The following is a 144,179-nucleotide window of genomic DNA, read 5'->3' as shown; positions in this document are numbered from 1 at the left end:
ATATAATTGTGTTAGGGGGTTACATTCTTAGTCAGGATTCAGTCCAAACTTTAGGATTGGTTTGTAGCTGTTGTAAATCAGACTAATAATCAGGCTTATACAGATTTTAAAATCTGTATTGTTAAGATGCTGAATTTAAGGCAGTAATACCAGTATAAAACAGTAGGTCAGGGACATTTCTGAGATAGAACAATGAGGATAATATGTTAATAGCAATGTGCTGAAAGTGGAAGTTAATGGTTATAATTTAAGATACTAATGGGGAACAAGGGATAATGGGCTGCTGAAAAACAGGATAAAAAGCACTCAATAGGATTTAAAGTATTCAAAAGTAGTTTTAATGGAACTTTTCTGATTATTTAAAAAAAGAGAAAGGGTTCAGGCAGCATTTAAGAGAGCTGGATAGACCTGTATAAGATAGAGGGATTGAGACTGATTTAGGAGAAGTTTTACACACAGACTTTGAGAGCTTAGAGAGAGTTTAAAAACAGACTTTAAGAGGAGAAGAAAAAAAATCAGATTTGAAAGCAGATTTTAAGAATTTAGGAGAACTTATCAGATTTTAAGAGGGAATTTGAGAGAGAGAAATCAGTTCTTTTTTCAGACAGAAATTTTAGAGTTCAGTTTTTCAGAGAGATTAGAACATGGAAAAGTGAGACTTTGGGTAGATTTTAAGAGGAGAAACAATCTGATTTAGAAAGAAAGGAATATGAAATAGGAATCTGAAACAGGTAGAGGAAAGAAACTGAAATCTGAAATGTTATCTTTCTAGAATCTGTCCGTTGTTTGCTTGTGAATATTGTTCGGCTCAAATCTGAAATTTTCCTCAAGCTTCTGTCACTGTTCATCTGGGTTAACGGGTCTTGTTCAGACTTGCTGTGTTATTGGTATATTCTGCTGATTTTGTTACTGCTGCTACTGCTGAAATTTACTTCTTCTACCTCCATTTCCAGGTACATACCTTTTAAACTCAGGTTGTGAAAAGCTTTAACACGGCAAACAAATGAAGTTTGGAGTTATAATTTTGCTTTTTACTCATCTAAGTCCTTTAGTTTAAATTTCTGTTTTATTTCATGTTGGTTAACTAGTAGTGAATTCAACACTATGGCTATTAGTTAATCATCTTATTTTGAAATTCGTGTAAAAGTTTGTAATAATATTATCCATTTCGAAATCTCATTAGTATAGTTATATTTGAATTGTCAAAGTAGGGAATATGGCATGAATGTTGGTCATTATTTAATTTGGTTGTTAGATAAGTAAGAAAGTAATGTAGAAATATCAAGAAAACTACAGTAGTAATATCTATTGTTAAATAAGGTAAAATGGTGTTGGTATTATTTTCATGTATAAGATAGCAGGTATCTATAGAACCATCAGTGGATGGTAAGTTGAGTTGTTATGGCTCATTATGATGTTAAAGTGCTACGAATGTTTCAAGACATACAAATAGGTGGCATGTAAGACAATGTTGTTAATCAATTTGTACAATAATTCCCTTTATTATCAATTTGATGCCTATTTATCATCCTAAATAAATAATTAGGCCTATTAGATTAAAAGCAAGTATATGAGAATAAGATGAGATATACAAATTGCAACACTTTTATCAACGACAATTAAAAATAGGACTTGCACTAAATAGAAATAATAAAAGTTCTTAAAAAAAAAATATTCTTCCCTTTATAAATCATTTTTAGTTTCATATACAATTCATTATTGGGCATGTAGATATATATGTTGTATTTGTGAAGAATAGTATTAATCATGTTCTTATTCTTTATTTTGAATTTGAATAGTCTTGGATGAACATGTTATATGCGGAAATTATAATCAACGGGCAACATTCAATAAATTGTGAATTCTTTTTCAAGAATTAAAGGGTATCTTAAATGAAGATTTCTCATAATATAATAAACAATTTGTGGAAAAATCCCTAATATCATTACAAATATTTTGCGCAATTAGGGATACGTTCGCATACCCTAATTATATTTTTAAAAGCAAAAAATTCGGATTATGCGTACGCGCAATTTCGAGCGAATATTTAATAAAAGGATTTTTCCAAAGGGTTAAATCAATTTCATAAAAACCTGAGATGTACGGTTCAATATTTAAGAAAAACAAATATTCTTGATTCGACACAATTTCGAAAAAATAATTGTTTAATAAATATGTTACCAAAAGTTATCGTGTACACGTACGCGTGACACAATTCCGCATTTTTAAATTTATAACACGAATATACGTACGCGTAATTCGATTCAAAGAAGGGTCCTCAATCACAATAAGTATAAGCGGTAGTAAAATCATGTAACATCAATATATTTAATAAAATCAAGATAATTAAGCCAATAATAAAAACAGTTAAGCGACCGTGCTAGAACCACAGAATTCGGAAATGCCTAACACCTTCTTCCGGATTAGCAGAATTCCTTACTCAGGATTTCTGGTTCGCAGAATAATAAACAGAGTCATATTCTCCTCGATTCAGGGATTGAAATTGGTGACTTGGGACGCCTTAAAATTCCCAGGTGGCGACTCTTAAATAATTAAATAAATCCCGTTTCGACTGTCCTTTAATTGGAGAAAACTCCCCACGCGCCCCCGCGGGCGCGGTAAAAAGGAGGTGCGACAGCTCTGGCGACTCTGCTGGGGAACTTCATTGACCAGTGTTATTGTAACCCAGAACCATTGGTTCAGGGTTTAAAGAATTCGAGCTTAAAATATCTGTGTTAATTGGCTTTATTTACTATATGATTTTCAACTGTTTATATGCTAATATGCTAAATGTTTTTTTACCGCTTTAATATTATTTGAATTGTGAATATATACAACTGCTACGAAACCCCCTTCTTTCTGAGTCTTCTGAATTTATGGTGTACACGTGCGCGTGACCCACCTTTCTGTTAAAGTCATACCAAATAAGACGGAGTTGGGACAAGTAACTAGGCCGGGCAGACTTTCGTGCTCCCGGTACGTTGCCCCCGCTTCGGCTCAAACTGTCCGTTTGGGTAAGCCAGGTTTAGAACAATCAACCTAAGGTTTTACACTTAGAATAACTCAGCCATGTACCGGATCCCTAGTAGGAACGTCTATTTGCATCATACACATTTGGCCTTGGAGACTCAACACAAGGGTTGGGTCTGTCTAGGACAGGTGAACCCAAAATAAAAAGACCATCATGATGCATCCTACTTGTTACTTGTGCATTCATTTGCCTCGAACATGCTTGTTGACCAGCTTAAATAAAATCATGGTAAGAAGAAAGGAATAAAATGGGTTGTTTTTAAAAATAAAAAAAATTCGAAAAAAAAAATAAATAGTTTTAAATTTTGAAATAAAGGTATTTAATAAATAAAAAAAAAATTCGAAAATGATTTTTTTTTAGTATAAATTTTCAAAAATGAATTTGACTTTATCAAAATTAAATTTCAGATACAAAATGAGCACCACACAAAGCCCCTCATCCACAAGTACGGAAGAATTTCTATGTCAGCTTCAAATGTGGTGGTATGATTTAGGCGAAGACTGTCAAAAATGGGTCGTCAAGCATTTGGGAAATCTCACGGACATTATGAAAGTTAAACCCCGTGATGATCTGATTGCGGCGTTAGTAACTTTTTGGGACCCTGCTCACAATGTTTTTCGTTTCTCTGACTTCGAGCTTACTCCTACATTAGAGGAGATAGCTGGATATGCTGGTTTTGACGGAAGTTTAAGAAATCAAAGCTTGATATTCACAAAGGCTCCTTCGGTACATCGATTCTTCGGTCTTCTGAACATCAGCAGTCAAATCAGGAAAAGCAATGTCATTAATGGATGTTGTTCCTTCAGCTTTTTGTATTCAAGGTTCGGAAAGTCAAATGGGTTCGAAATTCATGAGAAAGGCCTTACTAATAAGCAAAACAAAGACACTTGGCAGATGCACCGTCGATTTGCTTTCATGGTGGCTTTTCTAGGAGTCATGGTCTTCCCAAATAAAGAGCGAACAATTGATATTCGCACCGCAAAAATTGTGCAAATCCTCACCACCAAAGAAAATCACACCTTTGTCCCCATCATTCTATCAGACATTTATCGGGCTTTGACTTTATGCAAATCAGGAGCAAAAGTCTTCGAAGGATGCAAAATTTTGTTGCAAATGTGGGTGATGGAGCATCTCCAACAACAGCCCAAAATCATACAGTATGGGTCAAACAATGGTAATTGCATCGAAAGCTATGAGGAAAGAACAAAAAATTATCAGGTTCCAGAAGGGATAGAAGCATGGGTATCTCATCTAAAGGCTTTAACGGCAAATCAAATTGAATGGACTCTGGGATGGCTCCCGATGAGGGAAGTAATACACATGTCAGCCTCAAATAGTTATCTATTACTATTGGGATTGAGAAGCATTCAGCCGTATGCACCACTGAGAGTCCTAAGGCAATTAGGGAGATATCAAATAGTTCCTGATGATGAAGATTTGAGTGTGCAAGTAATCGAATTACACCCAGAAGCCACTATTCCCGAGGCTCTACTTCAGCAGATGTGGAATGGGTGCCGATACTTGAAAAGTGATACTCAAGTCCCAGACGCTACAAAGGGTGAGATAAATCCTGGATATGCAAGGTGGTTTGAAAAACGGTCTCGCGTAGATGATGTACCAGAGCCTGAACTAAGAAGGCCAACAAAAAGACCCCATGTTCAAAACTTCAATGATAAAATCCAAGAACGGTTGATCTGGGGAGAAAAGGAAAAAAGGGTACAAAGCAACTATCCATGCCCTAAAAGAAAATCTGAGAAGCCTCAGTTTGGAAAAAGATTTACAAGCACAAGAAGCCGAAGGCGAGAAGAAGAGTCTAGCTTGTGAGAATGAAAATCTTCATGCTCGATTCCAAAAAATGAAAAGAGTTTCTGAAACGCCAAAGAGGAGCTGGAAGGATCAAAAAACCACCGCCAATCTCTTTGAAAGAATGCAAGATTATGATTCCATTCTTGCGGAAAACGAAAGGGAATTGAGCAAGGCAAAAGAAAGGATCCAACAATTAAACGAAGAAACCAGATCTAACAAGGAACGCCAGGATAGGCAATCCGAAAAAGACAAGGCACAATTCAAGAAGGAAAAGGACTATTGGATGCAATCAGAAGACCAGCTTTGTGCACAACTAGAAGAGGCAAGAATATGCAACAGAAAACACCAACAAACAGACCTCGACAGGGAAAAAGCGCAAGCAAGATTAGAGCAGGCCAGACTCCGAGCTCTGTTAGAATCAGCTCTAGATCGTGAGAACCGTGTCAGAGATATAGCCAACACTCGTCAGCAGCAATTGCAAGACCAAGACCAACGTCTCCAAGGTTTCAGGGCACAAATCCACGACCTGGCAGTCTTCACATCTCAAAGTTATGTAAACTTCCAAGGAATGGATTATGAAAGGTTTACAGAGCATGCGCCCACTTTTGCTCGTCATCTAGCAATGGAGTTGGAAAGGATGTATCGAACGCTGGGAGGCCATCCGGGTCAAGCCCCACATTGAGCAGATAATCCAATATTTGACAACAAAAGTGGAAAGTGGGGCACGTTGTGAGATGTTAAGAATTGTATCTTTTATTTTGATTTAAGTGTGTGTGTTTTCAAGCCATTTTCTTAAAGTTTTCAAATGTAATTCCATCTTTGTGTAATGAATAAAAGTGATTGCCTTTGGTCCGAACTACGCAAGGTCTGATTCATGTAAGGCATGATACGTAGGCAATCTCTAAGATTCGACCACCACGATAAAAGATATATATAGTAAATAAAAGTGAATGACAATTTTCAATTTCAAGAAAGCTGGGACGACACAAGCAGCCGAGCAAATGCATAATAGAAAGGGATTATTTGTCTAGGAGCATTGCATCTCAACGTGTGATTATATATGTGTTAAACTCTCAAAACTAACAAGTTTGTTCGTTTCCAGAATTCAAGCAGTTAGTTTCTCTAAAGAGTATACTGGCATATTATCACTATCACACAAGATCAAAAGGACCAATACCCGAAAGTATGTCTATCCCAGATGTTGACACAGGTATGGAGATAGAGGAGATGGATGTCGGGAAAATGAAAGAAGAGATGTTTAAGCTCAAGCAGCAAATGGCTGAGATGTACCAAGCTTGGTCTACAGGACAGTTACCCCCATCTTACCCAAATAACCCTGCTCCATCAATGACTCAAACTCAGGATAATATCACCACTGAATTATCCCCAAACTTCCCCATTTACCAGCACTACTGAGGCACCACCTCTCAGACACCACAGTCTCCACCTCCGAAACCCGTTCCATATTTTCCTCCACCTATGACTCCTGTTTTCGTAGCACCTCCCCCTGCTACATTCCACAAATCTCCTAGTGAGCCTACATTCCAGGCCCAGGACAACCAATATTACCCTCCGGAGCCCACCCTCAAAGCCTCCAAAATTCATTCAACTACTCCTCGTTTTGATCTCCCAACCGAAATTGACAAGCCAGCCAAAAATGCTGAACAAGAAGAGATGTTCAGGAAGGTCAAGAGTCTAGAACAATTGCTTAGAGACATGCGAGGATTGGGCGGGCAGGTCAGTGTAGCATACAAAGACTTATGCTTATTCCCCAATGTACAATTGCCAGTTGGTTTCAAGATGCCCAAATTTGACCTATACAACGGGCACGGTGACCCAGTAGCCCACTTAAGGGGTTTCTATAGCAAGATGCGAGGAGCTGGGGGAAAAGATGAATTATTAATGGCTTACTTCAGTCAAAGTCTAAGCGGATCAGCTTTGGAGTGGTATACACGCCAGGACCATGGGAGATGGTACACCTGGGATGACCTGGCACAGGCATTCGCATACCATTTCCAATACAATTTGGAAATCATCCCAGATCGATTATCTTTGACAAAATTCGAGAAGAAACACAATGAAAGTTTCAGAGAGTATGGCTTTCGGTGGAGAGAACAGGCAGCAAGAGTGGATCCTCCTATGAAGGAGAGCGAAATGGTAGACTACTTCCTCCAAGCCTTGGAACCAACTTACTATGTCCACTTGGTTTCAGCGGTTGGGAAATCATTCAACGAAGTAGTGAAGATGGGAGGTATGGTGGAAGAAGGCCTCAAGACAAATAAAATCATGAGCTATTCAGCAATTAAGGCAACTACTCAAGCTATTCAAGGCGGGGTAGGAGGAATCGGAAGAAAGAAGAGGGAGGAAGCAACAGTAGTTGATTCAGGAATTTGGTCGGGACCCAGAGGTTCACTGCTTTACTATAATCAGCAACGACCTCGCCAATCAGCTTACCACCATGATTCATCCCAACACTACTATCACCCTTCAGAGCCTCATTTTCCCATTAACCATGCTCAAGCATACAATCAGCCACCTGTTCACACCAATTGGCGTGCTCCTGTCACACCAAATACTTACCCACGAGCCTATCCCGGACCAGGTTTCAGGCCTAGGCCAGCATTCAGGGGAGAAAGGGAACAGAAAAAGAAAACTTACACTCCATTGGGAGAGTCTTACACTAGTCTGTTCCACAGGCTGAGATAGCTAGACATGCTGAGACCAATACAATCCAAGCTACCCAATCCTCCTCCAAAGAATTTGGATTACACCATTAGCTGTGAATATTGCTCCGGTGCACCAGGCCATGATACGGAGAAATGTTGGCATTTGAAAAATGCAATACAAGAACTGATTGATACTAATAAAATCGAGGTTCAAAACCCCGAAGCCCCAAATATCAATAGAAATCCAATGCCAGCCCATCAAGAGGCTAATATGATAGAAATCATACAAGCTGATGGGGAGACAAAGAAGCCGTCACAAACTGTCATGATGATCAAATCTCATGAAACCAAGCCAGATAAGCAGTTAACAGAGGAGAAGCCGGTATCCAAGCAGAACAGAAATGGTAATGGACCATCTATGATAATCGAAGAGGAATCATCGAGCAAAGTTGCCGCAAAACAAGAAAAGCCGAAAGTGATAGTACCAGGGGTTGCTAACAAACCCACTATATTCGTGGAAGGGGCCCGTACAGATCGGGTTATTATTGCACCTGTAATTCAGCTGCCAGTCATCAACAACAAAGCCATCCCATGGAACTATAAACGGGTGACTGTAATGTACAAGGGCAAAGAAATCAAGGAAGAAGTGTGTGAGGTGCAAGGCTTGACACGTTCGGGAAGTTGTTTTACTCCCGAAGAGTTGAGAAAAACTAAAAATAATCCAATGCCAACAAAGAGAGCTGTGACGGAAGAAGAGGCGGAGGAGTTTTTAAGAAAAATGAAACTCCATGATTATTCTGTTGTGGATCAATTAAAGAAGACCCCCGCTCAAATTTCATTGTTGTCATTACTGATCCATTCAGAGGAACACCGTCTGGCGTTGATGAAAATCCTGAATGAAGCTCATGTTCCTGAAAAGATCTCTGTAAATCATTTGGGAAAAATAGCCAACAGAATCTTTGAGACAAACAGAATTACGTTTGCTGATGATGAATTACCCGTGGAAGGTACCGAGCACAACAGAGCTCTTTACCTCACCGTGAAATGTGAAAACTCCATAGTAACCCGGGTATTGGTTGACAATGGGTCAAGTGCAAACATATGCCCTCTCTCCACTTTAAACAAATTAAAAATTAAAGAGGAGAGGATCCAGAAGAATAGTATCTGCGTACGGGGGTTTGACGGTGGAAGCAGAGATTCATTTGGCGACATAGTGTTGGAACTAACAATAGGGCCAGTTGAATTCACAATGGAATTCCAAGTGTTGGACATAACTGTTTCTTACAACTTGTTGTTGGGTCGACCATGGATCCATGCTGCTAAAGCAGTCCCGTCAACACTACATCAGGCTGTCAAGTTTGAATGGGATCATCAAGAAGTAGTCGTGTATGGAGAAGAAAGTTTAAATGCTCACAGCAGTACCATTGTACCAGTCGAGGGAACAGAAAATGACCAGGGACCATGGGTATACCAAGTGACCGACACAGCGTCGATAGAGAAAATTCCAGAGGGGAAATACCTTCCAAATCCAAAGATATCCTCTGCATCAGTCATGGTAGCTTATGAAATGTTAAAAAATGGCTTTATACCCGGAAAAGGTCTAGGTTTATCTTTGCAAGGAATTATACAACCAGTAACTCTCCCCGAGAACTGGGGAACATTCGGTTTAGGGTTCATACCCACCGCCAATGACGTGATAAGGGCCAGGAAGTTGAAACACCAAGCATGGGTTCTTCCAAAACTAGTACCACATCTGTCAAAGTCTTTTGTCAAGACCGGTGCTAAAAATCGCCCGATAACAACAATTCCTAAATCCCGGATCAATCCTGAGGAGGAATTAATTGAAAGATTCGAGAAATTGTTTAGTGATGTGAACATGTTGGAAAGCGGAGAAGGGTGTAGCAACGCAGAAGTTCAATTCGTTGGGCCAGAAACAAAGCTCAATAATTGGAAAGCCACTCCTCTCCTAATTCGAAAGGAGTCTTGGTAGTTTATTTTTGATTTTCTTTTAGTTTGTTTGGGTTACTTCAGGGTTGTAATCCCAAAGCTTATCTTACAGTTTGTGTGAAGTGTGCAAACCTTGTTATCTTTCATCATCCAATAAAAAGCAATTTCCCTTTTATTATCATTCCTAATAGCTTTCTTTTCTTTTTCTTCTTTCCTGTACAGTTCCTCTTACGCTGGCTCTATTGATATGGCATGTATGAGAAATCCTCAACCCAGTCTTAAAAATCAATCTGGTTCCGAAATAATAATTCAAGAAATATATTGTGATTATGAATCAGAATATGATGAAGATGAGGTTTTTGAAGAGATTAGTAAAGAGTTAATTCACTTTGAGGAAAAAATCAAACCTAACTTGAGTGATACCGAGGACGTCAATATAGGGGACACGAGTAATGTCCGGGAAACTAAAATAAGTGTCCATCTCGAACCAAAGATCCGAGAAGAGTTAATTAAAGCACTCATAGAATTCAAAGATATTTTTGCATGGTCGTATGACGACATGCCGGGCTTGAGCACTGATTTAGTGGTCCACAAATTGCCCACCGATCCAACGGTGCCTCCTGTCAAGCAGAGGCTGAGAAAATTCAAGCCTGATATGAGTGTGAGAATTAAGGAAGAAATCACCAAACAATTGGAAGCAAAGGTCATTCGAGTCACTCGATATCCTGTTTGGTTAGCTAATGTCGTTCCTGTGCCAAAGAAAGATGGCAAAATTAGAGTATGCGTCAACTATCGCAATCTCAACAAAGCAAGTCCAAAGGATAATTTCCCATTACCTAATATCCATATTTTGATCGACAATTGTGCCAAGCATGATATAGGGTCTTTCGTGGATTGTTATGCCGGGTATCATCAAATTCTAATGGATGAAGAAGATGCAGAAAAGACAGCATTCATCACACCATGGGGAACTTATTGCTACCGGGTAATGCCATTCGGTTTAAAGAACGCCGGAGCAACCTATATGAGAGCAATGACCACAGTGTTTCATGATATGATACACAAGGAGATTGAGCTATACGTGGACGATGTGATCATAAAATCAAAGCATCAGGCCGACCATGTTCGAGATTTGAGGAAGTTCTTCTTAAGACTTCGCAGGTACAACCTCAAGCTTAACCCTGCCAAGTGCGCATTTGGAGTTCCATCTGGAAAATTGCTGGGATTCATAGTCAGTCGACGAGGCATCGAGCTAGACCCATCAAAAATCAAAGCCATCCAAGAATTGCCACCTCCCAGGAACAAAACTGAAGTAATGAGTTTGTTGGGAATGTTGAATTATATCAGCAGGTTTATTGCTCAGCTCACAACAACTTGTGAGCCAATCTTCAAATTGTTGAAAAAGGATGCTGCGGTCAAATGGACCGATGAGTGTCAAGAAGCGTTCGATAAGATAAAAGGGTACTTGTCGAACCCACCCGTGTTGGTCCCGCCAGAGCCAGGAAGACCTTTGATTCTTTACTTGACGGTTTTGGAAAATTCATTTGGTTGTGTATTGGGGCAACATGACCTCACTGGCAGAAAAGAGCAGGCCATCTACTACCTTAGCAAGAAGTTCACAACTTATGAGGTTAAGTATACTCATCTGGAAAAGACATGTTGCGCCCTAACATGGGTAGCTCAAAAATTGAAACACTATTTGTCATCCTACACTACTTACCTCATTTCTCGGTTGGATCCATTGAAATACATTTTTCAAAAGCCTATGCCAACGGGAAGACTTGCAAAGTGGCAGATATTGCTCACAGAATTCGACATCATCTATGTGACTCGAACTGCAATGAAGGCTCAAGCACTGGCCGATCATTTAGCCGAAAACCCGGTCGATGAGGAATATGAGCCGTTGAAGACTTATTTTCCTGATGAAGAAACAATGCATATCGACGAGGTGGAGCAAATTGAAAAACCTGGCTGGAAACTTTTCTTTGATGGAGCCGCTAACATGAAAGGAGTCGGAATAGGAGCTGTAATCATTTCTGAAACAGGGCATCACTATCCTGTTACGGCTCAATTGCGATTTTATTGCACCAATAATATGGCTGAATATGAAGCTTGCATTTTGGGGTTAAGGCTAGCTGCAGACATGGGTATCCGAGAAATCTTAGTCATGGGAGATTCGGATCTTTTGGTACATCAAATTCAAGGAGAATGGGAAACCCGAGACTTGAAGCTCATCCCATACCGGCAATGTCTACATGATCTTTGTCAGCGGTTTCAATCAGTGGAATTCCAACATATTCCAAGAATCCATAATGAGATTGCCGATGCATTGGCTACCCTAGCATCAATGTTGCACCATCCGGACAAAGCTTATGTAGATCCAATACATATTCAAGTCCACGATTAGCACGCTTATTGCAATATGGTTGAAGAAGAATTTGATGGTGAACCATGGTTCCACGATATCAAGGAGTATATCAGGATGGGGATATATCCCGCACAAGCCACAGGAGATCAAAAGAGGACCATTAGGCGATTGGCAAATGGATTCTTCTTAAGCGGAGGAGTTTTGTATAAAAGAACACCAGATCTTGGATTATTGAGATGCATAGATGCCAGACAAGCTGCAGCTGCCATGTCTGAAGTACATTCAGGAGTTTGCGGACCCCACATGAGTGGATATGTATTAGCAAAGAAAATCCTCCGAGCTGGTTACTATTGGCTTACCATGGAGCGAGATTGTATCAGTTTTGTGCGCAAGTGTCATCAATGCCAAATGCACGGAGATTTGATTCATTCTCCACCATCCGAGTTGCACACAATGTCGGTACCATGGCCCTTCGTTGCCTGGGGCATGGATGTGATTGGACAAATTGAGCCGGCAGCATCCAATGGGCACAGGTTCATTCTGGTAGCTATTGATTATTTTACCAAATGGGTTGAGGCCAAGACATTCAAATTAGTGACCAAGAAAGCTGTGGTCGATTTTGTCCACTCAAATATCATATGTCGATTCGGAATCCCGAAGGTGATCATCACAGATAACGGTGCTAATCTTAACAGCAACTTAATGAAGGAAGTATGTCAACAGTTTAAGATTACACATCGTAACTCTACCCCATATCGGCCCAAGGCGAATGGAGCAGTAGAAGCAGCCAACAAAAACATAAAGAAGATACTTCGGAAAATGGTAGAAGGTTCAAAACAATGGCATGAAAAATTACCATTTGCATTATTGGGATACCGCACTACTGTTCGCACTTCAGTAGGAGCAACTCCTTATTTGTTGGTATATGGCACTGAAGCAGTAATTCCTGCAGAAGTTGAGATTCCTTCCCTTCGGATCATCGCCGAAGCAAAGATTGATGATGAGGAATGGGTCAAAACCCGTCTAGAACAGTTAAACTTGATTGATGAAAAACGATTGACCGCAGTATGCCATGGTCAATTATATCAAAGAAGAATAGAAAGAGCATACAACAAAAAGGTGCGTCCCCGGAAGTTTGAAGTAGGTCAGCATGTGCTGAAACGTATTTTTCCACATCAGGTTGAAGCAAAAGGCAAATTTGCCCCGAATTGGCAAGGACCATTCATTGTGACCAGAGTATTATCGAATGATGCACTATGCTTAACAGACATTGAGGGCAAATGCATAGACATGGCGATCAATTCTGACGCGGTAAAGAGATATTATGCATAAAATTCTTGAATGTTTGTATTTAGCATTATTTCGAAGATTGGAATGACAAAGGCAATTTATTCTGCTATCCAAACACTATACCCTTTGTTTTCCCCCTTTGAGCCATACTTGTTTCTTTCTTACCCTCTCTTGGAATCAATGAAAATCAAATATAAAAAAAAAAAATCATATTTAGTGAACTACGTTTGACCTGATTCCTCAAAGAAGGATACGTAGGCGCCTCACGGCTCGGTCATAGGGTGCACAATATACATAATGTGCACAAAAAGTTATGTCAAGCAACCCCAATCAAAAACTGGGGCAGAGAAACTGTATTGCAAATAAGAGAAAGATTCCAAGAGTTGTAATTTTTAACCCATACCAAAGCTATTTAACTTTTAATACCTTTTTCATTTCTAACCCCATACCAGAAAGACCTTTCGATCAATCTTAGAAAAATGCTGAGTCAAGCAAATGAAGATGGCTCATAACACTCGGGTACAAACAAGAAAAGAAAGTAAAAATGAGAGAGTCTTATAGGTGAAAACCCATACGGGCACCATAAGGCGACGGAAGTTGAGAGAAAAGTAAAATGAGAGAGTCTTATTGGTGAAAACCTTCGTGGGCACCATAAGGCGAAAAGGAAGTGAGAAGTGAACAAATGAGGAAAGTTTATCGGTGAAAACTCTTTAAGACGTTACAAGTCCAACAGGTATGTGAAATGAAAAATGAAGTTGGGTTATGGAAATTTTGGCAAAAACAAAAATGAGACAATTGAAAGGAGATTGATTAAAAGACTGGGTTGATTAATCCGAAATGCATACCCTGGTCATTGGTGCCAGTAACTCCAATCAGATAAGTTTTTATTCTTTCTCCAACAGTCATCCAAAATTGGATTTTTCTTTTCATTCTATAATTGTCGAAATCAACGTGTTTCGTCACTAATAATCTTACTTTTCTAAAAGCTTTGAGATAAGTTTTATTCCAAACAAATAAGAAGGAATGTCAAGGTATACTACCGAGATTCAAGGTTACAAAATACAGCCACGAAAGGTGGGAGATAAAAGATATGGGTGTAAGAAAGGTGAAATTAAAAAATGGATCAGCAAAGTCAGAAGGGACATATGATTACAGTTAAAAGGGTTTGAAGGAAAACATACAGAGGGGGATCCTATAGTCAAGGATCAATTACAAGGACAAAACAGTCTTTTCAATCATTCCAAGGCAACAAAGAGAAACGAAGAAAAGCATCACCATCGGCAAGAATACCCCAGTCAACCACCCTGCTTTAAACTAACGAAGTTTTCTTTGATTTAAAACAGGGGCAAATACAATATTTGTGTCAGGAAATACCTGGATGAAGAAAAGAAGAAGTCAGGCGTCCACCTGGAGAATGAGGATGAAGAATTAAAGAAATCAGGCGTCCACCTGGAGAATGAGGATGAAGAATTAAAGAAATCAGGCGTCCACCTGGAGAATGAGGATGAAGAATTAAAAGAAGTCAGACGTCCACCTGGAGAATGAGGATGAGAATTAAAGAAGTCAGGCGTCCACCTGGAGAATGAGGATGAGAAAAAGAAGAAGTCAGGTGTCCACCTGGAGAATGAGGACAAAGAAAAAAGGAAGTCAGGCGTCCACCTGGATAATGAGGATGAGAAAAGAAGAAGTCAGGCGTCCACCTGGAGAATGAGGATGAGAAAAAGAAGAAGTCAGGCATCCACCTGGAGAATGAGGATGAGAATTGAAGAAGTCAGGCGTCCACCTGGATAATGAGGATGAGAAAAGAAGAAGTCAGGCGTCCACCTGGAGAATGGGGATGAGAAAAAGAAGAAGTCAGGCGTCCACCTGGAGAATGAGGATGAGAAAAAGAAGAAGTCAGGCGTCCACCTGGAGAATGAGGATGAGAATTAAAGAAGTCAGGCGTCCACCTGGAGAATGAGGATGAAGAAAAGAAGAAGTCAGGCGTCCACCTGGAGAATGAGGATGAAGAATTAAAGAAGTCAGGCGTCCACCCGGAGAATGAGGATGAGAATTAAAAGAAGTCAGGCGTCCACCTGGAGAATGAGGATGAGAATTGAAGAAGTCAGGCGTCCACCTGGAGAATGAGGACAAAGAATTGAAGAAGTCAGGCGTCCACCTGGATAATGAGGATGAGAATTAAAGAAGTCAGGCGTCCACCTGGAGAATGAGGATGAGAATTAAAAGAAGTCAGGCGTCCACCTGGAGAATGAGGATGAGAATTGAAGAAGTCAGGCGTCCACCTGGAGAATGAGGACAAAGAAAAGAAGAAGTCAGGCGTCCACCTGGAGAATGAGGATGAAGAATTAAAGTCAGGCGTCCACCTGGAGAATGAGGATGAAGAATTAAAGAAGTCAGGCGTCCACCTGGAGAATGAGGATGAGAATTAAAGAAGTCAGGCGTCCACCTGGAGAATGAGGATGAAGAATTGAAGAAGTCAGGCGTCCACCTGGAGAATGAGGATGAGAATTGAAGAAGTCAGGCGTCCACCTGGATAATGAGGATGAGAAAAGAAGAAGTCAGGCGTCCACCTGGAGAATGAGGATGAGAAAAAGAAGTCAGGCGTCCACCTGGAGAATGAGGATGAAGAATTAAAGAAGTCAGGCGTCCACCTGGAGAATGAGGATGAAGAAAAAAAGAAGTCAGGCGTCCACCTGGAGAATGAGGATGAAGAAAGAAAAGAAGCAGTCAAGGCACCCACCTGAAGAACGAGGGAATGAAATTGAAGTGTTGAAATCAAAAGCCCGCTCATATGAAAAAGGAGCACACTTAGAATCAATAAAGCAGAGGAGCCCAACAAAATCCCCAGCAAGAAATAACAAGAGTTCCAAAAGAAAATACGGGACAAAATGAAAAGGAATACGGAATAAGCCAAATGCCCAAGAGTCACCAAGATATCAAGACAACAAGAAACGCAAGGGCATGATCTAGATAAGATTTTTATAATTCCTGTACCATAATCTAGTTTAGTTTTTTGTATTACCTTTGAAGTAAGATGTAATAAGGAGGTCAGCAAGCAGTAAAAACAGCACAAAGCAGCAGTAACATCACAGTCCCATGGTAGTCCCAGCTACCCAAAATTCCCAAACTACATTGACCTGATTCCTTTATAGCCAAGGATATGTAGGAAACCTTTGAAGCAGAGGTTCGGTCAAATATTTCTAAAAATGCTTCCCACGGAGTATTCGAACGGGCAAAAATCGCTCGTATCCGCTCACTTTATCTTTGCACGAAAACTCTTCGAGTTTCCGCACAAAGAGGGGCAGATGTGAGCACGTGATTTTTGCCTTACGAAAACTACTCCAAAATAAAATCAAAAAATAAAATAAATTTCTTTTACTGTGTAATTTTTGAATTTGCGTGGTGTTAGATATTTGTGTTATAACCATAAATGTTTACTTTGTCATAAATAAAATGAAAAATAAAATAAAATACATGTTGCATGCATATAGGATTTAATTATGCATTTAAAAGATAATTTAAATAAAATCACAAAAATATGCAATAGTTCTATTTTAAATATTCCACTGTGTGATTGATGTTTTGTCTATGTGTTAAATAATTGTTATAGAATAATTAATATATTTTTTGCGAAGTTAGATTTATTTTATAATTAAAAATTTAAATTAGAAAAAATGAAAAAAAAAACAAACAATAATACATATATACAAAATTGGACATGGATTAAAATCCAGGCCCAAATCGAATTGAATTAATTCCCCCCAGCCCAATCCAAACAACCCAGGCATCCGGTCCAAATCAAACGAGTCGAAACGACATCGTTTGATTGTGGTGTATCAGGGATCGTTGGATCAAAGCCCACCAACGGCTGAGATCCCACGAACTTTAACCCATGCCCATTACCCGACCCAGTGCCCCGATTCAGCCCGACCCCAGCAGGAAACCAAACGACACCGTTTGGTTAAGTGAATAAATCCTGACCACTCATCCTACTTGATCTAACGGATAGTATCAATCCACCCCACCCCTATATAAGTCCCAAGCCCCTACCCCGGCCCCTAACTGAACACCCCCCTCCTCTCACTGTTCATCATCTTCCTCAGACCCCCCTAACCCTAGCCGCCCTAGGATCCCACCGCCTGAAACCCGGCGGCATCAACGCCGCCGGTCACCAAAATAACACCCTAGAATCCCCTGAACATCCTTTACACAAATCTAACATTGGTTTCCTTCGAATCAGGTCCCAACTCTTCGAATCTTAAATCGAAGGTTGGCCTGAAAACCTTACCTTCTCCGATGGCTTCCAAAATAACACCACAACTTCCCCTAGATACCCTCATCACGGATCTGTTAGTTGCATGGCTCGAATCCTACTGGAACTGCTCGAATCTTCATTTGAAGATTCGAGTAAAACCTGAACCTACCCCAACCTACCTCAAACTAACACCAAATGACCCCTAGGCCTCCCTCACCCTTGTGTCATCTTTGGTTCCCTTCGAATCTACCCAAAAGTGTTCAGATTTAAGATCCAGGAATTTGAAACCCTAAAATTTTTCCAATCTTGGAATTTTTCCGATTCGAGTGAAGGACTGAGGTCTAAGAGACTTTAATCGAGGTATTCTCAACTGAGAATACTTCGAGTAAAGTCTGTTCAGCCTCAAAAATGTCCGAATCCAAGTTGAGTTGAGTTCGGTTGAATTCGAAGGTTCAGAGGTAATTTCTATTTCTTTTATGTGCATTTTGCGTGTATTCCATGTTCATTTCATTAGTTTGTTTGATTTTTTATAATTTTTCTAGTCAATTTTGTTATACTGTCCCCTACCCATCTACTTGATTCCAAATGAATTGTTTTTGTTGATTTTGTTTGTTTACAATTTGTGTAATCGACTCGATTAAGTTCGTCGATTAGTTATATTACGAATTTTCATTTCTGAAAATGCTAACTGAAACAGTCTGCTTCTATTGTTTTAGACTGATTATGGACAAATGTTGTAAATAGCCAACTGATTAATACTCGTCAATTAAATCATGTTTGTTTGTGAATCAGTGAATTCAAATGTATGCTGTATATGTTGTTTTCTGAACAGGGCATTGTCAGTATATTGACAATGCTCCTGTGTATGTTTGATCTTAGTTCAATTTGAAGATCAGTTTGAATTATTATGCTGAACTCAGTGTAATATTGTTGTAATGTCAAGTTTGAATTCAAGTTTACAAATGTTGATTGGATATAATTGTGTTAGGGGGTTACATTCTTAGTCAGGATTCAGTCCAAACTTTAGGATTGGTTTGTAGCTGTTGTAAATCAGACTAATAATCAGGCTTATACAGATTTTAAAATCTGTATTGTTAAGATGCTGAATTTAAGGCAGTAATACCAGTATAAAACAGTAGGTCAGGGACATTTCTGGGATAGAACAATGAGGATAATATGTTAATAGCAATGTGCTGAAAGTGGAAGTTAATGGTTATAATTTAAGATACTAATGGGGAACAAGGGATAATGAGCTGCTGAAAAACAGGATAAAAAGCACTCAATATGATTTAAAGTATTCAAAAGTAGTTTTAATGGAACTTTTCTGATTATTTAAAAAAAGAGAAAGGGTCCAGGCAGCATTTAAGAGAGCTGGACAGACCTGTATAAGATAGAGGGATTGAGACTGATTTAGGAGAAGTTTTACACACAGACTTTGAGAGCTTAGAGAGAGTTTAAAAACAGACTTTAAGAGGAGAAGAAAAAAAATCAGATTTGAAAGCAGATTTTAAGAATTTAGGAGAACTTATCAGATTTTAAGAGGGAATTTGAGAGAGAGAAATCAGTTCTTTTTTCAGACAGAAATTTTAGAGTTCAGTTTTTCAGAGAGATTAGAACATGGAAAAGTGAGACTTTGGGTAGATTTTAAGAGGAGAAACAATCTGATTTAGAAAGAAAGGAATATGAAATAGGAATCTGAATTTAGTAAAATCAAGATAATTAAGCCAATAATAAAAACAGTTAAGCGACCGTGCTAGAACCACGGAATTCGGAAATGCCTAATACCTTCTTCCGGATTAACAGAATTCCTTACTCAGGATTTCTGGTTCGCAGAATAATAAACAGAGTCATATTCTCCTCGATTCATGGATTGAAATTGGTGACTTGGGACGCCTTAAAATTCCCAGGTGGCGACTCTTAAATAATTAAATAAATCCCGTTTCGACTGTCCTTTAATTGGAGAAAACTCCCCACGCGCCCCCGCGGGCGCGGTAAAAAGGAGGTGCGACAAAGCTTAATCCTAGAAAACGGAATAAATAAACAAAGGGTCTGTTTCTTTTAGAACCTGAGCCCAAGAACTTGCAGTGACAAATGAACTAGTGATTTTAAGAATGATTTGTGCCAATCCTCGATAGCAGGCTCAATTCGTGAACATTTCAGCGCAAAAATAGAGACTCAGGATCGAATCCTTGTGAGTCCATATCAACTCACATAGAAGTTAGGTTTCACATTAATGCCAACTCAGAATATTCATCAACTGATACCACACTAGAATCATTTAGATTAATTTAACAAAAAGAAACTTTTGTTTCTATTTTTAAAACGGTCAGTTCCCTAACTATCATATACCAGCCACTTACATGATTTCTGATTCAACCAATTATCCAATTAACAATTTCAAAAATCGGTTTTCACATATTTTAGCATGACTCTCATCTTTAACATTGGAATGGATCATACTTGCACTTTAATTTCTGAGCTAACTTTCACACGTAAACACAAGGAATTCAAACTCATACAGGCCATTTAAATGGTACTTCTAATTAAGTATAACAATGCAAATCCAAATTGCAGAATAAACAATAATTCATCATAACAGCCCCCAATTTCGAGCTACAGAAAACCAAATGGCACCCTCAAGCAATCTACAACATGTTTAACAGTCCATTCACACATGAGCTTCCATTTACAATTACAGGGCCAAGAATCCAATCGTTCATTCCAAATGACCAAAAGACCTTAAATTATTGAGCATGAGTAAACAGACTAAACATATTTGAAAGATAAATACTGAATTATTTCAGAACAGGGTAAATTAAGGACATAAAAAATAGCAGGAGCTAATAGAAGTTCAACATTAACCAATGCTTCTGTTCAAATTCCAGCTTAAATTCTCAACTCTATACACAGATTCAGTCTGGTTCTAACTTGTAGCCCCTTATTTGTTAACAATGGTATGAGGAAATACCTGAAAATTGACAGAGGAAACAAAGGTGAAGAAGCAGTAGCTACAACCGAGCAAAGACAACAGAAAACAGCAGGAAAGAACAACAGTTCCCAGCAAAAATCCAGCTCAATTCCAGAAAATAATGTGTAATAATAACAAAGATCAACCAGAACTTCAGGCCAAACTCTTAAACCAAACAAAATCAAACCCTTTCAACCCCCATCTGAATTAGAAAATGTTTCGGGGCTTAAAAACTTCAGAAATCATAAAGAGAAGAAGAAATTTCATTGGAACAGTAAAAAAACAGTACAATATTCAGAATCCCAGAATGTTCTTCTCCCCTTTTAGTATTTTCAGAATCTCCCTTCTATGTGTTTCAGAGTACCAGACTGTTGTGTATATGAACTCAGTGCCTATCTCTCTCTCTCTCTCTCTGAATGTTCTCCTTTTTCAGGTCTGTATTTTTCAACCTTTTTATGGGCATTCAATTAATGCAATCCCCATTACGAGTGCCCTTCTCTTATTTTAATTATCCCCACTAACTTGTTTTCTCTAAATTAATCAATTAGTGTCATTCCCATTATTAATTTCAGCTTTTTATTTCTTTAATCATCCACTCAATTATATACTCAATTAGTTCAATCCTAACCCTATTATCCACTAGAAACTTCTTTAATTAGGTAAACGCTTGAATTAAACGTTCATTAATCGGTCAATTATTATACACATTTAACCAAACACAAGCTAATCCTTAATTTAACTGACTAAATTATTAAACGAGATATGATTTCCAAATTCTAAACAAACTGACCACACGAACTTATGAAACCGAGAACAAATTCAGCAAACAGTCTGAAAAACAAAACAACGAATAGAAGATAGTTTATACCAAAAGATTGGTCGAGTTTTCAATTGAAATCGACCAGAGAAACGAAAAAGAGATGGGGAAAGACAAACAATAGAATAATACTAATGAAAATAAACAAAAACTAGGAAAGAACTCACCGGACAAGCTCGAACTTGGATTTGGCACTCTGAATCAACCCAAAATAATACCAAACGTTTGTTCTTGGTGCAGAACAAACGAGCGTTATTATTTTGTGATGAACCAAGCTTGAATAAGCCCAGAAATCCAGCCAAATGATCTTTCATGCACTGGTCAGAATTTTAGGGTTCTAAGGCTCAAACTCAGATTCGATATTTGAGGAGTTCTGGATACATTCGAGGGAAACTAATGATATATTGGGCATGAGGGGGTGGTGGAGGTTATGTGGTGTTAGTTCAGAGTCGATTGGGTAAACTAGGGTTCAGGTCCGATCTTTGATCTGAAATTTAAGGGACTCCATGGATATTCGAGGGATAAGGTTTGTGGATTCGGAAAGACGGGAGTGAGGGGATTCTATGGTGTAAAGATGGGGTGATTTGGGCCACCGGAACCGCCGTGAGGCGATTTACGGTGGGCAGAAGGCGGCGGTTCATGGTGGCGTTATTTGGTCTCTGAAGGGATAGGAGATGGGGGGATGAAATGGGAAGGGTCGGGTTTGGGGGGGTTTGATATATTAAATGTTTGATTTAATTAGGGCCGTTGGATGATTGGAATCCACCGGCTTTGATTAAATCGTAAATGGGAAACGGGGTCATTTTGGTTTCATGGAGCAAGGCCGGTTCATGGGCAGGTCAAGGTCGGATACGGGCGATGGGGCGAAGTTCTGGTCGTTGGATGTAGATGAATGGACGGTTGAGATCTGTTGAAATCGAAACGACGTAGTTCTGTCCTTATACTATGTCGTTTCGCTGGTCTCAGAGACCTGAAAGTTTGAACCGGGTATGGGGCATGTTTTTTTGTGCCTGGAGATTTGGGTTTAAAGAACAACCCAAACTTTGATTTTTCATTTCTTTACTTTTCAAATTAATTCCTTCTTTTCTTGTTTTATTTTTTCAAAAATTAAATTCCTAAATTAAGTTATAAAACCAAAATTAATCTTAAAATACTAATTCACTCTAAATCATAATTAACATGAATAATTAAATACTGAATTAAAAGAAAAACACACAATTTGACTAAAAATATGTTATTATTATTTATTTTTTTCGTTTTTGTAAAACTCCTAATTATTAATTAATCCAAAAAATATAAAATCAAATCCTAAATGCAGATACTATATTTTTTGTATTTTTTAATGTGTTAATAAAATTAAACATGTACATAAACATATGCAAATAATCAGGAAAATAGCGTAATAATTCCTAAAAATAACACATAATTAAAGAAAAGACCTAATTTTGGGAATTCTTTTGGAGCAATTCATGTGAGGCAAAAATCACGTGCTCACAATGACCTTTTGGGTCATCACACCCATATTTAATACAGATAAAAAACGGGTTAACTGGTGGATAATATGAGTAACCATATTATCCACGACTTCTTGAATATGATCACTTTTGGGAGAATTCTTAGTCTCCCAAGCTTGAGAAACCCCCAATTTGAGGTTTTACAAATGTAAAAGTTAAACCTTTTATTTATCCATTGGTTATCCATTTTCTAAATAAATAATATGGTTCTTATCCATATTTGACCCGTTTTTAAAAAATTCATTATAGAACCCATTTTTTAGTGAATAATATAAACGGTTAACTATTTTCTTTTAACAATTTTGTCACCACTAGACTGCCCTTAACTCAATTCTTGGGGTTTAAATCATAAGAATAACAAAAATCCTTATAGGAAGTGCTTGCCCCTTTAATATGCCTTACACAACTCCAATCTAGATTATTCGGACTTCGGAGCCCCAAAATGGATACATGACATTAGGTTGAAAATTTTAAAAAATATAACTAGTACTACTAGTTAAGGCTCAATCTCAACTAGGTATATGTTGCTCTAAATTTTGTATTTAGTTAAATTCCGTGTTGCTTTAAAAAGTTGTAGGCCATATGAAAAAATTTATTTTTATTTGACTTCTAGTCTAGCTTGTCCCAATTTAGCATATTCAATTACCATAGTGTCATACATTTGGACTTGTGCTTTAAGAGGGTAAGTAAAATATAGGACATTACTAAACCAACTCAAAATACCCTAATTTTATTTTATTTTTATGTGTGCGACTTATACCTTTTATCTGATCTGACATTTCTAATCCCATCTAATCTTTATGATTAAATGTCCATCTTAATATCTTCTTTCTTTGGCAATCATCCATCTCTAATGTTCACTTTCATATACAATGTTGGTCCAACAATTGTTCTTATAAAACTTGCCTTTGACATTGTTAGGTATTTTAGTATCATATAGCACTTTTGCAAGAGCAAGGTGAGAAGTTCTTGGAGGGAAGGATGCCGGAGGTCTATTTTGGAAACAGCCTCTCTACCACAGGATAGGGGTAAGGTCTGCGTACACACTACTCCCCAGACCCCACTAAGTGGGATTATACTGGGTTGTTGTTGTTGTTGTTGCAACACTACTCTGCTTCAATTTTACATTTTATTTCTATCTGTTGTATCTTCCTTTATCATGCCATTCTCTAGAATACTGAACCTAGATAGCTAAACTGTTCGCATACCATAATTTTGTCCAACATTACTTCACATTTTGGTTCTTATGGAAAATTTAGAGGGCACCGCTTTTATCTCTACTTATTATCCTACTTAGGTGTAATAGTCAAATTAATCCTTGTTTATACGTAGACTTCTCTAATACGAAATGGGCCATCACTTCAAATATGTTCATTGGTCCGGCCCAGAATACGATTAATCCAACATGGGCTACATGAGTACATTGTGTTATCGGGCATTCACGTCCCACCAAGTGAAGTCATCGGTTTCTTGGTCACGACTAGCTAAGACTAAAGTTCCATAAAAGAACGTTTCTACTTGGTAGAACCTCCTCAGGAAATATAAGGTTTTCATGAGGCTGATCTTGAGCCGTCATCCAAGCATGTCTACCTTCGTTTAAAAGAATTTTTTGGGGTAGAAAATCTCAAATTCAGGATCTTCGGCTGCACGAATTTCTTAAGAAATAAAGTCATAGACACGTAGATTCGGGGCTAGACCGACTACTCCAATATCTGGAGTGCTTCATTATATTTTCTAACTTCCGATTAACTAGATCTCTCGTTTAGTTTTAATCAATCCACACAAAAGCAGGTGAAAAATGACATGTACCTTGGACTATGAATACTTGTTCAAATTTTATACTCTTTCTTTAGTCTTTGTGTTACAATAGAAATAAAGAAAATTAACCTTTTATTCACTTCTAAGTTTCTTGTTAGAAAACACTTTAGCTAGTATCACTAACTTAGTTTTACCGAACGTTGTTAAAAAAAGATAATGTCATTTTCCTCCGTTTATTTTTACTTGGCGTATATACTAAAAATAGATTTTTATTTTTACTTGTCACTTTAAGCATATCAAGAGAATGACAAATTTTTTTCCTGTTATATCCACAGTATTTATTACTCATTTCAAATTATTTTCTCAAATCCAATAAAATGTACATCAATTAATATGGATATCATGGTAAATTATACACTTTATTTATTATTTTTTAAAAGGCGTGAAAAATTAAAATGTACCAAATAAAAATGAACGGAGGGAGTAAATAGTAAAATACTCATATGACAAACTCACCCTGTAAGTGTTCTTTTAAAGTTGAAAATGAAGTTATTTCATTTTGAACTGACAGCAGTTGTTCTACACTTGCAAATAACTTCACTTTGACAATTGTTTTTAAATCAATTCATTACGCGTCACTTAATGCACCGGCAGTATCATTTTTTAAAAGCAAGCAATGTCTTAAACAAAATTAAAGGTACATATAGGAGTATGTATAGGTCGGGTTGGTTCGGATTTTTCAATTATCAAATCAAATCAATTGTGTCGGATTATTAAATTTAAAAATCAAACCAAACCAATAAAAATCGGGTTTTTAATCTCGATTTTTCTCGAGGTTTTGGGTTATTTTGATTTTTTTCTTCATAAAGACTTCATAGCAGAAAACATAAAATTTGTGTTCCAAATATTTCTTTTGATCCTAGTAAAACATACTACTATATAAGGTATTTTTCAAGAAAATAACATAAAATATGAGTGTGTTCCAAATATTTCTTTTGATCCTAGTAAAACATACTCACTATATAAGGTGTTTTTCAAGAAAATAAAATAAAATATGAGATGAGCTATGGCATTTACTAGAATATTCAACAATAAAGATAATAAAATCACATAAAATAAAATTATTAATATGCCATAATGAAAATAAACATAATCTAAAATTAGTAAGTTTCTAAAATAAGTACGAGTAACAAGTACTATTTTTACATGACTAAACACTATAAAAAAATAAGTTGTGCATTTTATCTAAACCATAGAAAAACTAAAAAAAGAAAATATTAAACACTATTGTCATTCCCGGTACAATTTAATTGAATGTCTTTTATTAGCATTAATATTGACAATAAAACTTATTGTAGCATTTAAGAATTATAAGTCCAAACTTAAAATAATATATTAAAAGATAAAATTATTAGAATGTTTAAGAAATATTTATAAACTGCATAACAATAATTTTTTTATGTACTAAATATATTTAAAACTTCTATACATGTAATGTCGGGTTAGTTTGGTTTGATTTGACTTTTTTTAGTTAAAACCAAACCACACCAATTATGGTCGGATTTTTTCTCCCAACACCAAACCAAACCATACTCGGGTTTTTTTCTCGGGTTGATTTGGACTATCGGTTTGGTGTGATTTGTCGGTTTCCTCCCACTTTGAAGCTTTTTCCTGGAAGTTTAAACCTTGTTGACTATGACAACAATTGCGACTACGAATAAGAATGAACGAACTCGGTCTAGCGCGATTTTTTCAGGATCCCACCTTACTTTCAAAAAAAAAAAAAAGGAGAAGGATAAGGATCTTCTTCGGTGGATCCCTCTTGTTCCTATGAGCACATGATTTTTGCCCTATATGAATTACTCCCACAAATTCAAAACAAAATAATTTCTTTCATTATTTGCAAATTTCATAGATTTTTGTTAATTGTTTGCATTTGTCTGCGCATGTTACCCCCTCACTCCCCTCTTTCCAAATCCCCACTCCGTTCCCCTCGAACATGGCTAGAACTCTTCGAATTTTGAATCTAGGGTTCGAGCCTTAGAATCCAAAACCAAGTTAATTCATGAAAGATCATCTCTCCGGTGTTTATAAGCGTTCAAGGTCGATTTTATCGCGAAACTATGTTATTCGCCTGTTCTCGACAAAGAATAAGTGATTAATATTATTTTGCGGTGTAAATCGGAAGTCAGTCGCGAGTTCGAGTGTTGGGTGAGTTCTGTTTCTTTCTTTGTCCATTTTTGCTCGTCTTTTCTCTCCCTCCACTTCTTCTTTTATGATTGTTCAAATGGCTTGAAGAGTTTTGAACCACCTTTTTCCCTTTAGAATAATTTAGGGTTCATTTTGTTAGTTATTCAGTTTCTCTTTTCAAGTTTTTAATTATTGTCCTCCATTTTCTTAATCTTATGTTAGGTTATGGCATGTTCTGTTAATTAGCTTGAGATGGGATTTGTTAATTTGTTTAGTTCTGTTTTGGTATTTGGCTTAAAAAAAATTAATGGTTAGTTTAGATTTTGGGCTTTTGTAGTTGTCCATTTGTTTCCCTTTCTGCTTCTTGCTCGAATTAGTCAGTTGAAGTTATGATCTTTTGGTTTGGGCCTTGGGTTCAATTCTGACCCATTCATTTGGGTTGGAACCATGGATTCAGAATTGACCCAGAGTTGGTTTTAAGTTGAAGGAGTAAATAACTGGGGTTGTAAGGGTAGTTTAGGAAGTCTAGGTAGAGAATCTCTGATTAACTGATCGAGGAAGCTTCTTGGAAGCTGGGGTGAGGACTTAATAGAAAATTTAATTTTTACACTAAGGGTATCTAGGCAAAAATAAAAATTTAAAAAGGTTTAAGGTGCAAATTTAGCTCATTTCTGCAGCCCTAATACCCTGCCTATAAAGGCATCTTTGCTTCACTAGCAAGGCAAAAAAGAGGGGAAAAAAGAAAAGGAGAAAATTTAGAAAAATCATAAACGGCTAAGATTTTTTGATAACAACACTATTCTATTGAATCTTATTTGGAATTTTGAGGTTTTGAATTTTTAAATCAGTCTTCTGATTCATATGGGGTTAAAATAGACTGAGTTCGGTTTTAAAAGTTGGGTTTGAAGATCTGCCTTGGTTACTGTTTGATTGGGAGTTGATTTGGACTGCTTCATCTTATTTTCTGGTTGAAATGGGCTGTTGGTATTGAATCCTGCCATATTGCTGTTGTTGTTTCTATGCTGAATCATCAATTTCTGTTTTTGTTTTGAAATTTAGGTACTTTCTTAGACTCATGAATGTATGATATGCGAGTTTGAGGCCTTGAAATCAATCGGAAGCTCAAGATGCATATTAGTTTTGATATTAAATAATAGTTGTGTTTTCTAGAGAATATTATATTGATATGGCCTATCTGTAGTCTATCATTTTGTTGTATGTCATTGAGAATGGTATGAGTTCATTTATATTTTCATGTTGGATGAGTTTGTAAGAAAAACACTTGCTGCCCTTACTTGTCCAGATGCATTTGGTTTAGGAGATAATCCATGCTTAGTATGAATGTATTCATCCGTGTGGTTACTTTACAAATTTGGTTTAAGCATCTGTTATTTTTTCAACTCTTAACTTATCACTTTTATTCTTAAAAGTTTGGGGTGTGTTTGATTGAAAAGGTCGATTACTTAGTCCTGAAATTGAAGTTTTATGATTGCTATCTTAATTAGTGCAAATCTGCAGATACTTAATATAATTGATCACATGTATTTATTTGAAAAATGAAGTTTGGCTTGGTTAAACATGCAAAGGTCTGGTTATAAGGGTGAATTAAAAGTATACGGATCCTTGTGGTAGGAGTCATAAATTAAATCAAGTTTGCTTTTCATGCTTGTTTCGTTTGTCCATTCATGTTTACATTATCAATCTGATTTCGTATCAAGCAGAAGCCATAGTTTGTTTTAAATTAACTTGAGGCCATTTGAATTGGGTGAATTAAGCATTAAGTTCGTCTGGGGTAATTGCGAATTAAGTCGTGTGGTCAGTGTCGTTTGGGCCAAATGGATCATTGGTCAGGTAAAGGCATAGTGGGCTTTGAATTGGATCATGAAACTTAGGAATTGGACCCACTCATTTTGCTTTAAATAATTCGATGTTTGCAAGCTCAAGGACTCGATCTGGAGTCCTGCTTTCCGCTGATGCCCAGCTTCCCCAAGGATTTGGGCTCAGGATTGGGCCTGAGTTGGAAATCATTTGCATCTCTTTATGTATAGGGCTAGTGGCTCGAGCCCAAGAGCATTCGTTCTTCCGATTGATTTGTTAATTTAAAATTAGTTCAACTTGTTAGTCCAAAGCTTTGATAAATCTTCCTCTTCAATTAATTAGATTCCCTAAAATGAATTGGAGGTGAGCCGTATTAAGTGACACAAATAGTTTATGGCACTCCAAAGTTAGCTTAAATTCCCTTTTAAAATTGGAATCGAGGCGTGCCATGCCAAACAAAATCTCAAATGCGTGGCCCTCATTTAATTATTTCTTTTAAAATCCTTAGAATTCGAGGTGTGTCGTTTAGCAAATTTTCCATGGCCCACGCAAAGTTAAAAACGCGTAGTTGCTTTAGGCGCGTTATTTTAATAATATTACCTTCCTAAACTCGGGTACGCATTTCATGTGACCCAAATCCAAATCTTAACAACGTCAAATAGAATATGTCTCAGACTGGGGGTGCATTTCATGTGGTGCGGTGAAAAGATGTGTTTTGGCTGACGTTGAAATCTTTCTTAAATTGAATAAAAGCGGTTATAAAGTTAAAATTGCATCATAAGTTAAAACATGTTTAAAATTAGATGATTAGGCCAATTATGACAGTTGGGCGACCGTGCTGGAACCACGGAACTCGGGAGTGCCTAACACCTTCTCCCGGGTTAACAGAATTCCTTACCCAGATTTCAGGTTCGCGAACTGTAATACAGAGTCAATCTTTTCCTCGATTCAGGATTTGAACCGGTGACTTGGGACACCCTAAATTATCCCAAGTGGCGACTCTAAATCTTTAAATAAAATAATCCCGTTTCGATTGTCACTTTAAGTTGGAAAAAACTCCCTTATTATCCGCCCCTTCCGGGTGTAGGAAAAAGGAAGCGTGACAGTTCATGTTTAGTCCCGTTCATTTCAGAAGTTGTTTCTATTTCTACATCCCTTTCTTCCTCATCGAGAAATTTAGTAAGTGGGATCAAGAAGAAAATTCTTTTTTCTTCAAGAATTTAATTCAGGAGACACGTAGAATCTCTTCATTTTATGATTCGATGAAATTATATAGGTCAAAATCTGATCAGACAAGAATCGGCATGGGGAAAGACGACAAAAAGTTACTTGAGATTGTCGTATATGCACCACGCTATAACGACATGCACCTCGACCACGACCGAGGTCGTGTATTTGGAATGCCTGAGAGGGAATTGGATATCACGGCAATTCAAGGGGTCAGCGCATAATATAGTCAAATGACTTAAGTACTATGGTTAATGACTTGGGTTAGGTCTTCTAAATGAGAAGAAGAAAGGGGGGCAGAGAAAATCCAGACACAGACATGTTTCCTGAAAGGAAGAGAAATTTTCATCTCTCTCTCCACCATAAAGAAGAAAGAAGCAAGGAAGCTCAGATCCTCAATATATATTGTTAGTCTAATCATATCAAATGTATGGGGTTCTACCTTGCTAAAGATCGGTGTCCCTTATCATTTATGTCTTCTTAATTGTTGTTTGATTTTATGAAAAGTACCATACTCTTCCTATATGATGGGATTCAATCACTATTATAGTTAAATCTTATGTGTGATATGCTTGCTTACTCTCATCTTCCATCTTATATCTAGAGTAAATTATCGTTGGTTAAGATTTACCTAAAGTCTTCTTTTTTAATTAGTTTAGCAAAAGCTCAACATTTTTTGATAAAATAATTTGGCGCCGTCTGTGGATTTCTTAGCCAAAATTTTAGTTTCCTCTAGATCTAAAGCCAGCCAAAGTATCACTTCCCGGTTGTCATAGGCTTACCATCTCAGTATAAACACCAACTTAAAAAAGTGGTAGACAAGCTTTTGAAATAACCAAACCAATCAAGGTCAGATCTTTGCATGAAATCGAAATTATGTCTAATATCTATACAAAATCCGCATCTCGCTGTAGCGATGGGTTTTGTACGTCGTACGAGTACTCAAAGCGGGATTGCAGCCACTACACACTTAGTAGGTCCGCAATCCTATTCTCTATATTAACGTTATATATCAATCTATACTTCTACCTCTTAGGGAAGGACGATAGCCTACTGTGTGATTCTTTGAAATAACCGGCTTATCTTGCCTTAGTTTTGTACCAGTATGCACAATGAGTAATTTAAATACGCATTATAACTTATGTTTCCCTTATTTTTGCGCACATCAGACGGGATCGGACCGGGACCCGAGCTCGAGATCCCAACGGGTAAAGAATGTCCAGCTTATAAGAAGCCTAGACACGACTAAAGGTGAAGCCAAACACGAGTACGGGATAAAACGAGTCATCCTACAACACCCTTCTCCCTTCGCCGACTTATCAGGTCAAGGTAACATGCAATTTTGTTTGGGCTTAACTTGTCATTTTTATTTTTTGGATCGAGATAGGAATGCGAGCATTCTCACAGGTGCGCGAACAAGGAACAAACGCCACCAAACACATCAGGACAACATTTCGTACCACACCATCCTGCAGGCAACGGTCGAGCAAGACCTTCCACACCGTACCAAATGCAAATAACAGATAAACAACTCAAAACAAGCTGGCATTATTAAGAAAATCTCCATGACTTAGGACTAGATGGTGAGTCTATGGAATAGTCTCTCCAATACAGGCAGAACGTAATCACAAAAAGCTTGCACGGCTGCTCGCCATGGCAGTCCTATGCCGGTTCAGCCGACTAGATTTTAGGAATCACGCCCGAACTTCATTCGAAATTAATCAAGTCCCAGGGTGTCCAGAAGCACAAGCGACAAAATTCATTTCCATCCCACTAAAGAAGGGACTAGATAAACCGGGACTCACCCCGACGCACAATACTCTCCAATGAAAGTAAAATTAAACAAACCGGGACTCACCCCAACGCACGCATAAACAATGCAACAACGAGTAGTGTTCTCCAATAAAAGTGATGCAACGGGCAAATATCACCATCCCACTAAGCTCGCACATTGCCAAGTGAAAGGAAGGTTTGACTTCGCTCGAATTCACAACGGGTTACAATTTTGACCTTGCTCGAATCTACACCCTCGCGTCCATCAGCCATCGCCAAGTGAAAGGAAAGTGTGACTTCGCTCGAACTCACAATGGGTTACAATTTCGACCTCGCTCGAATTTACACCCTCACGACCGTCGACCATCGCCAAGTGAAAGGAAAGTTTGACTTCGCTCGAACTCACAACGAGTTACAATTTTGACCTCGCTCGAATTTACACCCTCACGGCCATCGGCCATCGCCAAGTGAAATGAATGTTCGACTTTGCTCGAACTCACAACGGGTTATAATTTCGACCTCGCTCAAATTTACACCCCCACGGCCATCGGCCATCGGCAATTGAAAGGAAAGTTCGACTTCGCTCGAACTCACAATGGGTTACAATTTTGACCTCTCTCGAATTTACACCCTCACGGCCATCGTACATCGCCAAGTGAAAGGAAAGTTCGACTTCGCTCGAACTCATAACGGGTTACAATTTTTACCTCGCTCGAATTTACACCCTCACGACCATCAGCCATCGCCAAGTGAAAGGAAGTTCGACTTTACTCGGACTCACAACGGGTCATTATTTCGACCTCGCTCAAATATACACCCCTACGGCCATCGCCAAATGGAAGTCCAAATTCGATCTCGCTCGAATATACAAGTCAAAACTGACTTCGCCCAAGTTAGCAAAACTAAATTCGATCTCACTCGAATATACAAGTCAAAACTGACTTTGCCCAAGTTAGCAAGTCTGAATTCGACCTCGCTCGAATATACAAGTCATAACTAATTTCGCCTAAGCCGGAGAGTTTACTTTTGACCTCGCTCGAATTTACAAGTTAAAACTGATTTTGCCAAAATTGGCAAATCATAAGTCGACCTCGCTCGAATTTGTAGATCAAAAGTGACTTTATTCGAACTCACAAAATGAGATCCGGTCTAGCTCGGATCAAGCGAACTAAATTTGACCTCATTCGAGTTCCCAATTAAAAAATTAGGGACTCATCACGGGGAAATCTAAAGATCTTTTTCAAAAAAAGAAGAAGAAAGAAAGTCAAAAAATATGTAACAAAAGGCAAATTGACTATTTTATTCAGAAGATGTACACGTACAACAGTTGCGCCTTAAAAAAGGCCAAAAGCAGGACACCAAGAAAAAGATGAAAACAAACAATAAAAGAACGAAAAAAACTAAGTACAAAACCTGCAAAAAAAATTCACTCGGCATCATCTCCACCGCCGTTCTCCCCAGCATAGTCGTCATCATAAGGAAGCCCATCTTCGATATCAGCACCCTCACCACCCTCCGGTATCGCAGGGTCATAACTACAGGTAAGACGAGCCCCGCATTCCTTCGCCCGAGTATCTTCAAAAGCAGCCTCAGGAACGCTCCCCGCCTCTATCTTGTTGGGCCTCGGCATGAACCCATAGATCATACAAGTAGCGGGGGGACAACAACAGAGGCAAATTCTTGAGGGCGGGCCTGAGCCAACAGTTTCTCGAGAGCCGCAACTCGATCTCCCAAGCTCTAAGCATCCCGATCAAGTTCACCGATCCGCTCCTCGAGCTGTGCCTCCCTCAGTGTGGCAGTCACCCTCTCGGCTTCCCGTTTAGACCAAATGACACAGGTACTGTCTTCCAGCACTGCCGCCCTCTCCAAAGTCGATAGTCAATCCCCCTTGGCTCTGTTCAACTCCGCCATCTTTTTTTCTAGCTCAACCACTTTCTCTGTCCATCCTGTGCTTAGGTCGGCGACCCTTGTGGTGTTTTGTTCAAGCTCCGCTCGCAAAGACAACACCTTCGCCTGAATGTCTTTACACACCGCTGCAACCCCTTTGCCCACTTCGAGCTCTTCGTCTTTGGCGTTGAGTAACTCTTTGAGCTTGTTGTATCTGCGGATAGACTACATCAATTCCTCGTCCCTTTTCTCCAACTCCTCCCTAACAGATTGAGTATATCGCACGCCCTAAGCTTCGCGTGCATCTCATGGCACTTGTTGTGATACCGACGATACTTCATGACCATTTTCAGAAAGACTTTGGCCATAGTATTATCCCTACGAGCACCATCTATCTCCAGCATATAAGTCTTAAAACAAAAGAAAAAGAGGGAAGGAATCAGCGAAAGCGAAATAGCACAAACCAAAGAAAGTGGCGAAAGCAAACTCACCCTCAAGGCCATCCCGGCCACACCACGTGACAAAGCGGAATCATTGATCTCCCGAAGAGACTCATTTTCGGCGGTGGAACACAGAAGGTCAAATTGAGGCACCAAATCTACCGTGTCCTCCAACAAGTTAAAATCTATGGAATCTCGAGAACACGAGAAGGACCTTCTGCCCTCACATTGACCCTAGTAAAGTCTTCCTCGAACATCCTCATGTACTCAGGATCGATGTCGGAATCCGACTCGTAATCATCCACCACCACGCCCTTCAACCTCTCATTAGTAGAAGAGGGGGCGGGACCCTACCGAGATGACGATGGACCGCTCTAATCAATCACGGCAGCCCCCAAACTCTATCCCATGCCACGGTGGTCTCTTCCATAATCAAAATAGGCATCGCCTCCGCACCCAGCCGGTGTCACCACCAGCTTCAGATACCGCCAAAGTAGGGTCGCCCCTCGAGGATGTCTCAACCAAAGACGCCCCCTCTGACAACCTCTGCCTCTTTGATGGTGCCTCTTCGCCACTGTTGCGAGAAGGTTTGTCCGTTGAACGGACTGCGAGAACCGGAGTGTCTGACCGGGGAGAAACCTCCAAACGAACAGGTCTAGTCGCGGATGTGGTCTGCCGAACAACTAAACTTTGGGTGCTCTCACCCGCCGTTGCCCTTGGAACGGGCCGGGCAAAGGAAACCGGCTGGCAGAAAGCAAGGGTAGGAGCCCTCGCCCTTCTCACTCCTCTCCGACCTACCAATGAGAAGAGATTCGATCAAACAAAGATAAGGTATAAGAAACTACGGAGCAAAGAACAAAGCAATATACCACAACGAGCCGATTCACCAACAAGAGGCTTGCACCCAAACTTCTCATGGAAAGGTTCCCATTCGTGAATCCCCATCATATTGGGGGAGAATCGCGTTCACCCACTCGCGAATATCAGCAACTAGCGGAGAAGGACTCTCTCGGCTACAAAAACAAAAACAAATCCTCAACAAGGTCATTAAAGAGATACAACCTTCGACCATCTTAAGAAAAAATGCATAAAGTAAAAAAAAGGAAGACCTACGAGCGAAATTTCACATCTGAGGAAACCCCGTCGGGTTCGACACAACATGCTCTGTTCGGACGTAGAAGAAGCTCTCCAAAAAATGGCGATTTGCCTTGTCATCCATCTTCACCACCAGACTCTTGGCTCCTCGGTGATGCATGTGAATCATCGTACTCCTAAGAAAATGGGGGGCGAAGAGGTGAACCATGTGTTGTAGAGAAATCCCTCAGTCGGCCAGCTCCACGTACTTGATGAGCATAAGAAAAAGCTTGTACACGTACGGAGAGATTTGAGCCGGACATACCTCGTAGAAGCGGTAGAATCCACCACCAAGGAAGGAAGGGGAAGTGTGTACCCGATGACAAAGGGATACACATAAAATGCGTAGTAGCCCGGACGGTGTATGCACTATGTCCTGATCTGCCAGAACCAATTCAATGTGATCAGGGATCCCCCATTTGGCTTTGAACGCCGTTAGCGCCGCAACATCTATCATAGAACAAATGGGTTCGAGCTCGTCTTCAGCAGGGCGATTGAAGTCAATCCTCGCGTTCCCTAGGCGGAGAACCACCTCATCTACCGTCAGAAAACTCTCGTCCTCCGCCATCTTTACTCCTTCTTCGATTAAGGGTACAACATTTTATGGCACTAGAGCACCAACAGCTCTATCGGAGTTGGAAGAAGTACTAGCCATCTTTTCTTTGATTAAAAGAAACGATAATGATAAGGGAAAAAGGTAGTGGTCACAGGAAATCCTAACAGAATCAGAAATATGAGAAACTGAAGAAGAAGAAGAAGAAGAGTTACAAAAATCTCTCTTGAGCGATTAAGAAGCGTGACATTCAAATGAAATATTCTCCCCTATTTATAGGGTTATAAATGCCTGAGCGGGAAAACCAAACGCCGCCATTTAGAAAATGGAAAGGGCACGAGAAATGATACAATGCATAGTAAACGTGCGCCATAATGACGCATGAGATGTATTAATGACTTTTGAAACTGACGTGACAGTCTGGCGCAGCTCTCGAAATGTCACGTCGCTACCTAGCCCTGAGGTGCTCGTCTCTCGCATAAAACGTTCAGATTTCTCCCAATTTTTGAATAAACAGAGTATGCCCATCGAGCTCGCCAAGAGGCGACCCCAACGGACGGAGGGACTAACTGTATGAGTCAAAATATGACCAGACAAGAATCGACGTGGGAGAGACGACAAAAAATTACTTGGGACTGTCGTATCCGCACCACGCTGTAACGACACGCACCTCGGCCACGACCGAGGTCATGTACTTAGAACGCCTGAAAGGTGAATTGGGTATTACGACAATTCAATGGGTCAATCCGTAATATAGTTGAATGACTTAAGTACTATGGTTAATGACCGTTGGGTAAGGGAGAATACCTAGTATATAAACTAAGTGAGAAGAAAAAGAAAGGGGGGCGGAGAAAATCCAGACACAAACATGTTTCCTGAAAGGAAGAGAAATCTTCATCTCTCTTTCTCCATCATGAAGAAGAAAGAAGCAAGGAAGCTCAGATCCTCAATATCTATTATTAGTCTAATCATATTAAATGTACGAGGTTCTACCTTGCTAAAGATCGGTGACCCTTCTCATTTGCGTCTTCTTAATTGTTGTTTGATTTTATAAAAAGTACCATCCTGTTCCTATATGATGAGATTCAATCACTATTATAGTTAAATCTTATGTGTGATATGCTTGCTTACTCTCATCTTCCATCTTAGATCTGGAGTAAATTATCATTGGTTAAGGTTTACCTAAAGTAGTCTTATTTAATTAGTTTAGCAAATAGTTCAACACTTTTTGGTAAAACAGAAATATCTTGAATTTTATGTTGAATTTCTAGGTCTCTGTACATATATAAATCAAGTGAATTTTGCTTCCCTAGTTACCTTGATATGAAAAAGATCTACTATGTGCTAAAGAACAAGAAAAAGACAAAGATGAAAAAAAAAAACAGAAAATAAATTATATATGAGTTCTGAATTTTTCAAAACAATGTTTTAAAAAAAAAAAGAATTTTTCAAAACAAGGAAAGCCAATCTCTGGTCCACCTAATTCTTTTTTCAAAAAGAAAACATCCAATCACAGCTAAAATTTGATGACAACAGGTGTGTGCTTGATCCAAGTTTTTTTTTTTTTTAAAAGACACGTGGATGCAGGATAGCTATTTTGTAGTTTGGGGAAAGAAAATATTGTAAATTTGTAATTGCCTACAAAAGTCAGCGGTATTTTGTACCGTTGAAATTGATAACAGCTTGCAGCATTGCATCACAGTTAGTTACGCCTTAAATATAACGTTTTAACTACCAAGGATGATGCCGTCGGATTGAAAATACTGAAATAGCTGGTGTGGAAAAATGGAGGAAATGAGTGAAATATAGCTTTACAATTTGAAAAGAAGAAAACTATCCAATAAAGATGTAAAAATAGCACGAGCTAATTAGTTTTCAGATTGATAATTGAAAAATAGTCAGTATTTGTAAAGTCATTAAGAAATAGCTATTGGAGATTGTTGCATTTGTATATGAACTTCTAGTATAATGCTGGAACTCTAGCGCACGGAAAGCTCCAGCATAATATACTGGATATTGGAGCACATGTGTATAAACTTTCAGCATATTATGTTGGAACTCCAGTATATTATACTGGTTTATTTTCCGGATTTTGAACAGTATTTTCGTTCTGGTTTATCTTTGCATGAAAAGTAAATAAATTTTGATTACTTTTAAAACTGTGACTATTTTTTAATTACCACGCGTAAATCTGGCTATTTTTTAATTTCACCCAACTTTGTAGTGTTTTATTTTTAGTTTTAAAAACAAAGATCTCTTATTAAACAAGACATAAACTAAAAACAAATTTATAAAAAACTATAAAACTAATTAATTATCCCCAAAAAGGGATCTACGTTTGAGTTAAATTAACATGGAAATGAAAGTCTCTTTTTTATTTTTTATTTTTTTATCTCGACGATGAAGTAAGATCAACCAGCTAATTGAATAGCCGTTATCTCTTATTATATATGTACTCCTATTAGTTTGAAACAACCAAATATTGGGTAGCTGACATAAAAAATATCACCAACAGCAGATTTCTAATTCACCACATGCATGTACTATTCTTTGTGTAGTACAGTTTGATGTCGGTCACGAGGAATCTTCCCCTATGATCGATATACTTGGGACCTAAAGAGCAACTATAATTAGATGCTTAATTTTGTATAATCGATTTTTTTGGTAATTATTTTTCAATTAATAATATAGCTAACCGGTTTAATCATTCTTGAGCGATGCTATTGATCTTATATATGAAGATATAATCTATTTTTATTCTGCACATTTCTTTCCGATGAGGAAATTGTTAGGCATTTGACAAGAATCAAGTCTTTTATATAATTAAGTTTATTGATTAGAGTATTATCTGCTATTTATGCTACTTTCACTACAAGAAATATGACATACGACGATATTTAATAAATGTCGGTATAAGTAACATAAATGTCACAAAATCATTTACCGACATTTATTTTACAGTTAAATCAAATGTCGGAAATTTCAATGTCGTTTTTTTTCCGACACTTAGATTAATGTTGGTAAATAATTTGTGACATTTAGTTACGGCATTTATCCAATGTCACTAATTTGGGTACTTAACCTATCTTGTTTGCGACATTTATAAATGTCGTTTAATATATTTATAGTTTCTGACTTATAATATGAATGTGAAAATAATTATATTAGTCATGGCTAAAGATTAAATGAAAGATATATTTATATTAAAGAAAATAATAGATTAACAATAATTTATTCACAATAACATCCATTCTTATTTCAATACTTTCCAGTACACTACAAACAATTTGAACCAACTATAAGTTACTTCAACATACAATTAAATAACTTTTCCCTTAAACGTCCAAAACAATCTACGCTGGTCATAGCTCTAATATCGTCCTTCTGATATTAGTGTGGTGTAGAAGAGGAACTAACAATCTCTAGTATCATTGTAAAGGCTTGCTAAATCCTTCTTTGGCATCAGTATGCCATACGTGATTAATGGATTGAACACCCAAACAATGTCAATAATCTAATCCTCTAAGGCATTCACTCAAACAGTTGGTAGGAATGGAATAGAACGAAGATATGAGAAAAGATTGCAACCCTGTTAAAGGCATTTAACTGGAAATTCAATCCAATGAACAAAATAAAACATAAATCACAAATGAATAACCCTAACCTGAACCTTAATAAAATGAACCAAAAGATATGAAGCTAGTTCAACAGAAAATTAGTAGTAGGCGGCTACGGTTTCACGGGGACCTTAACAATTTTGTGAATATAAAACATTGGCATCGTGATTTGGGGGTTGAGGATGGGAAGAGATTGGTAGGGCTTCAGTAGACAACAACAACAACAACAACAACGACCCAGTATAATCCTACAAGTGGGGTCTGGGGAGGGTAATATGTACGCAGACCTTATCCCTAACTTCCACTTCATCCACCCCACTGCTATACGGTGTGTGACATCCTCATCAATCTCCCCGTTCCACTGCTATAGGGTAATATCTATCGTACGCTTTCTCCAGATCAATAAACACCATGCAGAGATCCTTCAGTAGACACGCCTTCCTTAATGTTTTTAGTTTCAATTTGTAACGATTAAAAATTAAAAAGTAGGAAAATTTCCTTCATTAGCGTAAATGCTCATGAATATGTGACACTTTTGCTTAAATGTCTCAACAGTTCTGTCATTTCTTATTAAATGTCACACATTTTAACATATTTCTTAAAAAAAATAGTCTTTTTCTCACATTTATTATATATGTCATTAATTAAATGTCGTCGTAGTTATGTTTTCTTAATACTTTTAATTCGAAATATAAATATAAGCCATCGATATTAGAGTGACTATCATGCTTTAGTGGTCAGAATGTAAAAAATACAAAATGAAGGTTATATCAAATTTAAGGAAATCATAAAGATATGTTTACTCGGGATGACTTCTCCATCCCTCAATAGTCACATCAACTTCACAATGATAAATTTTTACTACTATAAAATGCTTAAACTTTATAAGGAAAAATTAACACATAACATAGGGTGAAATTCAAAAATAGCCACATTTATAAGTGGTAATTGAAAAATAGCCACAATTTCAAAAGTAATCGAAATTTAGCTACTTTTCATGTAAAGATAAATCTGAATGAAAATACTATTCAAAATTCGGAAAATATTCAGCATAATATACTGGAGTTTCAGTATAATATATTGGTCCAGCATATTATGCTGGAAGTTTTGACACAGGTGCTCCAATATCCAGTATATTATGCTGGAACTTTCCGTGTTGCAGCAAAATAGTGGCTATTTTTAATGACTTTGTAAATATTGGCTATTTTTTAATTAACAGTCCGAAAACTGGCTAGCCTGTGCTATTTTAACCATAACATATTCCTTTTAAAATTGGGGCCCCTCAAAATTGTGGGCCTAAGATATATGCCTTACTTGCTAGGACCTCCAGCCGGCCCTGATGTCAATAAGCTACCAGCTATGTCCTTTTAGAAGTAGCTTATTACAAAAATTATCCAATTCATTAAATATTACTAATATTAGCCAAATGTTAGCAATATTAGCCAATTAGCTATTTTTAACCAAAAAAAGGGGGTCAAATCTTTACTTTTTTTGAGTGGGTGTTATTAAAATAGAATGGGTACATCTTAAGGAGTTTGAATCTCAGTTTTGGGATGATTTGGTGGAGTTTTGAGGTGGTTTGAATTGAAAATTCGAAGTAAAAGATGAAATAATGAAAAAAATAATATGTGTATCACACAGTGTATCAAATGTGTACCACATGTATATCCATGTATACTTCTGTGTGTGATACATATTTGATACATGTGCCGCAGAAGATTTTTTTGAACTCGATTTTAACTACGAATTTTGATGCCAAATCAGTCCAAATCACCTCCAATCTTTCTCAAAATTTGTATATTGACTCATCTACATGTTTTTAATGAATTTTAACCGTACTCATTGAAAAATGACCTTTTTTTCTTAGATTTTTGAAATCTTGGATAGATATTTTTTTGTATTTCATTACCTTGTTTGCTATCTCATCCATGAAATTTTCTTTCCGTCTTGCATCTAATGTTGTAATCACGCTTAAAAATATGGAAGGAGATCTTTGCGTGTGATTCTTGCAGAGAAAGATTCTTATTTATTTGGATTTTTTATTTTTACATGTGCTTGACTAGTTTTAATAAGTCTATAATTAATGGCTAAAGATTGATAACTTAAAACTTATAATTTGGGACATTTATGTAAGATTTCCTTAGCAAACCAATTCCTTTAACCACTTAGCCTAATACCTTTATGGCTCTAAATTGTTGATCGAAATGGGAGATATGTGCCGAAATTGGTTTCTAGGCTTATGGTACTGGGTGTAGCCACGGGGGATCTCTACCAAAAAATATGCAACGACATAATTTACCGGTGAGCCCAAATCACCAACCACGCTAACCTAATTCATGATATAAGTTCACGAATTTCCCAGCAAAATGTCTACAGTAAAAAAACTACCAATATGTCAAGATCCGAATTCGAATTGGTTTCTGATCCTATGTGGATGCTACGTGGATGTCATGTCAGCTAATTAATGAATTTGAGAAGGTTTATGTGGACTGCCGCTAAAATGAAGGCATTATTGGTCCAGTTTGCTAACATGAGGGATATTAATGGCCTAGTTTGCTAATGGAGGACAAAATTGAGCTATATCCAATAGTTTAAGGATATTATTGGACCTTTTCCGAATTTAATATATAAAAATGTTTAAAACTTTAAACCAATAAAATTTGCACATATAAGCCTGAGTACGTACTCGTCACCTCGCGTACGTGACTTCCAATCACACAATTTCCACATAAGACTCAATGCCTAAGGGGTAATTCCTCCACTCAAGGTTAGGCAAGATACTTACCTTTTTGAAGTTAGCGAGTTGCTTAGCCGGATCCTAAATGCAAAATACTTTCAAAATAGAATATATATATATATATATATATATATATATATATATATATATATATATATATATATATATATATATATATATATATATATATATATATATATTATAGCGGGGTGTTCAAACCTAATCGAAAAACCGCACCAAACCGAAAAATCAAATCAAATCGATTAAAAACCCCCACTAGGTTTGGTTTGACTTGGTTGATATTGAGTAAAAAAACGCGAACCAAACCGACATATAAATATATACATTTTATTTATATTTTAAGACTTTATAGTGATTTTTCTTTAGAAAATGTAGAAATATTTGGGATCATCTCATGTATTAACCTTGAAAGCGTAAATTAACGAAAAATTATTATTAGACGACTAAGAAAATAACTATCACGTGTTACTAAAAGAATTCTCCCATTAGAATATTTTAATAGATCATATGTTTGTCAATTTTTTTTCATATTTACTAAACATATATTCAATTATTAAAGCTTTATCTATAATTTTAATAAAGTAAGATTGAAATAATATTCATGCAACAAAAAAACCCGAAAACCCCGACAAAATCGAACCAATCCAAACCGATATAATTGATTTGGTTTAGTTTTAATAAAAATCGAACCAACCCGATCCATGTACACCACTACCTCTAACTAGTCATAGCAAAGCTATGTATGCTGTTTTGTAGGTCATTTGATGGAGTACATTTTTAGGTTGGTGAAACATACATGTCAATTTTGAACAATTAATTTATTAGTCAATCATATAATATCGTCCCTTTTTACGTGTCTCAGACGATTTATAACTCAAAGGGTCCAATCCAATCAAAAGGAAAAAGGGGTAAAAATAAAAACAAGAAAAGGAAAACATGGATGACTTCCTTATTGGCTTTAATTAATGCGATAGCTAGGGAGAGCGTTAGGTGAAAACTTGAAGATGATGGCTTTTGGACTTCCATTTATCTCTTTTACTCTCTCCTTTTTTATTTTTGGTAATTTGGTGTTAAATGATTAGCTTATTGTACATTATATTCGTGGAGGCTAATGGTAAACAATGGATGCTTGATAGGTCAAAAACGGATAATATAATAAAATTCATTGGTACTATCGTCAAATACTGCACACAAAAAGATGGTCCAACCCGTTTCAACTCGCTCATATCCGAGCTCACCCCCTACATTTGTCGGTAATTGGGTGTATATGGACCAGGTTGATTCGATTTTTATCAAAACCAAACCAAACTAACTATATCGATTTGAATTAGTTCGATTTTGTCGGTTTTTTCGGATTTTTTTGGTTACATGAATATTATTTCAATATTACTTTGTTGAAATCTTGATAAGTTATAAATATATGTTTAGTAAAAATTTAAAAAACATATGTGATCTATTGAAAAATTTTAATGGGAGAATTTTCTTAGTAACACATGATAGTTATTTTTTTAGTCGTCTAACAATAATTTTTCATTGATGTACACTTTAAAGGTTAACCGAATATAATAATTAAACATAAAAATTAATATAATACCTATATAATGATATGTTCTATTTAATTTTATATTATGAAAATACCATTTCAAATAATTAGAAAAAGATATAAGAATTTAATAGATTTAGCATAAAAATAGAAAAACAAAGAGATTGACGCATTTCAATAATACTTGATAAGAAAACGATGACACAATCCATTATTTAAAGTAAATAAAAATGGAACAACTTTATATTCTATTAAACATTACATCCTTAAGAGATTCCAAATATTTCTAGACATTTTCTTAAAGAAAATTTTATATGAAATCTTAAACGTATATATAATAATTATATATTTATATGACGATTTGGTTTGGATTCTCAATACCAAATCAAATCAAAACCAAAGTTGATTGGACTTTTTTATCGGTTTGATTTAAACTTTCAGTTTGATGCGATTTTCTGATTCGATTTGTACCCCTAGCTAGCCCGTACTAAGCTTAGCATCAATTTTATTCAATATTTAGTTGAAAGGAAATAATTTTTACTCTTAAACTTCAAGCTTACATAAGTAATAACCACATCCAAAAACAAAGGGACTGAAATATAAACTAGCATACCTATACTAATAGAGCTAGCATTGGATTCTAGCTAGCTACACCAATTACAAATTAGGAAAATATATTTACTTTACCATGTCTTATATATATATATATATATATATATATATATATATATATATATATGTATGTATATATATATATATATATAAAAGTGAATGAGGCAAAACTAAAACAGATACAAATTATTCTTTCGGTTGAAAATGACCCAACCTCCCTAAGGCTAGTCAATGCCGTGTTAAGAGACACCTCTATTAACTAAGATTCTTAAATAATTTAAAGAAATTAAAGACCACTTTTGAGACAAAATGAGCTTTGGTATCATGAGTTGTTACAGAGGGAGGAAAAATAGAACACCATGTGATTTAATTTTATACTTACTATCATTTTCAAATCCATAATAGGAAGAGAGAAATAGAGTAACCTGCACAAAGATTTTCCACATGGATTAGGTGCGCTTAATTTTCAGTGAAAATTGTTGTTTCTTTTCTACCATTCTTTTTTTTTTCCTTTCTCTTTTTAAAGGGCAACCCGCCAAACTAAGCTCCTGCTATGCGTGTAGTCCGGAGAAGGGTTGGACCACAAGGGTCTATTGTATGCAGTCAGTTTTACCCTGCATTTCCGCAAGAGGCCGTTTCCACGGCTTGAACTCGTGACCTCCTGATCACGTTGCAGCAACTTTACCAGTTACGCCAAGACTGTTTTCCTTTCTCTTTTTATTTAAAATTAAAGCTTCACTATGTTGAGCTGAGGGTCTACCGTGAACTGAGGATGTATCGAAAACAGTTTCTCTACCTTCTCAAGGTAGGGATAAGCAGAGGCGAAGCCACGATTTGAACCTTATGAGTTCAAGATTCTTATTTTTTTAAGTTACTGAATTCTAAATTAATAATTTGTACAAATTCAATAGATTTTTTAAAGAAACATATAAAATTTAAACAAAAGCTACTGGGTTCGGCCGAATCCGCATGCACCCCACACTCTAACTCTGTCCAGGGGTGGTCCTTGCATAAAGCAAGTAAAACAATTGCTTTAGGCCCCATATATGTGGGGGCCCCATTTTTTGTTACACCTAATATGTTATGTATTAGTTTTAAATTTTTTTTTGTGAAGTGAAAAAGTTCGATTTCTTTCTTTAATAAATATAACGATTTGCAACTACTAAGATTTTTGCCAAGGAAATTTGCACTTGAAATGAATATTGACCCTAAATTTTATAAGAAACGTGTGATATATTGGTGATAATGTTGATAATAAAATCTCAAAATCTTTCGAAGAGTCCTTTGGAGGACGGGTTATTCACATTTTATTTGATGGAGTGAAGTAAAAGCTAAGCAGTGGAAATTCAAAAATTTCTCTGGGAAAAAAATAGAGATGTCTCCTACGTTACCTATCGATTACTTTTATACATAATAGACAAGACTATTTTTTCACTTCAAAATAGATTTGAGCAATTCGAAGCATATGAAAATATTTTTGATTTTCTATTTAGCGCTAAAAACTAAGATTACTAGATGATGAAAATTTAAAAACATAATGCTTTAATCTTGAATGTTCCTTAAAGCATAATAATCAATTCGATATTGATGATTTAGATTTATTTTCTATTAATGGTATTAAGGAAAATAATACAATTAGAAGATAACAATTTAATTGATACACTCAATTAAATAAAAAGATCTGATTCTTTTCCAAATGTCTATATTACTTATGGAATAATGTTAATAACTTCTGTTATCGGTGCTTCAGTGAAAAGAAGTTTTCAAAATTAAAACTAATAAAATCTTACCAAAGATTCACAATATCTTAAGAAAGATTAAATGGATTAATTATATTGAGTAACATCCGAGCTGTTGGTAAACTCAAAGATGTTTTACAACACAAGTTCATATAAGGAGGAAAGAAATAATATTGTCGTGTTATATAGGTCATTGAGGATAGGAGTATAGCAGTGATATATGTACAGGCTGAATTGGCCTTTAATACAATGTAATTTGTTGCTTTGATGATTAATAATATTTGTGAATTATCAAAAAAAAGATTAGTTATATTGTTAATTGAGAAATACTTATTAGGAGTTATTGATTATAAGAAAATTATTAATAATTTTGTATCTAAGAAAAGCTAGAAAAATAGATTTCAAATAAATAAATAAATAAATATTTAAAAAAAGTTAAGGCCCCTCATAAAGTTTGGCTTTAGGCTACAAAATTCGTCGGGCCGCCCCTGACTCTGTCCCCTGGGGATAAGGTCTACATATATACTACCTTTCTCATATGTACTCCATTTGTAAAATTGCACTGAATTTGTTGTTATTTGTTATCGTAGAGCATGCATTATGTGACAGAATAATGGGGTCATGATGGAAGGGGAAAAACAAAATTAGTATACGGAGAATTCTAGAGAAAATTTTTCTTAATGAAGATATCAATTAGTAGGTTAACATTAGTTGATGAATAATACTGAAATATAGGTTGCTTTAAAAAATATAACGTTCATTATTCTTTCAAAACCAGCTGGAATATAATATACGTACAATTCCATAATTGGACCTAATTTACGTTGACCAAAAATATTAAATAAATAATTTTTAAAGATGCAAATTTCGATGTCGTTGTACAATTTTTTTTGAGTATTTAGTAGAGTATTTTATTTTGTGAATTACGATAACCGTCTTCTGATATCTTTTAGGAAGTTGAATTCATTTTAGACAATGGAACTAGGATATTATTTACATGAAATAGATAAATTGTTCAAAATGGACAAAAGCTTATACTATATAGTACTCGGTGATTTTTTAAAAATATTTCTTTTTGTTTTGATTTAAAATAGTAAGATTCAGATCCATTCATTGTCTTATTTTGAAATCACAGAAAAAGTCGCCACGACAAGCAAAAATAAAATATATACAATCCAAACATGTAGATCGTATTTGTTTAATTTTTTTTCGTAATCATACAAAGAGAGTTGACGAACAACACATAATGAGACATATATTGTAGGAAGGTGAATATTATTAATAATTTAAACGATAAACCATGATCCTACATGTGAATGTACTTGAAATAAACTTTATTTTTCTCAAATTTCAAATAAAAATTATAGAAGTTGGGCAATGAGTGGTGAAGCAGTATGTTAGCATCTTCTCCAAATATCAATATATATCATCATATTAAAGGGAAAGAACCATCAACATCCTGCACATTATTACGCTTTAAATTTGAACATTTTATTTTAAAATAAATGCTGAGACAAAGGATGAATGTGGATTGCTATCTAGTAAATGTAGGAACATGAAGTGAAGTACTACTACTAGTTAGGGGTGTACATGGGTCGGGTTGATTCGGTTTTTATCAAAACCAAACCAAACCAACTATATCGGTTTGGATTGGTTCGATTTTGTCGGGGTTTTTTGGATTTTCGGTTTTTTTTTTGTTACATGAATATTATTTCAATCTTACTTTGTTAAAATTATAGATAAAGCTTTGATAAGTGAATATATATTTAGTAAATATGGAGAAAAATTGACAAACATATGATCTATTAAAATATTCTAATAGGAGAATTTTTTTAGTAACACATGATAGTTATTTTCGTAGTCGTCTAACAATAATTTTTTGTTAATTTACGCTTTCAAGGTTAATACATGAGATGATCTCAAATATTTCTATGTTTTCTAAATAAAATTCACTATAAAGTCTTAAAAATATAAACAAAATTTATATATTTATATATTGGTTTGGTTCGGATTTTTTTACTCAATACCAAACCAAACCTAGTCGGGCATTTTAATCGATTTGGTTTGATTTTTCGGTTTAGTGTGGTTTTTCGGTTCGGTTTGAACACCCCTACTACTAGTTACTTTGTACCATATACGAAGACTCTTGTGTACTTCCTCCTATCCATAATAAATAGCCTTTGGGCCTTCTTATTTTTGTCTAAAATAAGTGTTCTCAAGGGTGGAGTTAGAGTTTTGGTAACGGATTCGGTCATACCCAATAACTTTAATACAAACTATATACTTCACTTATGAAATTCGCTGAATAAGAACAAATTCTTACTTTATAATCCAGTAACATAAAAATTGCTAGAATCCTGAATCCGGTAACTTTAAATTCTGACTCCGTCTCTGAGTGTTCTTTTACATAATCAAAAAGGAATTAATTTTTTTCTTTCAAATTTACCCTTATTTGTATAATGTGTGAAGTTAACAATATATAAATTTTAATTAAGCGTAATTTAATCAAAATACTTTTTTTTTCTTTTAGGAATTAATATTTTTTTCAAGGGGTATGCCAAAAGGTCAGTGGCACCTCGGATGTATAGATCCAATCTTATTATCTCTTCCTCGTAAATATTGTCCAAACGCACAACGTTGCAACAAAAGTGGCACCTAGGATGCATATATAGATCCAATCGATATTTAGTACTTTTGTTCTCCTTAAATGTAAATAATATATTGTTTTTTAAAACTTTCTTATTCGTTACTCGTTATTAATGCACGAGAAATTTTTTGAATTTAAAGTTACGTTTTTCATAAACAATGTATTAGAATATTTTCACAATTATTATCCTTTCCAAAATTAGAAAATATTATCAGACAAAATAAGAAACTCCATCTTATTCCCGTATTGAAGGATTGCTTGTAACCATTCTATGAATAATTCTCACAATGTGTGGGGACTTTTTTTGGATTTTAAGAAACTAGTACAGTAGTTATATATTGTTGGAAACGAACAAGAAAAAGGTCAAAAAAGCCCTTTTCATTTTCTCTTTTTATAATGTTACGTATTACGTGTTTCTTTGCTGTTCGACCCTCAAAAATAAAAATAAAAAATAAAAAATTAAAATAATCAATTGCCTCCACATGCAGTTGATCTCATCATTGAGAAATCACATGCAGTTCAAAAATTATGCTACATTGAAAAATATAAGAAACAAAAAACCATAACACAAGTCTTCCAAAGTGGAGTAGTAGTGGATCACAATTAATTTTAAATTCTAAATACCTTTTTTTCAACTTTGCTCCAAAACTGTTTTTTTTTTCTTTCCAAAAATCATATGTTTATGTCCAAACGCATAACTAAATGTATTATATCTGTTTTCTAAGGATTGTGTCTTTTCTGTTTCAAAAACCACAGAGATGTATCGAATTAATGTTTTAAATGAAGGTATTTTTTGGTATATACTATATAGTATTATATATATTCTGCACATTAATTAAATTTTTATAACTTTTTGTATCTGTAATTTTTATTAAAATTGATACTTGATAAACAAAACTAGGATATTTAGACGTAGAACTAGAAAATGGAGGAATAGAAAGGGATTTCTGAAAGTAAAGTCTCAGCGGTTTAAGATCACTTAAAAAATTTGTAAAAAAGTGGCGTAACGGAATAGAAGCAAAGTAAAGTCAACTAATTAATTAGTAAATTATTTAAATTGTTATGTCGGCTTGTAAATTTTGAATTAGTAGTAGGTTATACCAAGTCATTCTCTTCTGATACTATACAAAAATGTAAAAAATAAAATAAAAAATCAACATAACTTCTTTATGTATGCACCAATGATACTAAAACCAACTATAATAATGAACATGAAAAAAAAAAAACATTTGGATTACATAATAAACGCGGTATTGAATTTTTTGAATTAGTAGTGCATACCAAGTCTCATTCCATAGCTTATTTTTCAATTTCTTCCATATAATATTTAACAGAAATATACACGAATATTTTATCAGTAATGTCTTTAATAACCAATATGCTTCTCTAATTGATAAAGAATAAAACATAAAAAACTAATCTATTAGTAATTTTTATTTATTTATGTATTTATTTATTTATTATTCATGTATCTACGAAAACGCTGAGAGAGTTCCATTTGTATTTCTTGAGATGTTTTATCGTCAAACAAAATGTCCCCTTCAAAGTTTCTTGAGGACTATTTCCAGTTTTCCAGTTGGCAAAGAAATAATTTTCTATAGCCATCGACCCTCAACAAACATAATGTAATTCGAACTATGTATTATCTTCCATAGTTAAGGGTTACTTTTTCTTGAAGCTATCAAGTTTGAAAAAAGACAATGCCACCAAACTAATCACACCCTCTGTGTTTATTTCAAGGAAATACTTATATTCGTGCTCTATATTTACATTAAAATAAGCAATTTAAATTAACCTTCACAGTTACACGCTAATTAACGTAAAACATATATCACTCAACTTTGGTTAAGTAATAAATGTTTATAACCAATCGCGAGTAAGTTATTCTTCTTCTAGAGGGAAGTGCTATAGTGAAGAATGATAAGTACTTCTTCATCCTTAATAAGAGGTATCAGGTTCGAGTCCCTGAGTATGGAGTCGCATTTGTTAGGGACCGTTTTACCCCCAAATGTGGGACTTTTCGACGTGAATCTGGATTTAGTCGGAGCTCAGTGCGGATACCAGACAGTGGCGGATCTAAAATTTTTAAGTCATGTGGGTGCTTATCTAAAAGTACTACTAAAACTGAGTGCTCAAGTAATATATTTGTAAGAATTACTAGCTTTTTTATATAAATAATAGGTCATGACTCCAAAAGTAATGGGTGCTTCAGCACCCATAACTATCAACATACATCCGCCATTGGTACCAGACACCGTACCATAAAAAAAAAAAGAAGACCCTCAGCTTCAATGTTTTATTTATTAATTTGTTTAATATTTACCATAACCTAAGATTAAATAAAGGTTATTAAATTGGTGTGTTTAACTTTACTTACTTTTGTAACTATTAGTGGTGGCATGTGCATATATAGAAGGAAAAGATAAGATTCTTGTGCATTGGCATTTTGATGAGAGAATTTAACTTGCTCGTGAAGTATGTGGTGGATAAAATGCATGCTCACGTGAATCAGTAAGAAAACATAAATCAACAATAATACATATATTATATATAAATATAAATAGTTTTCCTCAAATTGTGAAGCTTACACATCTATTGCCTTTGATTAATATGGTTAATGGTACCTCAAATTAAAGCAACTCCACTACCCTAATTTCCTAGGACCCCCACACCCCCACCCCCACCCCCACCCCCACCCCGGCGGCTAGGAAAACAGAACCATGGAAGACAACAATAAAAGACCAAATTCTATGATCCCACTTTTCATTAAGGTTCAGAGGCAACAAAAATATTGAAAACGAAACGAAGAGTGAAAATGTAAAAAAATTTAAAAACACTCATTTTCCCTTACACAATTATAGCATGCGTCTCTGTGCATAATGTTATGTTCTTTTTGTAAATCTATGTAGCAGGTGACCACTTGTTATAGAAAAAAAAAACAATGAAAAATGCAGAGTGATGAAGTAATGGAACTTTAAAAATAATTTGGGAAGTCCAGCTGTATAGAGTTCATATTTTGAAAAGTCTTGATTCTCAATCGGACAAATTAAATTGGTGCCAATTGACAGCTCCATACTAACGACTGCCTCTCACTAAGTGTTACTATAAATACTTAGGCCTTTGCTTCATCTTAAGTCATTACCTCTCAACTAAAGCTTCTTCTCTTCCTCTTTTCTCACACTTCCAAGAGTGTGCAGATTTGCATTGCCACATTAGAGGTGTTGGTGGCGCATTTTCCCGACTAGCAATGAGGCACAACGGTGGCGACGACCCCCGCCGGGGTCGTCATGTGCCACAAATCTTAGTGGCATTGGCCATTTTGGCTGTTGCTAATATTGTTTCTGCTGACCCTTACGTATATGCTTCTCCCCCACCACCAACTTACGAGTACAAGTCACCACCCCCTCCTTCTCCTTCTCCGCCACCGCCTTATGAGTACAAGTCTCCACCACCTCCTTCACCATCTCCACCCCCACCTTATGTGTATAAATCACCACCACCTCCTTCACCATCTCCTCCACCTCCGTATGTGTACAAGTCGCCACCCCCTCCATCACCATCACCTCCACCACCATATGTGTATAAATCACCCCCACCTCCTTCACCATCTCCACCACCTCCGTATGTGTACAAGTCACCACCACCTCCATCACCTTCTCCTCCACCTCCATATGTGTATAAATCACCACCACCTCCTTCACCATCACCACCTCCACCTTATTATTACAAGTCTCCCCCACCAATCGCACCTGTGGAAATGGGGCGGACCCGGTTCGCCTAATATTTTTCCGGGACATCAAATACGACCTAAGGAACCATAGTCACCGCCCTACCACCTCCACCTTATTATTACAAGTCTCCCCCACCACCTTCTCCATCACCACCTCCACCATACTACTAAGGGCTACATTACTTCGAATTTGAGCAACACTCACTCGACTACATAAGCCTAAGGGCTACCCCCTTCACCCTCTCCCCCACCACCTTACTATTACAAGTCCCCACCACCACCTGCTAAGTCACCTCCTCCACCGTACTACTACTCCTCCCCTCCACCACCAGTTAAGTCACCTCCTCCTCCGTACTACTACTCCTCCCCTCCTCCACCAGTTAAGTCACCTCCTCCTCCATACTACTATTCTTCCCCTCCACCACCAATTAAGTCGCCTCCTCCACCGTACTACTATTCCTCCCCTCCACCACCAGTTAAGTCACCTCCCCCACCATACTACTACTCCTCCCCTCCACCACCAGTTAAGTCACCTCCTCCACCATACTATTACACTTCACCACCACCCCCAACTCATTACTATCCTCCTCATCATTCCTTGGTCGTTAAGGTTGTTGGAAAAGTCTACTGCTACAGATGCTATGACTGGAAATACCCAAAGAACTCCCACGACAAGAAGCACCTCAAAGGTATAATACTCATCTCCGCAACATTCTCTCTTACTTTTAATAATGAAATGCCTTTAGGGACCTAAGTTTAATTTAGCATGTGTCAACCAACATTCTTTCTAAATATATGGAGTATTATAGTGAAAGCGAAGGACAATTAATACTTGGTTCTGTAAATGAAAGTGATAATTAATCTTGTATGCAGGGTTAATTGTAAGGCTAATTCTTGAATTATTTATATAGTTGATAAATGTCCTAAATATATTTGTCAAATAAGTTTTAAGTAGCATCGAAGAAGTTTTTTTTACAACTGAATCATTAAAAACATCAAAAAAGTAAAAGTAAGAAAAATATTGTTACTTATGCTTCCCATACAAAAAGCAGTCTTCCCTGTGGATCTATGAGATATATATTCATGATTAAGTAATTATTTGTGGTATTAAGGTTTTCTTTAGCTTTTCTTTTTTTATGATTAAGTAATTATTATCAAACTATTAAAATATATAATAATGAAATAAATTTGTTGGATAATCACCAAAATGGTGAATAAGTGGCTTCCTCTTGTGGTGCCCAAACGTAGTCTTCGTTGGCTCATAAACTGCCCATTTTAATCTAGCAAATCATTCAACAAAAGGGAGCCTACAACTAAAAAGCAGTAAAGGAAGCCAGATGGGTAGATTCTTGACTTTTATATTCCTTATTAGATAAAAAGGAAAAAGTGGAAAATGAGCTTTTGATCATGTGATGGAACAGTTATTTTTATATTAAGAATAAGACAAAGTTGGTTACTGTAGTGAGTAGGAAAATAAGGTGAATATATGTCTGTATGATCTGTTAACTACTCAATTATTAAGTACTAATTGAAATATCATTTTCCACACTCGGAGTAGGTGCTGTTGTTGAGGTCACATGCAAAGTTGGTGACAAGAAAATCAAGAGCTATGGTACCACTAAAATCAATGGCAAGTTTGCTATCACAGTCGAAGGATTTGACTATGCCAAATATGGAGCAGATGCATGCAAGGCTAAACTCCACCAAGCACCAAAGGGTTCAAAATGTAACATTCCCACAAATCTACACTGGGGCATTAAAGGTGCTAGCCTCAAAGTGAAGTCAAAGAATAAATATGAAGTTGTGCTCTATGCAAAACCATTTGCTTATGCCTCTAAAACTCCTTATGAAGAATGCATGAAGCCTAAGCCAACTCCTGCTCCTTACTATTACAAATCTCCACCTCCTCCATCACCAAAATATATATACAAGTCACCTCCTCCTCCATCACCAAAATATGTGTACAAGTCACCACCTCCTCCAACCCCAACGTATGTGTACAAATCACCACCCCCACCATCACCAAAATACGTATATAAGTCACCGCCTCCTCCAACCCCAACGTATGTGTACAAATCACCACCCCCACCATCACCAAAATACGTGTACAAGTCACCACCTCCTCCATCACCAAAGTACGTATACAAGTCCCCGCCTCCTCCATCACCAAAGTACGTCTACAAGTCACCGCCTCCTCCATCACCAAAGTACGTATACAAGTCCCCGCCTCCTCCATCACCAAAGTACGTGTACAAGTCCCCGCCTCCTCCATCACCAAAGTACGTGTACAAGTCACCACCTCCTCCATCACCAAAGTACGTGTACAAGTCGCCACCTCCTCCATCACCGAAATACGTGTACAAGTCGCCACCTCCTCCATCACCGAAATACGTATACAAGTCCCCACCACCACCACCTTACTATTACAAGTCTCCTCCACCACCATCACCATCTCCACCTCCACCTTACTATTACAAGTCTCCTCCACCACCATCCCCATCTCCTCCTCCACCATACTATTACAAGTCACCACCACCCCCATCTCCATCACCACCACCTCCCTATTATTACAAGTCCCCCCACCCCCATCACCCTCCTCCACCTTATTATTACAAGTCACCACCACCACCCTCTCCATCACCACCACCTCCTTACTATTACAAGTCTCCTCCACCACCATCGCCATCTCCTCCTCCACCATACTACTACAAGTCTCCACCACCCCCGGACCCGTCTCCTCCTCCGCCATACTATTACAAGTCTCCTCCACCACCATCGCCGTCTCCTCCTCCACCATACTATTACAAGTCTCCACCACCACCATCTCCATCTCCACCACCATATTACTACAAATCCCCTCCCCCGCCATCACCATCACCTCCTCCACCATACTATTACAAATCCCCGCCACCACCATCCCCATCACCTCCACCTCCCTATTATTACAAGTCTCCACCACCGCCATCACCGTCACCCCCTCCGCCATACTACTACAAATCGCCACCACCCCCATCACCATCACCTCCACCTCCCTATTACTACAAGTCTCCACCACCACCATCACCGTCACCTCCTCCACCTTACTACTACAAATCGCCACCACCCCCATCACCATCACCCCCACCACCCTACTATTACAAGTCTCCACCACCACCATCACCATCCCCCCCACCTCCTTACTATTACCACTCTCCACCTCCACCCGTGAAGTCTCCTCCTCCTCCATACCACTACACTTCACCTCCCCCACCCGTAAAATCACCTCCTCCTCCGTACTACTACACTTCACCTCCCCCTCCCGTAAAATCACCTCCCCCTCCAGTATACATTTATGCTTCCCCGCCACCACCAGTCCACTACTAAGCAGTTTGAAAAGCTTGGCCATTTTCCACAACCACGCAAGTAAGTAGCTGCAGTATGAATTATACTTATAAGGGAGTTCTTTTAATTACACAAAATTGAAGGTGATATTCAACTAAAGATCTAATATTTTTCTGCTGCCCTTTTGCAGATTTCAGTTTAAATCACAAAATAAATGATGGCTTCTTGAGGGAAAGATTCAGAGGTCCATGGTCAAAAGCAATTAATTTAATCAATAAGATCATCAACTTTGCAATTCAGAGGTTGATTCCTAGCGACTTGGACCACTTCGCTTCTACTTCTCTGGTGGCCTTCTTACACATTGTTCTCATTGTGTCTTCACGTGGAAGTGGCTTCAACAGCTTAGTTTTTTTATTAGAATATTAATTATTTGAGTTTTCATGTTTCTTGATGTTGCTTCTTTATAATTTATTATTGTAAGTATATCTTTGTTTGATTTGTTTTGTGTTAATTATTGTTGGCTGTCTCCTAGTGCCTACTTGTGCTTTGTGCACCAAATCAATAAAGAGATGAATTTTGTTCACTTCACTTGTTCTCTTTGGTTTTATTATCAGTACTCTGGTTACATGTGCGATGACATTTTATTAATGTTTTGGCCAGATAAAATAAAAGAAATTATTCTATATAGGGACATCGTATAAAGGGGCAGGACATGAATTAAAGAAATAGGACACTGCTAAAATAATAGTACAATTTATTACTTTAATCTGACACTACTAGCAATAAATTAAGATATAAATTAAAAGTCTAAAAAGTGATTAAGCTCGACTCAAACTGAATTCCGTGGTCTTTCTTCTCATTAACAAAGTGTTAAACTCTTTTGTTAAACTAATTAACAGAGATATAGAAGGTAAATTTTAGCCAAACATAATTAATTCTAGATTCAAATATATTGAGTACAAAAATCGAAGAAGAACAAGAACGTGTGATATTTCTTAAGATGATTATCGTACATCAAATGCGAATGATAGGCTTACATTTGTGACAGGTTTGCACCATAACCGTGAAAGCAAAGAAGGAGAAGAGAGGGAACTCTTGATGACTAAGAGATTCCCCTTGTTGATCCCATAGAGATGACTATCAAATAATTCCCCCTAGATCTGGGCTCAACTTCCCATATATATATATATATATATATATATATTAACAACCTTCCCTTTTATCCAATGATCTTTGATCGGCGTACTTTCTTATGACGGTATCCTTCATCAATTGCCCAAACATTACACTTGGGCATAACTACGACTTGGTCGACCCCTTATCGTTCCATTCCAGAACAACCATGCCGAGGCCCGACGAGACATATACAAGGGTCCGTGGGAGGTGGGTAGTGTTTTCGAGGCTGCTTTTGAAGAGGCCCGGGCAAAGGCACGCGAGGCTCGTGTCAATTACGGCTACGACCCTACGAAACCGGAGGCCGGCGAGGGATCTGATGTTGAGGAGGGGTTTCCTGAAGACAATGATGGGAAGAACGGCAGTGATGACGCCGAGTGAAAAGTTGCTGCAGCGTTAGTATTTCTTTTGTTGTCCATTTTCGCCTTTTTTTGGGCATGTTTTGGCCTTTTGTAAGGTGCGGCCGTTGCGCACGTATATATATAAATAAAACAGCTGCTTCGCCTTTGTATATCCTTTGATTTTCTTTCCCTTCTCTTTGCTTGTCACACATCTTTTTGTTTTCGCGTAGACCTTCGGATTTTTTTTTTTTTGTAATGAGTCCCTGATTTTTCGATTTGGGAATTCGACCTTGACTGGATCGAGTAGGGTCTCGTCGGGTGAGCCCGAATAAAGTCGCTTTAGATCTGCACGTTCGGGTGAGGCTGACTTCTGATTCGTCGCTTTAGGCAGTATCATCCTTGATTCAAACAAGGTTGAACTTGGATCTGCCCTTTTGGACGAAATCTGTTTTGACTTGAACATTCGAGTGGGATTAAGTTCAGACTTGCCGATTTAGGCGAAGTCAATTTCTTCATATGTACTCGAGCGGGGTCGAATTTGGAATCGCCGTCTAGAGCGAGGTCTATTTCTGACTTTATTTGAACGAGTTCGAATTTGGAGTCGCCGTTTTGGGCGAAGTCGATTTCTGACTTATATACGAACGATTTCGGACTTTTCCTTTTATTTGACGGTGGTTGGAGGCTTTAAAGGTGTTGTTCCGAGCGGGGCCGAATTGACCTACTCGTTTTGATGATGGTCAGTGGCCGTAAAGGTATTAATTCGAGCAAGATCGAATTATAACCTATTTGATTCGATGATGGCCAGTGGCCGTAGGGATGTTATTTCGAGCAAGATCGAAATAGTGACCCGCTGCAATTCGAGCAAGGTAAAATTTTTCTTTTGGTGACGGTCGTTGGCTGTAGGGGTGTCATTTCGAGCGAGGTCGGAATGTTCACCCGTTATAATTCGAGCGAAGTCGAATTCTTCTTTTAGCGATGGCTATTGGCCGCTGGGCTCTTATTTCGAGCAAAGGTTGAAATGTTAACCCGTTATAATTCGAGCGAAGTCGAGTTCTTCTTTTGGAGATGGTTGTAGGCCGTAGGGGTGTCATTTCGAGCGAGTTCAGAATGTTAACCCGTTATAATTCGAGCGAAGTCGATTCCTTCTTTTGGCGATGTCCGTTGGCCGTAGGGGTGTCATTTCGAGCGAGGTCGGAATATTAACCCGTGATAATTTGAGCGAAGTCGAATTCTTCTTTTGGTGTTGGCCATTGGTAGTAGGGGTGTTATTTCAAGCAAAGGTCAAAATGTTAACCCGTTATAATTCGAGCGAAGTTGAATTCTTCTTTTGGTGATGGTCGTTGGCCGTAGGGGTATCATCTCGAGTGAAGGTCGAAATGTTAACCCATTATAATTCGAGCGAAGTCGAATTCTTCTTTTGGCGATGACAGTCGGCCGTATGGTGTTATTTCGAGCAAAGGTCGAAATTATAACCCGTTGCATCATTGTTATATATAGTTTTTGGCGAGCTTTATGTGCCGCCGTATTGTTTATGCGTGCGTCGGGGTGAGCCTCGGTGTGCTCGATTTTGTTTTTACTGGAGAATACTGGGCGTTCCTTGGATGAGTCCCGGTTTGCTTAATTTTGCTTTCATTGGAGAATACTATGCGTTTCCTAGGTGAGTCCCAATTTTCTTATTTTTTCTTTTGCTGGAGTTTCTTTTTTTTTGGTAGTTGTTCTGTACCGAGCTATTTCTGTTATTCGTGATATGCCGCGGTTTAGGGGGTTTTGCTCGGTCATTACCTGTGGGGCGGTATGCTACAGAACCATTTCTAGGGGTGTTTTGGAGGCATTGACCCCTCGCTCGCGTACCCATGCGAGTGCTTGTATTCCTGTTTGAATCGACAAAAGAGTGAAGATACACCAAAAAAAAATTGTCTGTTACCTCGACCTGACAAGCCGATGAAAGAAAGAGCGGCATTGTAGGGTTACTCGCTCCGCCTAGTGCTCAAATGGTGGTTTTGGATTTGGCGGCCGTGTTCGGCTTCGTCGTTGTCGCGCCCCCTTTTTCCTTCGCAGAAGTCCGAGTTTCGACATTCACAGGGGAACGACTCGTTTCCTTTTGGGAATTAGGTATTTGAATTTGAAGAGTCGCCACCTAACGGATTAAGGTGCGTTAGGGCACCTAGAGCGATTAACTCGTGTAACTAGTTTGCATTACCAGAGATTAGGGTAAGGGCTCGAAATAACCTTGAGGGGAGGGTGTTAGGCACCCCTCACGGTCTACAACGGTGGGTCCCGACCGAACTTAAACTACGTGAATTAGTTATTTTAACAAGTAAACAACTTTAACACATATTTGCAAATAAAGGTAGTTTCATGGTCTAAATACATATATGATCAAGAAAATTCAGATAATGAAAGTAAAAGAGGTTTGGACAAATTACACATACATATGTAAAGAAAAGGAAGTTTAGAGAATTTAAACACATATGAGAATTGAGAAAGGAAAGTCCTAAGTTGATTAGCCTACATGATCAATCTGTGCAATGCACGATAATCCTCCTCACCTAGAGGGGCTACACGTGACATTAGCGCGCAGGTCATCATATCCTTTTACTACCCTTTACCCTACCCTTAATGTTATATAAGCGAGTTTGATTGACGATCCCTAAGCGTGGTGTTACCCGTCCCTTTCTTATGGTTCTGGAGGAACTTAGGACCTCTAAATCTGTGCAGTTCTAGACAAATCTAAGGTATTTAAAAGGTAAAAATCTAGGCGACAAAAAAAATAACACGTAGGACAAGCAAATAGGGACAAACAGTTAAAGGCTCATATTCACCTCCGCATGTATATAGGCAAATAAACAGCACGTCTAAAACACAGATTTTGAAGAAGTTCAGAAATCCTAATAACATGATATCTAGATGAATTTTACAGATACAAGATATGCATAAGGAAAGTGTCAGAATCCTAACCAGTTTGCCTACTGGTTTTATAGCCTGTTAAGCTTAAGTAGTACAATCAAAATGCAGTTTCCAGTTTATATATAGAGACTGATTACCTAAGGCTTGCCTAGGCGCGAGACTGTATGCAATATCAATTACAGGAGATAATTAACAGTTTAAGAAATTGTTCAACCTACAAACATGATGTTCTAGGTGACATAGATTATAACAGGTGATTTATACTGATTTGTGTTAAGAGACATGGTGTCTATGCGTGGGGGTTGTTTTGAACCTTTTCATGGGCAGTTATTTACTTCAATCGAAATAGACATGTTTTACGAAATGTAGACAGAGTTCCTAAAAGACCTAATATCTAATACATACACGAGTGCCAGTTTTATTAAGACAGGATTATTAGCCTAGTAGCAGGATCTCTAAGTGACAATACTTGTGCAAATTTAAAAGCATGGAACAGTGATATGATTATTAGCCTAGTAGCAGTATACTGAAGCAATAACACGAAGCCCTAAGGATAGGACATCTAATGCATGTTTAGCATGATTTGAATGCAAATGAACATATTAGTCCTAGAGCATGGCTTCTAATGTAGATTCGCAGAATATAAAGCCTACAACATATTTTCTACCCAATATTTCCCACAATATCATATAGCTACCCTCCCTTTTCACTAGTCACCCAATATCTGTTTACAAATAATTATTACAGACAAGAATTGAATAAATTACATAAATACGATATAGATTAAACTATAGGGAGCCTGATGCAGGCCCAAAGCAAATCCTGGTGTACTAGGCCTTCAGTAGTCTCAAATGCCAATGGTTTCATAGCCAAATTCATGTCCAGGTGTGTCAGAGTTTCGTAAGGACCTCAAGGATCCCGGGCAGTGCTCACACCCAGACTTTTTACAATAAGGATTGAGTAGGTGCAGTGTGGAATAGCCAGCCCCAGTGTGCCAGAGTTCAAAGAGATCTCAAGAGGATCCCAAGGTAGTACACACACTGGAGGGGCAGAACCTATGGACTTAAGAGTAAAGTGAGGGGTGCTTGACATAGTTTTGAGAAGTTTTTGATAAGAAAATAGTATAGAAGTGACGCTAGGAGTGAAAAGGTTTTCTGAAACTAAACATGTTTGAGAGAGGTATTAAAACACTTTGTGAAATTAGCCAACACAAATCACAGAACAACCAGATTCAGGACACTTGGTAAACAAATTCCACATAGGGAGAGAGGGGTTGAGACACACATAGAATACACCTCAGTGTATGGTGGAGCACATAAGTAACAAGATGCACATGACTCTCAAGGGTTCTACAGAATTAATAGGTTAGCTATAAGGTAGGTGATTGAGACATAGAGCAAGGATCATAGTAAAGCCATATTGAAATACATAAACACTAGACAGGATCAAGCACACAACTAGAGTTACCCTGAAGAAACTAGATAACTTAGCATGATCTCATTAGTTAAGTAGAATAAGCAGAGATCCAAATAAACAGACTAGGCAACACTATGCAAGTGTTCCTGGTACAGACATGCTAACACATATAGGACAAAAACATGTTGAGGCATTCTAGACTAAACAGTAGGCAGATTATTGTGGGTTAAACATACTAGTCAGAGATTCTAACAGAATAAAACTCAAACATGCTAGGTGAAACAGTAATTAGGCAGTGTGATTCAGACATGCTGGTTACATATTGAGCAACATGATAGTAAACAAAAACAGGATTGGAAATCATGACTAATGAACTAGAAACAGCAATGAAACACATAGAGTTTTGGACTTTAAATTGAATCAGGACATACTAGTTAATGAGAGAAAGTACAGAGTATAGAGCATATATGGTGCAATAGCTAGCCTTGGCTTACAACCGGCTAGGTCAGTGAGAATTGCAAGTAACAGAGAAGAATAAAGAGCGTTTGAGAGTGTGAGAGTATTTTGGGAACCAATGTTCGTGTCAGAAGTTAGAATAGAGGAGAGTATATATAGTAGTTAAGAGCAAAAAGAATAAGGTAAAGGAGATCAATCATTCAACAGTTAAGGAAGCCACAGAATCAACAGCAGTTAAGGGCAATTACCCAACAGTAAAGGCAGAATACATTTAAGGAAAGAAAATCAAGTGAGCAATTAGGGGGTAAATAGACAAAAGTTCAATTAAGGAAATAATTAGTGAAGAATCCGTAAATATCACAATTAATCGAATAAGGTAAGAAAACTAATTAAGGTTGTAAATAAAGGAAATAATCAAGAATCATCACATAGTTTTTAACAGAGCCAATCAGTGAATCAGAAATTCAAACGGTACTGATTTAAGGGAGAAAATATAGGTTTTCCACAAATAGAAAAATAGGCTAAAATAGAATTTCATAAACATACAGAAATTAGCTGAGAAATCGAATCAGAAATCCTAATAGAGATGAACTAGGGTAAAAAATCACAAGACATTGAATTGCACTAAAGGGAAATTATGAAGGTCAAAACACAAAACAAACAATGTAACCAGTAACACGGAAAGACTCAGAATCGAAGCAAAATATAAAAAAATTAGGGCTTTAGCATAAATCGATTAGGGACCAAACAATTTTAACGGAAATCAATCAATAATAAACAAGAACAGATGATTAACATTCGAAAATCAGAAAAACTTTGAGAAGACGAGTTTCAGTAGACCCTAGTTTTAAGAAGAACGGAAAATCACTTGAAAAACCAGAAAACTTTCAAGAAAGCATGTGAAGTAAGTTCAATCCGTCTCAGATCTGTACCGATCTGAGAAGATCAAAGATAAAATTAGTTTTTTTAGAAATAAAACAGATATGAAAACATAGACTTGGGAATCCATGGAGTTAAGACGAAAATAAGAAGGATCTTACTCAATGTTCGAGCCAAATGACCTGAAATAGGCAAGAAAACTCCAAGGTGTAAACAGACCACCTAGGTCCCTTGAGAATCTCCTCAAGGATCCAAGAAATGGAGATACCATAGCAAGTAGGAGGCCAATATAGGCCTGAGATGACAGAGAAATATCGTAGAACAGAGGGCTAAGCCGGTGACGTCGCCTGGAGACTAGGGTTTAGTTAGAGAACGTTTGAGAGAGAAGGGAACATGTGACGACAGGGTATGGTGGAAAAATGCTTAGGGTTTGGGGGGGGGGTGTAGGTGGGTTTAATTATGGTAGGAAATATCCTGACCGTTGATCAAAAGTGATCAACGGCCAGGATTGGCCAAGGGGTTTGGTTCAGGCAGGTAGGTTTTGGGCCTGGGGTTTTTTGGGCTGGTTTATAAGGGGTATTTGGCCTGGTTAATTTTAGGCTAAAATTGAAATAAAAGAGGCTATTTGTTAAATACCCCAAACAATTGATTAAAAATAATTGATAATTACTAATTATAAAAAATGAATTTCATGCATAGAAATGTTTTAAAAATAGTTATTTAGTATTCAAAAATACAAAGGACTAATTTCTGGTAAAATAATACAAGAAATGTACGGATGGGCTATAATTGCAAAGTTATTGCAATTATAGCCAAAATGTGCCAATTTGGATATTTATGAAATAATTTGGACTCAATAGGACAATAATAATAATATTAACTCAATACATGTTCTAAATTCATTTGTGATGCAATTTTATAATAATTTATTAAAGGTAAAATACTAGGCAAATTAATTTAACAAAATGTAGAAATTGTGGAAAAATACCAAGTGATGCTAATGCATGATTTTGAAGATATATATATGCATTTTAAAACTATTATAGGAAAAAATTGGGTATCAACAGCTGCCTCTCTTTACCCGAGAAGGATGAAATAATTTTCGGGTAAAGAAATGATGGTCAATTTTGACCGAATGAGATGTTTTGCAAGATAGAGGCCGAGCTCTGGCCTTTGAGCTGCCTACATATTTCTGGTTTTACAGGAATCAGGCCATGTGTAGTTCTAGATCCATCGGTGGAATAAACCACTGAAGTCATTACAAGAACGAACACGAGATTTTGGGATGGATGAAAGAGTGGTGGTGAACGGTCAAGTTTGAGATAGTTGAAGGAACTGGAGTGAGGTTGCTCCTGCTGGGATAACGATTGCTTACTAGTCATCTGCAGATACAGAGATGCTACAAACATTTATTTGTGCGAAAATTTAAACATGATGCAGATTTCCTTTGAACCATGAAAGTTGTCTGGGCCATGAATTGTTCAGTGAGAGATTCGCAGGCCATGAGATGGTATTCTCGGGCCATGAAGATGGTGCCTCCGAACTATGACGCCTTTGAATAATGATATGCAAATTTGAGAGATCCTCAGGCCATGGCATGGTGTCTTCTGTCTATAAGGATGACGCCTTTAGACTATGACGCCTTTGGATATATTGGAGATATTTTAGCCCATGAAAATGCAATAATGATGTTTAACAAGACAAGGCTTAGTCTTGTGAGGTTGAGGGCAGAACTTAGCCCGAAAGAAGAGCAAATAGATAGTGCCGGAAAGACATCGCTTAGTCTCGATGAAAGAATGTAATTGAAGGCAGAGTTTAGCCTTATGCTGGTATGGAGACAGAGCTTAGTCTCATGCAAATGAAGGCAGAGATTAACCTTATGCGGGTATGGATACGGAGCTTAGTCTCATGCAAATGAAGGCAGAGATTAGCCTTATGCAAATGTAGAGGCAGAGCTTAGCCTCGTGTAAGATGCGGGATAGGGCTTAATCCCATGCAGATGGAAGGCAGTTCTTAGCCTTATGCAAATATAGAGGCAGAGCTTAGCCTCATGCAAGATGCGGGACATGGCTTAGTCACATGCAGTTGGAAGGCAGTGCTTAGCCTTATGCATATATTGAGATAGGTCTTAGCCTCATGTAAGATGCGAGATAGGTCTTAGAACCATGCAGATGGGAGGCAGTGCTTAGCCATTATACAAATATGGAGGCAAGTCTTAGACTCATGCAAGATGCGGGACATGGCTTAGTCCCATGCAGATATAAGGCAGTGTTTAGCCATTATGCAAATATGGAGGCAGGGCTTAGCCTCATGCAAGATGCAGGACAGGGCTTAGTCCCATGCAGATGAAAGGCAGTGCTTAGCCTTATGCAAATATGGAGGCAGGGCTTAGCCTCATGCAATATGCGGGATAGGGCTTAGTCCTATGCAGATGGAAGGCAGTTCTTAGCCTTATGCAAATATGGAGGCAAAGCTTAGCCTCATTTAAGATGCGGGACATGGCTTAGTCCCATGCAGATGGAAGGCAGTGCTTAGCCTTATGCAAATATGGAGGCAAGGCTTAGCCTCATGCAAGATGCGGGACATGGCTAGTCCCATAAAGATGGAAAGTAGTGCTTAGCCATTATGCAAATATGGAGGCAAGGACTTAGCCATTATGCAAATATGGAGGCAGGGCTTAGCCTCATGCAAGATGCGGGACAGGGCTTAGTCCCATGCGAATAGAATAGCAAATAAGGGTAGAATATTTCTTAGCTCGGGATATATTTGGTGTTCGGTGGCCCATTTGATAGTGATTTTGCTTCGTGTATATATTTACGAATGCTATTGCTATGTCAGATGTGCCTGCGTTCAAAGAAAAATTATAAGTTTTGTGAGGGGGAGGTTGGTTCGTACCTTTGTTCGCTGGCCTTGCCTTATTTGAGTTTCCCTAGGTAACACTTGGCTGTTACAGAAATAGAATTTTCGAAAATATGCAATTATCGATAAGAATAGAGTCATTTTAGAAATATAGCAAAATACCAAGTAGTTTTAGATGAACTAGTGACTGTAACACATTTCAGAGACATTGCAGCTTTCTTGTGTTAGAATTTTGAGGGTCCTCCTCAAAATCTGCCCCAGTTTGGTAGATGATCCTTCGGCTGTTTGCGAGCAACGAACTCGTTGATCTTTCTTCAGAATTTTGAGAATCCTTCTCAAAATTCTGCCCTAGTTTCTTAACCATTTTCTGATTTTCTGGCATGCAATGGCGTTGGCTGGACTTGCTCCGGAATTTTGAGGGTCCTCCTCAAAATTCTGCCCCAGTTTCTCATCTTGGGGGGAAATGAAAATTTTATTATGATATAACCAAACCCACAGGGATGCCTACGTATCCCCTCTTAAACGGGAATCAGGTCAAGTGTAGTTCAATTACATCAGATGAAGAAATGTAAGTAATCTAAGCATAGTATCTCTTGACTGCGTCTAAATTGATTGGTTTTGGCCAGACTTCTTTGTCCATTTCTACAAGTATGAGCGCTCATCCTGTTAGAACCCTGTAAACTATATAGGGACCTTGCCAGTTGGGAGAGAATTTCTCTTGGGCTTCATCTTGATGTAGGAAGAGCTTCTTCAGCACCAACTATCCTGGTGAAAACTGTCTTGGCTTGACCTTTTTATTGAAAGCTCTGGATGCTTTGCTCTGGTAAAGTTGACTGTGACATACTGCGTTCATCCTTTTTTCCATCTATAAGGGCCCATTGCTCGTAGCGGCTCCTTATCCATTCTGCATCGCTAAGTTCGGCTTCCTGTATGATCCTTAAAGAAGGAACCTCTACCTTGGCTGGGATGACAACTTCGGTACCATAAACCAGTATGTAGGGAGTTGCCCCGGTTGATGTGCGAACTGTAGTACAGTATCCCAAAAAAGCAAAGGGTAGTTTCTCGTGCCATTGCTTGTAGTTTTCTACCATCTTCCTTAGTATCTTCTTGATGTTTTTGTTGGCAGCTTCTACGGCTCCATTCATTTGAGGTCTATAGGCTGTGGAATTCTTGTGCTTGATTTTGAAAGTCTCACACATGGCTTTCATCAATTCATTGTTGAGATTGGCGGCATTATCAGTGACAATAGACTTGGGAACTCCAAATCGGCAAATAATACGATCTTTGACAAAGTCTTTGACGACTTTCTTGGTTACAACTTTGTAAGATGCACCCTCTACCTATTTTGTGAAGTAATCAATGGCTACCAGAATAAACCTGTGCCCGTTTGAAGTAATGGGCTCGATAGGACCGATGACATCCATTCCCCAGGTGGCAAAAGGCCAAGGTGAGCTTGTGGCATTGAGCTCATTTGACGGTACTTTTATCATATCGGCATGCACTTGACATTGGTAGCATTTGCGGAAATACTGGACGCAATCTGTCTCCATCGTCATCCAAAAGTAACCAGCCCTAAGTATCTTCTTGGCCAGGACAAAACCATTCATATGTGGGCCGCAGGTCCCAGCATGTATCTTCTCAAGTAGCTTAGAAGCCTCTTTTGCGTCGACACATCTTAGCAATCCCAAATCAGGAGTTCTCCTATATAAGTTTCCTCCGCTGTGGAAAAAAGTGATTGGACAATCTCCGAAATGTATGTTTCTGAGTGTGGTTCACATGCTCCGAATATTCTCCTTTCGCCAAATACTCCTTGATGTCATGGAACCAAGGTTTTCAATCCGTCTCTTCCTCAATGTGGGCACAGTAAGCCAGTTGATTATGGATTCTCACTGGGATGGGATCAATGAAATTCTTATCCGTATGTTGTATCATGGATGAAAAAGTGGCCAATACATCGGCAAACTTGTTCTGAATTCTGGGAACATGCCGAAACTCTATCTTTGTGACCCTCTTTCTCAATTCATGTACATGGTGTAAATATGGCAATATCTTGGAATTCTTGGTGGCCCACTCTCCTTGTACCTAGTGCACAAGCAAATCTGAATCACCTATTACCAGCAGCTCCTGAATATTTATGTCGATTGCCATGTTAAGTCCTAGTATGCAGGCTTCATACTCTCCCATGTTGTTGGTGCACAAAAATTTGAGTTTAGCAGATACCGGATAATGTTGACCTGTTTATGATACCAAAACCTCTCCAATGCCCACTCCTTTGAAATTTGCAGCTCCGTCAAAGAACATCCTCCACCCATCATATGCTTCGGTATTATCCACTCCCACGAATGACACCTCTTCATCAGGAAAATACGTTTTTAAGGGTTCGTATTCTCCTCCCACCGGATTTTCAGCAAGATGGTCTGCCAATGCTTGTCCTTTGACCGTCTTTTGAGTTACGTAGATGATATCGAACTCACTCAACAATATCTACCACTTGGCTAACTTCCCAGTTGGCATGGATTTCTGAAATGTACTTCAAAGGGTCCATCCTGGATATGAGGTATGTGGTATAGGCACAAAAGTAATGCCTCAACTTCTGGGCCGTCCAGGTCAAAGCACAGCAAGTGCGTTCTAGTAGAGAATATCGTGCTTCATAAGGTGTGAATTTCTTACTTAGGTAGTATATGGCTTGCTCCTTTCTCCCTATCTCGTCATGTTGTCCTAGAACATATCTGAAGGCTCTATCCAACACAGATAGATGGAGTAGCAAAGGCCGTCTTGGCTCTGGAGGGACCAAGACTGGTGGTGTGGACAGGTACTCCTTGATTTTGTCAAAAGCCTTCTGACAATCCTCGGTCCAGCTTGTTTCGGCATTTTTCCTCAGCATCTTGAAGATGGGTTTACATATTACTGTGGATAGTGCTATGAAGCGACTGATATAGTTGAGGCGTCCTAGAAAGCTCATCACGTCCTTTTTGCTCCTAGGCGGCGGTAACTCCTGAAGAGCCTTAACTTTAGACGGGTCCAGCTCGATCCCTCGGCAACCGACAATAAATCCTAGTAACTTTCCTGTAGGAACCCCGAATGCACACTTTCTCTTTAACCTGTCAAAGAACTTTCTCAAGTCCGCTATGTGATTCGCGGCCCTCTTGGATTTGATAATGGCGTCATCCACATACACCTCTATTTATTTGTGTATCATATCATGAAAGATGGTTGTCATGGCCCTTATGTAAGAGGCCCCATCATTTTTTTGACCAAACGACATCATTTTGTAACAGTATACCCCCCATGGTGTAATAAAAGCTATTTTCTCTGCATCTTCTTCATCCATCCAGATCTGGTGATAACCCGCGAAGCAATCTACAAAGGATTGGAGTTCATGCTTGGCGCAATTGTCGATCAGGATGTGTAAATTTGGTAGTGGAAAGTCGTCCTGAGGACTTGCTCTGTTTAAGTCTCGATAGTCAATACATACTTTGACTTTCCCATCTTTCTTTGGAACTGACACAATGTTGGCTAACCAGGTTGGGTACTCAACTACCCTGAGGACTTTGGATTTGATCTGCTTAGTAACTTCCTCCTTGATTTTCAGGCTCATATCTGGTTTGAATTTTCTGAGTTTCTGCTTCACCGGCGGACACATGGAATTGGTAGGCAACTTGTGAGCCACTATGGATGTGCTCAAACCAGTCATGTCATCATATGACCATGCGAAAATGTCCTCATACTCCTTTAAGAAATGAATGTATTCCTCTTTCTCTGTCGGCGATAAGTGAATGCTGATGCGAGTCTCCTTGACGGTCTTGGCGTCCCCCAAATTTACTGCTTCGATTTCATCCAGGTTGGACTTAGGCTTATTCTCAAAATTTTCAACCTCCCTGACAACTTCCTCAAGTATCTCATCTTCTTCATCTGAATCACTATCCTCATATTGCGTTGCCTCATTACATGTCACAGTCACCGGTTCATCAGGAAAAGTAATAATAACGTTGTAGAAAGAAAAATATGAAAGATAATAATGAATAATAAAGAGCAATGCATTTGATTAAGACTTAAAATATCCAAACAAGTACGGCTCGATGAATCGAGCATTTATTTTGAAACAAGTGAGTCTTTAAAACAAAATTACTAAAATTTTTAGATGCCTAGAACGACTACAGAAATAAAATCTACCAAGCTACCCAGTGACTCGGCGGGCCTGGGATGGTGTGGCAGTCCAGTTCCTGAGAACAACTCCCTTCTCCACAGTCTGAATAGTGAAGCCTTCTTCCTCCTCCTCATCCTCAATTATTGTACTGCAATCCATATCTTGGTCCTCCAAAAATAGATTCCTCAACCCAACTAATGCTTCTTCTTATGCAGTTCCCCATATTGTATCAGCTTGGTGAAAAGTTTGACCCAGATGTGGCACTGGTTGCTCGAGAAGGTAATAAGGTCCATGCTATGGAGGCGACCAATCATCATACTCCTGCCATGTATACTGGTATCCGAGCCCGAAGGTAGTACCATGACATTTTAGTTGTATCAGTTTGGTAATACCCTGGAGATTCTTCCCAAGACCTTTGTTGGGTTCATACCCAGACCATGCCAATATGCTTTCTATTTTGCTATTCCACCATTTGTCTTTCTGCATTGATACGTTCGATGTGATGATAAGTCTCCCCTCTTAGCCTTCTTCTATTCCTGATAACCGGGATGGTTTGACTGGTGTAAATAGGGTTACTCCCATCTCCGTGAATGATCAGCTCCTGATGGTTCCATTCAAATTTCACGGCTTGATGTAGTGTGGAAGCCACAACCCCAACAGCATGTATCCATGGTCGGCCCAACAGAAGATTGTGCGAGGCTGATATGTCGAGCACCTAGAATTCAACGTCGAACCAAGTTGGCCCCATCTGCAGGCAAAGATTAATCTCCCCAATCGTGGCCCTTTGAGACCCATCAAAGACTTTCACGTTCATGCTTCCTGCCCATATTTCATAAAAACCTTTACCCAATCTTTTCAAAGTATCCAACGGACAAATGTTGAGGCTTGAACCCCCATCAATCAAGACCCTGATGATGAATTTGTCTTCAAATTGCACTTTTATATGCAATTCTCGGTTGTTATTCAACCCTTCAGGCAGTAGATCATCCTCGTGGAAGATTATTTTATGACTTTCCAACACCTGCCCTACCATATTGGCCATCTCTCCGCAGGTGATATTGTTGGGTACATAAGCTTCACTCAACACCTTCGTCAAAGCATTCTTGTGCGCCTCTAAATTTTGTAATAGTGATAGGATGGATATCTGGGCTGAGGTTTTGTTCAAATGATCAATGACGAAATATTCCCTTGCTTGTACTTTCCTTCAAAGGTCATCTGGTCCTATTTCAATGATAGGCTGCTTGGTTGCGGCATCCTTACTTGGTCCTCCAAAGTGTTCCGGTGTATAGATTCTCCCAGTCATAGTCATTCCTTGCGCAGCATCAGATTCCTCCATTTTTGCCTTTCCTTTTCGCCTAGCTTCGGCAACGTAATCCTAGGGTATAGCTTTTGAGTCGAAAGGAGGTATGGTTGATACTGTCATCGTGAAAGGTGTGGCCACTTCCACTTCAAATGGAATAGGGGTGGCTACAGGTGGAGCTACCTCTACCTCAAATGGAACTTATGCAGTTATCTCAACTTCGATCGGTGACTGAGTCTGTACTACAATAGGAGTAAGTGTGGCTGCAGGTTTAAAGTCATCACCTTCTCAAATAAGCCCGACTAACCCATCAGGATCCCATTCTTCATCCATCTCTATCACATGTAGCCCACCACCCCTATGATCCGGGAGAGGGTTTTTGTGGACATTGCGTACAACTTCTTTTGCATGTATAACCTTGTTGTCAATCGGTGTCTGAATTTTGTCTTTCAATGTTCGACATTCATCAATGGTGTGCCCCTTCATACCAGAATGGTATGCATATGTTTTGTTTGGGTTGACCTTTTGGGACGTGTTTTCTACTACCACAGCAAGAATGAGAGTGGCATAACCAGCAGCGTTCGATCTTTCATATAGCTGGTTGATGGGTTCAGCAATAGTGGTGTATTGTCTGGTTGGTTTGTAGTCAAAATTGGGTCGTGGCCTTGGATAATTTTGGCGAGTTGGAGGTGACTGGAAATGAGATGGTTGGGAATTATAGGTATGATAGACGGTGGCCAATTGGGAATACTTGGGAGATGAGGGTTGATATGTAGGTGGTGGTGCTTGGTATGTGGGTAGGGGTGTTTGATATGTAAGTGGAGATTTCGGGCCTTGAGCTACCATTACTGCCCCAACGTATTTCTTCTTCGATATGCCGCCTGATTGTAATGCCTTGTTTGTGGCCTGTAATGCCTCAAAGTTGGTTACCATCCCTCTCTTGATACCTTCTTCGATCCTTTCCCCAAGTTTGATGATATTAGAGAATTTATGGTTTTCAATAACCATCAACCTTTCATAGTATTGCGGATCCTGTGCTCTGACGAAAAACTTGTTCATTTGTTCCTCATCCAAAGATGGCATGACTTTGGTTGCTTCCGACCTCCAACGAGTAGCATACTCGCGGAAAGTCTCGGTGGGCTTCTTCTTGAGGTTTTGGATGTAGAAAACATATGGTGCATTTTCTGTGTTGAACCTGAATCGGTCCATGAAATCAGACGCCATACTTACCTAGTTGGACCATTTCTTAGGATCCTGGCTGACGTACCAGGACAAAACATCTCCTGTAAGACTCCTCATGAAAAGCTTCATTCAGATCTTTTCATCCTTTTCGACCCCAACAAGCTTGTCATAATAGATCCTTAGATGAACCCTGGGATCACCAGTACCGTCAAACATCTCGAACTTGGGAGGTTTGTACCCCTCTGGCAGTTCTATATCTGGCTGTATCTATAGGTCTTCATAGTTCAAACCTTCTATCCCTTTGCCTCGTTCGACAACCTAAACTCGACTTGTCAACTTGTTGAGTTCCTCAGCTATGTTTTTGATGAGCAGGTCCTTCTCAGCGGATTCTGGTGTATAGGAAGTTGGTTGGATGGAGTGAGGTACGGTTTCCACGTATATAGGGTTATTTTGGTGAGTGCCAGGAGCCTGGTGTAGTGGTGGTCATTTGTTGAGTTTTGAGGATCGGGAATGGGTTGTGGTGTATTCTGAGTAGTGTGATAAGTGGCGGTTGGTGGGTACTAGATTGGTTGATGGTGGTATTGTGGCGGAGTTGGTATTGGTAAGGGATTGAGATTTTGAGGCGGAGTTGCATATTGATGCGGTGCAGGAGGGTTTTGGGGATGTTGGTTCAGTGTATTTTAGGAAGGTGTTGGGTTCTTGGTATTTTGTTGGTTGACATCGGGGACATTCAGGGTGAGGGATAGGTTTGCCAAGTTGCGGACCTACTCAATCTCTCCCTGTAGCTCCAGTATATTTTGTTCCAACCTTAAAACTAAATCATTTGGTACCGGAGTACTCCGACCGTCTGAAGTTTATGCATTTTCCACATTCTCCTTTCGATTACCACTTAAGTCATCTATTTTAGCTTTCCCTTTGATCTTTGTATTACTTGGAGGAGGAGGAGGTGGAGAGCCTCTAGATCTGGTGTGATACGCTGATGATGCCAGTATGTGCGAACCAACCGTAGGGGATGGGAATAAAGAATAAATAAAAACAAAAGGGTAAACAAGTTAGTAAGGGTTCTGAAATATTTGCAGTATTTAAACACATATTGCGGAAATGTAAATTCGCATCCTAATTTGGGAACCTCGTTGTGCCAGAGGTAGCCTAGCGACAAATAAATTTGGAGAAATTCAGTGCCAATAATTGCCTCATTTCATTAATAAACTCCCCAAAACGACACTAAATAAGATAATGTTGCTAATGGCACTTGGACTTATTACATTCAAAAAAGGAAAGCAAGTAAATCTAATCTATTTGGTCCCAGAAGGACCCTCTCCAGATCGGATGCTGTTGTCGATCAACTCCACCAGCTCGCGCAGGTTCAGCAGTAGGAATGCCCTTGCCAGATGCACTCCTTCATTTCCTTCAGCGTTCTAGCAGTCGGTAACCCTCTTCCTTATCTTCCCTTCCAATTCCATTAAACTGTATTCCAGATATTCCAGCCTCTCGCTAGATTTAACAACTCTTTCTTTCCACTCATTAATCATTTCCACGTCGGCCTTATGTTGTTCCATATGCTCAGCCTCAGACTCTCGAACTCTTTTGCGCAGCTTATTGTATTTCATCTCTGCTTCGGCAAACTCATCTATGAACTTATTTCCTGGACCAACCCTTGCCTTAAAAACTCCTGATAGATTATCATCCAACCATGAGGGGTAAAAGTATGAATGGCCCGTATGATATCGGTTCGGCTCGATGGTATCCTTCTCCACAATAATCTTCAAAGTCCACATATGTTGTGTTTTATTCTTATATGGGATGGCATCACCCTGGAAATTAGCTATGAAGTGACTCATCTTAGCAACTCGTGGTATGACTTGTCTCCTACCTGCCTGTCTCATAACTCTAAGGGGAGCATAAGGGTATATCCCTCTTAACTCGATCAACACCAAATGTGGGACATCTCTGGATCTTATGATGAACTCATCAGTGGGAAACCACTCGAACATCCATTAAACCTGGTCCTCAGTCAACTTATTGAAAAACTGCACCCATCCTACAACATCCTTAGGTTGATCGAACATGTCTGGAATATAAGTCATCCTTTTAGGATGATGGAAGGCTATGTGGTCATTCCACGGCGTTCGTGGAATCTCTTGGAGGTATTGGCCTCTTTGGAGATGTTCTAACAGCCAGACTTGTAACAGCAAATTGCAACCCTCAAAGAATCTGGACCCCTTATGACAGCGTTTCAAGGCCCAATACATATCCGTAATGATCATAGGGACAATAGTATATGTCTTCCCCTCGATCCCGTCCATCAGAGTTTTGGCCACCATGGCCAGCCTAGTATGGCTTCTATCCCCCTGGATTGGGAATATCAGCATGCCCAAGAAGCACACAATGAATACGAAGACCTTGCGGTGAACCCATCCCAAAGAGGTGATTAAGAACTCATCATCAAAAATACAGTAAGAGATGTTGTGACCGTATCTTTCATAAAGGAAATCAAAAGGTATGTAGGAGTTTTTCAGGCACTTCAAATCATCATTTTTCTTCAGCCTCATCATCTTAAGGAACCCTCTGGTGGTGCGATTTTCAGGTGCCAATAGACCAGGACTATCCCAAGGCAACCCAGCAAATCCCCCTATTACTTCTAGAAGGGGAGTCATTTCTATATCTCCAAAACGGAACACAACCCTTTCCTTATCCCAAAACAGAGTGGCATCCTCGATCAACATCTTGTTTGGTTGAAGATCCTATAGTGATGGCAAATTTCCTAAGACTCTTTACACATGATTTTGGTCACTTGAGGGAAGATCCCTCTACCAATCTATCAAAAGTGGAGGAATACTATCGACCATACCGAATCTGCGGACTTTGTGCCTCATTTTCTGCAAAACAAGAGATAGTTAGGCCCTTTCCCCTTCCAGGTTTGTCTATTAATACAGTAATGATTAGCATATTTGCACTTATTTCTCGAAATTAATGCACACATTCGTGGTTACGTCCGTTGGGATTCTGGAAAACCCGATGGTTGGACGAGGCTTATCTTAAAGGGTTATTATGCGGACAACATATTAACCCGGTTAGGTTTGACCATGATGCATGTACAATTAATCAGAGTAAGGCTACTATAGAGGTCTAGACTGGGACCCTCAAGCGGACTACTTGAGGGGGAAAGGCACGGAACCATCGAACGCACCGCTGATCGACTAGTTTTACTGTAAATACGCCTTTTCGAATTTAAAGGGTGGTATATAGAAAGAGCGCAAACGCTCATCAAGCGTTGCTATGAGATTGACTATGCACGAGTAAAATATGATATTGAGCATGATTTATGCAATAATAAATAGCATGTTGTCAAGTATTTGCACGTAGAAAAAAATGATAAATGTAGTATTTAAATAATTGAAAGACAGTTACAGAAAAAGAGAACAAAGAGACAATTCAGTTTCATAAAAAATAAAGGAAATCATAAATAAGCAGTTAAATCCAAATAAAGGGGAAAGGGTACACGGGATGAAGCATGCTTAGACTAATTCACAAAAAGTAAGTTCGTTATGGTAAGAGCCTCACCATGCTGTCGCGCCCCCTTTTTCCTTTGCGGAAGTCCGGGTTTCGACATTCATTGGGGAACGACTCATTTCCTTTTGGGAATTGGGTATTTGAATTTGAAGAGTCACCACCTAACGAATTAAGGTGCGTTAGGGTACCTAGAGCGATTAACTCGTGTAACTAGTTTGCATTACCAGAGATTAGGGTAAGAACTCGAAATAACCTTGAGGGAAAGGTGTTAAGTACCCCTCATGGTCTACAACGACGGGTCCCAACCGAACTTAAACAACGTGAATAAGTCATTTTAACAAGTAAACAATTTTAATACATATTTGCAAATAAAAGTAGTTTCATGGTCTAAATACATATATGATCAAGGAAATTCAGATAATGAAAGTAAGAGAGGTTTGGAAAACTTATACATATATATGTAAAGAAAAGGAAGTTTAGAGAATTTAAACACATATGGGAATTGGGAAAAGGAAGTCCTAAGTTGATTACCCTACATGATCAATCTATGCAATGCACGATAATCCTCCTCACCTAGAGGGGCTACACGTGACATTAGCGCGCAGGTCATCATATCCTTTTACTACCCTTTACCCTACCCTTAATGTTATATAAGCGAGTTTGATTGACGATCCCTAAGCGTGGTGTTACCCGTCCCTTTCTTATGGTTCTGGAGGAACTTAGGACCTCTAAATCTGTGCAGTTCTAGACAAATCTAAGGTATTTAAAAGGTAAAAATCTAGGCGACAAAAAAAATAACACGTAGGACAAGCAAATAGGGACAAACAGTTAGAAGGCTCATATTCACCTCCGCATGTATATAGGCAAATAAACAGCACGTCTAAAACACAGATTTTGAAGAAGTTCAGAAATCCTAAGAACATGATATCTAGATGAATTTTACAGATACAAGATATGCATAAGGAAAGTGTCAGAATCCTAACCAGTTTGCCCACTAGTTTTATAGCCTATTAAGCTTAAGTAGTACAATCAAAATGCAGTTTCTAGTTTTTATATAGAGACTGACTACCTAAGGCTTGCCTAGGTGGGGGACTGTATGCAATCACAATTATTGGAGATGATTAACAGTTTAAGAAATTGTTCAATCTACAAACATGCTGTTGTATGTGACACAGATTATAACAAGTGATTTATATTGATTTGTGTTTAGAGACATGGTGTCTATGCGTGGGGGCTGTTCTGAACCTTTTCATGGGAAGTTACTTACTTTAATCGAAATAAACATGTTCAACGAAATACAGACAGAGTTCCTAAAAGACCTGATATCTAATACATATAGGAGTGCCAGTTTTATTAAGATAGGATTATTAGCCTAGTAACAGGATCTCTAAGTGACAATACTTGTGCAAAATTAAAATCATGGAACAGTTATATGTAGTATACTGAAGCAATAACATGAAGCCCTAAGGACAGGACATCTAATGCAGGTTTAGCATGATTTGAATGCAAATGAACATATTAGTCCTAGAGCATGTATTCTAATGTAGATTCACAGAATATAAAGCCTACAATATGTTTTCTACCCAGTATTTCCCACAATATCATACAGCTACCCTTCTTTTTCAGTAGTCATCCCAATATCTGTTTACAAATAATTATTACAGACCAGAATTGAATAAATTACATAAATACAATATAGATTAAACTATAGGGAGCCTTATGCAGGCCCAAAGCAAATCCTGGTGTACCAGGCCTTCAGTAATCTCAAATGCTAAGGGTTTCATAGCCAAGTTCATATCCAGGTGTGTCAGAGTTCCCTAAGGACCTCAAGGATCCCGGGCAGTGCTCACACCCATACTTTTCACAATAAGGATTGAGTAGGTGCAGTGTGGAATAGCCAGCTCCAGTGTTCCAGAGTTCAAAGAGATCTCAAGAGGATCCTAAGGCAGTACACATACTGGAGGGGCAGAACCTATGGACTTAAGAGTAAAGTGAGGGGTGCTTGACATAGTTTTGAGAAGTTTTTGATAATAAAAAAGTATAGAGGTGACTCTAGGAGTGAAAAGGTTTTCTGAAACTAAACATGTTTGAGAGAGGTATTAAAACACTTTTTGAAATCACCCAACACAAATCACAGAACAACCAGATTCAGGACACTTGGTAAACAAAATCCAAATAGGGAGAGAGGGGTTGGGACACACATAGAATACACCTCAGTGTATGGTGGAGCACATAAGCAACAAGATACATAGGACTCTTAAGGGTTCTACAGAATTAATAGGTTAGCTATAAGGTAGGTGATTGAGACATAGAGCAAGGATAACAATAAAGCCATATTGAAATACATAAATACTGGACAAGATCAGGCACACAACTAGAGTTACCCTGGAGAAACTAGATAACTTAGCATGATCTCATTAGTTAAGTAGAATAAGCAGAGATCCAAATAAACAGACTAGGCAACACTATGCAAGTGTTCCTGGTACAGACATGCTAACACATATAGGACAAAACATGTTGAGGCATGCTAGATAAAGCCATAGGCAGATCATTGTGGGTTAAACATACTAGTCACAAATTCTAACAGAATAAAACTCAAACATGCTAGGTGAAACAGTAATTAGGCAATGTGATTCAGACATGCTGGTTACATATTGAGCAACATGATAGTAAACAAGAAATAGGATTGGAAATCATGACTAATGAACTAGAAATAGCAATGAAACACATAGAGTTTTGGACTTTGAATTGAATCCGGACATACTTGTTAAGGAGAGAAATTACAGAGTATAGAGCAGATGTGGTGTAATAGCTAGCCTTGGCTTACAGCCAGCTAGGTCAGTGAGAATTGCAAGTAACAGAGAAGAATAGAGAGCTTTTGAGAGTGTGAGAGTATTTTGTGAACCAATGTTCGTGTCAGAAATGAGAATAGAGGAGAATATATATAGTAGTTAAGAGCAAAAAAGAATAACGTAAAAGAGATCAATCATTCATCAATTAAGGAAGCCACAGAATCAATTACACACAAATTGGTATTGTTTCCCTTAATTAAGGGCAATTACCCAATGGTAAAGGCAAAATACATTTAAAGAAAATCAAGTAAGCAATTAGGGGTAAATAGACAGAAGTTCAATTAAGGAAATAATTAGTGAAGAATCAGTAAATATCACAATTAAATCGAATAAGGTAAGAAAACTAATTAAGGACGTAGATAAATGAAATAATCAAGAATCAGCACATAGTTTTTAACAGATCCAATCAATGAATCAAAAATTCAAACGGTACTGATTTAAGGGAGAAAATATAGGTTTTCCACAAATAGACAAATAGGCTAAAATAGAATTTCATAAACATACAGAAATTAGCCGAACAATCGAATCAGAAACCCTAATAGAGATGAACTAGGGTAAAAAATCACAAGACATTGAATTAGACTAAGGGGAAATCATGAAAGTCAAAGCATAGAACAAGCAATGTAACCAGTAACACGGAAAGACTCAGAATCGAAGCAAAATATAAGAAAATTAGGGCTTTAGCATAAATCAATTAGGGCCCAAACAATTTGAGAGGAAATCAATCAATAATACTTAAGAACAGACGATTAACATTCGAAAATCAAAAAGACTTTGAGAAGACGAGTTTCAGTAAACCCTAGTTTTAGGAAGAACGGAAAATCACTTGAAAACCCAAAAAACTTTCAAGAAAACATGTGAAGTACGTTCAATCCGTCTCAGATCTGAGAAGATCAAAGATAAAATTAGGGGTTTTTAGAAGTAAAACAGAGATGAGAACATAGACTTGAGAATCCATGGATTTAAGATGAAAATAAGAAGGATATTACTCAATGTTCGAGCCAACTGGCCTGAAATAGGCAAGAAAACCCCAAGGTGTAAACAGACCGCCTAGGTCCCTTGAGATTCTCCTCAAGGATCCAAGAAATGGAGATACCTTAGCAAGTAGGAGGCTAATATAGGCTTGAGACGACAGAGAAACATCGTAGAAAAGAGGGCTAAGCCGGTGACGGCGCCTGAAGACTAGGGTTTAGGTAGAGAGCGTTTCAGAGAGAAGGGAACATATGACAACGGGGTATGGTAGGAAAATGATTAGGGTTTGGGGGGTGTAGGTGGGTTTAATTATGGTAGTAAATATCTTGACCGTTGATCAAAAGTGATCAACGGCCAGGATTGGCCAAGGGGTTTGGGTCGGGCAGGTAGGTTTTGGGCCTGGGGTCTTTTGGGCTGGTTTATAAGGGGTATTTGGGCTGGTTAATTTTAGGCTAAAAATAAAAGAGGCTATTTGTTAAATACCCCAAATAATTGATTAAAAATAATTTGTAAAATAATTACTAATTATAAAAAATGAATTTCATGCATAGAAATGTTTTAAAAATAGTTATTTAGTATTCAAAAATACAAAGGACTAATTTCTGGTAAAATAATACAAGAAATGTACGCATGGGCTATAATTGCAAAGTTATTGCAATTATAACCAAAAGGTGTCAATTTGACTATTTATGAAATAATTTGGACTCAATAGGACCATAATAGTAATATTAAATCAAGACATGTTCTAAACTTATTTGTGATGCAATTTTACAATTATTTATTAAAGTTAAAATACTAGGCAAATTAATTTAACAAAATGTAGAAATTGTGGAAAAATACCAACTGATGCTAATGCATGATTTTGAAGATATATATGCATTTTAAAACTATTATAGAGAAAAATTGCGTATCAACAGTCGTTAACAGCGTCTAGGATTTTCACAGGTTGGGCCCACCTTGCTGAAGTGTTGAAATCGAGTCCCGGTTCGATCTCGTCTGATTTGCATAAACAACAAGGGAAACATGTCACACTTTGTTCATAAATCATCCAGTGTGCGGGGGAATGTAAAAATAGGACAGGATGTGCCCGCTCTTTTAAGAGACCACACGACAGGCTGTTGTCCCTTCCCAAGGGGTAGGAATACAGGTCAGTATATAAGGTAGATATGTCAAATGGGGATGTGGTCATGCCGGACAACCGTGATCCTATTTTAAACGTGCATATGTCGTGCCAAACCCATCATTATAGGTGAGACGTGGGTTTTGCATATACATTGGTTATTTCTATTTTATGTAGCAGCCTGACCTAGGTTGGTACGGTTGTCTCGAATGCTTACTTACCGCTCTTTCGAGTGGGTGTTCGTGCCGAGATGGTGAGGCCATGACAGCCTGGTAGTGATATTTCGTTGGTTCTAGATATAAAGGAAACTAAAAAATTTGGCTAAGACCCCACAGATGGCGCCAAATTGTTTGACCAAAAAAGTATTAAACCCTTTTGTTAAACTAATTAATAGAGATATAGAAAGTAAATCTTAGCCAAACATAATTAATTCTAGATCCAAATATATTGAGTACAAAAATCGAAGAAGAATAAGAACATGTAATATTTCTTAAGATGATTATCGTACATCAAATGCGAATGATAGGCTTACATCTGTGACAGGTTTGCACCGTAACCGTATAAGCAAAGAAGGAGAAGAGAGGGAAATGTTGATGACTAAGAGATTCCCCTAGTTGATCCCATAGAAATGACTATCAAAAAACTCCCCCCAGATCTGGGCTCAGCCTCCCATATATATATTAACAACCTTCCCTTTTATCTAATGGTCTTTGATCGACATACTTTCTTTTGACTGTATCCTTCATCAATTTCCCAAACATTACACTTATTTTGCGATGTAAGCTTTCTTACGGCTTGACCCCAGCAATGGCCGAGGTGCTCTTTTGCTATCACGCCCTGGGGGCATGACTACGGCTTGGTCGACCCCTTATCGTTCCATTCCAGAATAATCATCTTATAGTAAGGTTTTGACTCATACAGACATGTTTTTATTTTCTTCGCACATCCAAAGTCGGATTAGAGGAGCTTGATGTCATTTTAATCTTTTTTTTTTTTGAAAATTAAGAGAGACAATGGAAGTTCAAATTATTTACCGTATTGAACTTGTAAAATTCAGCTATTCAAAAGAAGGTGATGATGCTAGCCATGAAATGACAAATTAAAGTACATTTTAGAAATATGCAAATAATACCTGATTCTTAAGAATATTTTGTACCTCATTGTTCCTCATTGGTACCTCATTGTTCTGAAGAGCATTTTTTGTAATTTTCTTCCTTGGGGGTTTGGGGGGTGGGTGGGGGGGCTCTGTATAAACAATTTTACCATTCGGATAATAACTCAATTTTCAGCTCTCAAAGTTATTAACTTAGAGCCTGTTTGGCTTAGCTGATTTAGAATAGCTGATAAGCAGTAGGTGTTGAAAAGCACTTTTAAGTGGTGAAGCTGATTTAAAAAATAAACAGTTACGTGTTTGGATAGAAGTGCTGAAATTAATAATAAGTAGCTGAAGAACTTGGTATACAAAGAGTTTTGTTTAAAAAAGAAGTATTTTAGGGATAGAATAGTAAATATTTTGGTCAAACTTAAAGTGCTTATAAGCTGAAATTTGATAAGTTGGGGGGACCAACTTATGGCTTTTGGCTTATTTTTGGCTTATAAGCACTTAACTTATAAGCACTATTAATTTTACCAAATGCGTAGATAAGCCAAAAAGTACTTATAAGCCAGTTTGACTACCTTATAAGCTTAGCCAAACACCTTCTTACTCTCAACGCCCAGTTAATTTTTATTGTTATAATAGTATTTGAAATTATTGGTCCGGCTAATCTGTATTCTCGCCCCATAGGACTTATTATAAGGGGATCATTGTGTGTATTAGAAGGAAAAGATAATCTAAATTTTATACTTTCGTGGTAAACTCAAGTAGTACACATTACCAATTCAAGTACTAACATGGACATCAAATTAGTATAATCCGAACTTTTTAAAAGATATTTCCATACTACTCCTAACATTTAATCAAATAAGAATTTGAGATCTAAATGTGAAGTGGGGCATCAAACTCGCCCCACTAAAGACATAACATAGAATAAACGAGTATATCTTTAGGGGAATTTTAGTAGCTCTATTGGTTGACTACTTAAACTTTCATCTTGATGAGAATTCGATTTCCCATCTTGTAATTAATTTCCTCCCTCATTTCTCCTTCCCCTACCCTATAATAATAATAATAAAAAGAATAATAACTATGCATTTCAATCTAAAATAAATTAAGATCAATATAACTTCTTTATTTACATTCAACTCATGTCATCATGATGCCAAACGATAATACATCTAGCTAGCTAGGAATAATATGTGTACGGTTACAGTCGTCCTACCCCAGCATAAGTGGCGCGGAGACTCAAAACTTGGGAGGGTCAACGGTGGTACCCAATATTCACTATTAGTTAGTCACTACCTCTAGTTTTGATTCTTTGCTGGTCCCAAAAAAGCAAACAAAAATCACATGCATGAAAAATATTGGAGAAACGAACTAACCCTAGATAATACTACTAGCAGCCTTTTTGTCGTCAATATATAATTGGGAAGGCATGCAAAATATTATTTTAAAGAAAAATATAGTATTAGAAATGTTTTCTGTCTGTTTCTTAATTGGAAGGAAATATCTACAAACTTTTTGAAGGAAACACAAGAATGTTATAAAGGCTCTTGGAAGACAGATGGAAGGATGTGCATGGTTACTTTTGATGTCAAGAAGGCATGTCAGCAGTGATATTTATATTGTCCCAAATTAATATTTACTCTGTATTATTATGTTATTTTCGAGCTATATTGGCCTAATACATATATACATATCCTTCTTAACATATTTTAAGTATTAAGATATGAAGAACTATCTGGTAAGTTTTAAATTATAAAAACTAAAATACAATAGTGATACATCATTCATAATTTTGACTACTAAAGTGAAGTTAAGACGGTTAATTTGAGATAGAGGAATGCTTCTTTTTGTTTTATTTTGCAAATTTATTAAAAATATTCTAAAACATTAACACATTGCATATGGCTAATTTTTTGTTTCTTAAAATGGAATAAAGAACTTGTAAAAACGAAAATGTGTACGTTCCTAAAACATTACTATTAATTAAGGAGGTAAATTTTGTTTTAGAACGGATTTATTTAGGAAAATAAACCATTTAATTCGAATGAGATTATAATCATAACTTAGGTGGCAAACAGCAATGCAAAGATGTGACAGGTTTGAATTCCACCAAACATGTGACAATATATCCAGATTGAAACAAAGAGAAAACTATTTCGATTTTTTCAACTTTTAGATATATGCTTCTTATTACTCCTATAATAATTTTAGATGTTTCGATTCCCTCTTCAAAATTTCTCTTTAACTTTATCTGTATTGTCTCATTGTTTCCTAATAGTAATAGCCGCCTGTACTCTATTTTCCTGTGATTGGATTTGGATGGAACATTCATTTATAAGACAACTTGGTCTTACTATCCTCCTTTAATAATAATTGATTTAGAAATAAAGCATTTTGCCTTTAACTGTTCCTTTGGTCATTTGTGGCTGCTGCAGTGAAATAGAATTAATTTTCACTAAGGGGTCGTTTGGTTGGTTTTTTCTAACTTATATATACACCTTATTCAGTTCTATTCTTATACATGGCAAATCTTGACATTAGTAATACCATAATTTTTGACACATAGATAAGCATGTATAAAGATATAACTGCCCTTTCAAAACTTTTAATACACCAAATCAAATTGTCGGTAAGAAATAAGTTTAGCATAACTCTAATACCAGTATTAGTATCCCCTGGACATAGTCCTTTCAGGCAGTGGCTGTTTAGTCCATGGTCCATTGGATGGTCGGTGCAAGGCCAGAAATTGGAACACATTGATTCCGCTCGTTCCCGTCCTTCGCTTCAGGGCCTGTCCCTCGGTGTGGTCAGTACTCCATACTGTCGGACTGAGCCATTCCCATCCCAAGTGGTGCCCCGATTCGGCCTGGCCGGTCGGGAAGAGATTCTCATCATTACTAATACATCATATTCAATATTATTCTTGTCCACCCTACCAAACGACCCCTAAAAAAACTTTAAGAACAAAAAAAATAAACACGCAAAAAGATCAAATGATTCAATATTAATTAATACAACAACAACAATAACCCAGTATAATCCCACTTAGTGAGGTCTGTGGAGGATAGTGTGTACGCAGACCTTACCCCTATCCTGGGTAGAGAGTTGGGTAGAGAGGCTGTCAATATTAATTAATACAAATTATTAAAAAGTTGATCTTACATATAAAGTGGCCCTAGCTCCATTTCTTGTCCTATTTTATAATTCAATTATTACATGAGTGATTAGAATCTTGCTAATAAAAACTCTAATAATTTTCAAATAATCTCATCGATAAATGATGTAGGCTACTGTTCTGAAACCTAGTTAGTGGGATTATGCTCTTGTTGTATATTACCATATAGATAATCCCTTAATAATTTCAGCCTGCTGTTACCTTTGTTAATATTTTCATTTTGTCCTTCTTCTAATAAGACCAATCTAGAACATGGAAAACTTTTAAAATAAAGTGGTGCTCATCAACGTGGTCCTCTATATATAATGACCCGACCCGAACAAGTGGTGAATATAGAACAAGCACATAATCCCAAAGAAAATTATACTCCTACTAGTCAAGAAGACTGTTAAAAATATGTCCTACAACTTTGGATGTTGAAGAAAGAATATAATTATTAAAAAGAAGAGTACGTTATAGTGAGGACAGTAGTGTAAACATCACCCAATCACTATTGATCAGCTAAAGTAAGCCATAAAGAAAAGTATACAAAGTTCAAATGAGGAAATGATGTTAAAGGGAAGGAGAATAAGAGATCACCCAACACAAAGGCGGAGTTAGAATTTGAAATTTATGGGTTTTGAACTTGTTACGGAATCTATAGCTCGTGTTAGTTAATTATCGGATTCTTAATTAAATATTTATACGTATTTAATATATTTCCGGCTACAAATACGGGATCTAAGTAAAAGGTATTGTGTTAAACCAAACTATATCTAATACTCTAGCTCTGCCTCTGAACAACAACAACAACAACAACCCAGTGTAATCCCACAGGTGGGGTCTGGGGAGGGTAATATGTATGCAGACCTTACCTCTACCCCGAAGGACAGAGAGGCTGTTTCCAGGAGACCCTCGGCTCAAGAAGGCAACAAACATGACTGAAAGATTAGAGTTCACGTCATGAGTTAGCTGATTAAAAGTAAATGATAAGCATCAATCAAGTGTGATTTATAAGTATTCGAACGAATCTTATAAATAAGGAGTTACGTATTTAGATATTTTGAACCCCATAAAAGAAAGATAGATTTTTAAGACCTTGGCTGCATATATGTTGGGTAGTTGGTGAGATCTGATATCATGGATTTGGTATTTCCATGGTGAGAAAGGCAGTGGGAACTCTGACATGTTGTCTTGATAAACCTATTGTAGGTCTCATTCGTGAGAGAGAAAGAGAAAGAAGTTTGAACTTGAGATCTTCATATATAGTGTTGAACAGTACAAGTAAAATTTCCCATTTTAGTATATGAACTCAGGGGCGGAGCTAGAGTGCCGCCATCGGGTTCGGCCGAACCCAATAGTTTTGATTCAAACCCTGTATTTGTCTTAAAAATTCTATTGAATATATATAAATTATTAATTTAGAACTTAGTAACTTAAAACGATTAGAATCTCAAACCCATAAGTGTGACGCCTCTGTATGAACTGAAGTATTGTCATTTTATGAGTTAGTGTACATTGAATCAGACTCGAAAAAAGATTTGGTTAATGAAATGGAGAGATAGGTCTAAACTCTTGTCATTTAAGATAGCTCTATAAATAATTAGTTTCACATTTCACACTGTATTCTGAAAATGCTCATATTTCATTAAGATGACAAAATATCAATATGAGAAAAAGTTTCAACATCTCAATTTACAAAGCTAAAACATAAATTACAAATATAATTAATTTAGCACCTAAATTGTACTTAATAGTGATTTCCAAAGGTGCCATTGGCTGAGAGTTGGTCAAATTAAAGAGAAGGCTTTTCAATTTGGAACAAATTCTTGCCCCTGAGCAATTACTACAATCCTTTTCTCAATCAAACATATAAAAAGTTTCCTCAGAAATGATAGGGGAAACAGGGGATAGTATAAGAAAACTGGAGAATTATATTTCTGCAGAAATATAGGCAGCAAGTGAAATAACCATAATCTATAATCCTACATTTGGGTCAGCCATTGGTGAATACCAAGTGAAGAACAACTAAACAGCAAATTGCTGCATTACAGAAGTGACAAGACAAACAATTTGGATATGTCCCAGCTGAGTATATTCTTCCTTCCTTGGCACAAAAACTCATCAAAAGATGATGAGGAATCAAACAGGATAATTGGAGCAGACTAATCAGTTAGCTTCGAAAGCGGTCAAGAAGCTGAAAACAAAGGTGGCAAGATGTTAGAACCTAGCACGATACCTTCGGATACAAAAACTGAAACATATCTGTAAAATAAATGCCACTGTCAACCATCTAACCTTTTTTCCCCCTTAAGGCACACCATAATGGCCAATTATTAGCACTTATTGCAGATCAAAGATTAATTACTACTTATATATTAGAACATAAAAATTGCCTTTTGAGTTCTAATGATGCATCTCCTGATTTAGTGAAGAATAAAGTGTGGATTTTGGTGGAAGGTTGGGGCACTAAATTACATCAGACTGATAGATTTAATATGTTTCTACTCCCCAAAGAGAGTAGATTATGAGATAAATTTGATCGTAACCAAAATGCGGCGCCCTGTTATAAGCAACAGTGGCACACTGGGCATGTTTACTCCCTCCGTTCAACATTTGGCCCTTCACATTTTTGATAAGGAACATTTGGCCCTTCACATAACAATTATCAAATGCGAACTTAAACAATATGAGTACACCAGGAACCTTGAGCACAAACAAACACTATAGGAGTGTGATTTGCACAACCAATGCATTGAGGACCAAATTGCAACTCCAGACAACCATCAAAGACCAGAAAATAACTTCCATTTTAACGACCTCAAAAAAACAAACAATGAGTAGTGTATAAAAGAAAGAAATGCGACCATAGCCAAAATTGAATTCAGGCATGCAACAGTACAATATATAACACAACCAATCAAGGGACAATGCCCGCTTTCCTCGTTTTTTAGGAAGAAAAGGAACATCATCAACCCCATGTATCAGTATAAATGTATGCCTTTTTAAAGGAAAAATGACTTGAAAGAGCTGCCCCAAAGAAGCCATATTCTCTTTCAAAATTTAGCCACCAGAATTTGAGACAGAAATAAGTATTAACTCACCAGAGCAGGATACTGCAGAATCCATCCAAATACAGGAATCTGGAAAAGAAAAACCTTGATGGATGGCCAGAAACCACTGCAGGGAAAAGATCAACGTCTAAATCTCTTATGCTACCCAAGGAAAGACGAACATGAAGAGAAAAATGAGAGAACTTGTCCGGAAAATATTCAGGAAAAGGTGCTCACCCGAAGAGAACAATGCATCCATATATTTCCACAATGATACCCACAACTGGCCAGCGAACGAATATAAGGAAGAGCCCGAGCATAAATGATATTGTGCCCTGGAACAAAAGTCTTGTTTAGTTTCAGTCAAAGAAAGAAACTGAATAAGTGACACCATCATTTATGTTTTTGAGCGAGATAATTAAGCACCCCATGTCAGTGCCCCTCCCCCCGGCTCTCTCCCTCACAATTTGAAGACTATTACTATATTCATTTTGCTTCGTATTAAAACAGTAAGAGTTGAGAACATAAAGCATTTGGATTCAGCAGCGAAATGACAGAAGACAGAGAAAACAGCAATGCATGAACGTAAAGGTTGAGAAAGCATGGACTAGAGAACCAATAGCCCTCGAAAGATAGGTAAGAAGGTCTGGGATTAGAGCAGAAAGTGCTAACCTATCAACTTCCGAAACATTAGCGTGAGTATCATTCAGAAAAAGAGACTGTAATAACATAGAAGACTATCTCTCTCTCTCTCACACACACACAAGCCCCCCCCCCCCCCCCCAACTTTCCCCATTTTATTTTATGACCGAGAAATCCCCGAGAGCGTGGTGCATGGTTCAAAGCTCGGAGGATAATGGATCTGCCCTCTACCCTTTTTCACTTAAACATCGGGCTTTTATTTCTTTCCCTCTCTACTTTCTGGAAAGAGCTTAGGGGTTTGCTTTAAAAAGTAACTTAAGCCTAGAGTTATGACCACAAGAAATGGAAACCAAGCCACCTGACCAAGCTCAATATCATAGATTAGAGATGGAACAGAGAGTATTCTACATAGCTCGAGAAATATAAGTCGAACTAAACTAGAGCAATAGTTGGATATGTAAGAATCTGAAAATAGCATTGGCGGGTACCAGAAATATCTGCAGAAGATGCAATTTATAAACTCCAGAATTTCAATACACATGGGAAATTGTGAACATCGAACCCTTTATCTCGTTCCTTTACTAAAACAAGAAGTTAATATTGCTTCACAAAAGAGTTAAGTTATTACTCATAATTTTTTATATTCATGATCTTTTCCCAGAGAATCGGATGGTTTTCCTAATAGCCTTTTATTCGGTATGATTTTAGGCTTTATGGGTTAAAATTCTAGTGTTCTTCTCATTCCTTCAAAGATGCTTTTCTGAATATTTTGAGCATCTAGGAGACACAATTATCCATACTTCATGGTTTGCCCCTTCGTGACCTTCTATTCCTGGATTTCTTAATCTTCTTTCTTCAGTATTTTCAGATAGAAAGCAAAACTGATCAAAAAGCTTTAACTCTGAGAACATTTTAAAAATCTATCTAACAAGACAGAAAAATAACCTCGTGATAGAGAGCAACTAGTTTTCAGGGTCATATTTAGGCCACACTGAGACGTGTTCGAATTTAACAACCGAAGCTTTCAGCGATGCCTAAGGATTAGGTGTAGCAACAAGCATGATGTATGCCTAATCAATCACATGGAAGGGATAAATCTGCTAGATCTATTAAACTACACCACAGAAATACGAGATTGCTTATATATACAGAAAATTGGTAACATAACATATGTAGCAGAAAATGCTATGAATTTTAACAGGAGAATAGGATATATTCCTCAATTACTTCTGTGCACTTTTACTTATCCAAAAAATATCTACCTTGTAGTTCACTTTGAAGAGTTGTAATGTGGAACGCCAGCCCAGCAAAAGTGCTACACCTGCCAACAAAAGTATCTAGGACAAGGTATAAAAAAGATATTTAGTCGGTAGCCTCATAAACCAAGACTAGTTAAGACATCCATAACTACAGATTACTTACATTACCCAGCGCAAGCAAACCCCTGTCGAAGAATAAAATTATGGCAAGAAATGTGAAAAAGATGCCAAATCCAATGAGACCTAACCCAACCTCTGCAAGGTTAATAAAAAGTTTAAAGGTCAGATGTTAGAGCTGCAGATCTCGAATGAAAACTTGAATGCATTTATGGCTCTTCGAAGCCTCTGGAAACGGATAAGGTTTATCATGTAGGCATGCAAATTGATCTCTCTCTACCACACACACACACACACAAAAGGAAAAAAAAAAGCGTGTAAGCACATGTATTCTAATGGCAAGATCAAGCGTGGGTCTGAATCATGACAAAAAATAGTTTTTCCAACCAGATAAATTCTTTAAAGAAGACTAGCTATTACATTGAGTGAATCAAATAATAAAAGAGTTTAATTGTTGAAGAGAGGACATATTTTTATTTATACTGGTCTTCCATATGCTCTTTCACAGGCCAATCTTATTATTTTTCTTAGTCAAACACGTGGATTTTTTATTTTATTTGAGTGCGGTGAGACTCAGATGCAGGACCTCAACATAATTTGATCACCCAACCGCAAACTTAAGGCAACGGGTCTTATGCCTTTTTTTTGGGGGGGGGGGGGGGTGGGGGGAACAAAAATACCAAGTTCCTTTGAAAAATGGTGAATTCTCTTCGAAGATAAATTCTTATTGAAAATCTGGAGACCGACGGGGAAAGATGAGGATACTATTAGCAGTGAAATCTAAATTTTTTTACAAAGCCTTGTACATAGAGCCGGGGACTTGGAGAACAACAGTGGCTGGAAGTCATTTTTATAGCTATTAAAGGAGCCTTTGACAACACTGACTGGAAAGTCAGACATATTACTATCATTATCTGTTGAAAACTCTTAAGAGAGATTAAAAAAATATGGTGTTACTATATCACTGAGTGAACAAAGCCTTTTGATTTAATTCCATCATTATTCACAATAGTGGATATTGTTTACCACTTTTTAAGCTTCTTATTATATACATTATTTTGTTTCATATATAGGTGTGAGAAAATGCATAGCAGGGATTATAAAAATGAGAAAGAAAAACTAGACTAACACTATCACATGGAACACAAAATGGAATCTGCAGAAGCTAATCAAAGGATGACGCTCACTTTTTTGCTCGTCTAGTTCATATGCCATCTTGCTGCTACTCTCTTTCTAAAATCAGAGCTGCAATACCTTCCTACAAAACGATTAGCGTAAGACTTTATACTTCTGACCAGTAAATAGATTTTCAATATTGAGTGATAGTAACAAATAGGTGAGTATACCGATTACAGCAGAAAGTCACCCAACCCAGATTCATCCACTTTACCTAATAGTCCTACATGTGTTGAGTTCAAATGGATCTCAATACACTGGCTGAAGCCAATCAGCTCTTTAAGCAGTTAACCAAATTACAACCAGTTAAAGCACCTCATTCTTTTTCATGATTTTCTCCTTTTCTTCTTTATTTTACCAAATGTTGTTTTTTCTCTTTGAAACTTTCATTTGACAAACAAAGTAAACATAAAATTGAAAGGGCTATCAGCAATTACTCCCATATATAGAACTTCACTTTCCAGTATAAACTAATTCTACAAGCGACAGCAGTTGTAGCAGCAGTGCTTTAGCAGCTATTAAAATCGTAGCCTGGCTAATTATCAGAAAAGATTGGCCGAGCATTATTCTCAGAATCTCAGGTGAACTTTCTTCTTGAGTATCTGTGAGATTCTCAGAAGTGCTACCAAAGGTAAGAGCTAACAGAAGTCCATTCAGGTTTTAACTGCCGGCATGCAGTCTTGAGTTTGTTGCTTTTCGAAGAAGTTCAACATGTAAGACTTAAAAAGCAAAACCTTGCACAGATAAGCCACGAGTTTCACAAATACTGCAGCTCACCTTTGCTAGAAGTTAAATAAAACTGAAGATGACAAACACTGCTCTCAGTAATTACAAGCACGCAAACCTCATATGGAATTCGGCTTGAAAAGAATCAATGTTCCTGGTTGAGGAGTTAGATGGTGATGATGTTCAATCCAACAAGAAGCACATATTATCGAACATAGAAGAGAAGACAATTTACTAAGCAGCACATCTTATTAGACAAGTTTCATGAGCCATTCCACATAATCCATTCAGTCCACTTTGTTTGAACTATTTCCTTATTAGTCTATTCCAAAAAGAATGACACAACTCTATATTTCCTTAATGAGAGACTTTTATTGCCACAAATTTGTTATAACATGTTTAGGACCACAAGTTTCAAAAGCATTATAGTACGACATATTTAAGAACACAAATTTCAAAAGTATTCTTTTATTTTTAAAGTCCATGTCGATTCAAGCTATGCCAAACAAATTGAAATGGAGGGAGTAAAATTAAAGAGCTTTTCTTTTTCCTTTTTTTTCTTTGGCTTTTCTCATTGACCCCACCTGTACCTTCTTATTTCTTGAGGGCATCTCCGACCTTTACCCCATTTTTGGTTCCCATAATGAGAATTTCCCCATTTTGGGGACAACTTACTCCAACCATTCCCCCATTTTTTCCCCCAAAAGAGAATATTCTTTTTTATATTCTTCTCTATCTTCTATATTATATTATTATCTTTCATTTCAATTTTATTTTTTAATTTCCATTAAACAAATTTCATCTTTTATTTTCATTAATTTGTAATTTCCATTAAAACAATTCCATAAAATTTTAAATAATATAATTTGTAAGCAATTATTATAGATTAACTAATAATTCAAATAAAAGTGAAATCATTGCGATACAAGATTAATTAAATACATAGTACATAACGATAAGATTCATTCGAAATACTACATCAATATTCAACTTCAACCTCTAGTATTCTCCCCTAAATGATCTATTAATGCATTACGAAGTGCAAAATGAACATCTTTGTCCTTAATTCTTCTATGTCGAGCTAAAAATTCTTGAAATCGTTGATTTTCATCTATTGCCATTTTTACTGTTGGAGGTTGACCTCCAAATCATCTTGAATTGGTGCATTAAGATCACACTCATTCTCGGTTATCGTGTTGTGCACTATAATACATGTAGTCATTATATCATGTAGCAACATCTAATATTTTATATTTGCACCATCCATTTTTTGAGATGATTATATATTTTTTGTACAATTATAACTTATAATAAAATTAACTTATAATTTTACATAAAAATAATAAATGCACGAAAATTAATTTATCATAATTATACGCCAAGTTTAAGATGCAAAATTAATATCATAAAGATATTACATAAACATAATTAGGTATATATAAAGAAATAAATTAAAAAAGTTAAATAATAAAATAATAATAAACAAAGCATGAATACTAATGGGGGAGATGAATAGTGTAACCCATATTTGAGGGAACACTATTCATCCCCCATTTTGGGGACAAAAATGGGAGAGGATTGGAGCTTCATTACCCTAAAAATTGCCCTCATTATGGGGAAATGGGGTAAGGTTGGAGATGGCCTGATGTCTCTATAGCAATGTATTTTACCTTCCCTTTTTTCTTTTTAAAACTCAAAAGGTGGTTTTTTTTTTTTTTTTTTTTTTTTTTGATAACAGAGAAATCTACTACTATTTCTAGCTTTAAGTTTTTTTTTTTAAATAAAAATGGATTTTTGGCTAAACAAGACATTCCAAGTCCTTTTCTTTTGGGTTTCAGATTCTGCAAACAAAAGGGGTACTTCTATTTCAATCTGTCCTCAAGGAAAAACAAAAAGAAATCAGAAACTTTGACAAAAGGGCAAGAATGTCGCAGTTTTATTCAGCTAGTATCACTGAGTTCTACTGTAAAACATCAATAGCAGCCACTTATATAATTTACCCGTATAATTTAAGACTAATAGCAAGCGAAAAAAAAAAAGGGAAATAAGAAATTACCAGTTAAAATCAGCTGTTTGCGCTATCTCCCTGCAACTCGAGATCTTTCCTCGATTGCAGTTACGAGTAATTTGTACCGTTTTTGTTTAGAATGCTATAAATATAAAATCGAAATGCGACTTAGCAAATGCGCCTTCTAAAACGCAATCAAAGTATGCGACTTACATATTTAGTAGGCGTTTCGCCTTAAATTACCAAAACAAAATTCAAAGTTTGGAATTTCACTAAATTTTTTTCAAAACTATGAAACATGATTTATACCCCGCAACTTGTAAAAAATATCAAAACCATCGCAAATTGGTTATCCTACATGAAATAAACAATCAAACATGCTATTATTTAACTGTCATCATATTCTGCTTTACTGCAATATACAGAAGATGTAAAATCAATATCACATTTTGTAACATGGTCCGCTTTCCGCGGCTATTAACAATAGTTGTATTCATATTCACAGGCCCAGTACCAATAGGGTAGTCGTCACAAGATAAGGGTTCATTATCCGTTGTAGTAGCTTCATTTGACGTCGAGGAGAAACAGGTGGGTAGTTGTAGGTTAATAACTGATGGGGCCATTTTATAAATTTTAAAAGTATAGCGTAAATTTATAAAATAAAAAACTAGCAAAATCTCATTTTCAATTGAAAAACTGGTAAGAACCAGTTTGAAAATGCATTTTCAAATGAAATTGAAAAAATTGATAAGATACTAATAAGCAAACATTGTTTTCAAACAAAATTTTGAAAAAAAAGAATTTTGTATGTCCAAACGGGCTCTTTGTACCAGATCCTTATGATTCAGCCCAAAAGGTTGTCGAGATCCAACATCTGGTCGATTGGGGTAATAAGTGGTTTCTGGTTTTATTTGAACTACATGGCTGATGAGTTTTCAAGTTCTTTTTCGTTTTAACAGTATTTCGTATTACATGTTAAAATTAGAATAAAATTAAATATTTCAGCAAATGCTTGTGCATCTACACTTATATATATCAGACTATGTTTATGTATATGGGATAAACCAAGGAGAAGAAGATGATGATACTAAATATATCTTTCTATCTAGTTCGAAGAGATAGTAAAGAAATTTGGCAAACTTTTATTTTAATGATACATGATTAATTTTGGCTAGCTTTTCTATGAATTTTCATTACTTTTGTGGTTTGTATGCTAACTTCTATTTTCAAGTCACTTTTGTTGTTTTATTTTTGTGTGTGTTGTATATGGATCATGGTGTCGCAATAGTGACTCTGGTGTTACAAGCATTTTTCTATTTTTTTTTGCTTTTGGAGAATAGAAAATATATGGTATAGAAGTTCTTATATTTTGCTGGATTTTACTAATAGATTATAGGTTCGCATGAAGAATACGATTTGTATCTAACTTATAGAGATGTAACGTGGCACTTTTCCAGAACTAAAATGACCAATTATTTTTATCACTTTTTCGCATTTTTCTCCTACCTAACTAGAAGTGTAACAATTAAAATTATTGATTCTTTTATTTAAGGTTTTGTATATACAGTAACTCCCAAGAATTAAATTGGATGTGGTAAAAAAAAGATTTTCCCCTTTTTTTTAAAGGTTTTTGAATAATATATTACCAAAATGTTAAATTTAATGAAACAAATTGATAAAGCAGCTATAGGAAAAAAAAAAATAGAAGGAAAGAAAAGAAAAATAGTTTGTAGAGGCCGTATAAGATAGGAATAGAAAGAAAAAGGAAAAAGAAAATAGTAGAGAGATTAAGGAATTGAAATGGAAAGAAAAAGAAAATCAATAAAAAAAAATAGAGAGATTTTCTTTTTTATTTTTAGTTTCTTTACTTTTCACTTCATTTTTATTAAATGTTTTACTATTTAGTGAAAAGAACAAATCAAATGCATATAATACATTCATGTATTTAATATATATCTAAACTAAGAATCACATATTTATTGTATAATGTATGATATTTACACAAATTATAAATCGCATCTAGCATATAATCTACAAATTGTATTTAGTATATCCGACTTATGGCCTATATAATAACGGTTTCCATCATTCCACAAATGCATTTTGCATATTTATGGTATTTTATTAAAAACAACCGTAGAAATTCCGTGTTCTGAGGCCTTAAAAATCTCTTTTAGCATCACCTCGATTTGCGTGCGCAGTCCGGGCGCGTAGCTGGAAAGCCTGGATGTGAAAATCTGTGAAAAATGATAATTTTTGACTGTAAAATGAGTTAATTTGACTTCGGTCAACATTTTGGGAAACGGACCCGGACCCGTGATTTGACGGTCCCGGATGGTCCGTAGGAAAATATGGGACTTGGGCGTATGCCCGGAATCGAATTCCGAGGTCCCAAGCCCGAGGAATGAATTTTTAAAGGAAATTGTTTTCTGGAATTGTTTAAAGAAATTTGAAATAAAATTTGATTAGAACATGATGGTATCGGGCCCGTATTTTGGTTCCGGTGCCCGGTACAGGTCTTATATATGATTTAAGACATTCCTGTAAAATTTGGTAAAAACACAGACGTCGTTTGACGTGATTCGGACCTAAATTGCTAAAGTTGATGTTTAAAGAAGTTTGAGAAAATTCTATGATTTTGAGGTTTAATTCGTTGTTATTGAGGTTATTTTGGTAATTTTATTACACAAATAAGTTCGTAGGATATTTTTAAGGTTGTGTGTATATTTAGTTTGGAGCCCCGAAGGCTCGGGTGAGTTTTGGATAGGCCACGGGTGCATTTTGAACTTTGAAAAATAGCTGGTGTGTTTCTGATCTGCAGGCTTTGCATTTGCGAAGCCAGTCTCGCAAATGCGAGCCATGGACCACAAATGCGAGAGTTGGCCTGGGCAGCCTTCTTCGCAAATGCGAAGTAGCCGTCGCAAATGCGATGCCTGCCTTAATCCTCTATGATCGCAAATGCGATATCCTCTTTGCAAATGCGAAGTCGCAAATGCGAAAGTTTGGGATTTTTGAAGGGTTCGCAAATGCGAAAGTTTGGGATTTCTGAAGGGTTCGCAAATACGAACCCTGTTCGCATTTCCCAGCTTATCAGAAGTCGGGGTTCGCAATTCTCATACCTGCAACCTGCAACTTCTATATTTAACCGATTTTAAAACCCGTTTTTCATATTCCCTCAAACATAAACACACTTAGGCGATTTTTCAAGGATTTCTTCTTCTCCAAATCAATTGTAAGTCATTTTTAACTAGTTTTCTTCAATCATTAACATCTTTTAACATAATTTCAACTTAAAATCAAAGATTTTCATGGGGGAAATTAGGTGTTTTGGGTAGAACCTAGGCTTTTCAAAAATTGGGGATTTGGACCTCGATTTGAGGTCCGATTTCAAAACAAATCATATATTTGGGTTCGCGGGGGAATGGGTAATCGGGTTTTGGTTCGAACCTCGGGTTTTGACCATGTGGGCCCGGGGGCGATTTTTGACTTTTTGGGTAAAACTTTGGAAAACTCATTTTTATGCATTGGGGTTGATTCATTTAGTATTTATTGATGTAATTAAGTAATTTGTGACTAGATACGAGCGAATTGGCGGTGGAATCAAGAGGTAAAGCTATAATTGAACCTTCAGTTGTATTCGTGACATCGAGGTAAGTGTTTGGTCTAACCTTAGCTTGAGGGATTAAAAGTTGAGTCCTAATTGCTATGTGGTATTTGTTGAGTACGACGTATAGGCATGGTAACGAGTATCTATACATTGGTGTCTAGCATGACCGTGAGTCTTTATATCATGAACATCTTGATTTCGTTGTATTTTTCATGCCTTGGTGATGATTTCTTGTTGTTGTGAAAAGTTTGTGGAAGGAATTGTGACCTTTGAACATCTTGGAGCATTGGCTCAAGTTATAATACGAATTGTGAAAGTATATGAGATGATTGGACCCTTTAGAGCATTGCCTCAAGTGGTAAAGTGAGTTATGAAGTAAAAGTGAAAGACAGAGAAAGAGTTATTAAAATGTTCCCTTGCCAGGATTTAATTATTTAGTTGTTGTTCCCTTGCCGGGATTTCTATATGATCCGATTTATTCCCTTGCCCCTTGTTTATGATTGTTGTTTGGGTGAGGAAGAGTGTTAAAGTACGAAGGGGGATGTCGTGCATTGTTTGATATTGTGAGGAAAGAGTGCAAAGCACGAAGGGTGATGTCGTGCCGCACGATGTACCATTCCGTGCCGATTTTATTGATTATATGGTAAGGAAAGAGAGTAAAAGCACGAAGGGTGATGCCGTGCACATCTTTATTATATGATAGCGTTGGTGAGGACGAGAGTAAAAGCACGAAGGGTGATGTCGTGCACACTTTTGTTATATAATTGCTTTGGTGAGGACGAGAGTAAAAGCACGAAGGGTGATGCCGTGCAAATTGTTGATTTCTGTTCCTGTGTTGATATTCGAGTTATGTTGCTTCTTTACTTACTTGATGCCTTTCTATTCAGAACTGTTATCTCCCCCACAGCATGTTTCCCCCTCTCACATGGACTGGTTATTTCTGTATTTTCTTTTCCACTGTATATATTTAAACTGCACAGGTTTATTTGGTAGTCTGGTCCTAGCCTCGTCACTACTTCGCCGAGGTTAGGCTAGACACGTACCAGCACATGTGGTCGGTTGTGCTGATACTACACTCTGCACTGTGTGCAGATCCAGGAGCAGCTTTCAGACAGTAGTTGGAGTGCTTCTTTTAGTCCACCCGGAGACCCAAGGTAGACCTGCAGGCGTCCGCAGGCCCTGGTGTCTTCCTCTATCTCTACTTCCTGTTTCCTTTGTCTTTTATTCAGAAACAGTGTACTGTTGTTTCTTCAGACCTTGTATGTAGTAATCTTAGACAGTCTGTGATACTGTGACACTAGATTTTGGGCATTTTGAGGTTTTAAAAGTTGTAATAGACGCTGATTTCAGATATTTCATTGTTATATTCCGCTTAATTATTTAAAGTTCTGTTGTGTTCATGTTATTGCTTGTGATTGTTAAAAAGAAGTAATTTGGTAATGAATTAGGTAGTTAAGGGTTGGCTTGCCTAGCTCTCATTAGTAGCCGCCATCACGACTCTGAGGGTGGGAAATCCGGGTCGTGACAACAACATACCACTGAAATTGTTGCGCCAAAAGTGCATATTTTGGGAAAACCCCCTTGAATTTCAATCATGTCCTAGAAGCTACCTCAACAGTTGAGAGATCAACGTGGAGCTCAACTAACACTCATGGGAGCTTTAGTCTATTACTACAGTAATAAGAGTAGTTAGTAGTAGATTGAACAGGTTGAACCAATACAGGAAATTTTCAAGAATAAAAACAAAAAATGACAAGAACTTAAAAAGACTGATGTATGTCAGTGAATCAATACATAAAATGAATGATCATATTATTGTTCAACAATCTGGTGTTCCATAGTCAATGACTCCAAAAAATCTACATGTATATATGGATCGAATTGCAAAAAAAGAGGACACCTGAGATAGGTGATCCTCAATTGTACACAACTAAACAATGTTTGAGTCATCTATGCAAGCGCTCTCTGACCCAAAATAGGGGACATTGGTAATGCAACTATAGAACAATGCTGAAAGAATGAATTAAGATACAACTCTAACCTCTTATCCGCAAAAACTACATGTAAAACCCAAAAGTATGGACTCTACAACAGATGGTGAGCTCAACAGGCTATTCACTAGGAAACATTCTGTACTTTCCGAATTGACAGGCTTAAGCTCATTGGTATCCACCACCGAATGATTGTTGGCCATAGTTACCGTTGCCCATCATGGGGTTGTAGCCTCCTGGCATGGTAGATCCAGGAGGAAATCCAGTTGGCTGTTGCATGTGGACTCCTTGCCCCAAGTTCATGCCCATTCCCATGTTCATTGGTCTATTCATCCCCATTCCCATGCCCATTCCCATAGGCTGGTTTACTCCATATACTCCCATGCCCGCACTCGCTCCAGGAGCACCAGCACCCATACCCATTCCCATGCCCATGCCAGACCCTACCATTGGATTTGATGAAGGCCTTAGAGCACCTGCGCCAGCACGACCAATACCAGAACCCGAACCCATTGCTTTGCCCATGGTAACAGTTGATGTCACAGGGGCTGTACTAGGTTTCTCCATCCTCTTCTCCTTGCGGTTAATAGCATCAAAATCCACTCCAATATCAGCTAAAGGATTTGTCTTAGCTGCATACACAAAAATGCAACTTTATAACTACGAAGAAAAAGAAAAGATATTCAGATTTCGGAGAGGCAAAAGCACGAGAACCTACGTCCAGAAATGTTCAAATTGACCAATCCACGGCTCAGCGTATCTGCCCAAACGGTAGATTTTGTCTCAAATTTGTCTTTGGCTGGCTGGTTGCTGCTGATGAGAGCTGTTGAAACTGGAGTAGACTGTGAGGGTACTGATAAATTACTTGTTTGATTTTGTGAATATTGAAAATTCATTTGTGAAGGTATATCGGATGCTGTAGCTGGCTGCGCAAAGAAAGATGATCCAGTGGGAGTTTGACCCATTTGCATACCAACTGAACCTGTAGATCCCAATCCTGTGCTGTAGCCTCCAAAGTTAGCAGTAGTCTGCATAGAGTGACCAGCAGTGACCTGAATTCCAGGGTGGGGAAATGAACCCGATGCAGATGGGAAGCCATTAAGAGATGCAGGGCCATTTTGCGGCCCAAAACTTGTCTGTGGTGTTTGGCCAGGTGGAACCGAATAACCACCAAAAGATGGAGAATGGCTCGTTTGAGCAGAGAACCCAATCTGAGATACAGGTTGCCCATGGATGGGAAAACTTGTTTGCGGTGACTGTAAACCAGGTTGAGCTGCAAAACCTGTTAGTGAAGCAGCATGACCTGTTGGCTGTGCAGCTAGCCAACTGTCAGATGGAAAACCTGTCTGTGCCGCAAGTTGGCCACTTGGGATTGCATGGTCATTCGAGGGATGCACAGAATGTGAAGGAGCAGAAGGCGGGAGAATATCAGCCAATATATCAATATCATGGTTGGATGTGGACAGCTCCAGCTGAGCATAATTGGGTGCTGCATATGTTGTACTCGGGACCTCAGCACTCTGAGGGACTGACAGAAAAACCTCAGCACTTTGATTTGAGTTAGGAAGGAAAGATGGAGGAGCAATGTTCTGCGGATGAATTTGCACTGTCTCTGAGGTCGGTACAGCTTTGAACGGACCATCACCAAAAGGATCCTCAAACATCTACAGGAAAGCGCAAACTTCAGTTGTTACGTAAATGACAACAGATGATGATTAAAATACTGGTGTGTAATATGATATAGGCATACAACATATGATTAAGATCGTCAATTTCCATTTACATAGTCCTCTTCATGTCTGCTGTGTTTTTGGCTTATCTAACCTCCTTCCAACCACACACACAGATAAAGCCAAAATGTGTTAAAATTTGTCAATAAATATCCAGGCAAATGGTATCAAACAAATAACATCAAGTGCGCTGGAGGGAATGTAATATACATTGTAAAGGTGAATTAGTACATGACTGTTAGGATGAAGAGGCCATAAAATGAAGTACAAAGTAAACCTGTCTATGAATTAAAGCCAACCTGGTTAGGGACAGAAGCTGCAGGTGATGCTCCGCCAAACATAGGTTCAGAACTAGTAGGCCCAAAAGGATTAACGTCAGAGGTGGTTGTAGTTGCTGATACAAGGGCTAATGAATTGGAGGAAAATGGCTCAGATAAGGACCCAAGTAAATCCACTTCAGTGCCACCGGAAGTAGTCGGCATGGCACCATTCGATTGAGCTCCGGCCACTGCTCAAACAGCAGTAATAAGTATTAGCTCAGAACAGTTAAGTAACACATGCCATGATGTGCAATAAATAAGTAAAAGTATAGGGTAGATGGAGTCTGGTAGCATTTACAAAGCATATAAAAAGTATCAGATTTTCCAACGTGACATGAAAAATAACCTATCAATCAAATAAATGTCACTAATCAACATATGAAGAAATCAAAATCCATATAGTAGCTTCAATTTATATAGTTAAATCTCTGAATTGCCCCTTATTTTATGATCCCTATGCCAAACAATGATGTCTACGTGTGACTGCGTACCTTTTTTAAGATAAGAATGAATAAAAGGGGGATAACGTGGGGGCACAAGTTGCCTTTTAGTCTTATAATAAGAAAAGAGAGTGTTGTCTGAGTGAGAAGTGGGTCTTAAAAGAAGTAAATTATAGAAGTTATCTTTCTGGTGAACTGGTCATTTTAAATTGCAAAATTCTCCTCTTGAGAATCGATCATTGCTTTTGAAGACAAAAGGAGAAGTTTTTTGTTCTTAAAACCTACCAAAGGAGTATATCTGTATCAGCATATTTATTTAGCTTAAAATTTTCTGTTTATTTTAGGTGTATTCCATAGAGTAAAATATGAACTTGTAGTTTCCAAAATGGCAAAATATATTTTCATGTTGAACAGTTTCTAAAAAGTCATAAAACTTCAAAGAATAGAGGTCTTCATCAACCCCAATCAAGTAAAATGACCTAAAGCATGCAACGCGATTGAGTAACACCTTTAATTGACAGAGGATAACCCACACAACTAAGGATTACTAAGGTCCCAGCTAGAGAAGACAAAAGGAAACCAATATGCCTTCTTTACCAGAAAACACCTTTCCAAAGTGTTTGACTACACTGGTATACTTGAGCATTAAGTATTAATTTGCCTGCTGATCTTTAAAGTATGTCACTACCTGAAAAAGAAGCCCGGGGATCAAATTCATCAAAACTCTCAATATCCTTCTTCTCTGGTGAAGCAGCAGCTGGTGCTGGAGTGGGCAATGAAGCAGCAGTTGGAGCAGGAGCAGGGGTGGTTGCTTGGTTTGGACTCCCAATTGAATGAGGAGAAGAAGATTTAGGAGCAGATGCTGAAGGTGTTTCCCCATTCCTTTTACAAAGAAAAATAAAGATCAATACAAATTTGCAGGAAGAGGAGTTGAGTTAAGAATCTTCTCACACAACTATTACCTTTCACTATGTGTGGGGCTTCGTGATGCACCAATAGCTTCCTCATAACTGGGAGGTGCATCAAGGTTTTGTTCAGAAAACCTTCTTTCTAGCCGCATATCAGTGACACTGAAATTGAACATGTTTAATATTGTCATAGATAGAACCATTCTCTAATTGATCTAATGTTGTATATGTTTATTTATGTATCATCTGATGCTACATATACACATTATACATATAAGGTTTAAGTCATCCAAGAGAGTACAATGTGTTGTGGTTCCTCTTTCGGGTCACCTAAACCAATCTAGTAACAGAACTTAAGAAAAACTAAAAAGAGTTGATCTAATAGTGATCTCACTAGATTTGGATCTTTTTTGGCTAGCTCCCAGACTTATTATAATATCCTGTATTGGAACTAGCATGTTCTCTATCGGAAACAACTTCTCTTTGCCCCAGGGGTTGGGGTAAGGCTGCGTACATCTTACCCTCCCAAGACCCCACATGGCATCTAAAGAGTGACCGGAACCTGTCCCTGACCAGCTCGTAAGTAGCATCCCGCTGCTGGTCGGCACAGCGGGGCGTCAAAAGCAAGTCTTTTTTGATTGGGAAACTACTGTGTTTGTCGTTGTTGTTGGAGCTCGCATGTTCGCTTTTGTAACCTCTGCATTTTCTTGATGCCAATCAATGAATCATCTTACTTTATCAAAAAAAAAAAAATAGAAAAAAAAAAAACTAAAAAGAGTTGATAGTATCACCTTCCATCTTGAGAACGATCCTCAGCCCTTGCACCACTTCCTCTGTTGGTAAAAGGTAATAGTCATGAAGATTAAAGCAATGCATTACTAGTGAAGAAGGCCAGAATATTAACGAATAGATGGAACTTGCAAATCAAATTTCAGAATAATGGCAGGAATCAAAAAGGGTGCTAGAAGAGATCTTATTCAGTTTTCTATCAGAACTTGAAACTTACACTAGGTCACGAAAAATAATGCCTTCTTAGATATACAGAAAGGCGCAAAGACAAACCTAGAAGAATATTGACCATCATCATCATCATAAGCACGATTTTTGTCTCTGTCAGAGCTCCTACTTCTTGAGTCATAACTATAATCATCTACACTTCGACTTCTTCCACGATGATCATCATCCTTGTTTCCATCTCGGCTGCGTTCATCATAACCTCTACCATAGCGATCCCCATCACGGCTGTATGAGTCACCATACCTGCCATATTTTTCCTCATCTCTTCCATAACCATTTCTCTCTTCATCTCTGCCTCCGTAACGATCCTCTTCATATCTGTCACCATATCCTCCTGAACTTGAATACGAACCAGGTTGATGCATATCACCCACTGATGTGTTGCGGAATCTACCAAGAAGATGAGAAAATTCAAGACACCCTGCCATTGTAAGGACTACCAATGGAAAAGAACAAAAGTTTGGCAAAATATTTGCCAAATTTCTGGAACAAGTAATAAAGGGCAGCCCGGTGCACTAAGCTCCCGCTATGCGCGGGGTTCGGGGAAGGGCCGGACCACAAGGGTCTATTCTGGAATAAGCAATAGTTAGGGATATTTACGTATCACCTGTGTACAAGGGACAAATATGAATGTAGTGCAGTATAAATTTGTAGACGAACTACCAGATTGAAGTAGACTTACTTGTCCCTATTGGTAGCTGCCTTTTGGCGGACTTCTTGGATCCTCTCCTTATCATTTACAAGAACGACAAGACTCTGAGATTTCTTTCTCACATTGCTTCCTTGATCTCTTCCACTAGAGTCAATGTATTGAAAATCGGATAATGTCTGTGATAATGACCAGAGAAAACAACAATTAACAGATTTTCCAGATACTAAAAATTTGCAAAACATGTCACCACATTCATAAATCAAAAACAACGAAGAAACTTACAGATATCTGGTATACATGTTCCCTTATTTCATCTATGACGCGCTCAGACCCACTGGCTACTAAATAATCCAAAATAGTTAAAGCCTGAAATTAACCATTGGACATTAGATTAGACTACATATAACAAAGCAAGCAAAGCATGTATGATACAGAAGGATCTGGTAGCACAAAAAATGCCACATTCAGAAGATATAATTCTCCGGAGACATTCTAAATGCAACCTTGGGTGGGAGGAGGAAAACAAAGTCAAGCATCACGAACCTTGTACACATGCCGCCAATTCTTTCCAGTATCACTGATACGCTTCCAAATTACAGCCATAATCATTTGGTACTCATGACTGAAAATTTTGCAATGAACTCTTAAATAGGAGAAAAGCAAAAAAGAATAGCACAATTAAATACAGATGCTGGCACAAACAAGCTTACTAGTTTCTTGAAGCCTGAGCTATATCTGCAAGAAGTGATCCATGAGGACCCCAGGGCTCATTGCTAGTCGCATCAAGCACCTTAAGATGCCAAAAAGCAAACAGATGAGAAAATCATGTAGAAAGTAATATGAAGATCAACATATTTTCCACGCTTCCTGTGCAGCTCCGTTCATTTAAGATTAGACAATATAAACCAGAGTCGAAAAAGATATGCTTGGCATAGATAACAGGTATGTTAGATTTTGGTCTATCCAATTCTCTGACCCAAAGTGTGGGCTATCATTCAGCGCCAAGCAAATGAAAAGGCAATAGGTTTGTTGTGGCATATGCAGCAAAAAATACATAACACCAAAATAAAAGGCGAGAAATGCAAAATATAGTTCGACAGTCATCGGTCATTCTTTTTCTCTTTCTCTGACAAAGGTGGTGCACGGGTCGCTTGCATAGACTATTCCACCGGTACCTGCTACCTCCCCACAGCATAGATACCGGTTAACCCACCAAGGCTTAGCCAGATGGAAAGAAATCACCAAGTGAATTTTTGTCTCTGTTAGGATTTAACCCTGATTTCTAAATCAGTCATTAACAAGGGCATCAATGTTCTACATATGGATGGATCTATTAGTGCAAAAGACTGAAATTATGGACAGAACCTAGTTGTTTCTGAACTTAAACAGATTTGATACTCCCCTTCCAGGCCACATCTTCTCCTTATTCCCTTCTTTACAAACGATTCATAAGATTCAAACTCACAAAAGTAAAAGAAAACCACCTCGCAAATGGGACCAACATATAGATAATGACCTAACTCAAAGAAGCATGCTTTTTTTTAATTAGTTTGAACTACTTACCACAAAAAAAGATTAGTTTTGAAACTATCACTTCTTGTATCCAGGCATGATGCTTCCATCAAGGCAATAGGTCTGGTTAGCAACACCTTCGGATGTTTTCATTAGGCTTGAGGTTAAAACATAATGCATTATTGGCTATTAAAGAAGAATGCATTTTTTCTTAACCCTTCAAAACGTCTGTACAATAATTTCATAGTCACATATCACTATTCATCATAAGTCTTTTACATTTTCAAAAGTTTATTCGTGACAGTCGTTTCTTATATTAAACATTTTTCAATGAAGACTAAAATGAACACGCTCCACATTTTAGTTTCGCGCTCCAGCCTTCAAGAGATAAACCTCAACCCCAAGTCCTAAATGAAAGGTCTGCAATATTTAGTTGGGGATGGGCAAGACAAACTTGCAGTCCCTTCTTTGTATTTCCTGAAGTAGATCTAGTTTTGTAGTTGCACATAAATAACAGATATCAATCTAACAAAAGGGTCAAGGAATATCGCTTACTTTTTGTTCTATTGAGGGGACCTTAAGAACTTTTTTGTTCACCCCTCGCTTGCTGCAATAAGAGGGAAAAGTAACTAATTTCATATCAAGCCAAAGATCTAACACAAGCAAGCAACATATGAAAGACAAAAAAAATTAAAAACCTAATTGAATACTATTTGTTTTTTCTGTACTTCAATTCTGACATAGAGAAATGAGAAGTGCCAAATGGTGGAGGACAAAGCAGAAACAGTATTCTGCTAATTACTACAGAATTTATACAAGAGTTTTAGAACTAATTAAACTTACATGTCTCTCACAGTTTGACCAAAGGCCTTCTTCATTTTGGAGTATACTTAGCAGGCCAGGTACTCTATAAAAAACGAGCACCCTTCAAGTGATTCTGCAGAGACAGAAGAAAGTCATTTATATCGCTGCACCATCTCTGTCGTCCAACTAAGCAGATTTTCAGGTGTTCAAAAAGGAATATCATCTTTCACTGGGAAAAGAAAAAAGAATTATGACATTCATTTGCAACTAGTTTCTGGTTAGAAGTCATTTCCTCAACCCACAAGTTCCAAAAATCCAATCTTTACAAGTGAAACAGAGGCATAGATTCCACGAAGAAGACAACCAAATAAAGACATCTTCAAGACCAGTAATCAACATGCACATTACATATAACACGTCATAGCACAAATCATCAGTGAAATTGTTGCACCCTATCCTTGTTTCATTGCCTTTTTTTCATTTCTTTTGCCAACCAATCCAAGTACGAAATCATATGCAGTGGCATTTTGTTGCATTTGATTTTATATCAAAGACATAGCAAAACTGCAGCCATTTTCACAAGTAGATTCAGTAAATGCAAACAATAAATAAACAAATACCAGAAAAAGGTTAATCAATAAGCATTAAACCCAAAATTCCATAAAAATGCCATATAATCCAGCCACGATTCATATTCTATATTTCCTGCTCCATTCAAAATTCGTTATTTCATCATTTTAAAAAATTGCTGATCAATCCAATAACAAATTGAAGCGCTATTAATTACCATTATTGGATTCAATTTTCCAACTCAAATCACCAAAGGTACAAAAAAGTTCAAAAATTGGAAATACAAATGACAGATAACCAAAAAATTACACATATGAATGAATCAATGAAAATAAGGAGATCTATAGGAAAAAAGGTATGAATGGGATTAAATGAATAGAAATGTGAACCTGATGAGGTGTGATTATACCACCCTCCTCCCAGTACCAGATCTGATGGTGGAATAGTGAATAGAGAGAGAGGAGGAGGGTGAAATAGCTACAAAAATGAGAGAGAGGTGTAACGTTAACGTTGAAAGAAAAAAGAAATAATATGAAAGACAACGCACCTTGCACGTATTAGGAATATACAGATTTGTTTTTTCTCAATGAAACCCTCCCAATTTAGGCGGTGTTTTAACGCTTTTACTCCGGCGTGATTCGAATTCAGGATCTAACGGTCATAGATAGAGTTATTTTTACCAACTAAGCATGCCTCACTTGTCGAATATACAAATTAGAGTCGGAAAAACTAAGTAAACATAAATCATATAGTGAATACGATTTATAAGTCACATATCTGAAATAAACGGAAAAAGGCCAAAATTGCCCTTGAACTATTTGAAATAGCTCATATTTTACCCTTCATTTGTTTTTGATACCAAAACTATCCTTGTCGCCTATGTTTTAGACCACATATGCCCTTAAAACTTTAGCTTTGCCACTTGAGCTGACATGACAATCTAACTAGGTTAAATTTGCTTACATGGTCATCCACCTAAGCAATCCAACATGACAAAAAGTTTATGCTTTGTTCTTTTTTGTTGAATCCTAATCTCAAAAAAGAAATCAGAAAATTAAAAAATACAAAAATAGTTTTTGATTGGAGTTTATGATTTGATTAAAAAAACTTTATTGTTCTTTTTGTGAATTTATGATTGGTTTGATCTGAATTTTTAGATGCTTATCCGTCATAGCTTCACAATATCAATCCCAACAATCACTACTAAAACTTAGGCCAAACCAATTATAAATTTACAAAACCACTTTTCAGATTTTTAAGCTTTTAAGAACTCTTCCGTGAATTTTTTCTTGGGGTATTTTAGCTCAGATCTTCAAAACAAGAAATCAGTTGTTAAAGTTCAATTTTCAGTTTCAATCGCAATATCCAAGCAATTGCAGTAACATAAAATTAAATCTCTTCAAATTTGAAACAATATTTTTGCACTTCAATAACCCAACTAAAAAAAAAATCACCAAGAAGGTTTCAAATCAGCAGCCATTTTCGAACTTCGACACATAAAGAATAGCTATACAAGTGTTCCAACCACAATCAACAATTTCAATTAAAATTTCAGCCTCAGATCTGTTAAACCTAAAACCCAATTAATAAACTCGATCGATCCTTCAATACACATGTGCGACTTTAAACAATCTTTAGCACACTTCGAAATTGGAGTTTCAAAGTCCGGAGAGCAACTCAAACAAGAATAATGGAAAAACTATTTTGGTGCATTTGAATTTTTTGATTTCTTGTTTGTAATTAGGGTTCAACCAGGAAGAAGAAAGCATAAGGAAGGGGATTTATCCTATGGTTGGGCTGGCTAGATGGGCGGCCACGTCAACACATTTAACCAAGTTGGATTTCCATGTCAGCTCCAGTGGCAAGGCTAACGTTTTAAGGGCATTCGTGGTCCAAAACATAGACGGCAAGAATAGTTTTGGTACCAAAAATAAACGAAAGATAAATATGAGCTATTTCAAATAGTTCAAGGATATTTTTGGCCCTTTCCGATTAATATAAGTGACTAATAGTAACCAGCTACATAAGTCGCTTATTCTAATTGTGACTCATAAGTCGCATATAATTATTGTGTTTTACAAGTCGCATATACGCATTTCTAATTGCAATTTGTAAGTCGCATTTATGTCTATCCTTACTCTTAAGTTATACTCCCTCCGGTCCATAATAAGTGACCATTTTACTTTTTATTTTACATACATCATAAGCATCCCCTTTATCCTTCCTCCAGGCCCTCACATTGGGAGTAATAATCTCCGTACCAGTTTGCTGTGTGCGCCTTTGGAATTTCCCAAGCCTACCACCCCTAACACACTCCTTAGCACACTCACAACACGACGCAAAATGTTTCCACCTGGGCGTATCCAACCCAGGGCATTTGTTCTTCGTGTGACCCCTCTTTCCACAATCATAACATATTTCAAGAGTCATCTAACATAAACCTAAGTAGTGTTTCTTACAAATAAAAAATCTGGCTTATTGGGGTCGATAATCCTCTTTCGTTTCTTAGGTGCCCTCCCCACATGATTCGGTGGTGCGATGACATTGATAGGAACAAGGACACTTCCTCCACTAACTAGTTTTTTCAGTCCCTCCTTGCTGCCTCGAACTCGTGGGTTACTCATTTGGAAAATGAGACATGTCGAGGAAATTAGCTTCTTATCTTGAACTCTATCGCACGATCTGGAGTACCAAAGAAATGTGACATTCCTAAATGCCCGAGTAGCCTTCTAACTATAGATGTGGTCGACAACATACCGATAAAAAGGACTCTACCAGATATGGCTCCGAGATATCCTAGGACACTTTAAAACCTTAGGCTTTGATACCAAGCTTGTCACGCCCCGGCCTCAGCCCGACCGACGCTCAACCGAGATAACCTGACCGAGCAAGCATGTACAATACCTTCTACCCGAACTCACTCATGATGAAAGAGAAGATTTATTTTATTAATTAGACAATAAGGAGGATCATTATCATTAGTTACATCATTTTTAAGTCTCAAAATACATACACTTTCATAGTTTGAAGTGGAACATGTGGTACAAATATAGCATTACTAGTTTGACTTTCCCAACACCAACATACAACCCACACTATGTCTACAGAGCCTCTAATAGATACAATGAGTACTATGATAGTGTAGCCACACTTTATATCTCCAACTCACTTCTTTCACTTTCAAGCATCTTTATAGATTTTCAACAATATGAAGCATTCAAAATCAAGGCCTTAAGTATATATATGAGCAATAGGAGTTTTAGACGCATTGAGTATTCTTTCCAAGTTACGCATAATGGACTTTCATTTGAAACATGAATTGAGGTTATAACGCTTTAACACACAAACCATACTTGAACACATTCCTGATGGAGATTGTGATGAGATAGGAGTAATTGGAACACGTTTTGAGTACATACATCTTTTGACACTTTGCTTACTCGGGATAATCAAATTTATTAGTAATAAATCGGAACATAGGAATTAGAAACCTGGGCCAACCATACTTAAAACTTATGGAAACATCATGGAATTCGATTTTAAGAGAGAAGTTTAGCCAATATACCTTGCTTGAGCTTTCTTTAGAGTACTACAACGTCCTGAAAATCCTAGCAACTTCGATCTATTTAGAAACATAATAAAATTGAACCATAATTAGGAAGATATTCGTGGGTTCACCTCATTTAAGCATTTCATCAAATAGTAGGTGTGCAAATTTGACTACAAGATTCTTCTACAAGATTTTCTTCACCCCACAACCAATTCAATACCAAGAGTTTACTCCTATTAGCTCAATTTCCTCCCTACCATCCTCATAGCTACATGCATGCATAAATAACAACTCTCATACCCAAGAATCCCTCTCCCAATTACCCATCTTCTACCCAACTCGAAATTGAAGGCTAGGGTATGGAATCTTACCTCTTTAGAAGACAACTAGCAAGTTTTCCTTGTTGAATTTCAAGGCTTGAGCAAAATCTTGATGAACAAAGCACTTGGGGCTTTCTTCTCTCTCTTTAGAACACTCCCCTCTTTTCTCGCTTTTAATCAAATTGGGGCCGTGTTATAAAATTAGAAAATGGACCCTCCGAACTCAACTCTATAGACCCAGAGTGCACCACAGATCAGGTATGTGGCCCGCAAAGTGGACCGCAAAATGGTCCTTCAAAACTAGGTTGGCCTGGCCTAGTTTGTGATAAATTTGCGGTGCTCATATCAGTTATGCGGCTGTAGAATGGACCACAGAATCATCAAACAAAATCCACAAAAAATCTACGATGGAAGTGCGGACCGCAGAATGGATATGCGATCGTATAATGGACCGCAGAAACGACCTTCAAAATTCAACAATTTTTTTGCTCAACTCTGCGACGGGTATGCGGCCCGCATAATGGATCTGCGATTGCAAAAACTGGCCGCATAATTGCCTTCTTCTGCCAAAAATTCCTATCAACACTTCAGTGCATTCTTCAACCCAAAAAGTCTCGCCGTGAAAATTTTCTACCTCCGAACGCTTTAGCCTACCTCAGCACCACAAAACCTTAAATTCCTTGGTAAAATTTTATGTGGCGTTAAATAAGTGTCCATTTACATAATTAAGAAGGAATTAATTTTATTTTTTAAAATTTGCCCTTACATATTCTAATGTGTCAAGGTAACAATTAATTAAGGTTAATTTAGTGAATACATCTTTTTTCTTTAGAAGTTTGTATTTCTTTAATGAGTGTGCCAACAATAAAATGATCACTTATTATTGACTGAAATGAGTACTCTAGAAATGAGTTTACATATTAGGACGAGTTGACATTATACTTTGTACGCAATGGTTATTGGAGTTCCCCACTTTAATTTGGACTAAGTTGTAAAGAACTAATGTCAACAAAATAGTTACATACCAACCATGAAAGTTCTGTCGTGGGTTTGCATTGACCTTAGAAAGTAGAATGACGCCACTAGCAAAGAGTGCCAAAGACACCATCCCTTACTCTTAATTTTATATTGTTCAAATCTTAGACATATTAGCTAGAAATACATATTACATGTATTACTTTTTAGATGGACATGACAAAATAGATTAAAAAAGACAATTATCCATCTATATTATTCCCTAAAAATGGGTTGGATAATAAACTTTTAATAACGAGTCAAATATGGATAAAAGCCATACTATCCACTTAGAAAATAGATAACCAATGGTTTAACTTTTACATTTATAAAGACTCAAATTGGGGAGTTCCTCGAGCATGAGAGATTAGGAATTCTCTCAAAAATGATCATATTAAAAAAGCCATCTATAATATGGTTACCCATACTATCCACCGGTTAATCCGTTTTCTACCAATATTAAATATGGATCTAGTCGGATAATTTATCGATTTTTTGCATTATCCGTTTTCAACCCGTCCATATTCGACCCATCCCGCCTGTTTGCCACCCCTAGATATGAGAGATGTTCCAGTAAAACTAAGAACATCCATTGCACGGGAGAACAAAAAGGACCACATACATTTTCCCTTATGTCACATTTACATATAGGAGAATGTATATGCACCCAATTCTCCATGGTGTACAACAACAACTTGACATGACATTATTTAAAAAAAGTTATCATATTTTTTTATAGGATCAAATCGATTCACATTCTGGGCGCACCGCCAGTGCTGAAGGACCCAGACTAAAAGAAATGCACCCAGTTGCCCTTCAAACCAAGTGCAACACCAGAGTTAATTCTGACGCGGTTCAAAATGCCAGATGTACCAAAATATAATTGAACTTCAGACCCTCAAAAGCACATAACCACATATACAATGGCGGTGAAAGAAAACAACTTGGCACCACACGAGATTGAGTTGGTCCTGCTAAAAAAGTTTGGAGAAACCCTCACGAAGGGGCCCCTGACATAGTACTCACTCTTACCCAAACACTCAATGGATTCCTTTGAGATGCTCATGGATTCTTTCATCAAGGCCCATGCCGGGGCTAGGAAGGTTCAGGCTCGGAAGGCGGACATATTCAAGATTTTGCAAGGAGAGTCTGAGTTGCTACATGAGTTTGTGACCGGGTTTCAGAAAGAAATGATGTTACTACTGACCATGCAAAATGAATGGGCTACTGAGGCATTTACTAATGGGTTGAACTTGTGGAGCTCCAATGCCTCCCGAAAACTGAAAGAAAGCTTGATCGAGTTCCAAGCGACTACATAGGCAGATGTCCATAACTGTTACGAATCAAAGATAAAATAAAAGACGATCAACTCGATTTCCAGCATCAACCAAGGGTCGGGATCGAGAAAAGAATAGGGTTAAGTCGAAGGATGATTCTGATGCAAAGCAGTGATCTTCTAAGGGCCAATTTTTGCCAAACGAAAGGGCCGAAGGACACGACAGAGGGTTTCAATTGGCAGATAGGTTCGCTCCCGATAGGAGAGCTGACCGTAGTCAGAATAGCAGGTTATTGAGAGATAAAGAGGTATCAAGTTCTTGGGATTCCACTTATCCTAGACTATCTGAGTACAATTTTAATGTCTGCGTAGTAGAGCTGGTATCAATGATGAGGAACATCAAGGAAGCACAGTTTTGAGGCCGATGAGATTTGATCCCAGCCAGAGAGATCATAATCTATGGTGTAAGTATCATGGGACTAATGGCCACTGGACTGGGGACTACCAACATCTGCACGAGGAGGTGGCAACATTGTTGAAAAATGGCCATCTAAGAGAGTTCTTAAGCAACCGGGCTAAAAACAATTACTGCCACAGCAGGGACAATGCAGAGACCTCGAAGATAGGTGAAGACCCTCCCCGGCTAACCATCAACATGACTTTTGGGGGAAATGAGATCAATGGAGTAACCTTCCCGGCTACAAAAAAGACAAAGGTATCAGTGACTCATAGTAAGAGACTCCGGAAAGTCACCGAGGACAACATCAGCTTCACAAAAGAAAATACCGATGGACTTCTGCTTCTGCACAACAACACCCTAGTAATTTCTTTTAATGTTCTAGATTTTAAAACTAAACGTGTTTTGGTGGACCTAGGAAGTTCAGCCAATATCATTTGATGGAGAGTGCTGGAGCAAGCCAAGATAACCATAAGTATCATTCCGGCAACAAAACTTCTCGCCGGGTTCAACTTAGTCAGTGTGAACCCTAGTGGAGATCTTGCTGCCTACGAATGTCGAAGCGGTCATGAATACTACCTTGTTTGAAGTAGTAGATGGCTACATGGGCTACAATATAATTCTTGGCAGACCATGGCTACACGAGATGAAGGTTGTACCATCAACATATCACCAACTTCTGAAATTCCCAACTACAGAGGGAATCAGACAAATAAGAGGAGATCAACCAGCGATAAGGGAAATGAATGCGGTCTCGGTTTCCATTAGTAAAGGAAAGAAGCGCACAACATGGCAGTTACAGAAAGCGGTGCCTGATGCTGAACCAAACAAAGATGACAAAGGGGAGGAGTAATCAGAATCCCACCAGATACCAAGGTATTGTCACGACCCCAACCCCGGTCATGATGGCGCCCAACACACTGCTAGGCAAGCCCGACCATTCAACAACATTATCCCAAATTCTTATTCATATTATAGATAAATATCACAGAGAATTTACTAAGTCATCACTTTCAAGTGTATAATTAATAATAAAATTTGCGAAAATTCAACTAAAATACCATACCATAGCCCAATAAAATCCGGTGTCACGAATATGAGCCTCTAATACAGAATATTCACCTATTACAAGTCTGTCTAGGAAAAATACGGAATAAAAGATAGAGATAGAGGGGAGAGATCAAGGCTGTGAACTCCATGCAGCTACCTCAATACTCCCGGATACTGCCTGCTCAGCTAAACAATTCCTCACTTAGCCTGTGGTGTACCTGGATCTGTACGCAAGGTGCAGGGAGTAATGTGAGTACTCCAACCCAGTGAGTAATAAACATAAATAAAGGTTGAGAATAAGAAATCGTGAAAAAATACAAAGTAAACTATAACTGGCAGTTTAGAAGAACAAATAGTGAAGTAACAAGTCAATTAAATCAGAGTACCAAATACTGAGACAGGTATAACCGATAAAAAAACAAATGCATGAGTGCAATGCAATGCATATGATGGTACACTCTAGTACCCACTGCGGCGTGCAGCCCGAGCCATCCATTTATTTATCGTCGACGACGCTCATTGGGTGTGTGTGCAGACTCCGGAGGGGCTCCTACAGCCCAAGCGCAATATTAAGCCATCTCGTGGCATCAAATCTAGGCCCTCGGCCTCATATCAATCTCAGTATAATCACCCAGGCTCTCGGCCTCAATATCAATGTAATCAACCAGGCTCTCGGCCTCAATATCAATGTAATCAACCAGGCTCTCGGCCTCAATATCAATATAACACTGCTGCGACGCGCAACCTGATCCATGCTCAGTCCAGAAATCATCATAAGCCCCTTGGGCATTTGAAAAATAGTAGTTCTCAGCCCGAAATATCATTTAGAAATATCATTTAAGTTTTCAAATCTTAGAAAGATGGCTGAGTTTGCAAAACAGTATTTAAAACCTTGGACTGAGGTCAAATGATATGCAAAATATGCGAAAGCAGTGATATCAATCCCTGAAGGATTCAAATAATTGGCAAGAAGCCCAAATGTAACAATTAAATCCAAGTAAGGATGATTCTCAATTTAGTTCAAGTAGAAAACACGGTAAAAATATCTCTCGGGACGGACCAAGTCACAATCCCCAACGGTGCTCTACCCCACGCCCATTATCCGGCGTGCAAGTCACCTCAATATAGCGTTACAATATGAAATTCCGGGGTTTCAAACCCTCAGGACATCATTTACATCAATTACTCACCTCGAACCGGCTACTTCTTTAGCTCGCGACGCCTTTGCCCCTCGAATTGGCCTCCACGTGCGTCGAATTTATCTAAAATCAGAACAAATATGTCATAATATGATAAGGGAACAAATCCCAATCAAAACAATCGAAAAATACCAAAATTCTCGAAATTAGAAAAAACCCGAGCAAAATACTACTCCACAATAGGGCTGTGCACGAATCGGATCGGATCGGATTTAGCACATTTCGGATTCGAATTTCGGATTTCGGATTCTAGAAAATTCAATCCGAATCCGATCCGAATTATATCGGATTGGATCGAATTTTAAAGTTTGGATCGGATCGGATTTCGGATCGTATTATTATGCCTCAAAGTTGCAAACTAATATGTATATTTTCTCTCTAAAAGAGGTAATACATTAAGAAAAATTCATGTTTATGCAATTATGAGAGTACTATGGTGCCAATATAGTTAAATCTAGCAATTGTAAAGGTAATAACTTGGAGGAAGATGTAAAGGAAGTAAACTATCCGATATTAAAGTGTAGTATTTATACATTGCCTAATAATTTCGGATTTCGGATCGGATTAAAATATACCAATCCGAATCCGATCCAAAATTCGAAATTTTAATAAATACAATCCGAAATCCGATCCAATTCGAAATCCAAAATTCGAAATTGAATGGATCGGTTCGGATTTCGGATATCCGATCCGAATGAACAGCCCTACTCCACAATGCCTTTTCCTCTCAAATCGACCTCCGAATGCCTCGAATCTAGCCACAATAATTCGATTCAATCAATAAAAAATATAGGAATTAATTCCATATGGAATTCTACACTTTCCATTAAAAATCCTAAATTGCACTCAAAATTCGACCGTGGGGCCCGCGTCTCGGAATCCGGCGAAACTTATAAAATCCGACAACCCATTCCGATACGAGTTCAACCATACCAAAATTATCAAATTCCGACAACAACTCGACCTCCAAATCTTAAGTTTTCATTTTTTGGAAGATTTTGCAAAAATCTTGATTTCTTCCATTTAAATCCGAATTAAACGATGAAAATAACTATGTATTTATGTAATATAAACACTTTCGAGTATATGACACTTACTTGAGTTGAAATCGTGAAGAACACCTCAAAATCGTCCAAGAACCGAGCTCCAAAAATCCCAAAACGAAAATGAAGAAATCAGCATTTTTGGTCCTTAAGTTTCTGTCCGCCTGTCACTAAAAGTCCAGTTTCGTCACTAAAAGTCGTCACTAAAAGTCCACCAGAGACAGCTTTACCAGCCATATTCAATCGATCATAACTTTATGTACCAATGTCCGAATGACAAATGGTTTAAATTTCTGGAAACAAGAATACAAGGGCTACAACTTTCATGTTTTATACAGTTTCCGATTCCATGTATATTTTGAGATATAAGCTTCCATATTAGCCTCCTCGCATCAGAAATTTCTGGGAAATTTCAAAACAGCTTTACTAACCCTTATTCAATCGATCATAACTTTCTATACAAATATCCAAATGACAAATGGTTTATATTTCTGGAAACTAGAATACAAGGGCTACAACTTTCATGTTTTATACATTTTCTGATTCCTTATAGATTACGAGATATAAGATTCCAAATTATGCTCCTCGCATCAAAATTTTCGAACCTTGCTGTCAAAAATCCAGCAAGTTAAATTGGCCTAAAAATGGCCCGAAACCATTCCGAAACTCACCCGATCCCCTCGGGACTCTAACCAAGTATGCCAAAATGTCTTAAAACATCATCCAAATTTCTCCAATCATCAAAACACCTCAACTAACACTAAAATCATCGAATTACATCGAATTCAAGCCTAAGTTCTTTTAAAACTTCCAAAACACGCATTCGATCAAAAACCCAACAAAACCATGTCCGAATGACCTGAAATTTTGCACACACATCACAAATGACATAACGAAGCTATAACAAGTTCGGAATTCCATTCCTACCCTCGGATCAAAATCTCACCTATCAACTGGAATTCGCCAAAATACTAACTTCGCCAATTCAAGCCTAATTCTACACTAGACCTCCAAAATTACTTCCGATCACACTCCTAAGTCACAAATCATCTCCCGGAGCTAACCGAACCGTCGGAATTCACATCCGATCCCTCTAACTCATAAGTCAACGTTCGGTTGACCTTTTCAACTTAAGCCTTCTTAAAAGAGACTAAGTGTCTCAATTCTTTTCAAAACCTTTCCGAATCAACTCGTTCACACCCAACACTGATAATGAATCATAAAGAAATAGGAAATGGGGAAAACGGGGCGGTAACTCACGAGACGACGGGTCGGGTCGTCACATCCTCCCCAACTTAAATAAACGCTCGTCCTCGAGCGTACCCAGAGTTGTCCTAGAAGCCAACCAATAGCTGAACGACTTTACCAAGAATATACCCGTGGGTGATCCCACACTACCCTATCTCGCATAGGTCCGATAACACAACATAGTTGAAATTTCACAATTCATCTAGTCCATAAACCATAGAACCACACTGCACCTTCCGAAATCATACACAAGATTATAACTTCACATCCATACTTAGAATAAGCCCGAACCAGCTGTAATACATACTTGCAACATCAGGTGCAATTATCTGATATACCACATAACTCAAACACTCGAAACGATAATTTCTATTCACAGTAGCTGCACATAATAATCGAATATCGATAGGAAACCTCTTAACAACTAAAACCTCATACCAACACTTTCACATACTGCCAATGATAAAGGAAACACACAATAAATCATAACCATTTCCTATGTCAACCATTCATGAAGTCATTTCTCTTCTGGTAATTACCATAGCAAATTTTGAACTGAACCTCAATATTTACCCATCACACATACTGAAATCGAATCTGTTCGCATTCATTAATGATTTCAACGATCTCTTCTGACCAAACACACTACTCAGGTGACATGACACATCAATACATGCCTAAGCCACAACTTGCATAATACGTGCACCAATAAGAAACGGTTCGAACATACTCAAATCATGAAAATGACTCAACTGAGAGAGTTGTACCTAAAACTCACCAGTACTGCCACAACACAAGGCTGAGACCCTATCTCACATCATAGAAACAGGACACACAAATTTGACACGCAATGTCATGTTTCCACACAGCTTTGCTACAACGCGCGTTCCTATCCAAATACTACTCCACAGGAAACACCTCAAGTCACTATGCTTGAAATCGACAACCATGCTCAATTGATGTCTGGAGCCAAAGCAAATCATTACACTCATGGTGAAATAAATAACACACACCACGCAAACCTGATAGAACATAACCTGTACGTTATCCACTGAGCAACACCCAATTACTCATCCTGCTCGACTTCCACTACTACAACTCCTATCGGAGCCAGACGATCCGGTGCCCGGCACCAAATTAATACCGAAATCAACAACCTCGCCCGGCGACATGCCTAGCCATATGAAACTCATCTGAAAAGCCCCCCAACACCGGAACTGAATTAATGATAACAACCTTTGCACTGACATCCATCACGAATGCCCAATTAAGAAAGCAATCCTTCCTAACCGTCCGCTGGTCCTTTGAAATATAAACCACTCTGCTAGAACATAATCTAATGCACTTCATCACTCAACCCATGGCATTTTCGGTATTACCCGTAGCGCAATAGTTCAGAATCACTCAACACTAAGACAACCAGTCTGAATTCCGACATCACATCCAAAATCTGACATACCAGCAAACAAAGATCCACTCGAGCCTCCAAATCCCGATTTCCGCTAAACGGTGCCGAATACACACGATCCACCACCACAACCTAGCCTGTACATGATAACTCCCAGTCTCCAACTCCATATGGCACACAAATCATCATACCTGATTCCAGTTTTCACCGTGCAAATACATGCACACCTTTGATACCCAATCATTCCACGATAAATACTCTAAAATTTCCATGTGCCATACAAGCAACTCGAATATCAGCAGTCGATCCAGCCTTAAAGTGCCGCAATACTATTGAAGTGCCATCAACTCAATCATATTGGCCTTTTTTCTGAAACATATACCCTCTACAAATCACTATGATTAGAAATACAATTTCCTTAATCATTTGAAGATCATTCACCCTAATCATCTGAAGCTCATCCTTCTAATCACCTAAAGCTGCCCGTACTGCCTAAGAATGTTATGAATTTCCATTCAGAACTGAACCATAACCTTACACACTCAAATCTCAATCCTTCACAACATATCGAATATACCATATGATCCTAAGGTAACATGAGGACTTCACCTCCCTTCCGAACCATGAACGTTTACGTACTCAACTAGTCAAGAACTTCCATTGATCCCATCTAGAAGAAAAATCATTACACATCCCATACTCTGCATGACATACATAGGTCTTGTTCAAATTCTTACAATACCGACATGACAGATGAGATCTGTATAAATTCATAACACTGCCGAATCAACAATTCATTGGGTCTATACTTCTGGCAAGAACTATCACCTCATTATGAACCAAACAATGGTCTTAGCCCCTTAATTTTCTTCATATACTCAGATTACATTGATCTCGAATTCAATGATCTCATCTCACCCATTACGAACTTCTCAGGCAATAAGCCACCCCAGACATAATCAAAAGCCGCATATGATGCCCTAATATGCCAATAGGCTACCAATTCGAACGCGATACAAAAAAGAAAATGAACTCTGGAAGGAATTACTAATCCCACGCACTAATACAGACTTTCCTTAGAAATCAGGAAACAAGGCATACAAAATAGCATATAGAAAACTATACTCAACATCACATTGTTGCGGCGTGCAACCCGATCCAGATAACATACCCATGGCGGCGTGCCACCCGATCCACACATAGATCTCACATAAGGAGATGCACATCGAGCCAAATTTGCTCATTACAACAAAATACTGAGTATCGGTTGTAAGCATGCTATGTGCATAATAATATCTCTGAGGGACATATAGCGTTATAAGCTACAAAACTCAAGCACAACTGAGGTGCGATGTACAGTCTGAATTTCAAGAGCCAAGATGCTCATATAATGTCATTCCTACGCGGATTCTCAACACATAGCAATTTCTCAAGCCGTCTCACAACTCACACGGCGCAATACATTACTACGCGAAATATCTGACAATGAAACATCAACCTAACTACTCCTCCATGAGGACCGCATTACTAAAATGCACACATCTGGCCTGATATAGAGCCATTATTCACATTAAATCTATCCACCGACTGCAAGCTGATTCTGATCACACTGAACTAGTTTGATAACCTTTTAAATGTCTATAATAACTCCCATTTTTCTCATAACACAGAAGAACAACCATCACAATCGGAGTAATCCTCCCCAGTTCACAACCCAATAAGCCAAGTGCCCTCCAGGCATGAATCTTCAATTTAACGACACCATCACAAACTTCATACTTGGTTTACACCTTTAATCAATCAAGTGATCACATGCCACACTTATATAATCTTCCCGTGGGACACACTCCCACAACCTACCACAACAATATCTGGAGCGTACCTCCAAACCACCGGGCATACTAACGCTAAAGAGCGATCAAGAACTATTAAACGGACGCAAAACCCTTTTTACAAAACACCGATCTTAGGTGACACTAAAGACAATACCAACTTACCGTAAACATCGAAACTTATCTCCTGCTCATCCGAGCTCATGACATCTTGTCAAAAATTTTCCTTCACTCGTGCCATTCTCGGCCCAATTTCCACAACCAGAACTAATTCACCAGCATGCATCAAATCAGAACTAACATAGTACATAACTGCACAATCCGTTAACCAATAGCAAGCTCCCCAACTTGGCTCGAAGCCATAGATCACAACACACTATACTCATAACGCATATACTCCATTGTTGCCTCAATACCATAGTGAGGTTAAACGCAAATCCTCTGTAAGCTTGTGTTAACACATTTCATCTAGTACTTCAACTCTTTGGCAATCTCGCAACAGTTAAACTCACTCTCTTAAGTGAACCAAAAATTTCAAACTTCAACACTTACAATTCATTTGCACATGAGATCTTCTGTCATTCACATGAGGGTCACACCGCCTCAGCACACTTCACGGGAGATAACCCACCTGCTTCGCCTCAATATAACATTTTCGTATACCTTCCACCGCCATAAGCATTACGCAGTCACTTGATCTTCCTAAGTCTATACTCATACCGCAACATGAAATTTACTTCACTCCCAACTAGGAGACAAGAAAAGATTCTTCACACGCCCATAACTCGGGCTATAACTTGAATCACGATGGACTTCAAGCATCTATTAGTTCTTCCATCATTCAGCAGACCCTTCTCGTCTCTTCCAAATCATATAGATATGCCTCGCAGTACTAACATACTCATCATATAGCCACAACCATCATTTCCACTAACAGGGACACTACCGAACATATAAGTTCAAAAACACTTGTTCACACAATCAGCACCTCGGCGCTCCCGCCATAGGCAAAGATCCAACCTCAAGTCCTCCAGACTGGCCCACCATAAACTCACAGAGATAACACCTTGCCCTTCGATCAGGGAATCACAAGCCATTGAGGCACATATGATACTGAGCGCCCATGCGCGCATACGAACGCGTGGAAGGAATTTCAAAAGTTTCTTTTCAAGATGAATCAAGGATGCACGATAATAATTCAAGAATGTGAAGTTTTCCTAAAGGTTCTATAGCCTCTCGAGGATAAATACAGACATCTCCATACCGATCCGCGAGACTCTACTAAACCGGCTCATAAATCGCGAGACCAATTAACCTAGGCTCTGATACCAACTTGTCATGACCCCAACCCCGGTCATGATGGCGCCCAACACATTGCTAGGCAAGCCCGACCATTCAACAACATTATCCCAAATTCTTATTCAGATTATAGATAAATATCACAGAGAATTTACTAAGTCATCACTTTCAAGTGTATAATTAATAATAAAATCTGTGAAAATTCAACTAAAATACCACACCATAGGCCAATAAAATCCGGTGTCACGAATATGAGCCTCTAATACAGAATATCCACCTATTACAAGTCTGTCTAGGAAAAATACGGAATAAAAGATAGAGATATAGGGGAGAGATCAAGGCTGCGAACGCCATGCAGCTACCTCAATACTCTCGGATGCTACCTGCTCAGCTAAACAATTCCTCACTTAGCCTGTGGTGTACCTGAATCTATACGCAAGGTGCAGGGAGTAATGTGAGTACTCCAACCCAGTGAGTAATAAACATAAATAAAGGTTGAGAATAAGAAATCGTGAAAAAATACAAAGTAAACTATAACTGGCAGTTTAGAAGAACAAATAGTGAAGTAACAAGTCAATTAAATCAGAGTACCAAATACTGAGACAGGTATAACCGATAAAAAAACAAATGCATGAGTGCAATGCAATGCATATGATGGTACACTCTAGTACCCACTGCGGCGTGCAGCCCAAGCCATCCATTTATTTATCGTCGACGGCGCTAACTGGGGGTGTGTGCAGACTCCGGAGGGGCTCCTACAACCCAAACGCAATATCAAGCCATCTCGTGGCATCAAATCTAGGCCCTCGGCCTCATATCAATCTCAGTATAATCACCCAGGCTCTCGGCCTCAATATCAATGTAATCAACCAGGCTCTCGGACTCAATATCAATGTAATCAACCAGGCTCTCGGCCTCAATATCAATATAACACTGCTGCGGCGCGCAGCCCGATCCATGCTCAGTCCAGAAATCATCATAAGCCCCTTGGGCATTTGAAAAACAGTAGTTCTCAGCCCGAAATATCATTTAGAAATATCATTTAAGTTTTCAAATCTTAGAAAGATGGTTGAGTTTGCAAAACAGTATTAAAAACCTTGGACTGAGGTTAAATGATATGCAAAATATGCGAAAGCAGTGATATCAATCCCTGAAGGATTCAAATAATTGGCAAGAAGCCCAAATGTAACCATTAAATCCAAGTAAGGATGATTCTCAATTTAGTTCAAGTAGAAAACACGGTAAAAACATCTCTCGGGACGGACCAAGTCACAATCCCCAACGGTGCTCTACCCCACGCCCGTTATCCGGCGTGCAAGTCACCTCAATATAGCGTTACGATGTGAAATTCCGGGGTTTCAAACCCTCAGGACATCATTTACATCAATTACTCACCTCGAACCGGCTACTTCTTTAGCTCGCGATGCCTTTGCCCATCGAATTGGCCTCCACGTGCGTCCAACCTATCCAAAATAAGAACGGATATGTCATAATATGATAAGGGAACAAAGCCAAATCAAAACAATCGAAAAATACTAAAATTCTCGAAATTAAAAAAAACGAGCAAAATACTACTCCACAATGTCTTTTCCTCACAAATCGACCTCCGAATGCCTCGAATCTAGCCACAATAATTTGATTCAATCAATAAAAATTATAGGAATTAATTCCATATGGAATTCTACACTTTCCATTAAAAATATGAAATTGCACTCAAAATTCGCCAGTGGGGCCCGTGTCTTGGAATCCGCGAAACTTATAAACTCCGACAACCCATTCCGATACGAGTTCAACCATACCAAAATTATCAAATTCCGACAACAACTCGACCTCCAAATCTTAAGTTTTCATTTTTTGGAAGATTTTGCAAAAATCTTGATTTCTTCCATTTAAATCTGAATTAAACGATGAAAATAACCATGGATTTATGTAATATAAACACTTTCAAGTATAGGACACTTACTTGAGTTGAAATCGTGAAGAACACCTCAAAATCGCCCAAGAACCGAGCTCCAAAAATCCTAAAACAAAAATGAAGAAATCAGCATTTTTGGTCCTTAAGTTTCTGTCCGCCCGTCACTAAAAGTCCATTTTCGTCACTAAAAGTCGTCACTAAAAGTCCACCAGAGACAACTTTACCAGCCATATTCAATCGATCATAACTTTCTGTACATATGTCCGAATGACAAATGGTTTAAATTTCTGGAAACTAGAATACAAGGGCTAAAACTTTCATGTTTTATACATTTTCCGAGTCCATATATATTTTGAGATATAAGCTTCCAAATTAGCCTCCTCGCATCAGAAATTTCTTGGAAATTTCAAAACAGCTTTATTAGCCCTTATTAAATTGATCATAACTTTCTATACAAATATCCAAATGACAAATGGTTTATATTTCTGGAAACTAGAATACAAGGGCTACAACTTTCATGTTTATACATTTTCCGATTCCTTATAGATTACGAGATATAAGCTTCCAAATTATGCTCCTCGCATCAAAATTTTCGAACCTTGCTGTCAAAAATCCAGCAAGTTAAATTGGCCTAAAAATGGCCCGAAACAATTCCGAAACTCACCCGAGCCCCTCGGGACTCTAACCAAGTATGCCAACATGTCTTAAAACATCATCCAAACTTGCTCCAATCATCAAAACACCTCAACTAACACTAAAATCATCGAATTACATCGAATTCAAGCCTAAGTTCTTTAAAAACTTCCAAAACACGCATTCGATCAAAAACCCAACCAAACCATGTCCGAATGACCTGAAATTTTGCACACACATCACAAATGACATAACAAAGCTACAACGACTCTCGGAATTCCATTCCGACCCTCGTATTTAAATCTCACTTATCAACCGGAATTCGCCAAAATACTAACTTCGCCAATTCAAGCCTAATTCTACACCGGACCTCCAAATTACTTCCGATCACACTCCTAAGTCACAAATCATCTCCCGGAGCTAACCGAACCATTAGAATTCACATCCGAGCCCTCTAACTCATAAGTCAACGTCCGATTGACTTTTTCAACTTAAGCCTTCTTAAAAGAGACTAAGTGTCTCAATTCCTTTCAAAACCTTTCCGAATCAACTCGTTCACACCCAATACTGATAATGAAGCATAAAGAAATAGGAAATGGGCAAAATGGGATGGTAACTCACGAGACGACGGGTCGGGTCGTCACAGGTATTTTCATGTACAGGAAGAAACAGACGCAACCAAATCCATGGTAGAAGAACTTGAACAAGTGGCATTGTTCGAAAAGTTTATAGAGAGGAAGTTCCAATTGGGGACTAGACTAAACACCGAGCTCAGGTTAGGAAATTTCTTAAAACTAACGTCGATTGTTTTGCATGGTCGCACGCGAATATGACAGGTATCCCGCTAGAGGTGAACATGCACAAGCTAAACCTGGACCCCAACATCCCATCGGTAAGGTAAAAGAAGCGCCCAATTGTCGAGGTTAGAAATATGTTTGTTAAAGAAGAGGTAACTCAATTGCTCAATATTGGTTTAATCCGCGAGGTAAAGTATCCCGACTGGCTAGCTAACATAGTAGTAGTTCCGAAAAAGAACAATAAATTTTGTATGTGCATAGATTATAAGGATTTGATTAAGGCGTGCCCCAAAGACTCGTTACCACTTCCAAATATTGATCAAATGATTGATGTAACAACTGAACATGAGTTGATGTATTTTCTCGATGCCTATTTCGGGTACAACCAAATTAAGATGAACACAAATGATCAGGAAAAAACTTCGTTCGTAATGAACTTTGGCACATATTGCTACAAAGTGATGCCCTTTGGGCTTAAAAACGTTGGATCCACTTATCAGAGGCTCGTGAACGAGGTGTTCAAAAAGCAAATAGGAACAATAATGAAAGCTTACATAGATGATATGATGGTTAGGTATTTGAACGCATGTGTCCATTTGAAACACCTCCAAGAAACTTTTGACATCCTAAGGAAACACAATATGAAGCTTAACCCTGAAAATTGTGCATTTGGAGTCACCTCCGGTAAATTTTTGGGTTTCTTGGTGTCACAAAAGGGGGATCGAAGTCAATCCCGACAAGATTAAAGCTGTCGAGGATATTCCATACCAGATGACAAACGTGAAAGAAGTCCAAAGACTAAGCGGAAGTCTGGCCGCTCTAAGTAGGTTCATTTCTCGATCTTCGAAAAAATGCCTGATAAATGATGAAAATGCATTTTTAGTATGTTTGCCTATTGTTTCTTATGTGAGTTGAGGGATATTACATGTTTATAAACATAAAATATGCTCATTACATGTTTATTGTGTGTAGGAATGAGTTTGGATAGAAGTTTGCGAAAATCAGATGATTTGATGCAAAAAGAAGTTGAGAGGCAAGAGCTGGGAGCGTGCCACAATTACTGCATTGCATGAAGGTAGGTGCAAAATGGCCTAGGAAGTGAATCAAAACCATTGAAGTGTGGCACTTTAGCACATGACCTGGCACGCAAAAGAAGCAAAGAAGGAAAAAAAATAGCTGGGAGCATGCCTAGTTTCGCGCGTTGCACCTACCCTAGTACGCGACTCAACTTTTCCTTTGCGAATTAGGAGAGATTAAGGACGCCCACATCAAACATAATTGATAAAAATACATCATAAAACATCCTTTTGAGGGGTGAGATACTCTGTTGGGATAAAACAAGACTCTTGGAGGCAAGAACACGCTAGGAGCAAGAAAGAAGATTGAACCATGTGTTTTCCCCCTGCTTCTTCCTATTTTTCATTATTGGTTATGACTTTTAGTATTTTAATTTTACATATTATTATGAGTAACTAATTTATTATCAAGAGTTTTGATGGAACCTCTTGGAGGATGAATTCTTGTTAATTATGTTTTAATATAATTTAACCTTTGGATTTATCTACTTGTTCAATTATGTGCTTATTTTAGTTGATTGAATGTCCATTGATTAATTGTGTGTATTTATTATGTGTTGCTTGAGAAATAATACATATTTATATGGAACAACAACTCTTCTAAGGTATATGAGAGATCAATTCGGCGGGTTAAAAATAGGGATTAGAGATAACAGAGCTTTAAAGTGATCATAGTGAGTGCTGAAAAGTGCAAGCTAGCGTAATTCGAAAGAATATGACTAGTACATTATCGTAGTTACTCGAGAGAGAATTACGATAAGTTGAATGCTCATGATCATTAGAGAATACTTAATCGAATTATAGAATATGTAGCGGGAGGGATTCTGACAATTAGGGAAATCATAATTCTAGGCTTCCTTACTTTTGTCTCCAACCCTTAGTTTCTTTAGTTGAAAAATTTCTACTATTTTTTTGATAATCATTAGTTAATTTGTTTAAGTAACTTAGAAGTTATTCGAGCTTTCCCTCTTAGTGATATTGAACAGTTATAGCAAAACCTTAGTTTTCTGTGCGATGCGATTCCGGACTCTTAGACTGAATTATATTTGCAGCGACCACTTATCCTTTTAGGACTAGAGTTGGGCGTGATCAAATTTTGGCGTCGTTGTCAGGGAACTAACTGTGTAGCTATAGCTATAAATATTGCTTGGTGTCAAGTTTGAACTTTTATTTTGTTTTATTTTTATTTTTGATTTAAGAAACATGACATGTTGGAATTATGAGAGTTTTTATGTTGGTAATTTTACTTTTGATCCTATTTATGCATATTGTGGAGGAAACCATACATGGAAAAATTATCAAAATGTTCTTGAGAGTGAGTTATGTGCACCAACTCAATCTTATTTGTGAAATATGTGTGATATGTGTGGTGGTCATGATAGCCACTTTCATGGTTGTACTTATATTTCTTATTCTTCCCCAATCCCTTACTATAATGGTTCTACTTTTTCTTGTGAAGTTAATAGGAACAAAGTACCCAGGGATGATGACCTGAAAGAGATCAAGGATATGTAAAGGTGCTTTGTGGAACAAAATAATGAAAAACAACACTTACAGAGGCAAGAGGCTACTATTTGCAACTTGGAGGTTCAAGTGAGTCAACTAGTTGAAGCATTTAATGCTCAAAAAGCTAATGTTATGGATAGTAGCCAAAAAGAACGTGAATTAGATGCTAAAATTGAGCTGCAAATGGATAAGGTCATACTAGAGCACCAACAATCTATCCAACTAGAATTTGAGGATATCGATATTGTAGAAGTGATACTAGAATCCACCAAGGACATTGAGGATACATATCTAGTTGGCTCAAGTGTTATTGGTGTTGAGGATATTGACAGTCTTGAAGTTCATGTGCTTGAGCGCATTGGTCCTCATTCCAAGTATTTTTTTACATTGTGTTTGGATGATGATATGAAAATAGAGTCATCCAAACCAATTGAGGGGTCAAGGAATGAGGAACAAGGTGCATACATTCTGTAATTTTTCTTGCTAGAAAGCCAGGAGTACACACCTCATCTAAATACCAAGAAGTGCAGAATACTATATTATTTTTTTGGGCCAGTTAGATTTGTTTTACCACCCCGGAGCATAGTAGAAAACTTGAAGCAAAATTAGGGGTCCAATTTATAAGCTCGAGGTGGAGGCAAAAAAGTGGTTCACGTCGTGCCGCGCTGCTAAATCATGCACGTGTTGGGAGGCAACCCGACTTTATTGCTTTTTATTTTTAATTATTTTTAATTTTTTATTGTATTATTTTTATACTGTCATTTTTTATTTTCTAGGAGCACGGAAGCAAATCCATTGGAAGGAAGCAAAAGCAAGCGAGATAGTTAGAACTAAGTATGGGTTTCCCGCACAAAGAACCAAGTCTGGGAGAAGTCTGAGTAATCCATGAGCTGCTAATGCTTCGTCCTTTTGCCTACCAGAGAGTTTATTTTACCCTCTTGTATTTATGTGTGCATTAGGGACAATGTATAATTTTAAGTGTGGGGTGAAGAGACTGTTTGGGTAATTTCCTATGTTATTTTAGTTGTACTATTTTTTATGTGTAGAAAAAAAACCAATTTTTTAGGTAGAAATGATCCCTCTTAGTTTTTCTTATGACCATGGTTCTTTTCCAAGGGATGACTCTTTGAACCGGGTAGTAATTTTTTTATGTAGAGTTACTAAATTTTTTTAGACTTTTTCCGACGATGGACTTCTTAGATAGTTTTCTTGAGTATTTAAAGTCTAATGAAAAATAAAATAAAATTATTTTTCTTTTTAACTGATAATACAATGGGGAGAACTTGAATATCTATGCTTTTTTATATGTTCTCTATCAGGGCTTAGAGGTGGAGCATTTGTGCCGAGTACTTTCTTCTTGATTATTGTGACTATATGCCTTTAGAATATATGTGACTTTATTTTGACGCTTGGGCTCGTCTATTGACTCATGTTGTTACTTCCTAGTGTTTGAATTCTATGTTGACTGTGGTAGTTACTTTAACTTGAGAGTCGGGTTTGAGCCGTCCTGAGTAAGTCATGCACATTGTGTGAGGTGAGATTTTAGTCGTACTCTATGCCATCCCTTGTTAGTCTAGAACTTGCCCCGTGTGTGATTCGAGCGAAATGATTAAGTCTTGTGAGTCTATGAAGTGATATAGGCGTTTCTTTGATTGACCCTTGAGCTATATGCCTACCAGTGATAACATTATCCGTAGCCTTTTGAGCCTGTAGATCTTTTTGTTTGGCACCCACATTACGAGCCAACCCCTATATTATTCTAAATCGTATCTTGTTCACCCTTTACTTCCGAAAGCACTTAAGTCACTGAAAGAGTAAAGAAAGAGATTGGGTAGCTTTTAAATGGAACCATTGAATGCCAAAAAGGTGCACTTGTATTTAAAAGCCTTACTAGCAGAAAATACCAAATTAAGGAGAGTGTGAGAAACAAAAAGAGAAAAAGAAAATACAAAAAATAGAAAGATGTGCTTAATGAATAAAAGCTTAAATGTGTATGGTTTACGGAAAGACATTGAATTGGACATGACAAGAAGATGTACTTAAAAGTGAACTGCAGTGTATTAAAGTGCTTAGGAGGGTTAGTCACTATTTTCCTATATATATCCTACTCGTCCCTTAGACTACATTACAACCTATTAAGTCCTACTTAATTCTAGACTTTTCAAGCTTTAATTAGTCGAGTCTTATGCTATGAGCAATCCTATGGTACGAACTTGGGTGGCATACAAGTTTCTTTGTGAGAGTGAGCGAATTCTTTCAATATTTGAGTCCTTAGACTACTTGAACTTATATTTGAGTATGTGGACTATTTTTTCTATGTGGTTTGCTGGTAAGGGCATGTGATTTGCAAAGGATTGATAAAGCATGATTTTTGAGTTGGCATAAGAAGCAAGTCATAGTATGAAACGTATTGGAGTCAATTTTGAGGCAAAGATGCTAGAAGAGTTACACAAATATTTTAAATACTTTTGGCATTGGTCTAAATATGAGGAAAGATGTCAATAGCCCTTATGTTGAGTTCTAAATGTTGATATAAACCATTGCCATTAATATGATGCTTGAGTATTTTTTGGAATTGTGTTACTTGCCGATGTGCTTAATTTTAAGTTGTTTGAGGACGAGCAAAAGTTTAAGTGTGGGGTAGTGATAAGTGATGAAAATTCATGTTTTTGAACATGTTTGCATATTATTTCTTATGTGAGTTGCGGGAGATTACATGTTTATAAACATAAAATATGCTCATTACATATTATTGTGTGTATGAATTAGGTTGGATGGAATTGCCAAAAATTGGATGATTTGATGCAAAAAGAAGTTGAGAGGCAGGAGCTGGGAGCGTGCCACAATTGGTGCATTTCATGAAGGTAGGCACGAAATGGCCTAGGAAAGTTAATCAAAACCAGTGAAGTATGGCACTTTGACATTGGACTTGGCACATGAAAGAAACAAAGAGGGGGAAACAATAGCTGGGAGCGTGCCTAGTTTCGCCCGTTGCACCAACCCCAGCACGCAACTCAACTATTCCTTTGTGAATTAGGAGAGATCAAAGACGTCCCACATCAACCCTAATTGATATAAATACATCATAAAAGGTCCTTTTGAGGGGTGAGACACTACGTTGGGATAAAACAAGACCCTTGGAGGCAGGAACACGTTAGGAGCAAGAAGAAGATTCAACCACGAGTTTTTTCCTTCTTCTTCCTATTTTTTATTGTTGGTTATGACTTCTAGTAATGTAGTTTTACATACTATTATGAGTAACTAATTTATTATCTAGATTTATGATGGTACCTCTTGGAGGATGAATTCTTGTTAATTATGTTTTAATATAATTTAACCTTTGGATTTATCTACTTGTTCAACTACGTGCTTATTTTAGTTGATTGAATGACCATCGATTGATTGTGCCTATTTATTATGTGTTTCTTAAGAAAGGATACATATTTAGGTAGTTATTGAGCAACGTCACTCCTAAGGTATATGAGATATCAATATGACGGATTTAAAAGCGGGATTAGAGATAACAAATCTTTGACGTGATCATAGTGAGCGGTGAAAAGTGCAAGCTAGTGTAATTCGAGAGAATATTACTTGTACATTATTATAGTTTCTTGAGAGAGAATTATGATAAGTTGAGTGCTCATGATCAGTAGAGAATACTTAGGCGAATTCTAGAAGATATAGCAGGAAGGATTCCGACAATTGGGGAAATCATAACTCTAGGCCTCCTTACTTTTGTCCCCAACCCTTAGTTTATTTAGTTGATAAATTTTTACTACCTTTTGATAATCATTAGTTAATTAGTTTAAGTAACTTAGAAGTTATCCGAGCTTTCCCTATTGGTGATATTAAACAGTTATAGCGAAACCTTAGTTCTCTGTAGGATTTGACTCCGGACTCTTAGACCGAATTATATTTGCAGCGACCGCTTATCCTTTTAGGACTAGAGTTAGGCGTGATCAATTACATACCTTTTTCTCACTTCTTAATAAGAAGAACAACTTCGACCAGATTTCAGAATGCCAACAGGCTCTAAAAGATCTAAAACGATATCTATCAAGCTCTTCGTTACTATCAAAACAAGAGGAAGGCAAACAATTACTAATATACTTAGCGGTGTTGGAGGTAACGGTAAGTGTCATCCTAGTCCAGGAGGACAAAGGTACACAATCTCCTATTTATTATGTTAGCAAAATTTTATCGGGAACGGAAACGTGTTAGCTGCACCTCGATAAATTGGCCTTAGCTCTCGTCATTGCCGCTCGGAAGCTTAGGAATTATTTTTAGTGCCACTCGATAGCCGTGGTGACAAAATTTCCCTTACGGAATGTCCTTCACAAACCAGAGTTGTCAGGTCGACTGACCACAAAGGAAATAGTGTTAGTGTCGGAAATGACATCAGAAGTTTGGACCTTGTTCACAAACGGATTTTCCAATGTGAAAGGGTTCGGGCTAAGGGGAGTCTTAATCACGCCCTCGGGAGAAGTCATGAGGCAGGCCATAAAAACTGTTCCCTTGACTAACAATGAATCCGAGTATGAGGCTTTGATTGCAGGACTTGAACTAGCAAGGGGACTAGATTCCGAGGTCATTAAAATCAAATGTGATTCCCAACTGGTGGTAAATTAAGTATATGGAATCTTCGACACCAAGGAGGAACGCATGCAACAATATGTGGTAAAAGTTCAAGCTTTGCTCACATGGTTCAGGGAATGGTCCATCACTCACATCCTGAGTGAAGAAAATACAGAAGCAAATGCGTTGGCCAATTTGGGCTCATCCATGGAAATAAAGGGGTCAGATTCTGATACGGTCATACAACTCATGCACTCGGTACTGGATGTAGATGGTTATTATAAAGTGAACACAACCAACCTAGTTGGGACTAGAGGAATAATATCATCGATTACCTCGAGCACGACAAGCTGTCCGAAGATGCGAAGGCATCCCGGGCACTCCACACCAAAGCAGCTCATTACAGGGGAGGAAAATTGTACAGGAGGTCGTTCCAAGGCCCATTGGCCCGATGTCTAGGAGCCTCCAAGGCTAATTACATCATGAGAAAGGTTCGCGAGGGAATTTGCGGGAATCATTCAGAAGCAGATTCCTTGGTGTTAAAACTAATTAGGGTAGGATACTATTGGCCCCGAATGAATAAGACACTAAGGTATTCGTTAAAAAATGTGACAAATGTCAACGCCATGCACCATTAGTGCACCAATTGGCGGAACTTCTGCATTCAGTATTATCCCCATGGCCAGTCATTAAATGGGGGATAGACATAGTTGGTCCGTTGCCACGGGCTCCCGGTAGGGTAAGATTTCTTTTGATTTTAACTGATTACTTCACTAAGTGGGTTAAAGAAGGTCCTTACCAGAAAATCAGCGAGCGTGAAGTGGTCGATTATTTATGGGAGAATATAATCTACTGGTTCGGAATACCAAAAGAGATTGCCTGCAACAATGGGCCATAGTTCATAGGCTTAAAGGTCACAAAATTCCTTAAAGACTTGAATATTAAAAGAATCATATCTTCGCTATACCACCCAAGCGCAAATGGGCAAGCAGAATCAACCAATAAGGTGATTATTCAAAACCTCAAAAGGAGGTTGGAAGCAGCCAAAGGCAAGTGGCCCGAAGAGTTACCGGGAGTGCTATGGGCATACCAGACGACGACAAAGTCAAGCACGGGAGAGACACCTTTCTCTCTCGTATACAGAGCAAAAGTTCTGATCCCGGTGGAAGTAGGAGAACCTACCTCATGGTACTTTCTAGCAAACGAAGAAACAAACAACAAAGCATTTCTGGTCGTTTTAGATCTGCTTGATGAACGCATGGACTTGGTGCACATAAGGGTGGTGGCCTAGACACAAAGAATGGAAATGTACTATAATAGAAGGGCCAATCTTTGTTATTTCAAAGTGGGAGACTTAATTTTGAGGAAAGTGACTCAAAGCACCCGAGGCCTCAATAGAGAAAAGCTGGGTCCAACATGGGAAGGCCCCTACCGAGTTTCAGCTGTCACCGGGAAGGGATCATACGAACTAGAAAACCAATATGGTGTCAAACTGCCAAGAAATTGGAACGTGACTCAACTCAAAAAGTATTACTGTTGATAGGCATCACTTGTACTGACAGTATGTGCTGCACTCTTTTTTCCTTCGCCCAGTTTTTGTCCCAAATACGTTTTTTTGGCAATGTTTTTAGCGAGGCAACAACGGAAAACATACTTCAAAGAAAACATCATCAGCAAGAATAAGACCTTTAAATAATAAGGTATTGAAGCAACAAACCACTACGGGATTATTAAATAGTCTTTGGCTCGGTGGAAAATTCCTAATGAGAAACAAAACTTGCCATCGGATTTAACCATTCTCGAGTGCTCTTTCCTACAAGCCATTAGGGGGTGGTTAGATAATCATTTGCTCAATAGCAAAGTTCCTAAGGGGAAATAAAGCTTGCTATCGAACAAAAGTTTATCCAGCCATTCACTAGTGGAGTCCTCAAAGGAGCAAAACTCTCAGTGTTCCAATTAGCATTCTTCGCATTCGAACATTGGGGGGGGGGAATAATATGAGAATATGGCAACCTGATTGCCACATAAATTGGGACTACGAGACCCAGGAATAAAATATCTCATCGAGATCGAGGACTGCACAGCTAGCCCAGTAGAAATGTCTTATGTTAAAGTCCTTTTATTTTTATCTTATTTATTGTCCAAACGCTGAATTTATCATTTGAAAGTTAATCAAGTACTTCAAATGCTAGTGCCAGAATGAACATGAGATGTCTTCTTCAAGATCACCCTAGAACTCGGGGGAAGAGTAGCATCAGTGCCCCCAAGAGAAGTAGGCGGATCTGCCGTCGCCTCAGGATCTTGGACTTCATAATTATTCTCCTCAAGTTCCTCCTTGGTTCATGAGAACTCGGAACCGGAACCAGAAGATTTGGGGTATCAGGCTGAGCCGGGAGGAGTCTTCGAGCAGTTAAATCCAGCTCTCAGGCCTTGGCGATTTCATCGTCAATATCAATGATGCCCGCGTTGGTCTCTTCCAAGGTTTTTCTCCTCATTCTATACATAGAATGTGTTTTTTTATGATGAGGGAATCCGCTCGGTGATGAAGTTCTGATTTGAGCCTATCGATCTCGGTCAGAAGGCCATCCTGCTTAGATCTCGTGGCACTAAGGCTAAGATCAAGATCATGGATTGTGGTTATTTAAACCTTATTATGATCCATGATCCTATTATACCTATCATCCATCTAGGAACGCTTCTCCTTGGTAGCAGCGACCTCTACAGTCTTAGAATTCAAGGCTACCTTCAGGTTATTCACTCGATCAACAGAGGCAGTCTTGTGCTCGGCAACAACAAACACGACTTTTTGGACTTCATAGCCTTAGCTTTTAATTGAACTTTTAATTGAGAAGCTTCTTGGCTAAGGGCTACTACCTCCTTCTTGCTAAGCTACAACCGGTCCTCGAGATCACCCGCTTCAGTGCCCTTCACTTCTAATATCGGGAGGCGCGTGGTGAGTTAATCCCTCTCAGCCAACAGTTGATACTGCTCGGAATTAAGCCCTTATTTATCAAGGATCAACTTCTGAAGGTCCTTGGAAGTAAGGAAGTTGGCATGCGAAGCAAAAACCCAAGTTAGAAATCCTATCATCGCAAGTCAAGAAGAAGCAAGTAGTAAAGAGAACAAGTACGTTACCGCTGCCGCATTGTGCATAGCGTTATTTAATAAACACTTTCCTGAAAGAGAGTGTATTTTCCTCTTATCCTTTTCTAAAGCCAGCGGCTTCAGATAATTGGCAAGTTTCACCGACCGGGATAATAGATGGTGTCACGCCCCAAACTTGGGGAAGTGTGGCTGGCACCCAGTGCCGTACTGGCCCGAGCGAACCACTCTGTAACTCATTTTTTTCTTCTAACTATCATGGGCTAACATGGCTACAACTTGTAATGTATAACTATAAGTGGGCAAATGCTGTATCAATAAACCATCGTTCTTAAAACATGAATACATATGGGCCGTTAAGGCCTCTGACATACTGTACAAAATAAACCACTGTCTATAAAGCCTCTAAGATTATTCGACATTAAATGGGACAAGGTATCGGCCTACCCATATGTCTATAGCAACTCTGACACAGTGATTTATAGGCTCGGCTGCACTCCAAATGAAGTGGAGTCTTACCGATCCTTCGCTGAATGCTAACCTTGTCTACTATGAGGGCTCGTCAATCTAATTATCTATACTTGCAGGCATGAATGCAATGTCCCCAATAAAAGAACGTCAGTACGAATAATGTACCGAGTATTTAAGGCGGAACTGAAACATAACAATAAGTTAACATTAATTAAAGACATATAAGAATCAACCTGAATCTCTGAAGTGCCAACGTATATGCATACTTATTATACTTATATATATAATGCTTCTCTTTAAGACTATTGTCCATATCTTATTATGCATGACTGCCCAACTGAGCAGTGGTAACTGCCCGACCGACCGTAGCTCGGTGGTAAATGCATAACTGCCCAATCGGTGGTAAATAATGATACATAACTGCCCAACCGGTGGTAACTGCCCAACCAATCGTAGCTCGGTGGTAAATGCATAACTGCCCGACCATCCGTAGCACGGTGGTAAATAAAGATGCATGTCTGCCCAACCGACCGTAGCACAGTGGTAAATGAATATGCATGACTTCTCAACCGGCCGTAGCACAGTGGTAAATGCATGAAGATGCATGTATAACTATATTATAAACATTAACATCTTTATCAAATACCTCAATAGAGACTTAGTAACATAGTTAGACATGCTTTGAATTACACTCTATAGGAATGAATAACGTACACATCCTTAACTACTAAAAGTAGAACCATTTATGGAATAACATTACGTTTACGTATCGTTACTTGGACATGCCAAAAGAAGGAAAGATTAGCCTTAACATACCTGAGCCGATTCTCTTGACAATCCCTCTAACACACGTCAGTTACGACAAATCATGTAACGGCGGATCGAAGTAAGGAAAAATTCGATAGTTATTATTTCTTATCCGACTAATATTCACTCCATTGAAAGATATCAATTGCATTAAACCTGTTAATCAGTGCCAACGTTGCTGGTCTAACTCTAAAGTGGCAAGCATGCCATAACTTATTCCTATTCTCCAAGTTATATTACCACTAAAGAAACCAAACCAAGGTGCTTGCTCTACCGGCTGAAAATTTTGTGATGTTTTAAGATTTTCGCCACGCAAAATATTGAGAGCATAGGTTTTAAAGCTTCTTAAGATAGTACAATAGAAAAGTTCCTCCAGTTGTAAAGAGCAAATGTTCTACTGGTGCTGACTGTGCAGACAAGTGCTTAGGCGTTCTTGTATGCTAGCTAATTTATTTACAAGCTTTATCTACGTTTTGAGGTTTATCCAAAGAACATTTCACGTGTAAAATAGGCACCTTATGTACCTAGGCCTGGCTTAATGCCATGTGGTAGCCCATAGAAAAAATCTTTATCCACTTAATCCTATTTAATACCCTAATCATCCCCACAATTAATTAATTATCCACATAATTAAGAATTATCTCAAATTACTTAAAATACTACTCATTTTTAATATACTTTATACACCTTATTATCATGGTTATGTGGTACCTTATATGACACTAGTCCATAAATACCGGGTATTATAGCTTGGATTGTATTTTATCCCAAATTATCAAACTTCAACGAAACTCATTTTCTTCGATTTGCTTACCCTCTCACCTTCACGAATTTATAACCTCGAAAATAGTCTTGTCCTCATCCTAAAATACTACTATTAGAATATTAATAAATCATGTTACCATATAAAATTAATACATACATTATTATTTCATTAAAACATCCATGTAAAAGTACATATATTTTCTCAACTTCTAATTTTCCTAATCTTATATAAAGAGTACAAATTTTTATACGCTTAATTTTTAAAATGGTAAAAAGATAACCTTCTTTTCTTGTGGAAAAAATAGTTTCTATCTTTACAATAAAGAAAATCTAATAAACTTTCTCATATTATGTGTATAATTTAAATTATATTCAAAAGTAGTAATATTACTAACTATATTAAATCATATTTTTCAAAAACTTTTACAAAAATGTTCCACTCAAAATACTATATCAAATGTATATAACGGTATCGAAGTTGTTAAACTTACGTGGTCTTACAATAACATAGTCACAAATCCTCTATAATCTCATGAATGGTCTTAATCCCTTCAAGCTCATATGGATTACTACGACTCATCCTAATATTAAAGTGCGAGTTGTAACAGATGTCACTCGATAAATATCGAGATGGAGACACTCCTCCTCCTCTAGGGTTCTGCAGAAGAGAGAGTAGTTGTGCCCTAAATTCCTATGGACTGGGGACTAGGGAGGATGGACATCCTCCTCTCGAGCGTCTACAACCGCTGGGGATGATGTAGAAACTGCTGGTGATGAAGGTATGACCGGCGTGGAAGGAGATGAAGCTGATGATGTTGTGGGTTGAGAAGCAACTACAACAAAAGCAGTGCTGGTTATTGGTTGCTCACCAACCAAATACGGAAGAGGCCAGGTACTTAGCCGCGCAGTACCGGGAGCATCAACTGGGACCGAAAAGGGAGGATTGACATTCTCCACCAAGTCAAATTCTCCTCGAGCGCTTGGGCATAATCCTTGGTTGGGGGTATAAGCTTTTTGGATTGAGCACTCTGTTGAGCTGACGAATGTCGTTGTCTTGTAGGGAAGCCCCTTCATCACTGTCTTCCCCATCATCATCAATAATCACAGTGGCGACGACTGGTTTGGGCGTGGTTTTCTTCACCTTTTTGTTCTTGAACTTGGTCGGGGAAGAGCGCTGCCTTTTTGGTTGCTTGATCTCCAGCCGGGACTCCAAGAGGAAGAACTTGCACCAGAAGCAGGCCCGGAGACACCAGTTCGGGTAAGAGCCTCCTTCAACAACCTTGCAGCCTCTTCGGGATCAACCAAAACGTCTTCCTTAGGGACGAAGATAGAACCCTGAGGGAGGCCTGAATCACAAAAAAAGGTAGTGTTTGCTAGTTTCTTATAAACAAAGATGAAATAAGGGTCAATTTTATGGGTCAACTTACCATGATTCTTGGCCCTCGACCCATACTTGGGGGTCAATTCCTTCCACCGGCGGTTTTCGGGTGTGGTGAGGTCCAACATCTTCTGAACTCACCGGTCCAGGCCTTCAACCCTTTGTGATATCCACCGAGTTGCTAAAATAATGAAAGGAGAAGGGTTGGCAATGACATGAAATAGCTTATTTTCAGGGAATAAGTTAAACTATAAACTTAGCGAACGAATCCAGAACTCGGGGAAGGATGGAATGGTGACGGGGATAATTTTCCTAGTAGCAACAATGACAAATCGCTCCATCCATCCACGGTCGTTGTCATCATCCATGCTGGCCAGCAACACATGGTGGCCACGCTTGCTGAAATTGATTACTCCCCTACGAAAGATCTTGGGGGATTAGAGGTTTATCATGTGAGCCAAAGTGAGGGGCTCCTCGGTTTCTTAGCACAACCACTGCAAACAGGCCACCATTCGCCACATCGAAGGGACCACTTCTTCCAAACAAACCTGATACCGGTGGCACAACTCCAAAATTACGTGGTTAAGCCCCCTGCTAAAAAAAAATGCACCCAAAGTAAATGGTATGTATAAACGTACATGAAGCCCTTCTTAGAGAAGGTTACTTGCTCTACCAGATTGGGAGAAATAGTATTCAGGTCATGGAATCACAGTCCTCCTTCATAGCAGGAATGTTGGAAGGGCTGATAGAAGAAGGATATTTGCCAACAACCCAAGTGCGAGAGCTTGAAGAAGGAAACTTTTATTTGAAGTCCTTGGTGGTGTTGAGTTGTGTAGGAATGATGGTGCTCACCGTGGAAAGGTCAGCATCAACATCAATTTATTTGTCTTTCCTCTTCTTCGGGTCACCACCAAAGAGTTGACCAGAGTTCTTAAAAGAGTTAGTGAAAGAAGCCATATCAGCAAAAGGAAATAAGAGTTTTTTGAATAAGGTTAAAGAAAGATGAAAGCAGCAAAGAGTTGAATGCAAAAAAGTTAAGAGAGTTTGTAACTACTATAAGTGTAAATGAAGAAGAATGAGGCGTATAAGTAAAGGAATATGCAGCTAAAATTGTGACCATGATTACCTCGAGAACCGGCAAAAATATTGCTAAATCGTAGATTAACACGTGTTCGGGTTATTAAATGCTAAGAGAGGTGCATCTTATCAAGCGTCAGAAACTTTTTAGAAGGCTTAAGAAAATTTTCTGCCAAGAAAGAAATCTTCACCAACTTCTCAGTGACACAAAGATGTGCCACCGAAAAGATGAGGAACTATCTGTATAGGGTATGTCACACCCCTTTTTAACCAAAATCTACTTAATCCTCTTAAAATAATAAAAAGATTAGTAAAGCTCAAAAGGGTTTTTAATTAAAAAGTGACAAAATATTGTGTGTCCAAAAGGATTAACTCATAGTCGCCACCTGACATTGATTTCGGTGTGCCAGGTCACCGTTTATTTTTATTTTTTCTTAAAATAATTTTTCCTTTAAAATACTCTGGACTCCAAAACTAAGTCCGCACCAGAGACTCGGGTAAGGAGGTTCATTTGACTCGGGGAGAAGGTGTTAGGCACTCCCCAAGTCCCGTAACTAGTACGGTTGCGTACTCGATCAAGTTGGCTTTTAAGATATTCAAATTGAGGCAAAAACAAACACAGAAAAATAAACACACAAAAGGGCTTGAGGTCGTCCCCTCCTAATAAAATAAAAATAAAATAAAAATAAAATACTACGAATTCTAATATCGATCTCCAAGTACAAATACTTCGGGGCATACTCCGGAACAAAACATATACAAGTCCTTCAGGGTATTCCCCTGATAAATTTAACTAAAGGAACGACCTCTTGCCCCGAAAGAAGCTAAAACAAGAACATCCTAAAAGTTTGCCTACTCAAATGTTGTCGGCCTAAGCATGCTCCTAGCGAATAATATAATAAAATGAAGCAAATGGAATAACTAGATAAAAGAAAATTCTAAATCATGCTCATGTTTTGTTTTTAGCTTTTCACTTGATTCGGCCGAGCCCGATACCTAAAGCATAAAACAAATTAATTGCTAATGGGCTGGTCGCACCCCCAAGTCCCACGACCCTTCATGATAAGCATAAATCAAGCCAAACGAACAACTAATAAGCTTCTAAACAATTGTTCATGGACAAATAAATTGCCGATACATCATGGTCGCGGTTAAGCTTAAGGCAGTTCTCAACACGTTGGCATAATAATAACACTCAATCGCATCTAAAAGGATTAAATACTCACGACTTAACATACAAACAACTGTAGAAGACCCAAATACACAAACTAATTTTCAAGCAAACTTCAGAAGCTTCAAACATAGCACGTTTTCCCTTTCTTTTCCTTTGTTAAAATAACAAACATGATACATAATCTCAAACACTCCATAGGAATCTACTAAAAGAAACTAAGTAGTCAATTTTTTTATAATAAAGAAAGTGAATAAAATCCTATAATAAGGTCACTAAATTCCAGAAGTAGCACCATGATATTGAAAATTAATTATAACTAGCCAACCTTTTTTATATCACTTTAGTCCTCTGAAGACTTATTTATTAGAAAATTAGTCATGGATTAAACCAAAAGGAATTCCAGGAAAACAACTCAATCTCAAAAATACCAAAAGATGTGATTAAAAGTAGGATTATGAGCCTCATTTTACCTATTTATTCTGAGGAATAGGCTATTCTAGTGTCAAAAGAAGGAACTACGATAACAGTCATAAGCATCTTGTTCAATTCTTTTTTAAAAAAAAAACAATTTCCAAAGACAACTTTCTGCACATTTCATGTTTGGGAACAGAATCACTAAGGAAAGCAAATACCAGAACCATAAATTAGGATAGGTTTTAATAAGAATCGACAACACAAATGCAAAGTTAATATCCCTAAATGGCCTTTTCAATGCTTGATTCACCATAAAACAGTGCAGATAGAATGAGCAATGAGATGACCCTGAAAATTTCAAGTTTCTTCTTAGCCGCGAAGGATTAAGAGAGTCAGCTACAATATTTTGAGTCGAACGGGAAACAACAACCAAAAGGCAAGAACGCGAACCACGAACTCGACCCCGGTGAAACTCGAATCGGCAACTGAAGACAACAAACTCCCAAACCTCAAGTAAACTCCATGAGCTTGAAACCGAAATCGAAAATGAAAGAAGAAAAAAAATGATGAAACGAAGGTTTTTTTTTATTTTTATGGTATTGAAACAGAATTCCGAGCAAGAAAGAAAACTGGATTTTTCTCTTTTTTTTTTTACTTTTTTCTGGAATCAACCATAAGAAAAATGAAGAGAGTAAAAAAATATCAAACTCCAAAGCCAAACCCCAATTTTTTTCTCCCCCTTTTCTGTCCGAAAATCCCCTATATATAGGGATCCTAGAAGCTTCTTCTCCAAGAAATTCAAAAATTATTTCTCAAAATAACTTCCAAGAACACTAAAAAATCCCAAAAATCTTCATAAAACAAAAAACGAAAAAATGGAAGGCATGGATCGGTTTTCACTCACATCCAACAGCTCCCATTTATTCGAGATTTGTTCAAACAAACTAAAGCGCATGAGGGAGAAGGCGGATTCGATTTGGGTGAAATCATTAGCGAATATCCTGAGTTTGTTATCATTGCTACGTGGAAGAAGGAGAAGTGAGGAGGGGGGACCGTGGGGTGACCAGTGGGTGAACTCGTAGGGTTTGGGCGAGTTCCGGCGAGTTTGGAGGCGAGCAGCGATAGGGGTTGCGGCTGGTCTTGAGATTAGGTTTAGGATTAGGGTTTTTTGGGAAATATTGGGTTTATATTTGGGGGTGTGAGGATTAATCATGGTCGTTGGATCAAACGGGATGAATGGCTGAGATTAAAAATTAAAAACGGGGCGGGTCGGTGGGTTTCGTGGGTCAGGAGATTGGGTTGGCTGGGTTGAAAGGGTTATGGGATTGGGCTGCCCAGATTTGGGCCTCTTTAACATCCGAATCGAGCCTATAATTTGGGACTTTAACCCTTTTAAATATACCATTTAAGAAAACTTAAACCTTTTCTTTACAAAAAGGATTTAAAATTAATTATGATTAATTAAAGTAAAATATA

At 37.9% G+C, this 144,179-nt stretch overlaps 3 protein-coding genes and 2 long non-coding RNA genes across 8 annotated transcripts; 1 reads left to right on the top strand and 4 right to left on the bottom strand.

The window, feature by feature from the left end:
* Positions 1-51,691: 51,691 nt before the first annotated feature.
* LOC142182624 (uncharacterized) lies at positions 51,692-52,259 on the bottom strand. The gene is made up of 2 exons (XR_012711440.1): positions 52,201-52,259; positions 51,692-52,074 (listed from the first exon to the last, which is right to left on the bottom strand). It is a non-coding gene; the product is annotated as an uncharacterized LOC142182624 (long non-coding RNA).
* Positions 52,260-52,291: 32 nt separating this feature from the next.
* Positions 52,292-55,992, top strand: LOC107793818 (uncharacterized). Its single transcript, XM_016616260.2, has 3 exons — positions 52,292-52,777; positions 53,647-55,490; positions 55,600-55,992. The coding sequence occupies exon 2, from the start codon at positions 53,946-53,948 to the stop codon at positions 55,449-55,451; it is 1,506 nt and encodes a 501-aa protein (XP_016471746.2). The 5' UTR covers positions 52,292-52,777; positions 53,647-53,945; the 3' UTR covers positions 55,452-55,490; positions 55,600-55,992.
* A 28,208-nt stretch (positions 55,993-84,200) lies between these two features.
* Positions 84,201-86,157, bottom strand: LOC142182501 (uncharacterized). Its single transcript, XR_012711308.1, has 2 exons — positions 85,884-86,157; positions 84,201-84,497 (listed from the first exon to the last, which is right to left on the bottom strand). It is a non-coding gene; the product is annotated as an uncharacterized LOC142182501 (long non-coding RNA).
* Positions 86,158-86,580: 423 nt separating this feature from the next.
* On the bottom strand, positions 86,581-93,970 carry LOC107760372 (vesicle transport protein GOT1-like). Of its 2 annotated transcripts, XM_075256842.1 has the most exons (8): positions 93,815-93,950; positions 91,810-91,912; positions 91,044-91,114; positions 89,903-89,994; positions 89,743-89,817; positions 88,076-88,173; positions 87,890-87,965; positions 86,581-86,982 (listed from the first exon to the last, which is right to left on the bottom strand). In XM_075256842.1, the coding sequence occupies exons 3-8, from the start codon at positions 91,069-91,071 to the stop codon at positions 86,959-86,961; spliced, it is 393 nt and encodes a 130-aa protein (XP_075112943.1). In that variant the 5' UTR covers positions 91,072-91,114; positions 91,810-91,912; positions 93,815-93,950; the 3' UTR covers positions 86,581-86,958. The 2 variants fall into 2 exon arrangements, with proteins under 2 accessions (XP_075112943.1, XP_075112942.1); XM_075256841.1 differs by lacking the exon at positions 91,810-91,912 and having other exon boundaries at positions 93,815-93,970.
* A 5,178-nt stretch (positions 93,971-99,148) lies between these two features.
* LOC107793819 (clathrin interactor EPSIN 3) lies at positions 99,149-107,876 on the bottom strand. Of its 3 annotated transcripts, none has more exons than XM_016616261.2 (14): positions 107,707-107,867; positions 106,787-106,880; positions 106,499-106,550; positions 105,142-105,221; positions 104,975-105,053; positions 104,714-104,797; positions 104,462-104,607; positions 103,825-104,169; positions 103,554-103,595; positions 102,817-102,924; positions 102,543-102,736; positions 101,394-101,602; positions 100,083-101,028; positions 99,149-99,996 (listed from the first exon to the last, which is right to left on the bottom strand). In XM_016616261.2, exons 2-14 carry the CDS (start codon positions 106,819-106,821, stop codon positions 99,533-99,535), a joined length of 2,784 nt encoding a protein of 927 aa, XP_016471747.1. In that variant the 5' UTR covers positions 106,822-106,880; positions 107,707-107,867; the 3' UTR covers positions 99,149-99,532. The 3 variants fall into 3 exon arrangements, with proteins under 3 accessions (XP_016471747.1, XP_075112940.1, XP_075112941.1); XM_075256839.1 differs by lacking the exon at positions 107,707-107,867 and adding an exon at positions 107,535-107,553; XM_075256840.1 differs by lacking the exon at positions 106,499-106,550 and having other exon boundaries at positions 107,707-107,876.
* Positions 107,877-144,179: the final 36,303 nt, after the last annotated feature.

This window comes from Nicotiana tabacum, chromosome 7, assembly GCF_000715075.1.
Source record: "Nicotiana tabacum cultivar K326 chromosome 7, ASM71507v2, whole genome shotgun sequence".
In the NCBI taxonomy this organism is placed as follows: Eukaryota; Viridiplantae; Streptophyta; class Magnoliopsida; order Solanales; family Solanaceae; genus Nicotiana; species Nicotiana tabacum.
Note: the sequence above shows the minus strand (reverse complement) of the source record. Positions and strands in the feature narration are given on the sequence as shown.

Coding starts and splice junctions, on each gene's coding strand:
- LOC107793819 (XM_016616261.2), bottom strand. CDS start 106,821: ATGAAGAAGGCCTTTGGTCAAACTGTGAGAGACAT. Junction 105,054..105,141: donor GCTCAGGCTTCAAGAAACTA/GTAAGCTTGTTT, acceptor CAAAATTTTCAG/TCATGAGTACCAAATGATTA. Junction 102,737..102,816: donor AGCCCCACACATAGTGAAAG/GTAATAGTTGTG, acceptor TCTTTGTAAAAG/GAATGGGGAAACACCTTCAG.
- LOC107760372 (XM_075256841.1), bottom strand. CDS start 91,071: ATGGCATATGAACTAGACGAGCAAAAAA. Junction 89,995..91,043: donor TGAACTAGACGAGCAAAAAA/GTGAGCGTCATC, acceptor TTAACCTTGCAG/AGGTTGGGTTAGGTCTCATT. Junction 86,983..87,889: donor TTCTGCAGTATCCTGCTCTG/GTGAGTTAATAC, acceptor CTTTGTTTTCAG/CTTCTTGACCGCTTTCGAAG.
- LOC107793818 (XM_016616260.2), top strand. CDS start 53,946: ATGAAGCCTAAGCCAACTCCTGCTCCTTACTATTACAAATCTCCACCT.